The sequence below is a fragment of the Eleutherodactylus coqui genome, chromosome 10 (genome assembly GCF_035609145.1).
Source record: "Eleutherodactylus coqui strain aEleCoq1 chromosome 10, aEleCoq1.hap1, whole genome shotgun sequence".
Classification (NCBI taxonomy): Eukaryota; Metazoa; Chordata; class Amphibia; order Anura; family Eleutherodactylidae; genus Eleutherodactylus; species Eleutherodactylus coqui.
In genome coordinates this window covers 176,507-320,685 of record NC_089846.1, presented here as the reverse complement: position 1 = coordinate 320,685, position 144,179 = coordinate 176,507, and the positions used below count along the sequence as shown (strand labels likewise).

Genomic DNA, 144,179 nt, shown 5'->3' with positions numbered 1-144,179 from the left:
GAGGAGGTCGTCTGTGTGATATATATTGGTATAGGAGGAGGAGGTCGTCTGTGTGATATATATTGGTATAGGAGGAGGAGGTCGTCTGTGTGATATATATTGGTATAGGAGGAGGAGGTCGTCTGTGTAATATATTGGTATAGGAGGAGGAGGTCGTCTGTGTAATATCTAAAGCTGGTGGGAAGCTGTGTGGTAGTTGGAGAAGAGGAGGAGGTTGTCTGTGAGAAGCAGGAGGTCTGTGTAATATATTAGTATTTGAGGAAGGGGTCATCTGTGTAATAGATTAGTGTATGATGAGGAGGAGGTCATCTGTGTAATATATTGGTATAGGAGGAGGAGGTCGTCTGTGTAATATATTGGTATAAGAGGAGGAGGAGGTCATCTGTGTAATATATTGGTATAGGAGGAGGAGGTCGTCTGTGTAATATATTGGTATAGGAGGAGGAGGTCGTCTGTGTAATATATTGGTATAGGAGGAGGAGGTCGTCTGTGTAATATATTGGTATAGTAGGAGGAGGTCGTCTGTGTAATATATTGGTATAGGAGGAGGAGGTCGTCTGTGTAATATATTGGTATAGGAGGAGGAGGTCGTCTGTGTAATATATTGGTATAGGAGGAGGAGGTCGTCTGTGTAATATATTGGTATAGGAGGAGGAGGTCGTCTGTGTAATCTATTGGTATCGGAGGAGGAGGTCGTCTGTGTAATCTATTGGTATCGGAGGAGGAGGTCGTCTGTGTAATATCTAAAGCTGGTGGGAAGCTGTGTGGTAGTTGGAGAAGAGGAGGAGGTTGTCTGTGAGAAGCAGGAGGTCTGTGTAATATATTAGTATTTGAGGAGGGGGTCATCTGTGTAATAGATTAGTGTATAATGAGGAGGAGGTCGTCTGTGTAATATATTGGTATAGGAGGAGGAGGTCGTCTGTGTAATATATTGGTATAGGAGGAGGAGGTCGTCTGTGTAATATATTGGTATAGGAGGAGGAGGTCGTCTGTGTAATATATTGGTATAGGAGGAGGAGGTCGTCTGTGTAATATATTGGTATAGGAGGAGGAGGTCGTCTGTGTAATATATTGGTATAGGAGGAGGAGGTCGTCTGTGTAATCTATTGGTATCGGAGGAGGAGGTCGTCTGTGTAATATATTGCTATAGGAGGAGGAGGTCGTCTGTGTAATATATTGGTATAGGAGGAGGAGGTCGTCTGTGTAATATATTGGTATAGGAGGAGGAGGTCGTCTATGTAATATATTGGTATAGGAGGAGGAGGTCGTCTGTGTAATATATTGGTATAGGAGGAGGAGGTCGTCTGTGTAATATATTGGTATAGGAGGAGGAGGTCGTCTGTGTAATCTATTGGTATCGGAGGAGGAGGTCGTCTATGTAATATATTGGTATAGGAGGAGGAGGTCGTCTGTGTAATATATTGGTATAGGAGGAGGAGGTCGTCTGTGTGATATATATTGGTATAGGAGGAGGAGGTCGTCTGTGTAATATATTAGTATATGAGGAGGAGGTCGTCTGTGTAATATATTGGTATAGGAGGAGGAGGTCGTCTGTGTAATCTATTGGTATCGGAGGAGGAGGTCGTCTGTGTAATATATTGGTATAGGAGGAGGAGGTCGTCTGTGTGATATATATTGGTATAGGAGGAGGAGGTCGTCTGTGTAATATATTGGTATAGGAGGAGGAGGTCGTCTGTGTGATATATATTGGTATAGGAGGAGGAGGTCGTCTGTGTAATATATTGGTATAGGAGGAGGAGGTCGTCTGTGTAATCTATTGGTATAGGAGGAGGAGGTCGTCTGTGTGATATATATTGGTATAGGAGGAGGAGGTCGTCTGTGTAATATATTGGTATAGGAGGAGGAGGTCGTCTGTGTAATATCTAAAGCTGGTGGGAAGCTGTGTGGTAGTTGGAGAAGAGGAGGAGGTTGTCTGTGAGAAGCAGGAGGTCTGTGTAATATATTAGTATTTGAGGAGGGGGTCATCTGTGTAATAGATTAGTGTATGATGAGGAGGAGGTCGTCTGTGTTAGATAATGCTGTGAAATAAAAACCATCTGCTCACGTGCAATTCCGGCATTCCCCCCACTCCCTCCAAGGGTAGTGGAGCTGTCTTATCCTCCCCCCTAAATTTGTCCCCATGGGATGAGTTATATATGTACCAAGTGTGGTTGAAATTGCTGTAGGCGTTCATTAGTTATGGTGGCACATACATCCGAATATTTATCCTCCTTCTAGGGGAGGGATGTTACTGACAAGAAGTGTATATATGTATATATAATATATTTTCTCCTTCTATTGGGGGGTGTGGAGTTACTGACAAGAGTGCGTGTGTATATATATATATATATATATATATATATATATATATATATATATATATACACACACACACACACACACACACACGTACTTATTAGGAAAATATAGTACCAGTATTTCTGGTACTATAGCACAGCTGTGCTACAAGGCACATACACTATGATTCCCACACATTAGACACAGCTCTACTACACCCATCCCGATTCCTACACATTACACACACACAGGTCTACTACACCCATCCCGATTCCTACACATTACACACACACAGGTCTACTACACCCATCCCGATTCCTACACATTACACACACACAGGTCTACTACACCCATCCCGATTCCTACACATTACACACACACAGGTCTACTACACCCATCCCGATTCCTACACATTACACACACACAGGTCTACTACACCCATCCCGATTCCTACACATTACACACACACACAGGTCTACTACACCCATCCCGATTCCTACACATTACACACACACACAGGTCTACTACACCCATCCCGATTCCTACACATGCTGCTTGCTTCTTCATGGTTATTTAATAAAGAAGACTTCAATGAATGCTGCCTGGTTCCTCCTCTCTACATTGCTGATCAACAGTGGACCCAGGGAGTCGGGACCCTAACTGGGCTATTGCATAGTGCCTTGCACCAGCGGTGTGGCTGAACCCTTGGAGTGCTGCTGTGTTTCTTTTTTTCTCCTACACATTACACACACAGGTCTACTACACCTAACCAGATTCCCACACATTACACACAGCTCTACTACACCTAACCAGATTCCCACACATTACACACACAGCTCTACTACACCCATCCTGAATCTCACATATTACACACACACACAGCTCTACTACACCTATCCCGATTCCCACACATTACACACACACAGCTCTACTACACCCATCCTGAATCTCACATATTACACACACACACAGCTCTACTACACCTAACCAGATTCCCACACATTACACACACACACAGCTCTACTACACCTATCCCGATTCCCACACATTACACACACACAGCTCTACTACACCCATCCCGAATCTCACATATTACACACACACACACACACACACACAGCTCTACTACACCTAACCAAATTCCCACACATTACACACAGCTCTACTACACCTAACCAGATTCCCACACATTACACACAGCTCTACTACACCTAACCAGATTCCCACACATTACACACAGCTCTACTACACCTAACCAGATTCCCACACATTACACACACAGCTCTACTACACCTAACCAAATTCCCACACATTACACACAGCTCTACTACACCTAACCAAATTCCCACACATTACACACAGCTCTACTACACCTAACCAGATTCCCACATATTACACACACAGCTCTACTACACCTAACCAGATTCCCACACACAGCTCTACTACACCTATCCCGATTCCCACACATTACACACACAGCTCTACTACACCTATCCCGATTCCCACACATTACACACACAGCTCTACTACACCTAACCAGATTCCCACACATTACACACACAGCTCTACTACACATAACCAGATTCCCACACATTACACACACAGCTCTACTACACCCATCCCGAATCTCACATATTACACACACACACACACACACAGCTCTACTACACCTAACCAAATTCCCACACATTACACACAGCTCTACTACACCTAACCAGATTCCCACACATTACACACAGCTCTACTACACCTAACCAGATTCCCACACATTACACACAGCTCTACTACACCTAACCAGATTCCCACACATTACACACACAGCTCTACTACACCTAACCAAATTCCCACACATTACACACAGCTCTACTACACCTAACCAAATTCCCACACATTACACACAGCTCTACTACACCTAACCAGATTCCCACATATTACACACACAGCTCTACTACACCTAACCAGATTCCCACACACAGCTCTACTACACCTATCCCGATTCCCACACATTACACACACAGCTCTACTACACCTATCCCGATTCCCACACATTACACACACAGCTCTACTACACCTAACCAGATTCCCACACATTACACACACAGCTCTACTACACCTAACCAGATTCCCACACATTACACACACAGCTCTACTACACCTAACCAGATTCCCACACATTACACACAGCTCTACTACACCTAACCAGATTCCCACACATTACACACACAGCTCTACTACACCTAACCAGATTCCCACACATTACACACAGCTCTACTACACCTAACCAGATTCCCACACATTACACACACAGCTCTACTACACCTAACCAAATTCCCACACATTACACACAGCTCTACTACACCTAACCAAATTCCCACACATTACACACAGCTCTACTACACCTAACCAGATTCCCACATATTACACACACAGCTCTACTACACCTAACCAGATTCCCACACACAGCTCTACTACACCTATCCCGATTCCCACACATTACACACACAGCTCTACTACACCTATCCCGATTCCCACACATTACACACACAGCTCTACTACACCTAACCAGATTCCCACACATTACACACACAGCTCTACTACACCTAACCAGATTCCCACACATTACACACAGCTCTACTACACCTAACCAGATTCCCACACATTACACACAGCTCTACTACACCTAACCAGATTCCCACACACAGCTCTACTACACCTATCCCGATTCCCACACATTACACACACAGCTCTACTACACCTATCCCGATTCCCACACATTACACACACAGCTCTACTACACCTAACCAGATTCCCACACATTACACACACAGCTCTACTACACCTAACCAGATTCCCACACATTACACACACACACAGCTCTACTACACCTATCCCGATTCCCACACATTACACACACAGCTCTACTACACCTAACCAGATTCCCACACATTACACACAGCTCTACTACACCTAACCAAATTCCCACACATTACACACAGCTCTACTACACCTAACCAGATTCCCACACATTACACACAGCTCTACTACACCTAACCAGATTCCCACACACAGCTCTACTACACCTATCCCGATTCCCACACATTACACACACAGCTCTACTACACCTAACCAGATTCCCACACATTACACACAGCTCTACTACACCTAACCAGATTCCCACACACAGCTCTACTACACCTATCCCGATTCCCACACATTACACACACAGCTCTACTACACCTAACCAGATTCCCACACATTACACACAGCTCTACTACACCTAACCAGATTCCCACACATTACACACACAGCTCTACTACACCTAACCAGATTCCCACACATTACACACACACACAGCTCTACTACACCTATCCCGATTCCCACACATTACACACACACAGCTCTACTACACCCATCCCGAATCTCACATATTACACACACAGCTCTACTACACCTAACCAAATTCCCACACATTACACACAGCTCTACTACACCCATCCCGATTCCCACACATTACACACACAGCTCTACTACACCTAACCAAATTCCCACACATTACACACAGCTCTACTACACCTAACCAGATTCCCACACATTACACACAGCTCTACTACACCCATCCCGATTCCCACACATTACACACACAGCTCTACTACACCTAACCAGATTCCCACACATTACACACAGCTCTACTACACCTAACCAGATTCCCACACATTACACACACAGCTCTACTACACCTAACCAGATTCCCACACATTACACACAGCTCTACTACACCTAACCAGATTCCCACACATTACACACACAGCTCTACTACACCTAACCAGATTCCCACACATTACACACACACACAGCTCTACTACACCTATCCCGATTCCCACACATTACACACACACAGCTCTACTACACCCACCCCGAATCTCACATATTACACACACACACAGCTCTACTACACCTAACCAAATTCCCACACATTACACACAGCTCTACTACACCCATCCCGATTCCCACACATTACACACACAGCTCTACTACACCTAACCAAATTCCCACACATTACACACAGCTCTACTACACCTAACCAGATTCCCACACATTACACACAGCTCTACTACACCCATCCCGATTCCCACACATTACACACACAGCTCTACTACACCTAACCAGATTCCCACACATTACACACAGCTCTACTACACCTAACCAGATTCCCACACACAGCTCTACTACACCTATCCCGATTCCCACACATTACACACACAGCTCTACTACACCTAACCAGATTCCCACACATTACACACAGCTCTACTACACCTAACCAGATTCCCACACATTACACACACAGCTCTACTACACCTATCCCGATTCCCACACATTACACACACACAGCTCTACTACACCCATCCCGAATCTCACATATTACACACACACACACAGCTCTACTACACCTAACCAAATTCCCACACATTACACACAGCTCTACTACACCTAACCAAATTCCCACACATTACACACAGCTCTACTACACCTAACCAGATTCCCACACATTACACACACACACAGCTCTACTACACCTATCCCGATTCCCACACATTACACACACAGCTCTACTACACCTAACCAAATTCCCACACATTACACACAGCTCTACTACACCTAACCAGATTCCCACACATTACACACACAGCTCTACTACACCTAACCAGATTCCCACACATTACACACAGCTCTACTACACCTAACCAAATTCCCACACATTACACACAGCTCTACTACACCTAACCAAATTCCCACACATTACACACAGCTCTACTACACCTAACCAGATTCCCACACACAGCTCTACTACACCTATCCCGATTCCCACACATTACACACACAGCTCTACTACACCTAACCAGATTCCCACACATTACACACAGCTCTACTACACCTAACCAGATTCCCACACATTACACACACAGCTCTACTACACCTAACCAGATTCCCACACATTACACACACAGCTCTACTACACCTAACCAGATTCCCACACATTACACACAGCTCTACTACACCTAACCAGATTCCCACACACAGCTCTACTACACCTATCCCGATTCCCACACATTACACACACAGCTCTACTACACCTAACCAGATTCCCACACATTACACACAGCTCTACTACACCTAACCAGATTCCCACACATTACACACACAGCTCTACTACACCTAACCAGATTCCCACACATTACACACACAGCTCTACTACACCTAACCAGATTCCCACACATTACACACAGCTCTACTACACCTAACCAGATTCCCACACATTACACACACAGCTCTACTACACCTAACCAGATTCCCACACATTACACACACAGCTCTACTACACCTATCCCGATTCCCACACATTACACACACAGCTCTACTACACCTAACCAGATTCCCACACATTACACACACAGCTCTACTACACCTATCCCGATTCCCACACATTACACACACAGCTCTACTACACCTAACCAGATTCCCACACATTACACACAGCTCTACTACACCTAACCAGATTCCCACACATTACACACAGCTCTACTACACCTAACCAAATTCCCACATTACACACACAGCTCTACTACACCTAACCAGATTCCCACACATTACACACACAGCTCTACTACACCTATCCCGATTCCCACACATTACACACACAGCTCTACTACACCTAACCAGATTCCCACACATTACACACAGCTCTACTACACCTAACCAGATTCCCACATATTACACACACAGCTCTACTACACCTAACCAGATTCCCACACATTACACACACACAGCTCTACTACACCCATCCCGATTCCCACACATTACACACAGCTCTACTACACCTAACCAGATTCCCACACATTACACACACAGCTCTACTACACCTAACCAGATTCCCACACATTACACACAGCTCTACTACACCTAACCAGATTCCCACACACAGCTCTACTACACCTAACCAGATTCCCACACACAGCTCTACTACACCTAACCAGATTCCCACACATTACACACAGCTCTACTACACCTAACCAGATTCCCACACATTACACACACAGCTCTACTACACCTAACCAGATTCCCACACATTACACAAACACACAGCTCTACTACACCTAACCAGATTCCCATACATTACACACACAGCTCTACTACACCTAACCAGATTCCCATACATTACACACACAGCTCTACTACACCCATTCCGAATCTCACATATTACACACACAGCTCTACTACACCTAACCAGATTCCCACACATTACACACAGCTCTACTACACCTAACCAGATTCCCACACACAGCTCTACTACACCTATCCCGATTCCTACACATTACACACACAGCTCTACTACACCTAACCAGATTCCCACACATTACACACAGCTCTACTACACCTAACCAGATTCCCACACATTACACACACAGCTCTACTACACCCATCCCGATTCCTACACATTACACACACAGCTCTACTACACCTAACCAGATTCCCACACATTACGCACACAGCTCTACTACACCTAACCAGATTCCCACACATTACACACACAGCTCTACTACACCTAACCAGATTCCCACACATTACACACACAGCTCTACTACACCTAACCAGATTCCCACACATTACACACACAGCTCTACTACACCTAACCAGATTCCCACACATTACGCACACAGCTCTACTACACCTATCCTGATTCCCACACATTACACACACAGCTCTACTACACCTAACCAGATTCCCACACATTACACACACAGCTCTACTACACATAACCAGATTCCCACACATTACACACACAGCTCTACTACACCTAACCAGATTCCTACACATTACACATACAGCTCTACTACACCCATCCGGATTCCCACACATTACACATACAGCTCTGCGACAGGGTACATCCATTATGATCCCCAAATAAGAAAAACACAGCTTGGCTCCTCCCACAGCAGTGACATCACCGCAGGTCCTTTAGCTCACCGTATCTAGGGTGGTGGTAGGTCGGTGTCCTAGGTCAGGACTGTTGAGTTGTCTGGCTTAGCTGTATTCTCACTTTGTTATTTTTATCCTCCCCTTTTCAAAAGCCCTAACTGTGTTGTTCTTCCGTCGGTCAGGCTCTGTGTTTCATATATGTTGTAGGACCTTCAATGGGGGCGGAGCAATGACATCACCCAGGGTGGAGCATGAAAAGCGCTCACATACTAACTGATATGTGGTCGTTAGTAGTTTGAGATATATATATATTGTCAGCAACATCCCCCCCTGAAAGCAGTAATATTAGATTTATATTATATATACATACTCACTGTCAGTATTATCCCCCCTAGAAGGAGTATACAGCACAGCTGTGCTGTGATCGGTATAATATATAACAACCACTGAGGTAACATGAAAGCTGCGCTGTGATTGGTTGTTACATATTATACTGAGGTAACATGAAAGCTGCGCTGTGATTGGTTGTTATATATTATACTGAGGTAACATGAAAGCTGCGCTGTGATTGGTTGTTATATAATATACTGAGGTAACATGAAAGCTGCACTGTGATTGGTTGTTATATATTATACTGAGGTAACATGAAAGCTGCGCTGTGATTGGTTGTTATATATTATACTGAGGTAACATGAAAGCTGCGCTGTGATTGGTTGTTATATATTATACTGAGGTAACATGAAAGCTGTGCTGTGATTGGTTGTTATATATTATACTGAGGTAACATGAAAGCTGCGCTGTGATTGGTTGTTATATATTATACTGAGGTAACATGAAAGCTGCGCTGTGATTGGTTGTTATATATTATACTGAGGTAACATGAAAGCTGTGCTGTGATTGGTTGTTATATATTATACTGAGGTAACATGAAAGCTGCGCTGTGATTGGTTGTTATATATTATACCGCTGAGGTAACAGGAAAGCTGTGCTGTGATTGGTTGTTATATATTATACTGAGGTAACATGAAAGCTGCACTGTGATTGGTTGTTATATATTATACTGCTGAGGTAACATGAAAGCTGCGCTGTGATTGGTTGTTATATATTATACTGAGGTAACATGAAAGCTGTACTGTGATTGGTTGTTATATAATATACTGCTGTGGTAACATGAAAGCTGCGCTGTGATTGGTTGTTATATATTATACTGAGGTAACATGAAAGCTGTGCTGTGATTGGTTGTTATATATTATACTGAGGTAACATGAAAGCTGCGCTGTGATTGGGTGTTATATATTATACTGAGATAACATGAAAGCTGTGCTGTGATTGGGTGTTATATATTATACTGAGGTAACATGAAAGCTGCGCTGTGATTGGTTGTTATATATTATACTGAGGTAACATGAAAGCTGTGCTGTGATTGGTTGTTATATATTATACTGCTGAGGTAACATGAAAGCTGTGCTGTGATTGGTTGTTATATATTATACTGCTGAGGTAACATGAGAGCTGCACTGTGATTGGTTGTTATATATTATACTGAGGTAACATGAAAGCTGCGCTGTGATTGGTTGTTATATATTATACTGAGGTAACATGAAAGCTGCGCTGTGATTGGTTGTTATATATTATACTGAGGTAACATGAAAGCTGCGCTGTGATTGGTTCTTATATATTATACTGAGGTAACATGAAAGCTGTGCTGTGATTGGTTGTTATATATCAGACTGCTGATATATATATATATAACAATATACAAGAAGTGCATATATATATATCTCCTCCTTCTAGGGGGGGGGGGATGATACTGACAATAAGTATCTCTATATATATATAAAGACGAAAGCCCTCACTGACTGACTCGCCAAAAGTTCTCCAACTTCCCGATGTCGTAGAAACATGAAATTTGGCACAAGCATAGATTATCTCCAAAATAGGAAAAGTAATTGGGTCCCAACTCCATTATTCAATTCTAGTGCAAAAGAATTGGTGTCGAACTTTTACGTACGTAATCTAAATCTCTCACTTCCCAATGTCATAGAAACTTAAAATTTGGAACGGCATTGATTATGTCATAAATGGGAAAAGTTAATGGGTCCCAACTCGATTATTCAATTCTAAGCGCAAAAGAAGTAGCGTCCAAATTTTATGTACGGAATCTAATTCTCTCACTTCCTGATGTCATTTTATATACAGTAAACGTCGCATGGTTACCTCACGTGGTGTTTCCTGGGTAACGCAGAGAACTATGCAAAATGGTGAACATATGTTTTTCCTCAGTATCTCTAAAGTAACCACGACTTCATAAGATTTTCCGTGTGAACACCAGATAAACACCAGTACCAAATTAACTCGGGCGAAGCCGGGTATATCAGCTAGTCTATATATATCCTCCTTCTGGGGGGGATGTTACTGACAATGAGTGCATATATATATATTATATATATATTATAGCGGTGCAGTGCACAGGGGGGCCTGTAGAGGACCAGAGACAGGACTCCTGGTGCGAAGGTTAACCAAGGGGTGGAGCAGGAACCAGATAAAAGCCAGTTCCTGCCAAAGACAAGAGAGAGAGAGACAGCTCAGTGGAGCTGGGAGGGCTGCTAGCCCAGGGTCTGGTGCAGACCAAGGCCAGAGGTTGACGCCCCTAACCTCAACACCTTAGAGAGGGCCAGCGCAGCAGAGGAAGGTGCTGCAGGCTGGTGGCCTGAAAAGGCAAAGAGTCCGACAGGGATGACGCCCCTGGACTCCCACCCAAGTTGGGGTGCTTATGGACATTGTGTGATGGGATGTGCAACAAACGCTGGCAGGAGCCAGACAAAGATATCTGCTATTCCTGAGCCGTATTTACCCGTGTGGTGCACCATTTTTTGGTACGAGACACCAGCGATCCCGAGGCAAGACTACCCCCCTTGCTACTATATATATATATATATATATATACACACACACACATATACACTCCTTCTAGGGAGGGGGGGGATGTTGCTGACAATGAGTGTATATGAATATCCTCCTTCTAGGAGGGGGAATGTTACAGACAATGAGTGTATATATATATCCTCCTTCTAGGGGGGGGTGTTACTGACAATGCGTGAATATATATATCTTCCTTCTAAGGGGGGGTGTTACTGACAATGAGTGTATATATATATCCTTCTGGGGGGGGTGTTACTGACAATGAGTGTATATATATCCTCCTTCTGGGGGAGGGGGGGTTGTTACTGACAATGAGTGTATATATATCCTCCTTCTAGGGGGGGGTTGTTACTGACAATGAGTGTATATATATATATATATATCCTCCTTCTAGGAGGGGGGGGGGGGCGGTTTACTGACAGTGAGTGCATATATATATATATATATATATATATCCTCCTTCTAGGGGGGGGGGGTGTTACTGACAATGTGTATATATATATATCCTCCTTCTAGGGGGGGGTTGTTACTGACAATGAGTGTATATATATATATCCTCCTTCTAGGAGGGGGGGGGGGGTGTTACTGACAGTGAGTGTGTGTGTGTGTGTATATATATATATATATATATATATATATATATATATCTATCCTCCTTCTAGGGGGGGGTTGTTACTGACAATGAGTGTATATATATATATATCCTCCTTCTAGGAGGGGGGGGGTGTTACTGACAGTGAGTGCATATATATATCCTTCTGGGGGGGGGGGTTGTTACTGACAATGAGTGTATATATATATATCCTCCTTCTGGGGGGGGGGGTTACTGACAGTGAGTGCATATATATATCCTCCTTCGGGGGGGGGGGGGGGGTGTTACTGACAGTGAGTGTGTATATATATATCCTCCTTCGGGGGGGGGGGGGGGGGGTGTTACTGACAGTGAGTGTGTATATATATATCCTCCTTCTAGGGGGGGGTTGTTACTGACAATGAGTGTATGTATGTATGTATGTATGTATATATATATATATATATATATATATATATATATAGTCCTTCGGGGGGGGGGTTGTTACTGACAATGAGTGTGTGTGTGTATATATATATATATATATATATATATCCTTCTAGGGGGGGGGGGGTGTTACTGACAATGTGTATATATATATATATATATCCTCCTTCTAGGAGGGGGGGGTTGTTACTGACCATGAGTGCATATATATGGTAGGCGGTCCCGTGGCTCTTATAGAGAGCGCGCCGGGTAATGCCAGCTTTGCCACAGCAGATTGTCCACCTGGCTAATCCCAGGATTAGCGGCTGCATGGATTTTCCGCGGCCGCCCTGCGTGGGTGTAAGGCTGGGTTCTCACACACCAGAATCCAGGAGGAAACCTCGCGGTTTGGCCGCAGCGAAAAAACGCAAGTTTTCCGCCTGGAAAGCGCTGCTTCAAAACGCGCAGGACTCAGCGGTGGGCTGTGAAGGGCGCTGCCATAGAGAGCGCATCCGCAGCGCAATTCAAAAAGAGGACATGCCGCGGCCGGCGGATCCGCAGTCCACATGGCTGGTAGTCCGGGGATTGGCAGCCACAGGGAATTTCCACTGCAAATCCGCCCTTTGAGGGCCTATGGCGGGGTCACAGGGCGGAGTTGCTGCGGTTTTGCTGCGGATTGCCGTTGCATATCTGCACTGCGGCAAAACCGCTGCGTTTGCAGTGCAAATGGGTTTTGCTAAAAAGCTGTTCCCACCGGACGGGTTTATTTTGCTCAGCCGCAGGGCGGAGATGAACTGCGGCGCGGTTTTCAAAGATGCAGCCTGTCCGTTCCGCAGTGTTTTTGGCCGTAGATCTCTATGGGCGCAGCAAAATACGCGGCAAAACAGAAAAAACGCTGCAAATCGGCCCTGTGTGAACCCAGCCTCAGGCCGCGGCGGAGCCGTCACTGCGCCCCCCAGAGACCCCAATACTTACCTCTGGAGTCTGCCATCCCGCATGCGCAATAGAGCGCGAGAGGCGCCGCAGTGTCATGTGACGTGCGGGCCGTATCACATGACACGCCCACAGCATCACATGACACAGCTGGCGGGGAAGCGGTTTCGCTGTGCTACAGCAGAAGATAGCGTGACGGACGGCTTCCATTGACTGCAATGTACGCCCGCAGCAAATAGAGTGCGCCGCCGGTGAGGACGGGAGATTTCGCGGTGCGGAATTCGGCGATGGAGCAGTGCGCCATTGGGTTCAATAGAACCTCATAGCTGCGGGCAACGCGGCGGAAATCCGTCCGTGGGAAGGAGGGTCTTCGGGTCGCTCAGCCTGAGGATCTGGTCGCCCCGGTTGGACTCACCGCTCTCCCCGCCCCACCACACGGTTGTGGTTCTTCCGCCCACGTCACCGCCGCCGGCACCTGCGGGGGACAGACATGGCAGCGGCCGTCCACTAGATGGCGCTCCAGACCCCAGAGTGTGACGGGAGCCGCGGCCTCCGCGCACTGCAGGGAGGGGAACCCGGCGTGTTATTCCGGCTGCCGCTCCCAGATGGCGGGGGGACAGCAGGGGGCGCCAGTGACCGACAACACCGCGGCATCATGAAGCCGCCTTCCCGTTCCCCCCCAATAATCCGGCATACACAGCTCCGCGGCTGTCGGTTACAACTGTCTCTACTTGCTGTCAGTGAATGGAGGTGCGGCGCTCCCGTCACTGACTACGGGAAGCGAGCTAGAAGCGGGTGCACCCACCGTACCGGACATCGGGGCTCAGGGGACAAATGCGCTGCTCGTCGGCTGCAGGACCTGTGGTGACGTCACGCCCACGTGACCCGTCAGCTGAGTGGGTGTGGAGCCACGCTGGTTAACGCCTTGTGCGCCGGGCCGGAGGAGCGTCGGTTAGGATTTGTGGACAGCGGGCAGATGTGTCATGTGACCCGTGCGGAAGCAACAGAGCAGTCATGTGACCCCTGCCGAAGTAACAGATCAGTCATGTGACCCGTGCCGGAGTAACAGATCAGTCATGTGACCCGTGCCGGAGTAACAGAGCAGTCATGTGACCCGTGCCAGAGTAACAGAGCAGTCATGTGACCCCTGCCGGAGTAACAGAGCAGTCATGTGACCCCTGCCGGAGTAACAGAGCAGTCATGTGACCCGTGCCGGAGTAACAGATCAGTCATGTGACCTGTGCCGGAGTAACAGAGCAGTCATGTGACCCCTGCCGGAGTAACAGAGCAGTCATGTGACCCCTGCCGGAGTAACAGAGCAGTCACGTGACCCGTGCCGCAGTAACAGATCAGTCATGTGACCCGTGCCGCAGCAGCAGGGCCAACGGCACAGTTATCTTCTTAGCGCAGTGCAGGGGCCGCACTGCCTGTGTCCCCTGTGAGCCCCTCGCTGTACGCGGTCGCAGTGTATGAGGGTCCCCAAGGGGCCGCACTGCCTGTGTCCCCTGTGAGCCCCTCGCTGTACGCGGTCGCAGTGTATGAGGGTCCCCAGGGGCCCGCACTGCCTGTGTCCCCTGTGAGCCCCTCGCTGTACGCGGTCGCAGTGTATGAGGGTCCCCAGGGGGCCGCACTGCCTGTGTCCCCTGTGAGCCCCTCGCTGTACGCGGCCGCAGTGTATGAGGGTCCCCAGGGGCCGCACTGCCTGTGTCCCCTGTGAGCCCCTCGCTGTACGCGGTCGCAGTGTATGAGGGTCCCCAGGGGCCCGCACTGCCTGTGTCCCCTGTGAGCCCCTCGCTGTACGCGGTCGCAGTGTATGAGGGTCCCCAGGGGCCGCTCTGCCTGTGTCCCCTGTGAGCCCCTCGCTGTACGCGGTCGCAGTGTATGAGGGTCCCCAGGGGGCCGCACTGCCTGTGTCCCCTGTGAGCCCCTCGCTGTACGCGGTCGCAGTGTATGAGGGTCCCCAGGGGCCCGCACTGCCTGTGTCCCCTGTGAGCCCCTCGCTGTACGCGGTCGCAGTGTATGAGGGTCCCCAGGGGGCCGCACTGCCTGTGTCCCCTGTGAGCCCCTCGCTGTACGCGGTCGCAGTGTATGAGGGTCCCCAGGGGGCCGCACTGCCTGTGTGCCCTGTGAGCCCCTCGCTGTACGCGGTCGCAGTGTATGAGGGTCCCCAGGGGCCGCTCTGCCTGTGTCCCCTGTGAGCCCCTCGCTGTACGCGGTCGCAGTGTATGAGGGTCCCCAGGGGGCCGCACTGCCTGTGTGCCCTGTGAGCCCCTCGCTGTACGCGGTCGCAGTGTATGAGGGTCCCCAGGGGGCCGCACTGCCTGTGTCCCCTGTGAGCCTCTCGCTGTACGCGGTCGCAGTGTATGAGGGTCCCCAGGGGGCCGCACTGCCTGTGTCCCCTGTGAGCCCCTCGCTGTACGCGGTCGCAGTGTATGAGGGTCCCCAGGGGCCCGCACTGCCTGTGTCCCCTGTGAGCCCCTCGCTGTACGCGGTCGCAGTGTATGAGGGTCCCCAGGGGCCGCTCTGCCTGTATCCCCTGTGAGCCCCTCGCTGTACGCAGTCGCAGTGTATGAGGGTCCCCAGGGGGCCGCACTGCCTGTGTCCCCTGTGAGCCCCTCGCTGTACGCGGTCGCAGTGTATGAGGGTCCCCAGGGGCCCGCACTGCCTGTGTCCCCTGTGAGCCCCTCGCTGTACGCGGTCGCAGTGTATGAGGGTCCCCAGGGGGCCGCACTGCCTGTGTCCCCTGTGAGCCCCTCGCTGTACGCGGTCGCAGTGTATGAGGGTCCCCAGGGGCCCGCACTGCCTGTGTCCCCTGTGAGCCCCTCGCTGTACGCGGTCGCAGTGTATGAGGGTCCCCAGGGGCCGCACTGCCTGTGTCCCCTGTGAGCCCCTCGCTGTACGCGGTCGCAGTGTATGAGGGTCCCCAGGGGGCCGCACTGCCTGTGTCCCCTGTGAGCCCCTCGCTGTACGCGGCCGCAGTGTATGAGGGTCCCCAGGGGCCCGCACTGCCTGTGTCCCCTGTGAGCCCCTCGCTGTACGTGATGACGCGGTTGCAGTGTATGAGGGTCCCCAGGGGCCCGCTTTGCCTGTGTCCCCTGTGAGCCCCTCGCTGTACGCGGCCGCAGTGTATGAGGGTCCCCAGGGGCCCGCACTGCCTGTGTCCCCTGTGAGCCCCTCGCTGTACGTGATGACGCGGTTGCAGTGTATGAGGGTCCCCAGGGGCCCGCTTTGCCTGTGTCCCCTGTGAGCCCCTCGCTGTACGCGGTCGCAGTGTATGAGGGTCCCCAGGGGCCCGCACTGCCTGTGTCCCCTGTGAGCCCCTCGCTGTACGCGGTCGCAGTGTATGAGGGTCCCCAGGGGCCCGCACTGCCTGTGTCCCCTGTGAGCCCCTCGCTGTACGCGGTCGCAGTGTATGAGGGTCCCCAGGGGCCGCACTGCCTGTGTCCCCTGTGAGCCCCTCGCTGTACGCGGTCGCAGTGTATGAGGGTCCCCAGGGGGCCGCACTGCCTGTGTCCCCTGTGAGCCCCTCGCTGTACGCGGCCGCAGTGTATGAGGGTCCCCAGGGGCCCGCACTGCCTGTGTCCCCTGTGAGCCCCTCGCTGTACGTGATGACGCGGTTGCAGTGTATGAGGGTCCCCAGGGGCCCGCTTTGCCTGTGTCCCCTGTGAGCCCCTCGCTGTACGCGGTCGCAGTGTATGAGGGTCCCCAGGGGCCCGCACTGCCTGTGTCCCCTCGCTGTACGTGATGACGCGGTTGCAGTGTATGAGGGTCCCCCAGGGGCCCGCACTGCCTGTGTCCCCTGTGAGCCCCTCGCTGTACGCGGTCGCAGTGTATGAGGGTCCCCAGGGGCCCGCACTGCCTGTGTCCCCTGTGAGCCCCTCGTTGTACGCGGCCGCAGCTCGTTACGCTTCCTTTGGGTTGTGGATGTTTCTATCGTGTTGCAGTAAAGTTTGCGCTGATTTGTCCGCCATTACCAGAAGCCGCTGCTAACTGACGCTGTCACATACGGGGAGCGGCTGTCAGCGCCTTGTGCTGCAGGGAGGGGGCTGATGCTCGTGGGCACCGCAACCTCTCTGTCTCCTCGGACCCCACAGCTTATGACGCTCGCAGGTTCCCACTAGGAGGCGCTGCTGAGATCTCCTTCCTCGACCCCCCACAGAGAAGCTTTAGGGAGGAGTCTACAGCTTTTCCATTCTGACTAGAATGACGACTGGCGGCGGACGCTTCTGCTCTTTTTCTGTCCGCAGAGTGTGAAGAGCTGTAGATTATATATATATATCTGTAGCGTGGATGAGAAGCGCAGCCCTTACGGGGCGTACATCGCTGCCGAGAGGCCACAAAGCGCCAGACGGACGAGGCCTTCTACAGGAATGCAGATCAGTTGGTGACAAAGAAAGGATTCCATGGAAGGCGGCGTGCGGCTCGTCGCAATATTCTCAGCACCAGTCTTTGTTTATGCTTAGTATTTACATGGACGCTGAGCTGTCCGTAAGGGCTCCATCACTCGGCTCCGTCATGCAGCTCCATCACTCGGCTCCGTCATGCAGCTCCATCACTCGGCTCCGTCACGCAGCTCCATCACTCGGCTCCGTCACGCAGCTCCATCACTCGGCTCCGTCACGCAGCTCCATCACTCGGCTCCGTCACGCAGCTCCATCACTCGGCTCCGTCACGCAGCTCCATCACTCGGCTCCGTCACGCAGCTCCATCACTCGGCTCCGTCACGCGGCTCCATTACTCTGCTCCGTCACGCGGCTCCATTACTCGGCTCCGTCACGCGGCTATGTCACACGGCTCCATCACTCTGCTCCGTCACGCAGCTCCATCACTCGGCTCCATCACGCAGCTCCATTACTCGGCTCCATCACGCAGCTCCATCACTCGGCTCCGTCACGCAGCTCCATCACTCGGCTCCGTCACGCGGCTCCATCACTCGGCTCCGACACGCGGCTCCATCACTCAGCTCCGACACGCGGCTCCATCACTCAGCTCCGACACGCGGCTCCATCACTCAGCTCCGACACGCGACTCCATCACTCAGCTCCGACACGCGACTCCATCACTCAGCTCCGACACGCGACTCCATCATGCGGCTCCGTCACACGGCTCCATCACTCTGCTCCGTCACGCGGCTCCATCACTCGCCTCCATCATGCAGCTCCATTACTCGGCTCCGTCACGCAGCTCCATCACTGGGCTCCGTCACACGGCTCCATGACTCGGCTCCGTCACACGGCTGATGCCAGGTGAAAAGAAGACCCAAACACAGCCCTCCTGCAAGGAGCACGGCAGAACAACAGACCTCCTGCAAGGAGCGCAACAAAGCTACAGCTCTAATGCAAGGAGCACACCACAGGAATGGCCCTCCTGCAACGAACACAGCTACAGCGCTCCTGCAAGAAGCACACTACAGCTGGAGCCCTCCTGCAAGGAGCACACCACAGCTACGGCCCTCCTGCAAGGAGCACACCACAGCTACGGCCCTCCTGCAAGGAGCACACCACAGCTACGGCCCTCCTGCAAGGAGCACACCACAGCTACGGCCCTCCTGCAAGGAGCACGGCAGAACAACAGACCTCCTGCAAGGAGCGCAACAAAGCTACAGCTCTAATGCAAGGAGCACACCACAGGAATGGCCCTCCTGCAACGAACACAGCTACAGCGCTCCTGCAAGAAGCACACTACAGCTGGAGCCCTCCTGCAAGGAGCACACAACAGGTATGGCCCTCCTACAAGGAGCACACCACAGCAACGGCCCTCCTGCAAGGAGCACACCCAGCTGCAGCCCTCCTGCAAGGAGCACAGCAGAGCTACAGCCCTCCTGCCAGGAGCACACTACAGGTATGGCCCTCCTGCAAGGAGCACACCACAGCTACGGCCCTCCTGCAAGGAGCACACCGCAGCTGCAGCCCTCCTGCAAGGAGCACAGCAGAGCTATAGCCGTCCAGCAAAGAGCACAGCAAAGTAACAGCCCTCCTGCAAGTAGCACACTACAGCAACTGCCCTCCTGCAGGGAGCACCCCACAGCTACGGCCCTCCTGCAGGGAGCACCCCACAGCTACGGCCCTCCTGCAGGGAGCACCCCACAGCTACGGCCCTCCTGCAGGGAGCACCCCACAGCTACGGCCCTCCTGCAGGGAGCACCCCACAGCTACGGCCCTCCTGCAGGGAGCACCCCACAGCTACGGCCCTCCTGCAGGGAGCACCCCACAGCTACGGCCCTCCTGCAGGGAGCACCCCACAGCTACGGCCCTCCTGCAGGGAGCACCCCACAGCTACGGCCCTCCTGAAGGGAGCACCCCACAGCTGCGGCCCTCCTGAAGGGAGCACCCCACAGCTGCGGCCCTCCTGAAGGGAGCACCCCACAGCTACGGCCCTCCTGAAGGGAGCACCCCACAGCTGCGGCCCTCCTGCAAGGAGCACCCGACAGCTACAGCCCTCCTGCAAGGAGCACCCGACAGCTACAGCCCTCCTGCAAGGAGCACCCGACAGCTACAGCCCTCCTGCAAGGAGCACCCGACAGCTACAGCCCTCCTGCAAGGAGCACCCGACAGCTACAGCCCTCCTGCAAGGAGCACCCGACAGCTACAGCACTCCTGCAAGGAGCACCCGACAGCTACAGCCCTCCTGCAAGGAGCACCCGACAGCTACAGCCCTCCTGCAAGGAGCACCCGACAGCTACAGCCCTCCTGCAAGGAGCACCCGACAGCTACAGCCCTCCTGCAAGGAGCACCCGACAGCTACAGCACTCCTGCAAGGAGCACCCGACAGCTACAGCACTCCTGCAAGGAGCACCCGACAGCTGGAGCCCTTACCCCTGCTTTCAAAATAATTATTTTAAAGGAGAAATGAGGAGAAAACATGGTGGAAGTAGAAGAGCAGCAGCGCCAACACTGACACCAACACCGACACCAGCGGCAGCACTGAGACCACTAACACTAGGAGTATCAACACCGACACCATCACCGACACCACCACCAGCAACATTACTACCTGCAGCACCAACACCACCACCAGCGGCAACACCACCAACACCACAACAAGCAACACCACCACCGACTCCACCACAGGCAGCAACATCAGCGACCGCTTCTGACACCACTTACACTAGCAGCATCAACACTGGCAGCACTAACATTGTCACCAGCACCGACACCAGCATCAGCACAGAAACCACTAGCACTAGGAGCATCAACACCGACAGCACTACAGGCAGCAACACCACCATCACTGACACCACCAGCTGCAATACTGACACCACTAACACTAGCAGCATCAACACCACCAGCATCAACATCAGTACCTTCAGCACCAAGACCACCACCAGCAGCAACATCACCACAGGCAGCAACACCAACACCACCAGCAGCACTAGCGACAGCACCGACACAACCAGCAGCAACACTGACACCAGCGGCAGCAGCAAAACCACTAATACTAGGAGCATCAACACCGACACCATCAGCGGCAGCAACACTACCATCACCTCTAACTCTAGCAGCATCAACACTGACACAAGCAGCAACAGCACCGACACCAGCAGCAGCCATAACACCACCAGTAGCAACTAGACCATCACCAACACCACAACCAGCACCACCACAGTAGTAACACTACAACCAGCAGCACCATCACAGGCAGCAATACCACCATCACCAACACCACAACCAGCAAACACCACCACAAGTAGCAACACCATAACCAGCAGCACCACCAGCAGCAGCACAACCGACACCACCACAAGTAGCAACACCATGACCAGCAGCACCAACACCACCAGCAGCAGCACCACCACAGTCAGCAACACCACCGACACCATCACTAGCAGCAGCATCAACAGCACCATCAGCAACCACAACACATTCAGCAGCAACAGCACCACCAACAGCAACACTGACACTACTAGCAGCAACACCGGCACCACCACAAGTAGTAACACCAGCAGCACCACCGACACCACCAGCAGCAGCACCACCACAGTCAGCAACACCACTGTCACCGACACCATCACTAGCAGCAGCATCAACAGCACCATCGGCAGCCACAACACAACCAACAGCGACAATACCACCAGCAGCAACACTGACACTACTAGCAGCAACACCAGCACCAACACCACCACAAGTAGTTACACTAGTAGCACCACCTACACCACCAGCAGCATCACCAACACCACCACATGTAGCAACACCACAACCAGCAGCACCACCAACACGACTAGCAGCACTGGCACCACCAGCAGCAACACCACCATCATCGACCCACAGACGCATGCTGGCAAAGGTTAGGGACAGTGCTGCTGCTGGGCTGATATAGGGAAAGTCTTAGAGTAGGATCCTCTCTTCAAGAACCCCAACAGTTCTTCTTAGGGCTACTCCTCATTGTGCGCATTACAGTTGTGGCTGGCTGGGAGCAGTAGTGCACCGTTATTTTTTTTTAAAGCATCTAGGCCTGTGCAGAGCATTACAGCTATAGCATTTCAGTGTGCAGTGCATTAGGCAGAGGTCTCATCGCTAAACACAGTTCTCTAATATTTCCTGAGCCAGTGCAAACCATTTCACTTATACCGTTCTATGTCTGCAGTGCATTAGGCAGAGGTCTCATCGCTAAACAGTACTCTAATATTTCCTAGGACACTGCAAACCATTTCAGCTCTGCCACTGTGCAGAGCATCTCACAATACCCTTTCCATGGGTGCAGTGAAGTAGCCGCAGTTATTAGCACTGTCTACTGGCTGTATAGTTTTCTTCCCCTGTGCAGAGCGTCTTGCAATACCTTTCCTTGGGTGCGGTGAAGTAGCCGCAGTTATTAGCACTGTCCAATGGCCACACTGCAGAGGGTACCCATGTTGCTTGCCTCTCATCTGTTCAGCGTGTATGGGCTGAAGAGGAGGAGGAGGAGGAGCATCCTCCTAGTGAGGACAGCGATGTGTTGTGTACTGGGACCCTCGCACACAGGGCTGACTTCATGTTAGGCTGCCTTTCCCGTGACCCGGGCGTTAGACACATTCTGGCCAACATGGATTACTGGGTGTACACCCTTCTCGACCCATGGTATAAGGAGAACCTTTCCACTCTCATTTCCGAAGAGGAAAGGGGTACGAGAGTGATGCAATACCACAGGGCCCTGGTGGAAAAAGTGATGCTAAAGTTCCCATCTGACAGCGCTAGTGGTAGAAGACGCAGTTTAATGGGCCAACTAGCAGGGGAGATGCGGGGATCAGGCAGCATGTCCAGCGCAGGCAGGGGAACACTCTCCAAGGCCTTTGCCATTTTTTTTTTCCCAGCAAGACTGTGTCACCACTCCCCAGTCAAGACTGAGTCGGAGGGAGCACTGTAAAAACATGGTGAGGGAGTACATAGCTGACCATACCACCATCCTCCGTGATGCCTCTGCTCCATACAACTATTGGGTGTCAAAGCTGGACACGTGGCACAAACTTGCACTGGAGGTGATGGCCTGCCCTGCCGCTAGCATCTTGTCAGAGAGGGGGTTTAGTGCAGCTGGGGGATCATCACAGATAAGGCGTACGCCTGTCAACTGCCAGTGCCGACATGCTTACACTCATACAGATGAACAAAGGCTGGATTTCCCCAGACTTCTCTTCTCCAACGGTGGAAAGCAGCGAATCCTAAAGATTCTTTTCGCTGCACCAGGAGAAAAATCCATTCTCTATCACCCCAAAAAGGGGAGAATTAGCTTCATTTATCCCTCTTGGATATTATTACTTCTCCTCCTCCTAAAGCAGCATGTCATCACGCTGAACTGCCAATTTTTTTGCGGCCCAAAAGGCTCTGTTTAAAAGTTTTACAAGTTTTAAAAGTTTAACCAATTTTCTTTCAGGCTGTGCTACAAATTAAGCAACAACCAGCTGTATCTTTCAAAAGAAATGTTTAGGGGTTTCACCTGCCCTCGGGGTTCAGCAATTTTTCAGGGGTGCACTTGAACTCTTGGTACACTAATTTTTCAGGCCCCGCCTATACTGTTATTAACCTAATTTTTCCGGGCTTCACCTATACTCTTGGTAACCTAATTTTTTCAGGTGTTCGCCTATATTTTTGGTACACCAATGTTTGAGGGGTTCGCCTATACTCTTGGTAAACTAATGTTTCAGGGGTCCGCCTATACTCTTGCTACAGAAATGTTTCTGGGGTTTGCCTATACCAGTGATGGCGAACCTTTTATAGATCAAGTGCCCAAACTGCAACCCAAAACCCACTTATTTATCGCAAAGTGCTAACTTCAGGGGGCGGGGCTTATCACGACGTATGATTTTACCCCCATTGTTCTAAAAAGGACAGGGCTGCTTAAAAATAGACGGGATGCAGATTTTGACTGCTTTTTGGATGCGGAAATACTGCGGAATGTCCTCAGCGGAAATTTTTTGTGGAAAATTCTGCAGCATTTCCACATCCAAAAAGCAGTCTATTTTGAAACAGCCCTGCCCATTTCCGCCACATGTAAACATACCCCAGCGGAAACAGTGACCCCCACCCCAGCGATAATAGTGGCATCCCCCCAGCGTTAATAGTGACCCCCCCCACTAACCCTAGCGTTAATAGTGACCCCCACCCCAGCGATAATAGTGGCATCCCCCCAGCGATAATAGTGACCCCCCCACGATAATAGTGACCCCCGCCCCAGCACTAATAGTGACCCCCCCCCCAGCGATAATAGTGACCCCCCAGCAATAATAGGGACATCCCACAGTGGTCCCCAGTATATTAGTGACCCCCCCCGGTGGCCCCCCAGCAGTAATATTAGTGACACCCTACTAGTGGCCCCTCAGCAGTAATAATAGTGACAGCCCCCAGCAGTAATAATAGTGACAGCCCCCCAGTGGCCACCCAGCAGTAATAATAGTGATACACCCCAGCGGTCCCCCAGCAGTAATAATGCCCCCCCAGTGGTCTCCCAGCAGTAATAATCCCCGCCCCCCCCCAGCGGTCCCCCAGCAGTAATAATGTCCCCCCCAGCGGTCCCCCAGCAGTAATAATGCCCCCAGCAGTCCCTTAGCAGTATCAATGCCCCCCAGCGGTCCCCCAGCAGTCATAATGCCCCCCCCCCCCAGATCCACATACTTACCCCCACTCCTCGTGGAAGTGCCGCTTCTCTTCTGCCTGATCGTTGGCGCACACTGACGTCACAATGTGCTGCCGGATGCCTCCTCCCTCTGCTCTCAAAGAACCAAGTAGGAGACGTCGGGGGATGGGGGAGGAGGATCCCGGCTGCACACTAACGTCACAGTGTGCGCCGGGATCAGCGCAGATAGCAGCGCTGATGAGAGAATGCCTGCAGGGGAGCCGCGGCCCCTGCTGGTATTCACTAGTGGTGAGCGGCCAATGGTGATGCATGCCAGCAGGGAGGGCTCTGCGTGCCGCCTCTGGCACATGTGCCATAGGTTCGCCACCACTGGCCTATACTCTTGCTACAGAAATGTTTCAGGGGTCTGCCTATACCAGTGATGGGCTTATCATGACGTATGATTTTACCCCCATCGTTCTAAAAAGGACAGGGCTGCTTCAAAATAGACCGGGTGCAGATTTTGACTGCTTTTTGGATGCGTAAATACTGCGCAATGTCCTCAGCGGAAATTTTTTATGGAAAATTCTGCAGCATTTCCACATCCAAAAAGCAGTCTATTTTGAAACAGCCCTGCCCATTTCCGCCACATGTAAACATACCCCAGCGGAAATAGTGACCCCCCCCCCATTAACCCTAGCGTTAATAGTGACCCCCACCCCAGCGATAATAGTGACATCCCCCTAGTGATAATAGTGACCCCCACCCCAGTGATAATAGTGACCCCCACCCCAGCACTAATAGTGACCCCCGCCCCCAGCTATAATAGTGACCCACCCAGCAATAATAGTGACATCCCACAGCGGCCCGCAATATAATCGTGACCCCCCCCCCCAGTGGCCCCTCAGCAGTAATAATTGTGACAGCCCCCCAGCGGCCAACCAGCAGTAATAATAGTGATAAACCCCAGCGGCCCCTTAGCAGTAATAATGCCCCCCTCCCACAGCGGTCCCCCAGCAGTAATAATGCCCCCACAGTGGTCTCCCAGCAGTAATAATCCCCCCTCAGCAGTCCCCCAGCAGTAATAATGCCCCCACAGTGTTCCCCCCCAGCAGTAATAATGCATCCCCAGCAGTAATAAAGCCGCCCCCAGCGGTCCCTTAGCAGTAATAATGCACCTCCAGCAGTAATAATGCCCCCGGTACCCCCCCCCCCCCCAGCGGTCCCTCAGCAGTCATAATCCCCCCCTCCTGAGATCCACATACTTACCCCTCCTCCTTGTGGAAGTGCTGCTCCTCCTCTGCCTGATCACTGGTGCACACTGACGTCACAATGTGCTGCCGGATGCCTCCTCCCCCTGCTCTTGTGGAACCAAGTAGGAGACGTCGGGGGATGAGGATCCCGGCTGCACACTGATGTCACAGTGTGCGCCGGGATCAGCGCAGATAGCAGCGCTGATGAGTGAATGCCTTCAGGGGAGCCGCGGCCCCTGCAGGCATTCACTAGTGGTGAGCAGCTGATGGTGACGCGTGCCAGCAGGGTGGGCTCTGCGTGCCGCTCTGGCACATGTGCCATAGGTCCGCCACCACTGGCCTATACTCTTGCTACAGAAATGTTTCAGGGGTCCGCCTATACTCTTGCTACAGAAATGTTTCCGGGGTCCTCTCAAAGACTTCCCATTGCTGTGTTTTACCTATCTGGCACAGGTACACTGACTGACTAGGACAGAAGTGTGGGCCGAGGTCCTGGGCGGGTTGAAACTCTGCCATGTTTGGGCACTCTGATTTCTTCATGTGTAATACTGTCTTTGAGTGTCATGGGCTCGCCCATGCTGTGGGTGCACAAAGACTTCCCATTGCGGTGTTTTAGCTATCTGGCACAAATACACTGAATGACTTGGGTAGGGTGCAGACATGTCTCCCATTGCATTGTTCAGCTATCTGGCACATACACAGAATGAATTGTGTGGGGACATATGGATTTCCCATTGCTATGTAACTCACAGCACTTTGGGTTACACAAGGTGGAGGCTGGGACCGAGCCTGACCCAGGGCCCGCTCACGTGCTTCCCACACAGAGTATTGCCGGTCCTACCTCGGTCATGGTTTCTCAGGCTTATTATGCCACCTCCTCCTCCTGCTTGGGGTCTGAGGATCAGCGTTGGTCGGCATGTATTATCTCTCGTGCTACAATTGACCACAGTTATTCAAGATACTGGATTGGAGCATTCACAGGAAGCGTAACTGATTTCATGAGACTTTCACAGGGTCACTGTATACCTGTGGTTGCTACTTTTGCGACACCTCCTGCTTCAAACCAATCTTGGGTGTTAGTATGCGCTGCTGCATTGTGGAGATGTATAGAAGTGCTGGCATCTGAGTCCCCTTTATGCCCACGTTTGCGGCTCCTGACAATTTTGTGACGGAGGTGGCACGGAATTGGAATTATGATTGTACGTCAATTCATCATCAGTTCTCATCAGCATTGTGGGCTATCACCCACACTTTCAAAGAGGGTCGCTGCCAGGCCCTGCCAACCCTCTGCAGTGTGTGCCTCCGGTTCCTCCTCATCGCAGATGCACTTATAAATAGACATGAGGGTGGTGTGGCTATGAAATGAGTGTGTGGCATGAGGGCAGCTGAACACTGCGCAAGGTAAATTTTGTGGGCGCAGGCTCATGCGGAAGGGTTGGACGGCAATGCCAGGATGTAACCCAGCAGAAGAGGCAGCGGTGTCACCCGCAGGCAGTGATTGGCCTTGGTTGCAGTTATTGTGGTGCTTAGCTAAGATGTGCCAGTGCGTGTGCTAATGATGGTCTGTCCCAAGTAAATTGTTAGGGGGGTGACCGCCAGGCTCTTGCCCACAATTTGGCTTCATAATGCGACCTGGGAGCCTCAGATGCAGCCATGCATGCTGCCCCTGCTGTTCCCTATCCGTTTCTGTGGTGTTTCCATGACTTTCTGAGGTTTTCCGCTGTTTCACAAATCATCGCCTATGTGGAGCATCAGTCAGCTTGAAAAATGCTCGAGTCCCCCTTGACTTCAATGGGGTTCGTTACTTGAAACGAGCTCTCGAGCATTACGAAAAGTTTGACGCGAGTAACGAGCACCCGAGCATTTTGGTGCTCGCTCATCTCTAGTTATAGCCTATCATGTATTCTTATTCGTTTTGGAGGTATATACTTTTCTTGTGATGTCATCTATATATATAAAATTGAATGTATGTCTGTGTGTCTGTCTGTCTGTGTGTCTGTTTGTCCTTTATGCGCTACTATACCATTCATCCGATCGCCATGAAACTTTGGGAAGTTGTTGAGTACACACACCCCTGGGAAGATTATAGGCATAGTACAACTATCCCATGACAAATGGCGCGCGTGCGAGCGTCGACAGTTACGCCCCCCACGTAGATTGTTCGATTTCCATCATTGCCACCAATTCTCTCACTTCCTGATGTCGTAGAAACAAGAAATTTGGCACGAGCATTGATTATGTCATAAATAGGAAAAGCTAATGGGTCCCAACTCGATTATTCAATTCTAAGCGCAAAAAAATTATCGTCCAAATTTTACGTACGGAATCTAATTCCATCACTTCCCAATGTCATAGAAACTTGAAATTTGGCACAAGCATTGATTATGTCAGAAATAGGAAAAGTTAATGGGTCCCAATTCGATTATTCAATTCTAAGCGCCAAAGACTTAGCGTCCAAATTTTACGTACGGAATCTAATTCTCTCACTTCCTGATGTATGCGTGTCTGTCTGTCTGTCTGTGTGTCTGTTTGTCCTTTATGCGCTACTACACCATTCATCCGATCACCATGAAACTTTGGGAAGTTGTTGAGTACACCCCTGGGAAGATTATAGGCATAGTACAACTATCCTATGATAGGTGGCGCGCGTGCGAGCGTCGTCGACAGTTATGCCCCCCCGAAAAAGATCGTTTGATTTCCATCTCAAGCACGAAAGCAAAAGGCATTACGAGCAACAGGAGGCGTGTTCAACTACAAAATGATGCATCCGCCGAACGTATCGCAACACAATTGCTGGATATTGAGAATGCTGAGGTAAAATGAAAGCTGTGCTGTGATTGGTTGTTATATATTATACTGCTGAGGTAACATGAAAGCTGCGCTGTGATTGGTTGCTATATATTATACTGCTGAGGTAACATGAAAGCTGTGCTGTGATTGGTTGTTATATATTATACCGCTGAGGTAACATGAAAGCTGTGCTGTGATTGGTTGTTATATATTATACTGCTGAGGTAACATGAAAGCTGCGCTGTGATTGGTTGTTATATATTATACTGCTGAGGTAACATGAAAGCTGTGCTGTGATTGGTTGTTATATATTATACTGAGGTAACATGAAGGCTGCGCTGTGATTGATTGTTATTTAGATATATAAAAATGAATGTATGTATGTCTGTCTTCGCAGCAACGCGCGGCGGGTAAGCTAGTCTATATATATATATATATATATATATATATATATATATATATATATATATAAATTAAATGTATGTCTGTCCTTTATGCATTACTACACCATTCATCCGATCGCCATGAAACTTTGGGAAGTTGTTGAGTACACTCCTGGGAAGATTACTGGCATAGTACAACTATCCTACGATAAATTGTGCGTGTGCGAGCGTCGTTGACAGTTACCCCCCCCCACGTAGATCGTTCGATTTCCATCATTGCCACTAATTCTCTCACTTCCCGATGTCGTAGAAACATGAAATTTGGCACGAGCATTGATTATGTCATAAATAGGAAAAGCTAATGGGTCCCAACTCGATTATTTAATTCTAAGCGCAGAAGATTTAGCATCCAAATTTTACGTATAGAATCTAATTCTCTCACTTCCCGCTGTCATCTATATATATAAAAATGAATATTATGTCTGTTCTTTATGCATTACTACACCATTCATCCGATCGCCATGAGACTTTGGGAAGTTGTTGAGTACACTCCTGGGAAGATTATAGGCATAGTACATCTATCCTACGATAGGTGGCGCGCGTGCGAGCATCATCGACAGTTATGCCCCCCAGACAAAGATCGTTTGATTTCCATCTCAAGCACGAAAGCAAAAGGCATTACGAGCAACGGGAGGCGTGTTCAACCAGAAAATGCTGCGCTGTGATGTTGCTATTTTTTATATTGCTGAGGCAGAATAAAAGTTGCGCTGTTATTGGTTGTTATTTCTCTTACTGCTGAGGTAACATGAAAGCTGTGCTGTGATTGGTTGTTATATATTATACTGAGGTAACATGAAAGCTGCGCTGTGATTGGTTGTTATATATTATACTGAGGTAACATGAAAGCTGCGCTGTGATTGGTTGTTATATATTATACTGAGGTAACATGAAAGCTGTGCTGTAATTGGTTGTTATATATTATACTGAGGTAACATGAAAGCTGTGCTGTGATTGGTTGTTATATATTATACTGAGGTAACATGAAAGCTGTGCTGTGATTGGTTGTTATATATTATACTGAGGTAACATGAAAGCTGTGCTGTGATTGGTTGCTATATATTATACTGCTGAGGTAACATGAAAGCTGCGCTGTGATTGGTTGTTATATAATACACTGGGGTAACATGAAAGCTGTGCTGTGATTGGTTGCTATATATTATACTGCTGAGGTAACATGAAAGCTGCGCTGTGATTGGTTGTTATATAATACACTGGGGTAACATGAAAGCTGTGCTGTGATTGGTTGCTATATATTATACTGCTGAGGTAACATGAAAGCTGCGCTGTGATTGGTTGTTATATTTTATACTGCTGAGGTAACATGAAAGCTGCGCTGTGATTGGTTGTTATATATTATACTGAGGTAACATGAAAGCTGCGCTGTGATTGGGTGTTATCTAGATATATAAAAACGAATGTATGTATGTATGTCTGTTGTGAGGGATTAGCGTTTAGGATCGGTAGCAACCTGGGCATAAGCAGTCAGAGACAGTGACACTTGCGATAAAGTCTTTAGTCCAGGCTTTGCCTGGGTTTATTTCCAAGCAAACAAAGCAAAATACAGGCCTTAACATCAGGCAAACATAACGTAAATCCTGCTCGTCTGAGCACTTACTATACATGGAGCGTCCCTGTCAACACACTGGTAAACAAATGGCTCCTGCACACAGCCAGCCAGGACTCTCAGATCTGCAGAGGTCTCAGCTCTCCCTCTAGGCCCTGTAGGCCCAGGCTTTATAAGGCCTGGTACCAGCCCCACCTGGTACGTGGGAGTGACCATCCCACCCTTCACTTTGGTCACTCCAGGAAAAGCCGGCCCGGATTATGCGGCTTGGAGCCACCTACTCACTACAATGTGTCAGTAACTTAATGTTACTAACACCATACTGCCGGCTTCCTCCACCGAGCCCAGGCTGCTCGTGGCACGTATCTGCCCAAGCGCTCCCCAAAGTCGCATGGGAGAGCATCCTAGGTGAGATGTAACGGCCCTCCAGCTCTTTGCCGATCACTGTCTCACATACCCTCCCCCTCTGTTCGAGCCTGTGGGGTCGGACACCTTTAGCCGCCATACAATGCGTCCTTGACAAGGCATCGGCATTGTCCTGTAGCTTTCCTGCCCTGTATTTTATGACACCAGTACGCCCTGGTATATCGGAGAACACCTGAATTACATCATATAAATTCCCTAGACTCTTGCTGTTGGGATTTGGACAGGGACCCTGATACACACACCTCTGGGACCGCCCCATGGGGGGTGCTCACTGCAGTCAGGGCTTCTCTGTCCTTCCATGGCTTAATTAGGTTTACATGGTACAATTGTTCTGGTTTCCGCCTACCTGGCTGGTATACCTTATAATTTACCTCTCCGACTTTCTCAATTATTTCATAGGGCCCTTGCCATTTTGCTAGGAATTTACTTTCTAGGGTGGGCACCAACACTAGTACCCGATCCCCAGGGTTGAAGGTTCTCACCTTGGCGGACCGGTTATATACCCGGCTTTGGGCTTCTTGAGCCTGCTGTAAATGTTCTCTAACAATGGGCATGACCGCCGCAATTCGATCTTGCATGAGGGAGATGTGTTCAATAACACTCCTGTAGGGGGTGGACTCGTGTTCCCAGGTCTCCTTAGCTACATCAAGGAGCCCTCGGGGATGTCTACCATAAACTAATTCAAAGGGAGAGAACCCAGTGGAGGATTGTGGGACTTCATGGATTGAGAACATTAAATATGGCAGCAGACAGTCCCAGTCCTTCCCATCCTTATTGACTACCTTTTTTAGCATGCTTTTTAGAGTCTTATTAAATCTCTCAACCAGACCATCCGTCTGTGGGTGGTACACCGACGTCCGTAAGTGCTTAATGTTCAGCAGCTTACACAATTCCTTCATGACCTTTGACATAAAGGGGGTTCCTTGGTCCGTCAGGATCTCTTTTGGTATGCCCGTGCGGGAGAACATGTGAAGTAGTTTCTTTGCAATACCCTTGGATGACGTATTGCGTAGAGGAACGGCTTCGGGGTAACGGGTGGCATAGTCTACAACCACTAATATATGTTGGTGACCCCGGGCAGACTTTACCAAGGGCCCAACTAGGTCCATAGCGACCCGCTCAAACGGCACCTCTATGATGGGCAAGGGCACTAAGGGGCTCCGGTAATGGGGCATAGGAGCTGTTATCTGACACTCCGGGCACGACTCACAGTAACGTTTTACATCACCATGTACCCCCGGCCAGAAAAAACGCTGAAGGATGCGTTCCTTAGTCTTTTCGCTCCCGAGATGACCTCCCAGCACATGCTTGTGCGCCAGGTCTAAGACCATCCTACGATAGGACTGAGGGACCACCAGCTGTTCCATAACCTCCCCACGGACCTTGTCAACCTGATACAACAATTCTTGGTTGACTGCCAGGTGTGGAAACACAGTATCAGCCCCCGGGAATTGAGGCTCCCCATTTATCACTTTAACATTTTCCCTAGCTTTTACTAAGGTGGGGTCTCGGAGCTGCTCAGTTCCGAAATTGGCACGTGAGACCTCTAAGTCAGGCATAGCAACCACTTCGTCCTGTACCTCTGTCTCACCCGCCAATACTGTTAAGGGAAAGTTATCCCCATCCTCTGGGGTCACCCCTACTGCTGGAACCGTACCCTCAGGGTCAAACGGTTCTGGACACACATCATACACATTTGCATTATCATGAACCTTATTTGCAGACGACCCTCGGTGTCGCCACAAGTCCCAAAATAGGGGAAAGTCTCTCCCGAGGATCACGGTGTGCATCAAGGATTTTACGACGCCCACCTCATGGGTGGCAAGTCCACACGGAGTCTCAAGTCGTACAAGGGCAATAGGATACTCCTTGGTGTCCCCATGCACACACACCACTCCCATGCGACGGCCGGTGACGGTTGTGGGATCGACCAAGCTGGAATGCACCAGCGTAACCAAGCTCCCTGAGTCCAGTAGAGCTGTCACCGCAAAGTCATTCACCTTTATGTGACATAATGGTCGATCAGTCTCTGACGCAGTCTCTGCAGAACATACTGGCCGTGCGAACATCGACCTCCGCCGGGCAGAGTCACAGTCCATTGGTTCCATGGTAAGTGGGCAGTTGGCGGCAATATGCCCAGGCTCACGACAGCGCCAACACAGTATGGGGCCCCGGTCCCCTTGGGGTTCTACCTGGGACCGGACTGTCCAGTTGGGACTCCTCTTCTGTCCCAAACGATCCCCTTCTGAGCCGCCTCCCTTTGGGACACTTTTGACACCCCTTGCATACGGAACAGTCTTACCAGGGGCTCCAGCCGACTTGCTGTTCCCGGGGTTGGAACGTCCAGGAGGCACGGCTCGCAGTAAGTCCTCCTTGGCTTTATACCTCTCAACGAGGCTCACGAGTTGAGCATTAGTCTCTGCCTGAGCTCTCATGGCCTCCTCATGGACCTTTTTCTGGGTCGCCATCATTAGCGTCAGCTGTTTCATCAGATCCTCCATCTTGGCAGTATCTGATGGCTGTGCCGTTGCAGCTTTCACCCAGGACATGGGGGTTACAGCACTCTCCAGTCAATCTCTCTTGGGCGGTTGCCCTTAGCAACGGTTCTCCAGCTGCTGCAGCAAAATGTCCATTAATTGGTGTATGTCTCTTTAAGACCGCTGCCCGCATCCAAACACCATATGTGAGGGATTAGCGTTTAGGATCGGTAGCAACCTGGGCATAAGCAGTCAGAGACAGTGACACTTGCGATAAAGTCTTTAGTCCAGGCTTTGCCTGGGTTTATTTCCAAGCAAACAAAACAAAATACAGGCCTTAACATCAGGCAAACATAACGTAAATCCTGCTCGTCTGAGCACTTACTATACATGGAGCGTCCCTGTCTACACACTGGTAACACAAATGGCTCCTGCACACAGCCAGCCAGGACTCTCAGACCTGCAGAGGTCTCAGCTCTCCCTCTAGGCCCTGTAGGCCCAGGCTTTATAAGGCCTGGTACCAGTCCCACCTGGTACGTGGGAGTGACCATCCCACCCTTCACTTTGGTCACTCCAGAAAAAAGCCGGCCCGGATTATGCGGCTTGGAGCCACTGCATTACACTGCAATGTGTCAGTAACTTAATGCTACTAACACCATACTGCCAGCTTCCTCCACCGAGCCCAGGCTGCTCGGTGGCACGTATCTGCCCAAGCGCTCCCCAAAGCCGCATGGGAGAGCATCCTAGGCGAAATGTAACGGCCCTCCAGCACTTTGACGGTCACTGTCTCACACTGTCTTCACAGCAACGCGCAACGGGTAAGCTAGTGATATATAAACCACATGCAACTTTGAATACAGTAAACATCATTTGATATTGCATCATGCTGCTGTGATTTGTATTTCTCCTAAGAGCCCATGCTTTCTACACAAGATCTGAGATTGTCTTCTCCTTGGTAAACAAATAAAATTCTTCTTACACTTAGTAGTGTGTTACAGGTTATATATCTTCACTACAATTCTTGACTTTTAGAAGTTTTGAAGTGGACATCAACTAACAACATGGAAAAGGAGAGGAGCCATATAGTGAGCTGCAGCGTATGCTATATGTTTACAGACCGACCCGAGGAAAAGCCAAACTTCACCGGCCAGAAATGTAAGCTTGTGTCTCTACTGGAGGAAAAGGTGCAGAGTCTTCAGGAGAGAATAGATACATTAAAACTTATAAAGGAAGGTGAGGATTTCCTAGACAGAGTAGAAGAAGGTCTTCAAAATGCTGAACGGAAAGAAATGTTCAGTGTACCTGCAGAAGCCGAGGAATGGAAGCATGTGACCCCAAGAAGCAGGAGGATCAGGAGTCAGCCAGCAACCATACTGCTTGGGAACCAGTACGAGGTTCTCACGCAGGGGGACCTGGTACTGGTTCCTGAGCAGAAGGAGAAAGAGGAGAAAAGTAATGGATCCAACAGATTCTTATCCGCTCTTGCTGACAACTTTATCTTCCAGAAGGCAGAAGAGAAAACAAGGGGATCTGCTATCTTGGCCCTAATTCTTACCAACAGGGAGGGAATGGTTGAGGAAGTAAGGGTGGCTGGGACCTTAGGAGGCAGTGATCATGAGATCCTTGGATGTTGGATAACAAGGGGAGGAAGACCTGAGAAGACTCAGACCTGAAGGGTGGATTTCAGAGGAGCAAATTTCAATGAACTCAGAAAGAGGAAGAATCCAATGGCTGGATGTTTTTAAGGACAGAAATGTCCAAGAAGGTTGGGAAATATTGTGAAATGAGATTCTCAAAGCACAATTGTTAGCAATCCCTAAAAGAAGGAAGAATGGGAAGCATTTAAAGAGATCCGGATGGATGAACACAGAACTTGTAAAAAATGTTAAAGAGGAAGAAAAATATGTTTATCAAATGGAAAGAGGGGGAATATCTAAAGAAGAATATAATGGGGTCTGCAGAAACTGTAGGGCAAGTGTCAGAAAAGCTAAAGCTGATAATGAATTGAAGTCAGAGATGCTATTGGATGCTTACAGGATGAAAATGGTGAATTGGTTAAGAATGATGTTGAGAAGGCCAAACTGTTAAATTCCTATTTTGTATCTGTTTTCTCTCAGAAAGTAGATGGAACATCAACTGATCTTCCCTGTGCTATTGAGGGATACAAGAATGCAGGCTATCTATAAGCAGAGAGATGGTGAGGGAACACTTAGCTAACTTACATGAATCCAAGTCTCTAGGTCCAGATGAATTACATCCTAGGATACTAAAGGAAGCAGCGGAGGTAATTGCTGATAACTTGTCGTAATCTTTGAAAATTTAGGATATAGTATATCTTGACTTTAGTAAAGCTTTTGACAAAGTATCTCATACCAGACTTATTGATGAAATGACCAAATCTGGGATTGACAAGGCAACTGTTAGGGGGATTCACAACTGGCTGAGTGATCGTACTCAAAGAGTGGTCATAAATGGCTGCACATCCAAGTGGAAGAATGTATCAAGTGGGGACCACAAGGCTCTGTCCTGGGCCCAGTGTTGGTCAGCATGGTTATAAATGATCTGGAGGAGGGAATTTTCAGACGACACAAAGCTATCATGTCCTATGATGAACGGGTAAAGGATCTGGGAATGTTTAGCAGAAGAGAAGGCTGAGAGGAGACTTAATAGCTGTCTACAAACATCTGAAGGGCTGTCACAGTGCAGAGGGATCAGCCCTATTCTCATCTGCACAAGGAAAGACTAGAAGCAATCGGATAAAACTGAAAGGGAGGAGACACAGTTTAGATATTAGTGAGAGTGATCAATGAGTGGAACAGGTTGCCACGGGAGGTGGGGAGCTCTCCTTCAATGGAAGTGTTCAAAAAAAGGCTGGACAAATATCTCACTGGGATGATTTAGTGAATCCTGCACTGAGCAGGGGGTTGAACCCAATGACTCCGGAGATTCCTTCCAACTCTACCATTCTACGACTCTATGACCAGCAGCACCACCGACACTTCCAGCAGCACCACCAACACGACAACCAGCAAACACTAGCACCACCACTGACACCAATATAAGTAGCAACATCATGACCAGCAGCACCACCAACACCACCAGCAGGAGCACCACTACAGGCATCAACACCACCATCACCGACACCACAACCAGCAACACAAGCACCACCACCGACATCACTACAAGTAGTAACACTACGACCAGCAGCATCAACAGCATCGGCAGCACCGCCACCACAGGCAGCAACCCCACATCACCGACACCCCAACCAGCACCACCACCGAAAACACCACAAGTAGTAGCACCATGACCAGTAGCACCAGCGACACCACTAACACTAGGAACATCGACACCGACACCAGCAGCAACATCACTACCTGCAGCACCAACACCGCCACAACCAGCACCACGACCAGCAGCATTATTCTGAGTGCCATGTCTGACTTTACAGGTTGCATTTAACACTGCGGCGGTCGGAGTCTTGTAGTCGTTGCTCTCGCTGTGCAGTCTTAGTTTTCTGCAAAAGAATTACCAGATTTAGGAGACAAAGCTACAATAATAGTCGGATATTGTGGGAAGATTTTATGGCGCGATGTCTCTTCGCAGGTTCTCCCCCCGTTATTGGTAAGTTTTATATACCTTCCTATGATTTGCGCAGTTCTTTGTGCATTACTTCTGTGCACCTGTCCATGTATCTGACATCCCTGTATAGACTTCTGTGTGTAGGGGGACACTTGGAGGACAGTCATGGCCAGCCCCCTATATACTGCACCTTGGCCTGACACGTGGAGAGTGTAGTTATGTGTTTCAGCCTCTTCCTGCTTATCGGCCGGAGCTCTCAGCAGGATTTGTGCATTCTCCATCAGGTTATTGGTCCACCAGTATATATTAACCCTTTGTGTAGTGTCATAAACGTTCTCTTTATTTAGGTCCAAACGGTCAGTCTACTTATGATTGCAGTGAACACGGTTGTTCTGCATGACCTGAACGTGCATTCGTGGTTTGTGCGCTTGCTCCAGTCTGTGTGCTGCGGTTTTTTCGAGCACATGACGTGAAGGGCGGAGCACATGCAGAATGCTGCCCAATGCATGGGCCGTGATGAGGAGGGTAGCGTGACGTCCTGCTTGTGGTGCGATGGGATGACGTGTTGGAAGCAGCATGCTTGGTGTGTCAGGTGGCGTGACGTGCATGGATTGGCTGTGTCTTGTGTGGTGGAGTGTAGAGAGCGCCAGTATCGGTGGAGCCGTATCTGTATACCATCTCCAGGAAGTTTCCCAAGTGTCATTTTTCATCCCCTGTTCTTAATATGCGCTTAACTAAACGGATTGAAGTGTAATCTATGAGTCCTGCGCATATCTGACCCCGCGGCCGCCGTCTCCTCGTGGATCTACGGAGTTCTGCCCTTCCTGATTAGTAACTGAAGTTCTGTGACTTCTAGAAGGGAACAACAATGGACCTTTCTTTAGGACTGAAGTCGCTCCTACAAGGTATTTTGCTGCATCGGTTTGTTAGCCTCCATTCCTCCAATGGTACTTGGTAAAACAGAGCAGAAGATGAAAGATCAGTGAGACATTTAGGTGGAGTGGACACAATGTAACGAGATGATCTGGCCATTGTGCCCCTTTAGCCAAATAATGCACTCATTGCATTTTAGGTCCTGCAAGAACACCAATGCTGATGGCTAAATGCTGCCCCCATGATTTTCGGGGGGCATTCTTGTCCCCCTGCAGTTATAGTGCAGCACTCCAGTGAGAACTTGGGCAAAACATGGTCATTGATTCCAAAATTTAGAAGAGAAACCAGGCTGGGCTCTTGGGCGTGCCGCACATACTACCCTGCTCCTCCTGCTCGCTGACTGTCTCCCTCTGATTACAGTGCAGTTGTAGGTGCTCCTCCGGTTGTGCTGGACTGACAGGTAGGAGTGGCCGCCTGTGTTCTCAGGACACTTCCTCATTCTGCTCTTCCCTCTGCAGGTCGTCTGTGTTCAGTGGTCGGGGGACATCATGAATCAGACGGCAGAAAACCTGCGGGGCTTCTTGGCAAGAGTGCAGTCCTCAAGACTCAAAGCGGGCGAGGATCTCCTGGGGAAGGAGTTTCAGGTGAGTTGGAGTTTACCTGATTTCATACTCTGCTCATCGTGAAGCAACAGACCTGCAAGGTTATCACAGCGCTGCTATTCCAGCTGTCATGGAGAATGCTACAACTGATTGGATATTGACACTCTGCTACTCCAGGTCATATATAGCGATACACCGGACAGTGATACTCCAGGTCCAATATAACACTACACCGGACTGGATAGTAATACTTCAGGTCATATATAACGCTACACCGGACTGGACAGTAATACTCTAGGTCATATATAACACTACACCGGACAGTAATACTCCAGGTCATATATAACCCTACACCATACTGGACAGTAATACTCCAGGTCCAATATAACACTACACCGGACTGGACAGTAATATTCCAGGTCATATATAACGCTACACCGGACAGTGATACTCCAAGTCATATATAACCCTACACAAGCCGGTAATACTTCAGGTCATATATAACGATACACCAGACAGTGATACTCCAGGTCCAATATAACACTACACCGGACTGGATAGTAATACTTCAGGTCATATATAACGCTACACCGGACTGGACAGTAATACTCTAGGTCATATATAACACTACACCGGACAGTAATACTCCAGGTCATATATAACCCTACACCATACTGGACAGTAATACTCCAGGTCCAATATAACACTACACCGGACTGGACAGTAATATTCCAGGTCATATATAACGCTACACCGGACAGTGATACTCCAAGTCATATATAACCCTACACAAGCCGGTAATACTTCAGGTCGTATATAACGCTACACCATACTGGACAGTAATACTCTAGGTCATATATAACACTACACCGGACAGTAATACTCCAGGTCATATATAACCCTACACCAGACGGTAATACTCCAGGTTATATATAACTCTACACCAGACAGTAATACTCCAGGTCCAATATAACACTACAATGGACTGGACAGTAATACTCCAGGTCATATATAACACTACACCGGACAGTAATACTCCAGGTCCAATATAACGCTACACCATACTGAACAGCAATACTCCAGGTCATATTTAACGCTACACCGGACTGGACAGTAATACTCTAGGTCATATATAGCACTATACCGGACAGTAATACTCCAGGTTTAATATATCACTACACCATACTGGACAGTGATACTCAAGGTCCAATATAATGCTACATCAGACAGTAATACTCCAGGTCATATATAGCACCACACTGGACAGTGATACTCCAGGTTTGATATAACGCTACACCGGACTGGACAGTAATACTCCAGGTCATATACAGTATAACGCTACACCAGACAGTAATACTCCAGATAATATATAGCACTACACCGGACAATAACACTCCAGGTCCAATATAACGCTACACATGACAGTAATACTCCAGGTCCAATATAACGCTACACCAGACTGGACAGTAATACTCCAGGTCATATATAACGCTACACCAGACAGTAATACTCCAGGTCCAATATAACGCTACACTGGACTGGACAGTAATACTCCAGGTCATATATAGCACTACACCGGACAATAACACTCCAGGTCCAATATAACACTACACCGGACAATAACACTCCAGGTCATATATAACACTACACCGGACAGAATACTCCAGATAATATATAGCACTACACCGGACAATAACACTCCAGGTCCAATATAACGCTACACATGACAGTAATACTCCAGGTCATATATAACGCTACACCGGACGGTAATACTCCAGATAATATATAGCACTACACCGGACAATAACACTCCAGGTTCAATATAACGCTACACATGACAGTAATACTCCAGGTCCAATATAACGCTACACCAGACTGGACAGTAATACTCCAGGTCATATATAACGCTACACCAGACAGTAATACTCCAGGTCCAATATAACGCTACACTGGACAGAATACTCCAGGTCCAATATAATGCTACACCAGACAGTAATACTCCAGGTCCAATATAACGCTACACCGGACAGTAATACTCCAGGTCCAATATAACGCTACACCGGACAGTAATACTCCAGGTCATATATAACGCTACACCGGACAGAATACTCCAGGTCAAATATAACACTACAGCGGTCAGAATACTCCAGGTCATATGTAACACTACACCGGACAGAATACTCCAGGTCATATATAACGCTACACCGGACAGAATACTCCAGGTCATATATAACACTACACCGGACAGTAATACTCCAGGTCATATATAACACTACACCGGACAGAATACTCCAGGTCATATATAACGCTACACCGGACAGAATACTCCAGGTCATATATAACACTACAGCGGTCAGAATACTCCAGGTCATATATAACACTACACCGGACAGAATACTCCAGGTCCAATATAACGCTACACCGGACAGAATACTCCAGGTCATATATAACGCTACACCGGACAGAATACTCCAGGTCATATATAACACTACAGCGGTCAGAATACTCCAGGTCATATATAACACTACACCGGACAGAATACTCCAGGTCATATATAACACTACACCGGACAGAATACTCCAGGTCATATATAACACTACACCGGACAGAATACTCCAGGTCATATATAACACTACAGCGGTCAGAATACTCCAGGTCATATATAACGCTACACCGGACAGAATACTCCAGGTCATATATAACGCTACACCGGACAGAATACTCCAGGTCATATATAACACTACACCGGACAGAATACTCCAGGTCATATATAACACTACAGCGGTCAGAATACTCCAGGTCATATATAACGCTACACCGGACAGAATACTCCAGGTCATATATAACGCTACACCGGACAGAATACTCCAGGTCATATATAACGCTACACCGGACAGAATACTCCAGGTCATATATAACGCTACACCGGACAGAATACTCCAGGTCATATATAACACTACACCGGACAGAATACTCCAGGTCCAATATAACGCTACACCGGACAGAATACTCCAGGTCATATATAACACTACACCGGACAGAATACTCCAGGTCCAATATAACGCTACACCAGACAGAATACTCCAGGTCATATATAACACTACACCGGACAGAATACTCCATGTCCAATATAACGCTACACCGGACAGAATACTCCAGGTCATATATAACACTACACCGGACAGAATACTCCAGTTCATATATAACGCTGCACCGTACAGAATACTCCAGGTCCAATATAACGCTACACCAGACAGAATACTCCAGGTCATATATAACACTACACCGGACAGAATACTCCAGTTCATATATAACGCTGCACCGGACAGAATACTCCAGGTCATATATAACGCTACACCGGACAGTGATACTCCAGGTCATATATAACGCTACACCGGACAGAATACTCTAGGTCATATATAACGCTACACCGGACAGAATACTCCAGGTCATATATAACGCTACACCGGACAGAATACTCCAGGTCATATATAACGCTACACCGGACAAAATACTCTAGGTCTAATATAACGCTACACCGGACAGAATACTCCAGGTCATATATAACGCTACACCGGACAGAATACTCCAGGTCCAATATAACGCTACACCGGACAGAATACTCCAGGTCATATATAACGCTACACCGGACAGAATACTCCAGGTCATATATAACGCTACACCGGACAGAATACTCCAGGTCATATATAGCACTACACCGGACAGAATACTCCAGGTCATATATAACGCTACACCGGACAGAATACTCCAGGTCATATATAACGCTACACCGGACAGAATACTCCAGGTCATATATAACGCTACACCGGACAGAATACTCCAGGTCATATATAACGCTACACCGGACAGAATACTCCAGGTCATATATAACGCTACACCGGACAGTAATACTCCAGGTCATATATAACACTACACCGGACAGAATACTCCAGGTCATATATAACACTACACCGGACAGAATACTCCAGGTCATATATAACGCTACACCGGACAGAATACTCCAGGTCATATATAACACTACACCGGACAGTAATACTCCAGGTCATATATAACACTACACCGGACAGAATACTCCAGGTCATATATAACACTACACCGGACAGAATACTCCAGGTCATATATAACGCTACACCGGACAGAATACTCCAGGTCATATATAACACTACACCGGACAGTAATACTCCAGGTCATATATAACACTACACCGGACAGAATACTCCAGGTCATATATAACGCTACACCGGACAGAATACTCCAGGTCATATATAACACTACAGCGGACAGAATACTCCAGGTCCAATATAATGCTACACCGGACAGAATACTCCAGGTCATATATAACGCTACACCGGACAGAATACTCCAGGTCATATATAACGCTACACCGGACAGTAATACTCCAGGTCCAATATAACGCTACACCGGACAGAATACTCCAGGTCATATATAACGCTACACCGGACAGAATACTCCAGGTCATATATAACGCTACACCGGACAGTAATACTCCAGGTCCAATATAACGCTACACCGGACAGAATACTCCAGGTCCAATATAACGCTACACCGGACAGAATACTCCAGGTCATATATAACGCTACACCGGACAGAATACTCCAGGTCCAATATAACGCTACACCGGACAGAATACTCCAGGTCATATATAACGCTACACCGGACAGAATACTCCAGGTCATATATAACGCTACACCGGACAGAATACTCCAGGTCATATATAACGCTACACCGGACAGAATACTCCAGGTCATATATAACGCTACACCGGACAGAATACTCCAGGTCATATATAACGCTACACCGGACAGAATACTCCAGGTCCAATATAACACTACACCGGACAGAATACTCCAGGTCATATATAACACTACACCGGACAGAATACTCCAGGTCATATATAACGCTACACCGGACAGAATACTCCAGGTCATATATAACGCTACACCGGACAGAATACTCCAGGTCCAATATAACGCTACACCGGACAGAATACTCCAGGTCATATATAACGCTACACCGGACAGAATACTCCAGGTCATATATAACGCTACACCGGACAGAATACTCCAGGTCATATATAACGCTACACCGGACAGAATACTCCAGGTCATATATAACGCTACACCGGACAGAATACTCCAGGTCATATATAACGCTACACCGGACAGAATACTCCAGGTCATATATAACACTACACCGGACAGAATACTCCAGCTCTCGATCTGCTACTAAACTGTGTTTAGCGTGTTGCCTTTTAAGTATCTCCAGTCCTCCGATCTGTAATCTGAGGGTCTGTCTGGGGGTCTGTCTGAGGGTCTGTCTGGGGGTCTGTCTGAGGGTCTGTGTGGGGGTCTGTCTGGGGGTCTGTGTGGGGGTCTTCATGCTGGGGTTTTGCTTTCACATTTGAGTTACTGCGACCGTTGTGGTTGGAAATAGGCCAGAAACCTATTCCGTATGGAGCCCCTAAACCTCAGCTACCTGGTACAGGTTTTTCGTACACATTTTATCGGCCTTCATAGCTGGTTCTTGTGGGTAGTGGAGTGCATCCTGGCCAGAAGGCGCCAGCAGATATTCCCCATATTGCACAGGCGGAGCTTTATAGCGCTGGACATGCAGTAGTGGTTATGGCGCATTGAGCGCGCTTCTGCCGGACATGAGCACTGGCAATTTAAATGGGCACAATGGTGGAATAGTGTGTGCAGCGGTGCCGAACCTGAAGGGATGCCGACTGCAGGAAGTCTATGGGCCTCTATTTAATGCTACAAACTAAAGAGAACGTGCCACCTCACCAGCCTCAGACTACGTTATGGGGGAGTTAGGGGAGCCGAGGGGGATTTATATCCACCAGTCCCTACTCTTTCACCCGCTGAACGTCGCACACCACACAGAAATCTGACTCTTTTCGGACTGCTCTCCATAGACTTCTATAAGGACACATGGGTAGCTCCGCTGACAGCGCCATGACTGTCGGTGACAGCCCTCTCACTTTCGTCTGGGTCTGCAGAATTACACGTCTGGCACGAGTTCTCTCTGACAACCTGTCTCCATACAATGCGCCTCTCCGGTCTGAGGGACAGAATATTCAGCGCCCAAATCCTTACTGCATATTTAGATGCAGAATTGAAAATAGCAGAATCCTGTCGGCAATCCGGCATCAGTTGGTGATGAATAAGGAGGAGGCCGGGCGTCTCCGGGCGGCCGCCGCAGTGCAGGACCGCCGAGTGACATCACCGCCGCAGTGCAGGACCGCCGAGTGACATCACCGGCTGCAGTGCAGAACCGCCGAGTGACATCACCGCCGCAGTGCAGGACCGCCGAGTGACATCACCGCCGCAGTGCAGGACCGCCGAGTGACATCACCGCCGCAGTGCAGGACCGCCGAGTGACATCACCGCCGCAGTGCAGGACCGCCGAGTGACATCACCGCCGCAGTGCAGAACCGCCGAGTGACATCACCGCCGCAGTGCAGGACCGCCGAGTGACATCACCGGCTGCAGTGCAGAACCGCCGAGTGACATCACCGCCGCAGTGCAGGACCGCCGAGTGACATCACCGGCTGCAGCCACGCATCATTCACACTGTGCCGACACTTCTCCTCCGATCACCAAAGGCAAGTGATAGCCTAAAAATCATGGCAACGTTTGCCATCATGATCATACTAGAGGCTAAAAGAAAGGACATCATGATGGCTGCAGCTAAACATGGCTGCCCCACCGACAGGCCTTCAGACGGGATCTGGCATAAATGTTAGTGTCAGCTGAATGCCGATAATTAGTTCACATATGGCTCATCGTTCGGATGACGACGCTCGGCCCGTGTGAGCAGGCAGGATCATCTATGACCCTGCTTACAGTGAATGGGGGCGGGAACGATCCCGCTAGCTCCGCCTCCTTCCGCTGAGCGATTGTCGATCCTGTGTAAAAGCATCGGAATAATCATGGCTGGGGCCACGCATCTCACGTCTGGCAGGTCGTTGCGTATAAAGGGGCCCGAACATTAGCGCCATAGACCATGAAGGACATATGAGCTATCCTAAAGGGAAGTGACTCCGAAATGTGCTGCTGTCCCTGTTCTGTAGGCGCGTGGCCGCCTCGTGATAACCCAAATGTAAGCCACGGGGCGAAACAAGCGCTTGGCCACTGGGAAGATTCATTCATGTCCATCTTACATAGAAGTTACAGATAGCAGAGCTGGCTCCGTGAGTCGCACCGCGGTGTCGCGTCCTCGCGCTGTCTCCGCATATACACGCTTTGATGTCTTTGATATATGGGGCACAGTTAGGATTAGGGGGTACACAAACCTATTCTTATATGTCCGTACTTTGTATATTAGCCTGGGACGTGGCTCTGACTGGCACATTAACCCTTCATGTCTCCTATAAACATGAGGGATCCTGCATGCTGATGGTTTCCAGTCAGCACCAAGATTGCTTTTTATCTACACTGTAGATACCTGAAAAGTAAGTAAAAAAGGCCCCAACTGGCCTGCTGTGTGCTACGATCCAGGATATGAAGGCAGAGCGTTACCCTCTCGGTTCACACGTCTCTCGCCACCACAACACTTTTTGTACCTTTTTTCTTAACTAAAATTAAACTTGTATTTTGAGCTTTCTTTAAGGAAGTCTTAATGTGAGAACTAAAGCAGAACTGGGTCCTTCCTGACACCGAGATGGTCAGTCACCTGTCATTACTAGTCCGCGGGGGCCGCTGCACCGTTTCCCACGGCCCCCCCCACCAGTATAAAGGGGCGTGAAGCTTCCGGCTCTGTGCAATCCGCGCAGACAATGGCCGAGCGGCTAATAGAGCACCGGATGACGCAGCCTCACGCCCAGCTCCCACAGCACTGCAGCCTTCTGGGGGCGAATGGTCAGGCGTCTCTGTATCCTCCTCGGGATGAAGCGCCTTTACACAGGACGACCGCTGGGCGCATCCGACATCCGTCCGCAGACTGCCGCCCGACTATCGCTGGAGATCGTTACGCCCCCCGCCTCCATTGACATTGTGTGTCTCCCGTTTATACGGACTGATAGTTGCTTAATTCTTAGTTCTGCGACTCCAACCTGTGCGCAATTTCTTGCTGTAGTTCTACGCAGATTTATTGGTGATTTTCTCTACATGTCCTCCATATTAGATTTTGGGAGCCGTTGTAGCATTTATGCTAATTTCACCCTCAACACCTTCCAACACTTCAGGGAAATAGCGAACCTTCGCCGTGCTTTTAGCCGCGGTGGAGGATCGTGGCGTGCTTCCCATTGTTTTCAATGGTTAAACCTTGCATGTCGGCCGATGCCTCATTAAAAACAATGGCGGTGCGGTGCGTTCCTAGGGAACACCATGCGTATGACCCCATCCTCGTTCTCACAAACGTCATTTTAACGCAGAGTAGGTGTGTCAGAAAATTGCATGTAAAAGAACCTATGATTTCCTATGGGTTCTTACAGACGAACCATTTTTTCACGCCAAGATTTCTCTCCATCCAAAGGTAAGACTCGGGGCTCCACCCACTCGTATTTTTTTAATGAGATTGTCAATGGAACTTTCTAATCTTAAAAAACGCATCGCACAAAAATCGCAGAGCACAAAAATCACAGAGCACAAACTTGTGATGCGTTTTTAACATTAGAAAGTCCCTCTGACAATCGCGTTAAAAGTACGCAGCGATGTCAGTGTTAAAGAACCGCAAGTGGGTGGGAGCCCTTGTTCTATCTTGTGACAGCACAGCACTGGCGGCTCCATAGAATCCCATGGGGGACTATGTGAGCCGGCCGGCAAAGGGAGAACACTGCAGGGATGAAGAGAGTCCCCCATCCCCGCGGCGGCGGATTCCCTTCATTGTTCTGGTGGACGAGGGATTTCGGGGCTGTGGCGTCTTGCAGTCCACTGACACCACAGCCACATCTTGGACACGGTTTACCTCGTTCATACGATTTGAAGCTCCCATAGCCACAATGTTTAGTGCAGCAATCAGAGCGCTAAAATGATGATTGTGTGAAAAGCCTTAACGTGACCCTTCAGCTTGTTGACAATGTCTAGAACATTGTGCTTATTTACAGGTCCGTAATCCAGATTGTCGCTCATATATGTGCGTCCCGGCTGACCGACGATGGAGGTTCATTCTCATTGGTCGTCCAGTTTCTGTCTAATTGGTGTTACTAAGTCAATATTGACTATTCGACTCCTCATTGTATAATTAGGCCTGTGAACCGGCTTTTCTGTTGGTACCCTGACTTGGTAATACACCGCCTCTGCGTGCGGTCGGGGGCCGCAGCTACACAAGATTATTACCCCCTGAATTACTTGTTTCCAGCAAGAATTCAGGCGATGATTGGCCCGTGTAAAGTACCGTTGAGTAGGCATGCTGCCAGCTTGGCATTCTTGGATGGGGCGCAGCGTGCAGGCGTCTCAGTGTCCCCCTCTTCTTCCTAGATGGTGGCAGGCTTTCCGGGGTGTCCTCCACTGCCGTCCCTGCGTGGCAGGATGCACAGATGGGGGATCCGAGACACAACATCATTCAAAAATCACCCAAAATGTAAATTCACTTCAGTAAAATTGTTAAAAATAGCCTTTTTGTTGGCGTCTTCAGGAAGGCCGTCATCCACGAGAGTCCTGAACAGTCCTTAATTTCAGACCGCAATGGTCCGTGTCAGGCCTCTTTTACACAGGCTACACAATCTTGCTACAAATCGCTTGTATGTGAAGCTGATGGTTTCCAACGGGTTCCTTGAGGGATGATTGTAGCCTGAAACAACCCGTTGGACACCACGAGATTCACATACATGTGGTTTGTAGGGATGATTTTGTAGCCCGTGTGAGAGAGCCCTTAGCATGCAGTGTCCCTTAGCATGCAGTGTCCCTTAGCGTGCAGTGTCCCTTAGCATGCAGTGTCCCTTAGCGTGCAGTGTCCCTTAGCATGCAGTGTCCCTTAGCATGCAGTGTCCCTTAGCGTGCAGTGTCCCTTAGCGTGCAGTGTCCCTTAGCATGCAGTGTCCCTTAGCATGCAGTGTCCCTTAGCATGCAGTGTCCCTTAGCATGCCGTGTCCCTTAGCATGCAGTGTCCCTTAGCATGCAGTGTCCCTTAGCATGCCGTGTCCCGCGGCTCGGGGACTTTTACCGTACAGTTGAGTTCTGGCCCAGCAGCGGGAAGTTGCAAAACTGTGCTACCGGGCTGGAGATCGGCTGGTCCTCACCTTTACAGCACCCCGAAACCCACAAATCCATCACGTCTGGCATAATTAGCCCTCGCTGTGTGCAGATGGGATAACCTCACAGTCCGCCTGGAAAACAGAAGGTCAGGATTTATTCACCTAAATGACCTGGTTTTGGTGTTTGTGCAGGAAATCAAGAGTCGTGCTGCAGCCTTCCGCCAGGATGGCAACTATTCCACGGATGTAGGAGGAAGCCAGGAAAACCTGAAGAAGAACCGCTACAAGGACATCCTCCCATGTGAGTACAGGAAGAAGTGCCTAATAGTCACCAGACCTGATTATTATGCAAAATGATTAGTTCCGATAGAATAGTTACATAGTTCGTTAGGCTGAATGAAGACAATGTCCATCTAGTCCAGCCTGTTTATCCTCCTGTGTTGTTGATCCAGAGGAAGGCATAAAACCCCAAGAGGCAGAAGCCAATTAGCCCTTTGGGGGAAAATTCCTTCCCGACTCCCTAATGGCAATCAGATTAATCCCTGGATCAACCCCTAATATTTCCTACCTGGGTGTATATCCGGATTAACACATAACCTAAGATTTATATCCTGTAATATCCTTCCTCTCCAGAAAGACATCAAGTCCCCTTTTAACCTCCTCTATGGATCCTGCCATCACCACGTCCTCAGGCAGAGAGTTCCACAGTCTAACTGCTCTTACAGTAAAGAACCCCCTTCTGTGTTGCTGATGAAACCTGCTTTCCTCTAGACGTAGCGGATGCCCTCTTGTTCCCGTCGCAGTCCTGGGTGTAAACAGATCCTGGCAGAGATCCTTGTATTGTCCCCTCATGGATTTATACAGTTATTTGGTCGCCCCTTAGTTGTCTTTTTTCCGGGGTGAATAATCCCAGTTTTGGTGCCTCTCTGGGTATTCCAATCCCTTCATTCCATGTATTAGTTTAGTTGCCCTTCTTTGAACCCCCTCCAGCACTGTAACATCTTTCCTAAGCACCGGTGACCAGAACTGTACGCAGTATTCCATGTGAGGCCTGACAAGTGCCTTATATAGTGGGAGGATAATGTTCTCATCCTTCGCCCCTATACCTCTTTTAATGCACCCCAAGACTTTATTTGCCTTTGCAGCAGCTGACTGGCATTGGTTACTCCAGTTTAGTCTACTATCCACTAGTACCCCCAGGTATGTTCCCTAGCTGTACCCCATTTAGTGTATATTGGTGACATCCGTTTCTCCTGCCCATGTGCAGAACCTTACATTTATCCACATTGACCCTCATCCCCCCCCCCCCAATCCCCCGGCTTATCTCCGTCCGTTTGTAGCCGCACATTGTCCTCCGTTGTATTGATTATATTGTATAATTTTGTGTCATCTGTAAATACTGATATATTACTGTGCAGCCCCTCTATCAGGTCGCTGGTAAATATATTGAACAGAATGGGACCTAGTACTGAGCCTTGTGGCCCCGGAAACGGGGGCCCAGTCAGTATGAGCTGTTTATTACCCCCCTCTGCTCTCTATCTCTGAGCCAGTTCCTTACCCACTTACACACGTTTTCACCCAATCCGAGCTTCTCATTTTATATATCAGCCTATTATGCGGCACGGTGTCTGTCACGTAGCAGGGCGGGGGCGAGGAAGGAAAGGCTCTTAGGTTGTGGAGTGACTGGTACCCAACTTTCCAGACTCCTGAAAAGCGACCATGAGCCACAGCCACAACTCTACAGCAATCCGCTGGCCCTGCACTTATTAACAATTTGTCCCTCACTGGACAAGAGGAGAGAGGGGAAGGGACGATACCTATTGATCCCGCCTCTGGTCCTCAAACACTCTGCAGTATTGTAAGCTGGCCGTCGTTAGAATACAGGCTGATTTGTATCCAGCTTTCCCAGACTTCTGCACGCATGCGAAGCGGAAACTCAAATCACCCACCTGATCCGTTCTAACGCACTCCAGAGCTCTACAATATGCATACAGCGGCCACCACCAATTTGGTTACAGTAAATTGGAACCCGATTTATGACGTGTGAATACAATCTTCGGAGAATCCAGTATCGTGTTACACGGACGAGGATCACTAATTAATTTATCGTTTAATTCTCAAAGAAAAGAGCAGTGCTTATTTACAGAAAAATACAAAATGATGTTACCAGATAAATGGCAGGAGACGTACATGTGATATCACAGACAGTAAGATAACAGGGATTAAAGGAAGAGTTACCATTCTGTGGCGTGGAGTCGCGCCAGAACTGCGGACCAGACCTCACGTATAGTGACCTCCAAGGGGCTGACCCCAATCACACGTCCGTGTGCGATTTTTAAACTCTCATGGTGGTAACTCCCCTTTAGTTCCTCCCAGCCCCCGTGGGGGATGGCTTATCTTGGGACACATAATTCCCTGAAATACATATTTCCTTCAGAACTCCGTGGGGGTGTGACCCACCATGAAAATATGACAACGATGTCTCTTGTTGTGATTTCACGTGTGTTTTGAGCCCACGCATGAGTAGTTTTGGACTCATCTGGTCCGAGATACGCAATTCTTGGTTCCTGAGTTTCGTGCAAATGTGGGAGTGCCTGCATCTTATTTGTGGGGATGTCACATTCCACAAAATATCCCGTCAGCGGGCTGCAACATACGGGTCTTTCATAATTCCTAAATTACATTTTCCTTTGTCTTAAGGGCGCCTTCTTTTGTTAACTTTGCCTCCAGACGTTATCAGGTCAGTTACGAGCATTTGGACCAGTAAGGGAGGGAAAGAGGTGCTGGGGGCTGAAGCCTGTTTCCTGTCCTTATCTCCTAATATAAATATTTGCTGGCTCTGACTTCAGAGGGGCTATAGGACATCAGAGACCCCCTGGGGGATGTGACAGGCTCTTTGAAGCCTGCTGCTTAAAGGTTCCTACAGCACTCAGCTTTCCTATACACGGAAAGGCATCTAACCCTTCTTTCTACAAACTATACAAAATGACTGACAGACTACAAGCTCCACATCACAATACATATCTATTAATCTCATATCTTTATCTATCACTCTGGTATCTATCTGCCCTTCTAATATTTATCTAGTAAGGGGAAAGGATGTCAGCTCAGCTTTTCTAGTGTCCTGAATGTCAGCTGATTGATACTGGACAGTTGGGGGGGACACTTTATTCATCTCTTTTTACTACAGTGTCAAATGCTTTAGAGAAGTCCAGATATACGAGATCAATAGACTCTCCCAGGTCCAGCCTAGAGCTTACTTCATGGTAGAAGCTGATCAGATTGGTCTGACATGATCGCCCCCTCATGAATCCATGCTGGTGAGGAGTTATTCCCTTGTTCTCCTTGAGGTATTCTAGGATGGCGTCTCTCAGAAACCCTTGAATATTTTTCCAGTTACTGAAGTGAGACTTACCGGCCTGTAGTTACCAGGCTCTCTTTTGGACCCCTTTTTGTAAATTGGAACCACATTGGCAATGCGCCAATCCAATGGTACAACCCTGATCTTGATAGTATCCATAAATATAAGATATAACTTCCTCCTGCGTTAGGTATGACATATTTTGTGAGGGGTTCATTTTGGTCCCCTGCATCTCATGTGACATTTCCTTTTCGTTCGTGAATACGCTTGAAAAGAAACTATAATAGATTTGCTTTCCCTTCATCTTCAATGATTTCCCCTGCATTATTTGTTAAAGGGCCAGCGCTCTTGGTGCAAATCCTTTTGCTGTTAATTTAGTTAAAAAATAGTTTTGGATTGTTTTTGCCCTCTTTGGTGATCCGTCTTTCTGCTTCCTCCTTGGCAGTTTTGATCCTATCTTTGCATATTTTGTTTTTTTCCCTGTACGATTTTAGCGCTTCTTCGCTGCCTTCTTGCTTTAGTAGTTTGAACGCTTTCTTCTTTTCGTTTATTGCCCCTCTTACCGTCTTGTCGAGCCACATTGGTTTCCTTTTAGTTGAGTTTCTTTTATTTTTAAAGGGAATGAACTGCTCACATGAGGTGATTAGGATCCTTTTAAACTCCTCCCATTTGTCCTCTGTACCGTCATTATTGAGGGTGTTGTCCCAATTAATGTTACCGATAGTAGTTCTCAGCTGATCAAATGTTGCTTTACTAAAGTTTAGTTTGTTTGTCGCTCCCTGATAAGGCTTCTTATTGATTGACAGCTGGAAGTTGATTATATTGTGGTCACTGTTCCCCAAGTGCCCCTCAACCTGTACCCCCTTGATTCGGTCCGGTTTGTTAGTTAGTACTATAGTAATAGATACTATTACTTAGTGATAGTATCTAGATTCTGATAAAAAGTAATTTGTATAAAATACCCCCACACTCCGGAGCCCAGAAAAATCAATGGTATGTTCAAAATTCCATATATTTATTGAATGTGTTTCGGCAGCAAACATTCGCCTTTTTCAAGCAATCATTAAAATTCAGTGAAATACAGCTATAAATAGATAAAATTAAAAAGTTAACTCACATAACCTGCTCTCAGAGGACGCTGGTGTTGGCGCCATCTTGGTGTCACGAGGTCGGGCAGGTCGATCCACGTGACCCACGATGTCACACTGGTCACGTGGCTTACCACGTCATTCGGCATATTCATTCATAAAAAACGGGTCAGTGATACACTTGTCCTATTACTGGTGGCCTTCTGTTACTGGTGGCCTTCTGTTACTGGTGGCCTTCTGTTACTGGCGGTCTTCAGTTACTGGCGGCCTTCTGTTACTGGCGGTCTTCAGTTACTGGTGGCCTTCTGCTACTTGTGGCCTTCGGGAACTGGTGGCCTTCTGTTACTGGTGGCCTTCTATTACTGACGGCCTTCTGTTACTTGTGGCCTTCTGTTACTGGTGGCCTTCTATTACTGGTGGTCTTCTGTTACTGGTGGTCTTCTGTTACTTGTGGTCTTCTGTTACTTGTGGCCTTCTGTCACTGGTGGCCTTCTTTTACTGGCGGCCTTCTGTTACTGGTGGCCTTCTGTTACTGGTGGCCTTCTGTTACTTGTGGCCTTCTGTTACTGGTGGCCTTCTGTTACTGGTGGTCTTCTGTTACTGGTGGTCTTCTGTTACTTGTGGCCTTCTGTTACTTGTGGCCTTCTGTTACTGGTGGCCTTCTGTTACTGGTGGCCTTCTGTTACTTGTGGCCTTCTGTTACTGGTGGTCTTCTGTTACTGGTGGTCTTCTGCTACTGGTGGCCTTCTGCTACTGGTGGCCTTCTGTTACTTGTGGCCTTCTGTTACTGGTGGTCTTCTGTTACTGGTGGTCTTCTGCTACTGGTGGCCTTCTGCTACTGGTGGCCTTCTGCTACTTGTGGCCTTCTGTTACTTGTGGCCTTCTGTTACTGGTGGTCTTCTGTTACTGGTGGCCTTCTGTTACTTGTGGCCTTCTGCTACTTGTGGCCTTCTGTTACTTGTGGCCTTCTGTTACTTGTGGCCTTCTGTTACTGGTGGCCTTCTGTTACTGGTGGCCTTCTGTTACTTGTGGCCTACTGTTACTGGTGGCCTTCTGTTACTGGCGGTCTTCTGTTACTGGCGGTCTTCTGTTACTGGCGGTCTTCTGTTACTGGCGGTCTTCTGTTACTGGCGGCCTTCTGTTACTGGTGGTCTTCTGTTACTGGTGGTCTTCTGTTACTGGTGGTCTTCTGTTACTGGTGGCCTTCTGTTACTGGCGGTCTTCTGTTACTGGTGGTCTTCTGTTACTGGTGGTCTTCTGTTACTGACCGCCTTTTACTCACTATCTCAAGGGGAATTGTCTTCATGAGACACACATTCCAGAACACAGTATAAGGCTGCAGCATCCAGAGGGTTAACTAAAGACAAAGGAGTCATTCAGTGCCAATGAGACAATTGACCATTTGCCTACTGACATCAATAGGCCTTATTGATATACAGGGCAGATAGTGGCTTCGAATTCAAGTAGTTTAACCCCTTAGTGACTGAGCCTGTTCGCGCTTTAATGACTAACTTCTTTTTCTTTTTTTTTCATCTTTGCATTCAAGGCACCATAACTTCTTCATTTCTCTATTGCAGCGGTAAGCGGGTTGTTTGATGCGGGACAAGTTGTCAATAGAGGCCTTCCGACCCGCAGCCCATTCGTAATTAACATCGCGCCATCGCCTAGCGACAACTCAGTTAATGCAATTATTGTTTTTTTTAAATGTGTACTGTGCATGACCAATGGCGAGCCTCGGCAATCATTCACATTCCGGGACCACGCATGCTTAATCCGGCTCGTTCGTGAGCAGCTGGCCTTAGGCCACCTTCACGCATGGCAAAAGTACTGTGGAATTTCTGCTTCTGGAGTCCCATTGGGAATTCACAGCAATTACAAGCGAATCGCAGGAGATTTCAGAAATCTCATTCACAAAAACACTGCAGATTCTAAATCCAGTGCATGCCTGTTTATTCTGCGGATTATCAGCTGCAGAATGCTGTGAAGGCGGCCTTACAGTTTAAGGTAAGGTAATCAGATTTTCCCAGGTACAAAAGGATATGGTCAGGGGGCGGGGCTTATCACGGCGTATGATTTTTACCTCCGTTGTTAAAAAAAAGGACAAGGAGAAAATTCCGCAGCATTTCTGCATCCAGAAAACTGTTAAAATTTGCATAATTGGTATCCGCAGCTGATGTCATACCATGTGGCACTTCACTCACCTCCTCCAAATACTTCCCGATGTCAGCACTTTCCAGCTTCCGGTTCCCAGCAGCTTTGTCAGGTGTGGCGCCACTGGCCCCAGTAGTAATATAGACCCCCACAGTGGCCTCAGTAGTAATATTAACCTTGCATCAGTAGTAATAGTAAACTTCACATTGGTCTCCCCTATATTGGCCCCAGTAGTAATAGTGACCTCAACAGTGGCCTCAGTAGTAATAGTGACCCCCACAGTGGCCTCAGTAGTAATAGAGACCCCCACAGTGGTCTCAGTAGTAATAGTGTCCCCCACAGTGGTCTCAGTAGTAATAGAGACCCCCACAGTGGCCTCAGTAGTAATAGTGTCCCCCACAGTGGCCTCAGTAGTAATAGAGACCCCCACAGTGGCCTCAGTAGTAATAGAGACCCCAACAGTGGTCTCAGTAGTAATAGTGACCCCCACAGTGGTCTCAGTAGTAATAGAGACCCCCACAGTGGCCTCAGTAGTAATAGAGACCCCCACAGTGGCCTCAGTAGTAATAGTGACCCCAACAGTGGACTCGGCAGTAAGTGTCCCCTTATATCCTTCTTTCTATATCCTTGTTTAGTTACTGTTATCTAAACTGAATTCTTCCTTTTTCTTGTCTAGCTTTGTTTTAATTACTTTCTTGGGTACCATTCTGTTACATGTAGTAGTCACTCATATCTGAGTACATGTACATTCTGTTACATGTAGTAGTAGTAGTCACTCATATCTGAGTACATGTACATTCTGTTACATGTAGTAGTCACTCATATCTGAGTACATGTACATTCTGTTACATGTAGTAGTAGTAGTCACTCATATCTGAGTACATGTACATTCTGTTACATGTAGTAGTCACTCATATCTGAGTACATGTACATTCTGTTACATGTAGTAGTAGTAGTCACTCATATCTGAGTACATGTACATTCTGTTACATGTAGTAGTCACTCATATCTGAGTACATGTACATTCTGTTACATGTAGTAGTAGTAGTCACTCATATCTGAGTACATGTACATTCTGTTACATGTAGTAGTAGTAGTCACTCATATCTGAGTACATGTACATTCTGTTACATGTAGTAGTAGTCACTCATATCTGAGTACATGTACATTCTGTTACATGTAGTAGTAGTAGTCACTCATATCTGAGTACATGTACATTCTGTTACGTCTTTCACATCCATGAACTGGTGAAACTCTGACGGAACTCGGAAACAGTGGACATAACTAATAAAACAGACATAAATCATGATTAACAACCCTGGACAAGACTGTTCACACCACGTGTCCGGTACCCTGCACAGACACACATGAACAGGACACACCGAACAAACAGAGGAAAGCCCAGCAGCCTCTTGCAGAGGAGCCGGTATATATGAGCAGCAGACCTGGGGGGTTGGCTGGCTGGGAAAATCCAAGCCCAGGCAGCTCAATCAACCCCCACCTGTGGGGCCATGTTGCTGGAAACCCATGTAGAACAACAGATCCCAGCAGCAAAACCTAACACAAAAAGTGCTCCCCCAAATAAATAGTAAAAACATAAAAAAATATAAATAATATAATGCAGCCTATTCGTATAGAGCCACAAAAAAAGAAAACCTGATTATTTAGATTTCATCAGGTCCGGGTTTCCATAAGGATAATGTCACTACAGACCAAAAGGATGTATCTGGTGTGGCTCTGAAAAATAGAAAAATGACAGATAATGCCAGAAACCAATACGTATTTACCTCTTAACATTCAGTTAGAAACAATTAAAACAAAAAAAAACCTTTATGTGGGTTCAGAACACAGAGGGGCACCTAAGAAAGCTCTTTAACCCTTTCCAATCCACTGTCTGACGTCTGAAGACATTATGATTTAAGGCTGTACAGCTCCGATGTTAGAAGACATCCGCCGGGGTCCTCTTACTGTACATTGCCAGCATCTCTGCTGTTGGAGCCTATCCATTGTGTCACCTCATGCACTACTGGTTTTGGCCAGCAGATAGCGCCGTTGTATAACGGCATAAAAAGAGTAAGCCCTCTAGGAAAACCAGGATACAAAGTGGATTGGAAAGGGTTAAAGAAACGGAGCAAAGCTCAATGATTCATTTAGCCCCTTAGGAGTGATTGTATTAAGGGTAAGAATCCATTTGCACTCCTGTAGTGTCCCAGAGTTAGACACTATATAAGTAATATGGTTACTTTCAAAATGTGTGTGTATGACTTTAAAATGTTAATATTTTGCTTGTTTTGGCTTATGTTTCAATGATAATTCACTCTGTACTTTATTGGTTATTCAGATAGCAAAGAGATAGATGTCCTGTGATTGGAGGATGAGCCCTCCGCACTGGTTAGTTTTGAGAGATCAGGTAAAAGAGAAAGGAGGTGGCAGTAGTCTGTGAACTGAGAGTTGGAGTTGAGCCTTTGATGAGAGAGAAAAGCCAGTGCAGTGAGAAGGAAGAAGTGTGAGTAAAAGAAAAAGTCAGTTATATCAGAGATAGACAAAGAAAAGGGAAAGAAGAATTGGTTTTATGTAATGATAGTAAGAAGAAAGAAAACAGTGTGAGTAACCGTAACAGAAGAAGGAAGGAGATTTACATTTAAAGTAAAAGGGGAAGAGAGAAGCAGAAGGGCAAATAATACTGTACAGAATGTGTGTCTACCTCAAGCCCTAAAGTAATGTATATTTTGTAAAGATTATTTACTGAAGATTCTTCTCTACGAAATAAATTGTCCCATTATTTTAACGTTTCATCGTGACTCCTGGAGTCCCTCCTCATCAACATCACCATCTGCACTGAGGTACCGCACCACCCTCCAGGGGAAAGGACTATAACCCTCATTTTATTTTAATTTATCCATTGTTATCATTATTTTGTCTGGAACGAGTTTCAACCCGTATACAGACTGACATCACAAACTTGACAACATCAATACCACCATACCCTAAACACCACAATACCCACACTCAAAATGTCATATTTAGACCTTATTCTTGCATTGCCGGTAGCTGCTGTTTGCAATGGAGCCACTGCCGCCAATACCGCACCACCAAACCCCCATTCGCATTTGTGTCTATCACACTCCTTTTGTGCCAATGTCTTTTTCCATTCTCCTCCTCTGTTTCCCACATAAATTCGATCAATGCCCTTCATCCTAAAAAGTTTGCTATTAGATTCGTGAACTTCCTTAAAGTGTTTTGGTATGGTCTTACTTCATCCCTTGCTGCCTCAATGATGAGAAAATGTCGATTGATAGAGGAGTTTAAGAGGGACTACATGCTTTTCTAGAGCGCTATGATATTGCAGGATATAGACATTAGGTGACCAGCAGGGTTGGTGATCTGGTCTTGGAGTCAGGTAGGACTTTCACACATTGATCCAGGGGTTATTCTGACTGCCATTATGGAGTCGAGAAGGATTTTTTTCACCCACATGGGCTAAATTGGTTTCTGCCTCATTTTTTTTTTGTTTCCTCTGGATCAACAAGGGGGGTGGGGGTGTGTGGAAACAGGCTGAACTAGATGGACGTTGTCCCCCTTCAGCCTAACATACTATGTTACTATGTTTCCTTATTCTTTTCTTAGACTCTCTTGTCGTCATACCTATAACAGAACCAAGGAGGAGAGGTCAGGGGAGGATGATCCCGGGTGCACACACCGCTGTCAGTGTTTGCCTCCCACAGCAGGTCCATTGAGTGATTACCAGGTGTGGAGCCACGGCACTCCGGCTGGTAATCACCTTCACAGTGACACCATGTCCCGAAAGCAGGACAAAAGGCTGTGCTGTTTAGGGAACCTGAGGAAAGCGTGACACTGAGTCCCAAAGAGGGACTTTCCCGCCTAAATCGGAACATCTGTTCACCTTATCTAAGGGCTCGTACCCACGGATGCATGCATAAAATGCTGCGAGTCTCCCTGCGGCATTTTACCCATTTTGCAACCATCTGCTCTACCGGCCGTATGGCACTGCGCATGCCTGTGTATCACACTTACACGGTAATGCACAGTAAGACTTTTTCTTTTTAATTCCCCACTATGTTTCAGAGCGGGGATGAGTATCAAAACACTGCCTATACACAATGTATTGGATAAGGACCGCGTTTCATACGCAGCCCATACAAGTGTATAGGGCTCACGCTGCGTGTGTACACAGAGAAATAGAGCATGCTGCATTTTATTTTTGTTGTGTATGGATACGCAGTGTCTACATGCAGGTATAGACTTTCATTGACTCCATTCACCATGTATCACGCGTGCAGTGAAATGTGTTTGTCCTCAGTAAGAGTAACCAAGTAGTCCTGCAGATATGATACATGATGTTATAGCAGCTTTCGGACTTCACAGGATCCTTCCTCAGGCAGAATTGAACAAATCTGGATGGGACATATATACCGTATATACCGGCGTATAAGACGACTTTTGAACCCCGAAAAATCTGCTCTGAAGTCGGGGGTCGTCTTATGCGCCGGTAATACAAAAAAAAAAAGTGTAAAAAAAAAAATCATTACTCACCCCCCCCCCCCCGGCGTTCTGTCGCGCTCCGGCAGGATGTCGCTCGCTCCTCGTCCCCGGCGCAGCAGTGCTTTCTGAATGCGGGGCTTGAAATCCCAGCTTCCAGAAAGCTAATACACACGCCGGCAGCCATGACAGCATTGAATGGCTGTGATTGGCTGAAGGCGCACGTGTGTTAGCAATCACACCCATTCAATGATGTCATTGAATAGTGTGATTGGCTGAAGCCACGTGTGTTTTAGCCAATCACAGCCATTCAATGATGTCATGGCTGCCGGCGTGTGTATTAGCTTTCTGGAAGCGGGGATTTCAAGCCCCGCATTCAGAAAGCAATGCTGTGCCGGGGACGAGGAGCGAGCGACATCCTGCCGGAGCGCGACAGAACACCGGGGGAGGTGAGTAATGATTTTTTTTTTTCTCCACTGTATACCGGCGTATAAGGTGAAAGTTTGGGGGTCGTCTTATACACCCCGTCGCCTTATACGCCGGTATATACGGTATACGCACAAATGTTCACACGTGAAAAGGCACAGAAATCAGAGACTAATTTGCATTTCAAACCATACCAGAAAAGATAAGCAGAGAAGTAAATACTTAATCCGTCCACTGGTAAGGAATGTGACAGTTTTATGACCCCATATTGGTGTTAGGGGGTTGCAGGCCTGTGTGTTATCTCTCCTTCAGACCTGCAAATAAGGAAGATGAAACAATACCTCTGCAGCGCCACCTATTGGATGTCAGCATTCCTTCAAATCAATGTATGACTTTTTACCAAGTCTGTAAAACTATGATTGTTAATAGCACCCATTCTGGGAGCTCTCCTTGGGGAGAGACGATGCCATCCCCCAACCCACTCACCCGCTGGGTGTCTCCACACACCCCCTGGTTGCTCTCTTTAAGGATATCCCTCTTGACCTCCTTCTGACCTTTCATATTCTCCACTGATGCAAGAACTGATAATGATGGATATGGAGTCCTTTTATTCTGACACACAGACCTACTAAACAAACTATCAACCATATGCCCCCTTCCCGATCGCACCATCCTGGCCACTATGGATGTGGAATCCTTGTATTCCAGCATGCCCCATGAAGATGGACGGACCACCTGCCAGGAACACCTTGAGGACAATGGGGTTGCCTCTGAATCCGTGTTACAACTCACAAGATTCATCCTCACACACAATTATTTCTCCTTCGACAATGAGATATTCCTGCAACTCACTGGAACTGCTAGGCAGTAGGATGGCACCGCAATATGCCAACCTTTTCATGGCAAAACTTGAGAATGACTTTCTGGCCTCCAACAAACCATTGGCCTACTTCCACTACATTGATGACATCATGATCATCTGGACCAACACCGAACAAGAATTAATAAAATTCCATGAGAGATTCAATGCATTCCACCCCACCATAAACCTGACATTAAGCTACTCGTATACCGAAATCAACTTTTCGGACACTACCATAAAGATTTCAAACAACTCAATACAGACATTCATATACCGAAAACCGATTGATCGGCCCACATACCTCAGATGGGACAGTTCCCATCCTAAACACATCAACGAGTCCATCATCTACAGCCAGGCCATCAGATACAACCGGATCTGCTCCAACCCAACAGAGAGGAACATTTATACAATCTCAAAAAGATATTTATAAATCAGGGCTACCATCCCACCTCAATTGATGACCAAATCACCAGAGCCACCAGGATACCCAGAAATCACCAGAGCCACCAGGATACTCAGAAATCAACTACTCCAATACACTGCTCATATAGAATCAAAGGGTTTGAAAGTAATCCATAAACATCTGTAGGAATAGTTTGCATCCACTTTCAAACCATAATTTGCTTTCTGTGCTGCAGAGCGGTCATCCTTGATGTGTTGGTCAAAATCATAAATTGAAACAATTGTTGTGTTTCAAGTTCAAATTTTATATTTGTATGTTTTTAACCATTTCAAATTATTTGCTGGACTTGAGCTGTGTTAATATCAAAAATAATTGGAAACATTGAGACCATAGATTACAGTTAATAATAATAGACAGCTAGACTGACGCTGTAGTACTGTGGTCTACAACCTGTGGCTCTCCAGCTGTTGCAAGACTACAACTCCCAGCACACCCTGTTTTTGAAAGCAAAAGACTTAAACCACTGGCTGAATACTTTCTAATTTTATGCTGTTTCAGATGATCAGACACGTGTTCCAGTTACGTTGCTTGCAGAAGAAGCTGGATATGATTACATTAATGCGAGCTTCATACAGGTAAACAGCTGAGTAAATGATGATATGACAAATGTTGACCTCTAACAGGTTTTTCCTTAGTCCTAACAACAGTGCGACCATAGGGGTTAATTCTACCCCTGTGTACAGGATAGATGAAGTCATAGAATCATAGAATGGTAGAGTTGAAAGGGACCTCCAGGGTCATCGGGTCCAACCCCCTGCTCAGTGCAGGATCACTAAATCATCCCAGACAGATGTCTGTCCAGCCTTTGTTTGAACACTTCCATTGAAGGAGAACTCACCACCTCCCGTGGCAACCTGTTCCACTCATTGATCCCCCTCACTGTCTAATCTCTAATCTGTGTCTCCTCCCTTTCAGTTTCCTCCCATTGCTTCTAGTCTTTCCTTATGCAGATGAGAATAGGGCTGATCCCTCTGCACTGTGACAGCCCCTCAGATATTTGTAGACCGCTATTAAGTCTCCTCTCAGCCTTCTCTTCTGCTAAACATTCCCAGACCCTTTACCCGTTCCTCATAGGACATGATTTGCAGACCGCTCACCATCTTGGTAACTCTTCTCTGAACTTGCTCCAGTTTGTCTATGCCTTTTATAAAGTGGGGTGCCAAGAACTGGACCCAGTATTCCAGATGAGGTCTGACTAAGGAAGAGTAGAGGGGATAATGACCTCACGTGGTCTAGACTCTATGCTTCTCTTAATACATCCCAGAATTGTGTTTGCCTTTTTGGTTGCTGCATCACATTGTTGACTCATGTTCAGTCTATGATCTATTAGTATAGCCAAGTCTTTTTCACATGTGCTGCTGCTTAGCCCAATTCCTCCCATTCTGTATGTGCTTACTTCATTTTCCTTGCCCAGATGTAGGACTTTGCCTTTCTCCTTGTTAAATACCATTCTGTTAGTCGCCGACCACTGTACAAGCTTGTCTAGATCTTTTTGAATCCTCTCTCTCTTCCGTAGTGTTAGCTATCCCTCCTAGCTTTGTATCATCAGCAAATTTGATCAGTTTCCCATCAATTCCCTCCTGCAGATGAAATTTTTAATGAAAATTAACTAGAACCCTACGAAGGCTATCTAGCTCCTCCCACTCTGTGTTTATTATAAAGTAATAGTATATAATGTGCTGCTGTTAGTGTAGTAGGGTAAGGCTGGGTTCACACAGGGTGGATTTGCCGCTGATTTTCCCTGCGGAGTTTCGCTGTGGCAAATCTGCCTGCAGCAGCTAATCTGGGAATGAGTCAGCCATGTGGACGAGATTTGTCAAAAATCTGATCCACACGGGGTGGTCAATCCGTCGCTGCAAAGCCGGCATTAGCGCCACTGCAGCACGGATTCCCGGGATTCGCTGCGGAAAAGACGTGAGATTTCCACTAGTAAAACGTCCCGTGAAAACCCAGCCTAACTCTGGACGTGGGGCATATGCGGAGGCGCTGGGAGGGTAAAGCTGTCCCTTGTCACGGTGGCACTCACCAGACTCCTCCCCAGAGGGACACACACCGCCTCAGCCAGAGCATCGCTGGGCCTCTTCCAGACGCCCCTAGGAGAGGGATGGCCAATAAACATATTACAGGAATACAGGGTGTCACGTGATGCCACTGTTCCTTTACTCACTGGAATGACCCTCGGCAACAATAACGAGAATTCACACACGTCTTTGTGCTTAAGTGCCTCAGTCCCTGGGAATGGTCAGGGCCTTGCAAAACTTTACTGGAAAACTTTAACACTTTACAATTCAAGAACACACCGCTGCAGGTAAGACAGAAGAAGGAGGTCAGGGAGGAACTCAGGATGATACCAGCCCTACAGTCCTCCTTATCTGTACGGTGCCGCTCCTGGAAGGGGAAGGGGCAAACTCTCCACAGACACTCTATTAACACAGTACCTCTGCATGGTGGTCTTGGCCTTCCTTACTCCTCACACTCTCTCTCCCACTCTCTCTCTTTCTCCTTACTCTCTATTGGCTTCCGGCCATTGGGGTACTCAGGAAACCTTTCTTCCTCTTCCATCCTCTTCACCACATAAGGGTTGAACTTCGAAGGTGCCCCCATGTGGCTAGCACTCTCACTCAGGAATCCAAAAGATGATGAACTGAAGACCTTTTCCCACTCTCAGACACTTATACTTATAGTCTCAAGTATACCACATGACAGGACATGAATTGATACATTTCCAGACATATCCCAGCCACATGCAGACATTAACTTCTCACGTGCTGCAGCTGTGCAATACACATAACAGACTAGACATTTAGCACAGTGCATCTACACCAAAGACATCCCATGTATGACATTTATGAAGGGACCAGGAATAGACGTTCTGGGCCACTACATCAGGACTAAGGGAAAACAGATTAATGTTAGAAATCAGTGCTACCCTTACGCAGCACAACCACGGGGATTTAGCAATGAGTCACTTTATAGGAAGGGCCCTCAGAATTTACTTAGCTCAAGAGGTGGACACTGTTCTAGTAGTGCGATGTCTAACAAATTAGGGGAATCAAAGTTCTGGAACCTGTAAACCAGATGAAATGTCTCTTCATCTATTCAGGTTAGTTAAGGCGTTTAAGCCTTATTTTTCCCAAATAAAAGAAGTAATAAATTCTGAGCCATTTAATTCAACAGGAGTTACATTGCAATACCAACCCGGGCTGCTGCGCTATGGTAGGCGCTTCTTGCTTTCCCCACTGACCATAGCAACAACAGCAACAGGAATCAGCTGATCAGCAGGCAGGTATTATTGTACTTTGACACCACCAGAAGCTAGGGGTTTGACAGCAGGAACGCCCCTCTCACACTCCTAGCTCCCGATTGGGTGAAGGCAGAAAGGTCGTAGCAGCACAATGTGCATAAATGCTGCCATGTTACGGCTGTAACATGGCAGCATTAAAATGTAATAATGTAAGCCTAACAAGTTATCTTACCCTCACCCCAAAGTCCCCCATTGACAGCTGGCATCCTCACTGCTTCTGTTCCGCCGCTGGAACAGTCTGCTCCCTGTTGCCCGCTACCCCGCTCACAGCTGCTGCTCCCATCACTTCTGCTCTTCTGGCGCGGCTCTCTGCTCTGTGGACGCCGCTCCCCTGCTGACAGCTGGGACGCTGAGTGCTTGTGCTCTGCTGGTGGCACAGTCAGATTCCTGCCGCCCAGTCCTCCGCTGAGAGCTTGCGGCATCAGCGCTAGTGCTCGGCCGCCGGGAAAGCCGCCTGAGGTGTGGGGGGAAGGCCGCTGGAGTGTGATCCTGCATAGCTCTGTCTGTTCCCACTGAGCCTGCAGCGCCCATCGTCCGCTGGGAAAGCCACCTGAGGTATGGGGGGGGGGGGGAAGAGGGGGAGGCCCCCCGACCATGCAGCGGGCGGTCTGTGAAACTGAAATTGGGTGGGGTTTCCTATTGTGGTGCGCCGGCGCTGGAAAAACCGGTTCACCACACTTTCGCCTGATTGCTACAACAGTGAGCAATGTTCCAGCAAGTGTCCTTCCAGGACCTATTTGCAGGGCTTCTGTGCTAATCAGCATCAGGGTGCATCACCCCCTGCCAATCTTGGCTTCCCCAGGAATTCCTGGTGGCATCAAGATACAATAATACCCAGCAGGGATCCTATCTGCTTATTTTTGTAACAGATGAAGAGCTATGTGTGATTGGCTGAGCGCTCAGCCAATAGATAAGCAGTAGCTGCTATTGGCTAAGCCCTCAGCCAATCTGCACAGCCCTTTTAGGAGGCGGGGATTTTTAAATCCCTGACTGCTGAAAGAGCTTCATAGCAGTGCCTGGGAGCCAGCAGGAGGACGCGGCTGAGTGCAGGAGAGTAATAAATTTAAAAACTTTTTTACACACTTATTGATGATTACCGGGGAAGGGCTTATATTTCAAGCCCTTCCCCGATAATCATTCTGCGGGGCTTGGCAGAAAGCATTGATTTCAATGGGATCGGCAGCAGTGCCGATCCCATTGAAAGCAGTAGAATAGAATGCCGCAGACTTCTGCCACAGCTGTGACAGCTGTGGCAGAGGATTCCTTCATGCCCGCAGTCCCCGGAAGGAAGTTCCTGCCACAGCTGTCACAGCTGTGGCAGAAGTCCACGGCATTCTCCCTATGGTTTCAATGGGGCTAGCGCTGCTGTCGCTGGCCCCATTGAAACCACTTGCGATATGCTGGTTCTATACCGGCCTCTTTCTTGCGCTGCGAGGCGAGAGTTTTCTCGTGCTCTTGCAGCGCAAGAGAGAAAATATCACCAGTGGGTGGGAGCCCTTAGGGTAGGTTTATGTAACATATAGGGTATGTCTCCACGTGGCGGAAACACTGCGGATCATCCGCCAGTAAGTTGTAATTAATGAACTGTTTTTTTGTAGGTCATTGGTTAGACTAAAGAAAAGAGTCACCAGAAACGCACTTTTTTGGTCATTCTGTCTCCAATAAAAAGTAATCAAAACATTCTATGTATTCCAAAATGGCACTAACTCAAACTAAAGGACGTCCCGCAAGAAATGAGCCCTGGCACAACTATGTGGACGGAAAAATAAAAAAAAGTTATTGTGCGCAGAAGATGGCGGCAGAAAACAATGTAAAAAGAAATTAAAATGTCTTGGAAAAAAATAAAAAGACTACCTAAGTTTGGTATCGCAATAATCGGACTGAGCCGTAGAATAAAGGTATCAGGTCATTTTTGGTGCAGTTTGTGGATACTGGAAACAAGATGCACCGAAAGATGACGGACTGTTCAGTTTTTTTTCATTTTGCTCCATTTTTTAAAGTTTTTCAGTGCATTATACGGTACATTAAATAGTACCATTGAAAAATGCAACTTGGCCCTCAAAAAAAGTCCTCATACGGCGACGGCGATGGAGAAATAACGGAGTTACGATTGGTCACTAAGGGGTTAAATAACTTGAAAATAAGACATGCTGCAATGATTCCGTTTTACCAGTGTAATCTGCAGGTTTTCATTTTACAGAAACTCATCAATTACTTTGTGTTACAATTTTTTTACATTTGTAGCAGTGTTATCAATTGTCTCTATATCCATGGGCCCTAAAAGAGCAAATCTGGGGCTGATTTCATACGAGAACCCCTTTTTTGGGATCAATCCGAAAACACATTGTAGATCTATTACGCTCCACACAACAGTTTTGTGGCAAATAAAAGTCGCAATTTTGGTGCATATATACATTTTGGGAATTTACCCAGGTCTCCGATACTTTAAAAAAAAATGGACGGGGCTAGCTTTGAGGCGTAATGGCACGCAGCCTGTCACATTCAGTATAATGTAAACCAGACACTCCGGTACGTTGTACTAGAAACCCATTGCAGTAGGATTCAGCAGCGTCCCGTAGGGTGACCCCTGACACATGGCATACGTTGAGGCGTTGGGAGGGTAAGGTGGACGCTTGTCATGGTGGCACTTACCATGCTCCCTCGCAGAGGGACACACGTAGCCCCAGCCAGAGCAGCGCTGGGCCTCTTTCTGACACCCCTAGGAGAGGGACGCCCAATAAACACACGAACAGGTGTTGAAGTTGTCACGGGTGATGCTACCATTCCGTTACCCAATGGAATGACCCTCGGCGGTAAATAAAGGAATTGCAGACTGTGTAATGTACCTCAGGTCCCTGGGAACAGTCAGGGCCTGTCAAAACTTTACTTGACATGAACTCAGTACAAGGCACAATTATGCAAGACGGCCGTGCAGGCAAAACGGTAGACTTAAGATCTGGGAGGAAACACAAAATGACATCGGTCCTGCAGGCCAAGTTATCTGACTGCTCCTGGATGAGGAAAACCTCCAGAGGAGGATAAGGGTAGGGACACTCCACAGCCACTCTTGATTATAGTACCTCTGCGCGGGGATATCGACCGGTCTCTCCGCTCTCGCTCTATCTCTCTCCTCTGGCTCTCACTCCTCCGTGGTTACTGGCATATAGATCCTCAGAAACCGCTCCCCCTCTTCCATTCTTCACCACATGAGGGTTGAAGGTACCCCTACGTGGCTGGCACTCTTCAGGAACCTAGAAGAATATACTGACTACCACAGCCAAAACACTCATATTTATAATCTCTAAACATTGATACATTGCAGGCATCTCATGTCTAAGATCTCATGCAGACATTAACCTCTCACTTGCTGCAGCTGTGCAATGCACATAACAAAATGACTGGACAACTCTGCACAGCGCATCTACAAAAGACCTGACATGTATGACATTTATGGAGGGGGCCATGATTATACATTCTGGGCCACTACAATTCCATCTGCTGCACAGAGCAGCCGCCGGATGAGGCACATGCAGACGCTCGTGCCCCCTAATACATTTACAGTTCACTTAGACTGCTAGATAGAAAATACATTGCTACTGCGGCATCACGTCAGTGGAGGATCAGCCCATCCAGCCTCGGTGGGGACCATAATGCTTCCCTGGACCGCGGCCCGGCAGCTCTGACATTTAATCAATGTTTTATTCTACTTACAGAGCTTCTGAATAACAAGCAATTTGTGTGCAAAAATATCTGCGATCTAGAAAACTGCTGTCAGTCATTTCTTTCATTTTTCATGAGACTTTAAAATACAAAATGCAGAAGTGGCTGCAGGATGCAGATCCTCCTGGCGGGGGCGCGGTTCCTTCTCGTGTTGCCGCACAGTTTTTATAGGAGTTTTGGGTTTTTTTTCGTTTTCATTGTTGGCTTGCATCAGTTCTACTGTTTGCGTCTCTTTCTTTATGTTCAGCGGATCTGCATCAAATCCACAGCAAATTCATGTCCTGAAAGCAGCTTTATTGGAAATCTGCGCCATTTTTGGTGCCTGGATTTGAAATCTACATGTGAATAGAAGTGATGTCATTTCTTGATGTGGAATCTGCGATGCATTTTCTGAGTGCGACTAATCTGCTGATCCAGGAAAGATTTCGGTGAAACCTGCTTGACCATTGTATATTTCGCGAGGCGAAACGGATACTTATCAGAAGCTTTGTTCTCCATTTCTGAGGTGTCAGACCTGATAAAAATCTGCATAATACGATAAATCGCTTCATGAGAAGATTATTTAGTTAGTAGAAAAAGTAAGTGAACCCTTTGGAGTTTCTGCATTGGTTACTAATAAAATGCCTTCTGGTTTCTCCCTGCACTGTATGTTACTCAATGCGCTCTCTGAGGCTTCCTTCACACAAGCGTCATTTAGATGCAGAGTAGGTGCATCAAAAAAATTACATCTAAAAGATCCTATGGTTTCCTATGGATTCTTTCAGAGTGCACAATGGGCGAATTTGTATTTATTTTTTTACACATGAATTTCTACCTTGTTCTACCTTTTGACGGCACAACGCCAGTGGCTCCATAGACTTCTATGGGAGGGAGTTTAACATCCCTGCAGGAATAAAGGGACTTTCCGTGGGGATTGATTGGAATCCCCCGCCGTGAGAATTCCCTTGATCCCCATGACAGAGGATTCTCTTCAGTGAGGTATTTAAAGTTTCAAAGATAGTTTAGCGGAGGGAGGGATTTCAGGGCCCTCATCTCCGGAGGTTGTCTTCAGTAAGGGATTTCAGCGCCGTCCGTTCAGTACTTCAGTGCCGGCAGCCGTGACCTTCGTTCATCCAATTTAACACACAGACCGCCGCGATGTTTTACCATTAAACTGACGCCCATGTGAGCGAGGCCTTTATCCTCAGCTGGGAATCCCACACCCAAACCTGCAAAGTCTTATTGCGGAATTTGATGTGGAATTGCCAGTAGAAATAAAACATTTTCATGCCTCGGGTATAATGGAGTGATCCCTGCTGTAACCACCCTTCTTAACCCCCATTCCTCCTGAAATAACCACAAGCACCTTCTTTTTGGCTGCAGTAGCCATTTTATTATAAAACATAACATAATATACAACATTCCTCCCGCCACACACCAACTGACTCGAGAGACCCAAACAACTCGTCAACTAGCCTTTAGTCGCCTACCTCATGGGTGCCATGGGTGAGTGGGGGGTTGCAGCGGGGAGTGGGGGGGAGAGGGAGAGAGCGCCCCCCGAATCTTTTCACCCGAGTACGGAAGTACTCGAAAATCGCGGTGCTCAATCGAGTAATTACTCGAAATGAGTATATTCGCTCATCTCTAATAACAACCTGTCAAACCTGTCCCCACAAAATGAGTCCAAAGCTATCCCCAATTTTTCCAGAAGACTGAATGACACCGGTCTCCGCTCATCCATTCTCGCCTTCCCCCTCCTAAAACCATTCAGCGCTTGTCTCACCAAAAAATGCTTAGTAACATCTCCCATTCCCCTTAACTTACACCTAAATGCTATTCCTGCCATAAAGCGGTTAACCCGTCCCTCTGACAATTTCCCCCCGAAACTATCTCCAAGCCAACTTAACAATCTTCCTCTGAACATATCTCCCCACACTGCAATAACCAGCCCTCCCATTCACTGCACACCGTAGCGTATGCCTCACTCGTACCCCGAGCCAGTGACCCCTCAATTAGGTGCCCCACTGCTCGCTTACCACGTTCCAAAGGTGAGACTGGCAAGTCCTCCCTTCCTGCTCCTGGGGCCAGCCTCTGAGATCGCTACCACTGCAATCGAGACCGAGCATCAGTGATTGAGTTCCTTACTCCACCACCCACATGTTCAACGACAATGCTTCCAAAATCAAATGACTCAAGAGATTACCCACTGGCGGAGAGGAAGCAGTCAATGAATTGATTACTTGCACTACCCCCATGTTATCACAGTGGAATCGAATCTTTTTGTTTTTAAAACAACCTTCCCACACCGCAATAGCCACAACTATCGGAAACAACTCCAATAGCACTAAGTTACTGACTAAACCTGCCTCTTTCCATTCCGCCAGCCAATCTCGCACATACCACTGCCCCTGAAAACCTGTACTCCCCGACGCGTCTGTAAAAAACTCCCAATCCACAACCTCACTAACCTCCTCGATCATGAGTGAACTGCCATTGTACCCCTCCAAAAAAGCCACCAGCACTGCCAAGTCGCCTTTTGTGGCCTTTTCCTAACCGAATAAAATGATGGTGAGAATGCACCCCCGCCATAGCTGCTGCCAACCTTCTACAAAAAATAGGCCCCCTAATAATGACTGCAGATCTGTCAGCGTAATCTTAGCAACCCTGCGGGCCCTAGCCACCTCATTCTTCAAATCTCAATTTTTGTTCCGGCAAACAACAGTCCATTGCTTCCGTGTCAATGGTAATGCCCAAGAAACTCAAGCACGTTGTCCACCCGTCTTATCCAGGGCCAAAGGTACCTGAAATAGGCGGGCAACCCATTGAAGAAACCCCAATAACATTGCGCACATTGGTAACTCACCACGCCGTACGCATAAAAATCATCAAGGTAGTCAATAACCGACTGTATGCCGGCGGTATACTTCACTACCCATTCCAAAAAAGAACTGAAGGCCTCAAAATATGCACATGAGATGGAACATCCCATAGGCAAGCATCTGTCCATGAAAAAATGTCCATCTCAATAGCACCCCAGTAACCAGATACTCTCCTGCGCCACTGGTAATAAGCGAAAGACCGATTCAATATAGGACTTCGCCAATAAAGCTCCTTTTCCATACCTCCTTACCCACCTAACTGCAGCATCAAATGAGGTATACATGACCGACAAAGCTCAGCATCTATCCCATAATTCACTGATGGCCCTTTAGGGTAGGATAAGTGATGAATTAACTAAAATTCGTTTAGTTCCTTCTTCGGCTCGATCCCCAGTGGCGACACTATGAAATCCCGCAAAGAGGGTTCCTTAAAAGGACCCGCCATACATCCCAACCGAACCTCCTTAGCGAGTTTTTCAGTCACTACCGCCGGACACTTTAAGGCCGACTGCAAATTCTTTTTTGAAAAGGGCCCTGTGCTCCGGGGATGGAATCTTAAAACCGTCCCTAAAACCCTCTAACAGCAGCTCAGCCTTTTTCCTATCATGGTATCTATTTGGATAGGGCACCATCTCTGCCAGTCTCACTGGTGCGTCATCCCTTTTTCCAGCAACTCCTGAACCCTTACCTTTTTCTGCTCCATGCGACGCTGCGTTACAGTGTGTCAGCAGACGTGCTTATAACGACCTCCCCCCCCTCCAAAATTGTATTGGCCTTCATTGAATCACCAACATAAACCCAACCTCTGTCCTGCTCCCTGTCCGAGCTGTCACCCAACCTGTGACCTGCTAGCCAAGCCCGATGACCTGGCTCCTCCGAGAAAGGGCTGCCCAAAGCGTACCGGGGCCATCACCCTCAGCCAAAGCCCAATATCCTTCTGCTCCCATCTTATTGATGGACAAACCACTTTTCTTTGCCTAAACTGCTCATCATAGTGCAGCCGGGTCTGCCCTCCATAAACTCTATAAGCTATGCCTATGGAATCTAAGTAGCAAAAAAGGCCAAAACTATTTTTCAACGCTTTTTCATCAAAAGTGATAGCCAAAATGTCAAACGCTTGCAACCAATTTGTGAACGTCTGCGGGATAAGACTCCACCTCCTTTCCATTTCCTTCTTTCTTATATTCGGTCCTCTTTCCTTTATCCAAATTACATTTTTCTAAAGGAAGAATACGCCCCCAATGGCCCCTCAAAGCAAACATAAACCTCCTGGCCAACATCTGCTCCATCTTCCCCTACCTTGCCTAATGGTCCAGACGTACCCCATCAACGTGCTTCTCCGCCTGAACCGCCACTGACACCCCCCGCCGCCTGTTCTACCCCAGTCCCCACAGCCGAGCTTCCAGCTGGTACGCTATATCTGCTGTATGACACTCTTGATGGCAAATTCCATGCCAAAAGAGGCAACGGACCCATTTCCTGCCTCTGCAAAAATTCCCACATACAACCCACTAATGCCCTAAACTCATTACCCACACCGTGCGCGCCCTCGATCACACCTTCTCCCTTCACATCTCCCCCTATACTAACCCCCGCCAGCGCTATGCTACTATCTAAATTACACAAACAATCTCATCTGGCTGCATAGGGGCTGTGGACCCACCAGCCACCGATCTATCTTCAGGTTGATCCCTATCCACATCTTCAATGCTCCTCCCCTGCGCCATCAGCTCCCCGCCAGTCTGCCACCACTCAGCCATGTGCCCAGTCACCTCCAATCTCCCTGAAGCCGAGCTCCCGCCATCATCCTCTGGGCCGCCCACCTGCCGCCCTCCCGGGACTTCCCTCTGTCCTCCAGTTCTCCCAGCTGCTTGTCCTCTCCCTCTTTCTCTTTCTTTTGGGCTGTGACTGCAGCAGGGCTGCTCTCTGACTGATGCATCACCCAGTGGGCAGCGCCTCACACCCTCTCCACTTCGTGGCCTCAGCCCAGTACTAGGCCCCTCACAGGGCCTAGTCTTAGATACCGCGCCACCAAATGGAGTTCCTCCTGAGCCTGCTCTTACACCTGGCTGGAGTGGCCTGTGGGAGCCTGCCCTGAGGGACCTGCAATGGGCTCCCTATGCAGCGACGGCACTCTAGGGCATGCGCCCGATGCCAGAGATGCTGGGCTAGACTCCTCCACTCCCAGGGCCTCACCCAACAGCTGTTCTAGCCATGCTAGTCCGCGTTCCTCTGGCACAACCCGGATCCTGGCCAACATCTGCTCCATCCTCCACTGGGTAAGTCGCTCCTCTTCAGGCACTTCAGGCTTTTCAGGCTCCTTTCTCTTCCTCTGTCTTCCTCTGACTTTTCTTCTCTTTTGCTGACTCTTCTTCCGCTCTTGCAGCACGACCTTCTTCTTTCTTCCTCTTCCTCGCTCTGCACTGGTCCTATTAATTTCCAGCTTCTTGCTCCTACCTCCTCTTTTCATTAACCCTTTCCCTCCCTGTTAACCCTGTCATGCCTGCCTACGCTGCAGGCTACAGCTCTGGCATTTCTTTCCACATTAAAATATGGATGGAACCATTTGGAATTAACTGCTTGCGGAGCAGAATGTGGAAGAATTCTGAATGCGAACTGCACAGCTGTCTGTGTTATCAGTCTCATTAATCCCCAAACAATGACATCTGCCCAAAAGGACACATAAGAAAGGCCCAAAAATCCATCAGTAATATTACAAATACTCTTTAGTGAAAGTGAAATGAGAAGACCTCGCGCTCAGTGATAGCGGCTTATAGAAACGCCGTCGCCGCCCCTCGTCTCAGGCGCACCTTCCATGGTGGACTGCTGAGGAGTCTGGTATGGCCCGGGATTTCATCATATACAATATAATATTGGGGCTGTGATTTATTACATGTCCCGTGTTGATGCCGCTCTACACCCTAGTAGGATGCTTTGGATTGTGAGCTACATTAACTATGCACATATCTATTTACTTTTGTTCACCAGTTTTCTGACTACAAAGGTTGCAATTTTGGCTCATGCACCAAAATTGTGACTTTTCAGACATCTAAGGCAGGTCTAGGACTTTTTCACATAGTTTTAGGGAGTATGGCGGTGTGCGGCCTGTCACATTTACTGTAAAGTATACCATTATAGCAGGAAGCTACATTGGCTTGCTTCCAGGAGCGCCGCCGTTTACGCCGATGCTTTAACTATGTCCCAGAATGATTGGACGCAGTCAATGCAGAAATCCAGAAAATTCCAAAGGGTTCACTTATTTTATAGAAATCAATGATTTCGATGGCGCTGTTCTATGAATGTGAGAACTCTGAAAAGGGATGTCACCAATTAAGAACCGGACTGTTTGTGCATCTTCAGTAGAGTCATTTACTTCTCCGCTCCATGTAATATTGTTTAGCATGCGTTATATGATGGCGCCCGTACAAATCCCCCTCCGCAGATACTGGCGACACTCATGTCTGCAATGAAGCCATGTAGTAAAGGAAACCCTTTCTTCCCACAGGGTGTAGACAAGCAGCCCCGGTACATCGCTACCCAGGGGCCCCTGAGCCACACCGTGGTGGACTTCTGGAGGATGATATGGCAGTACAACGTGAAGGTAAGTGCGCTCACCCCAATACTTACGGAATGAGTTGTCTGACATACGGCTGTTGGTTGGACATTCTGGTGTCGCTCGGGTGAGCTGGAGTAAAGAATGTAGCGGAAATCCGTAACGTGATGCTGGTATAAAACGTGAATGGAGATGATATAACGTCGTGCTTGTCGGGCCTCGTGGGTTCGGCTTCACCGCCCGTCCTACAGTCCCACTTGTCATTGACGCTCTGGGTACAGTTGTCCCGTTGTGATGGAGGATGATGCCACATTTACCGCAGATCTCCGTATTCGCCATATGAGCCAGTTTGGGGGCAGCTGCTTATCTCTCTGCTCACACCTTTGGGTGGTACTTACCTGTCACGTCCTCCATTGCTGGCTGCATTACAGATTTACTCCATTAGCTATTAGGTGACTGCAGCCTCGGGGACGGAGTAGGACGCACCGCAGCGGCAGTAAATTCGGCGCAGTCTGCAGGCTGACCGCCCATTTAGATGCAGAATTGAACACGGCTTAAAACCTGCCGGAAATTCGGCATCCAAATCGGCAGAATAACCTGCTCCACTAAAACGGAGAGCCGCACTTACAATCTCGTCACTTTCCAAGCAGCATTGAGGGTGAGTTACAATATCCCAGCTATTCTATTCCGTAGGGCGGGTCTCCTCACGTATTACATGGTGACTGGAGGCGGTGAAGTCATTGATTGTCAGTGATCCATTTATACTAATATAATACATTCGAACAAAAGAGCGCAGCAGGTTGTGTTTCAGCACATATTACATGCGATAGAGCCCCGCTGTTCCCTTTGGGTGTGTAATAAACGCTGTACATACGTAATTACATTATGTATGTGCGGCGTTTATACGCAACGTGCGCGAGATACGCTGTCATGCATAGTACAACATCCATACCATACATGGTCCGGCAGTAAAACACTGCGCTATACAAGGAGCGCTCTTCGGATACGCTCTTCGGATACGCTCTTCGGATACGCTCTTCGGATACGCTCTTCTGAGCCGGCCCTTAAATGTAGTTAGTTCTGGACATTCTTGGAGAGGACGGTAAACAGAAGACAAGTGGGAGGGGCCAACAAGCCGATTATTGGTTGGGATTCCTTATCTGACAGTCTGCTGGAGTTACTAATTCATCATCTAGATACAGTCCGCTGGAGTTCCGCCGTCCGTCCCGCATGTTGTGACACTTCCTGTTTTACAGCCAAGGATCGTATGAAGCCTGTTATGGCGCTGCGCTGCAGTCGGGGGGGCCGCCCATCCATTTCATCCAAAAACGTGTTTCGTAGGATTCATATAAGATGTTCAGCATCCAAAAGACTTGAAAGCCGAACTTGAAGTTTCCAACTAATTGGTTACATAAGAGCTCGTTCACACAAGGGGCCTAACTGTGCAAAGAAATGTGTGAATTAGGGATGAGCGAGCAGGCTCGTTTAAGGCTGATGCTTGAGTGAGCATCGGGCTTTTCAAGTAACTGATTAACGGAGGAAGCGTGCCAGGCGCACACACTGCCATCAGAGCAGAAGGAGAGTGGCACTGACTACAGGTAGCAGGTAAGTATAAGGGTTGGGGGAGGGTTAATATTACTGCTCTGAGGGGGGGGGGTTAATATTGGTGCTGCTGGGGGGAGGTTAATTAATATTACTGCTGCTGGGGGGGGGGGGTTAATTAACATTACTGCTGCTGGGGGGGGGGGGTTAATATTACTGCTGCTGGGGGGGGGTTAATATTACTGCTGCGGGGGGGGGGGGGGTGTTAATTAACATTACTGCTGCTGGGGGGGCGGTTAATTAACATTACTGCTGCTGGGGGGGGGGTTAATATTACTGCTGCTGGGGGGGGGGTTAACATTGCTGCTGGAGGGGGGGTTATATTACTGCTGCTGGGGGGGTTATATTACTGCTGCTGGGGGGGGGGTTAATATTGCTGCTGGGGGGGGTTATATTACTGCTGCTGGGGGGGGGGGGTTAACAATACTGCTGCTGGGGGGGGGTTAACAATACTGCTGCTGGGGGGGGGGGTTGGTTCATATTACTGCTGCTGGGGGGGGGGTTAATATTACTGCTGCTGGGGGGGCTGGGGGGGTTGGTTAATATTACTGCTGCTGGGGGGGGGGTTATATTACTGCTGCTGGGGAGGGGGTTAATATTACTGCTGCTGGGGGGGGGGGGTTAACAATACTGCTGCTGGGGGGGGGGTTGGTTCATATTACTGCTGCTGGGGGGGTTGGTTAATATTACTGCTGCTGGGGGGTAATATTACTGCTGCTGCAGGGGGGGTTAATATTACTGCTGCTGGGGGAAGGTTATGCTGCTGGGGGGGTTAATATTACTGCTGCTGGGGGGGGGGGTTAATGTTACTGCTGGGGATGATGTTGCTGAGGGGTTATTACTAGTGAGGGGGTATATATTACTGTGGGGGTTACTATTACTACTGGGGCCACTGTGGGGGTCGCTTTTACTACTGGAGCCACTGTGGGATACCCTGTTACTACTGGGGCCACTGTGGGGCTTGCTATTACTAATGGGGCCGCTGTGGGGGTCAATATTTTTACTGGGGCCACTATGAGAGTCACTATGACTACTGTGATCACTATAGTCACTATTAGGGCTCGTTCACACGGGTGTAATCGTATTTCGGTCGCACAGATACGCTGCGTATTTGCGCAATTGAAAATCGCTTATGCCTGCATATTTGGGAACGCAAAAAAGAACGCAGATGGGCCCCTGAGATTGTGCGCAGATATGCAGTGAGTACATCGGTTTCCTGCGCAGTCACCAGGTATTTGCGCGGCCCATTCCCTTCAGTGGCCTATTGGGGTGCGTAGTATGTAACAATATAGGTCATGCGGTGTGACAATATACATCATGTGAATGAAATCATTGACATCAATGGCTTCTATTCACTGCATATTATGTACGCAGATACGCTTGTGTGAACGAGTCCTAACTGTACTGTCTTCCAATCGGCCCTTCGAAGGTCACCATAAGCCTGGTGTGGCCCTCGGTGACAATGAGTTTGACACTCCTGATCTAAACGTTTCCATAGGAGCCATTGGTTCTAGTAGCTGCGTTTTTTTTATAAATTAGCTGCACAAATTCATAGACGCGTCGACTGGTAGAGTTGGAAGAGTCCTCCGGGTCATCAGGTCCTCTGGGGGTCATCAGGTCCTCTGGGGGTCATCAGGACCTCCAGGGTTATCAGGTCCTCTGGGGGTCCTCCTGAATGAGCCCTAAATCTGTTACTTCACACCCTGAATCAGCATCCAGTGTAAAACATCATCTACTAGGGAACCTGCGTGTTTGGATGCGCCCCGCCGTCTAATTCTGTCCCATGTGAAAGGACCCTTGGGATCTTTTTAGGGCTCAAGATTAAGGCTGTAGCAAAGGAGACAGGGGACCCCTTTAAGTGGGAGCCTGACATGACACGAGGGGGAGGATAACCGGGGGGTTAATTAGGAAAGGGTTAAAAGTTAGGGTGGTGTAGGATTTTTCTAGAATAGGGGAGCGGTAGTGCAGGGATTGGTGGGGAAAATTAGAGGCGGGGGGTTATTTAAGGAAGGGGGTGGGGTCAGTGCCTTCTTGATTTTAGGGAGTTAGAGAGTCAGCACGTACCTTTTATATGGCTGACGAGGAACAGATCCTCCAGGAGCTCCGGGCGGCAGCGAGTGTCCATGGACAGGACTAGCTGCAGGCCCAGGTGTCCGGGATGTTAGGTAGGGGAGATGGAGATTTGGCGGCTCCTGAGGTGCAGGAGAGGAGGTTGCGGCCGGCCAGGCCTCCGACGCGGCTGCAGGACGATGACGTCACCCCACGGGCTCGCTGGCGGCTCAGGAGTCCCTCTGGGGACCCTCTGGGCAGTGGTTCTCTCCCTAAGCCTCAGGGCAGGGGGCAGCGGCTTAGGAGGAATCAGAATAGGCTGCCGGCGGGTACGGTGAGTGAGGGCCCCAGCTCCAGTCAGGGGGCGGGGCCTGCAGCAGCGGGCGGCATGCAGCAGTCTCTGTTGTAAGACGTCTCCCATGGTGATGTACTGGCTGAGGGAGCGTCTGGGAAGCGGGCAGCAAGCAGGAAAATGGCTGTGAGAGCTGGGAACAGCGGAGAGAGCAGTGGGAGGAGGAGTTTCCCTACGGTGGCCCCTCTAGGTGATGTGCCGGCCAGGGGGTGGTCAAGACTAGTGAGAGGAAGAGATGGTGTGGCAGGGCAGAATCCGGACATTGCTGGACGGCGACAGTATCTGGAAGGCCCAGTCGGGAGCGGCACGGCCAGGATTCGGTTGGCAGTTGTTCCGTGGCAAGAACAAGGAGCGAGTTCCAGTCGGACTGTGGCGGTTGAGCTTGATGGACGGCGGCTGGAAGACGGAGAAGTGGAGGAGTCCGGGATTGACGCTGAATTGATGACGTCCGGAGGCCCGGCTGGTGGTGACACAACTTCCATGCAGCCTGGTGAGCATTGCTCATGTTTGGTTTGTCTACTGATGTGTATGCAAGGCAGGTAGTGAGAGAAAGGTCTGATGTAGATGATAGGTTAAGCGGTGAATTTGGGGTGAATTGCGGGAGTTGTTGGAGAATGTCAGGGAACTGTTGCAGCGTTGTGACAGGGACAGGGTGATGGGGTTACCACTCTCGTCTCCAACGGCATCGTGGGTTCCGCAAGGGGTAGGCGTGAAGCGGGGGTCAGTGTCGGCCTGGATAATTTCGTGATGCCGGACGCGCAATGTGTTGATGGTGTGACAGTGGCGGTTCAAACTGAGAAGGATGGGGAGGCAGTTTGGTTGGATGACAGGGCTAAAGGAGAGGTTTATGTCTGCTTTGAGGGCCCCTTGGGGGCCTATTTGAAGAAGGAGGTGCGAGAAAAGATCTGGAAGGACGAGTTCGTCGAGATCTTTTCATTGTTACCTTTAGAAAAATTTAACTTGGAGAAAGGAAAAAGGAGTCCGAAAAAGAGAAGGAGGAGAGAAAACGGTGGAGGCTTATTCCGCAGATGTTTGCTAATTGGTTGCAGGCGTTTGCTATTCTGGCTCGAGTTATTGGGGAAAAGGTGCCGGAAAATTGTTCGCCACTTTTCTGCTATTTGGATTCGATTGGGAAAGCCTATGGGACGTACGGTAGTCAGGCGTGGTCGCGGTATGATGACCAATTTCGTCAACGCAAAGCAGTGCGTCCCAATATCCGGTGGGATCACAAGGCTATGGCTCTAACACGGTATGGGCAGTCCTTTTCTGGGAGTGCCGGGTCGTCCAGTAGAGGAAGCTCTGTCACGAATGGCGGGGCCTCAGGGTTACGGAAGGCAGGATTTTGCTGGCAGTTCAATGAAAGCCAGTGTAAATTCGGAGCAAGTTGTCGGTTCAAACACAATTGCTCCGTTTGTAGCCGGTCCTCCCATGGGGCGTCCAAATGTTTTAAACGAGGAAAGGGAAAAACCGCGGGTGCTAATGAAAAGAGGGAGGACGCCGGTGAAGGTTCGAGAAATGGCCCCCTTTCTAAGTAGGTATCCAGATGTGGAGAAAGGGCGGTTGTTGTTGTTGTGGTTTTCAGAGGGTTTTAGGATTCCGGCGCCGATGCATCAGGTCCCATTTTCGCTGAAGAATTTGCGTTCAGCGTTACAATTCCCAGCGGTGGTAAAGGAGAAGTTAGAGAAGGAAGTTTGGTTGGGATGGATAGCAGGGCGGTTGGCAGCCCCCCCCCCCCCCCCCTGGTTCCCAATCTAGTAATTTCCCCATTGGGGGTGGTTCCGAAGAAGGAACCAGGAAAGTTTTGGTTGATCCACCACTTGTCTTTTCCAAAGGGGGATAGGCGCATGACGGGATAGCTCCTGAACTCTGTTCGGTAGTTTACTCGTCGTTTGATGCAGCAGTAAAATGGGTGCAGCGTTGTAGAAAAAGGGCGTTGCTGGCTAAGACTGATGTTGAATCGGCATTTCGTTTGTTGCCAGTTCACCCTGATAGCGTTCATTTGCTGGGGTGTGTTTGGGAGGGGCAGTTTTTTGTTGACCAATGCTTGCCGATGGGGTGCTCAATTTCCTGCGCCTATTTTGAGGCATTTAGTTCGTTTTTAGAGTGGGTTGTTAGGGATGTGTTCGGTTTGCAATCTATTTTGCCTTACTTGGACGATTTTTTGTGTGTTGGTTTGGCAGGTTCCAGCGTGTGCAGTGCCCTTTTGTCTACGGTGCAGTGGGTTGCTAATAAATTTGTCATCCCATTGGCGCCTGAAAAGACAGAGGGTCCAGTTACTTGTCTGAGTTTTCTTGGTATTATGATTGATACTGAGAAGATGGAATGCCGTCTGCCGGAGGATAAGTTGGTTTCACTGCGTTTGGGGAGGGTGGCTCAGTCAAAAAAGGTTACCCTGTACGACTTGCAGTCGTTGTTCGGTAAACTGAATTTCCCTTGTCGGATCATGCCGATGGGGAGAGTATTTTGTAGGAAAATGGCGGGGGCAACGGCCGGGGTGAAAGCAGGTCATCACTTCGTGCGGATCTCTACAGAGATTCGGGTGGATTTGGCGGTCTGGTCCTCTTTTTTAGACAAGTACAATGGGAGGTTTGTTTATTGACCAGGCTGTAGACAATTTTGACTGCGAATTCTTTACTGTTGCCGCTGGGGCTTTTGGTTTTGGGGCATTTTTTCGGGGACAGTGGTGTGCAGGTCAATGGCCGGAAGGATGGCGGTGATTTGGGGCAGTGAAGAATTTAGTGTTATTGGAACTTTTTCCAATTGTGGTGGCAGTTTCTGTTTGGGAGGAGTGGTTCCGGAATAAGAAGGTGCACTTCCATTGTGACGATATGGGAGTAGTACAGGGGATTAATGGTGTGACTGCCCGTTCGCTGCTGGTAGTTGATTTGTTGCAGCAATTAGTTTTTGCATGCTTGTCCTTGAATGCATGGGTGGTTGCGGTCCATGTTCCTGGGGTGGACAACAATATAGCAGATGCTCTTTCTCGTTTCCAGTGGGATCGTTTTTGGAAGTTGGTGCCGGATGCAGAACGAGAGGGCCTGCTTTGTCCACCGGAGCTATGGAGCGTGGTAGACGTGCGGCGGAACAGTTGATTGTCGGTTTGCTGGCACAGGCCACGTGGTCGGCCTATGGAGCGGCCTGGGATCATTGGCAGCGGTGGGTGAGCAAATTGGGGGAAGAGGTGTCTGAGGATGACCAGGTGATGGTGTTACTTGCCTGATTGGGGAATGTAGCCCTGGTAAAGTGGTCAGTGGCAAAGGTTAACCATTTCATGGCAGGGTTGGCGTTTGGTTTTAGGTCTTGAGGGCGACAGGATTTCACCAAAGCCTTCTTGGTGTGGCAGGCGTTGAGGGGTTTCCGGAAGGATCGGATGGTCAAAGACAGGAGACGTCTGATTACTTTTGATTTGTTGGAAAGGATGGGGGCTATGTTGGGAAGTGTTTGCACGGACAGTTATGAGGAGCGACTATTCCGTTGCGCATTTGCATTTGCATTTTTCCGGGGCTTTTAGGCTGAGTGAGCTTGTGTCCCCCAGCAAGGGTGTTAAGGGTAGTTTAGCTATGGCTGATGTGGTTTTGTTGGGGGGGGGGGGGGGGGGTGTTGGAAATTTGGTTGCGACGGTCAAAAACGGACCAGTTGGGTAAGGGGCGGAAGGTTTGTTTGGCACAGGTGCCGGGGGCATTGACGTGTCCAGTACGATGCTTTGTGGATTATAGGGAGTTGCGACATATGGAGGTGGCACCGCTGTTTTGTCATGAGGATGGGTCCTTTTTGTCACAATATCAGTTTAATGGTGTTTTGCGGAACGTTGTGTCAGAATTCAGGCTAGCAGGAGCAGGGTATTCGTCTCATTCCTTCATGATTGGGGCTGCGACAGAGGCGGCACATTGGGGTTTATCAGCAGAGGTGCTGAAGAGGATAGGGAGATGGAAGTCGAGACGGTACCAATTGTATGTTCGTTCTGAATTGGCGGATTTTTGAGGGGGGGGGGTGCTATCTATATATTAGTGATCATATATATATAGATGTGTATTTTATATATTATATATATATAAAAATTATTGAGGATAGGGGTAGATCATGGAATGATTCGTAATTTTCTATTCCATTACAGGTTTCAGGTATCCAGTTTTGCTGTGGCTGATGGGACATTGCTATGTGCACTGGGCCGCGGAGAGGGCCAAGGTCCGGCCTACGGGGAGACAGCTGGGTTTTGCGAGGGATTTGGTGGTTGTTAATGGTTGGGAGTGAGGGGCATGAAATGGAGCCAGGTGTTGCGGCAGGTAGAGACCTATGCTAGGTTGGACAGGAGTCCGGACATACTTGTTTTGCATGTTGGAGGCAACTACTTAGGGAGTCGTCCGGCGCCTGAGCTTCGCCGTGACATTCAGTATGATCTTTTACCATGCATGGTCATTGTTTGGTTTGAAATCATTCCAAGGAAGAGTTGGAGGGCTGTCCGTTCCATGGAAGGAATGAATCGGGCAAGGATAAAGCTTAATCGACATGTGTCATCTTTCGTGGCTAGGAACGGAGGAGTCAGTGTACGGCACATAGATTTGGAAAAAGGTGTGGGCAATTATTGGGCTGCTGATGGTGTCCACCTTAATGATATTGGGACCGATATGTGGGCGGTTGGGATTCAAGAAGGCATAGAGAGGGCATTGGGCTTGTTGGGGGCGGTGCAGGCTGAGGTGTAAGCCGTGCTGGCTTTGGCGGGTGGGAGGGTCCTTGGAGTCGTTGGAAAATTGTGTGTGGTGGGCATGGGTCTCACCTGCTTAGACTCCCTCCTTAATGTATTGGTAGATTATCTGGTGCGGTTACTTGGCTGGTGAAGGAGGCAGTAGACTCCCTTTGGCTTAAGTGACGGTAGTCATAGCCACCCAATGGGCGGCTTGTGTTGCCCTTGAGCCTGTCGGTCCGTCTGGGGCAAGGTCTTTCATGTTTATAGTTGCACCAGATTTTGTGGCTCCAAGGACTCCCCCTCGTGCGTTGAATATTTTACTTGTATGTTATTTACTGCTTGTTAATAAACTGGCTGCTGTGGCCATTTTAGCCAAAGAAGAAGGTTTGTCATTTTTGGGGGTGGCTGCAGCGGAGGTTATTCTGGCCTCCCTGGGTCATGTCCACGACCGTGATTTCACTGCTCATCATGTTTGCCTTGCAGGGATGCATGATACGTGGTGAACGGAGTCAATGAAAGTCAATGGTCACTGCATGTAGCTGCACACGAGAAGTACATCGCAGCATGAGCCCTACATGCTTCTACGGGCTGCGGATGAAAGCTGTCCACATGCAATACGTGGCACACAGGCAGCATTCCCTTACGCATTTAAAAAAAAAATCCTACTGCAATGTTCGTGGCCATGTAATTGGTAGGCATGGGCAGAGCTATACGCAGTCACTGCCGGCAGGGGTGTAATGTGTAAGACGTCGCGGGCGTGAGCTCGTACACGGAGCGGGTAATCCTTGGAATGAGCCATGTCTTTTGCTTTCTAACAACGTCCATTTCCACGTGCAGATAATAGTTTACATTTTTTCGTTATAGCTCTTTCAGTCGATTGGCGGTCTGTCAGCGGAGTCTGCGAATGATAATGACTGCCTTGTACACGGAACAACCGGCAAACCAGTGATTTTTATGCCTGCGTAAAATGAACCAAAAGCGAATGAATTATTGCTTGGTCGTTGGCCGTGTTTGCACTAAAAAATTATCGTTCACACAAATCATTCCATGTAAAAGGGCCCTTAGATAGCCTGGGATCTAGTTCCTGCCAGAGTCTCCAAACGCTTCTTTGTTCTTCACCATACTTTACACTGCACTCTACTCTCTCCCATTGGCTGCTGTATAAACACCAACACCAGCTTCTGCCCCCCTCCGTCAATTTGCACGGACAGCGGTTGCACTTCTGGGGGCTCATGTACTAGTTGTACATACAGATGTCTTCTTGTTAGTGATCTATGCTGAAGCTCACGTCCGCCATGTCATTGTCACGTTATGTGGATGATGTCCTTGGAGAGCTGCGATCCTGAGGTCTTCCTCTTCAGCTCTGCATTACGTGCCTACGGCATCGCACTCGCTACAATGAGGCAACCAGCTGCTGTGGTAAATGATGGCAGGTCAGGGAGCTCTGATTAGTCATCCGTATCTTCCTCATTATGGTCACATGTCTTACAGGTCCTCGTAATGGCGTGCCGAGAGGTGGAACAAGGAAAGGTGAGTCTGATATTTGAACATAATCCTACAGAAATTCAAGGTTATATTAACAATGGGAACATCTATATATATATATATATATATATATATATATATATATATATATAAAGGTGAAAGCACTCACTCACTCACTCACTCACTCACTAACTCCCTGACTGACACGGACTGACTGACACGGACTGACTGACACGGACGACTGACACAGACGACTGACACAGACGACTGACACGGACTGACTGACACGGACTGACTGACACGGACTGACTGACACGGACTGACTGACACGGACGACTGACTGACTGACACGGACAACTGACGGACTGACACGGACGATTGACTGACTGACTGACTCCCTGACTGACTCCCTGACTGACTGACTGACTCCCTGACTGACTGACTGACTCCCTGACTGACTGATTGACTCCCTGACTGACTGACTCCCTGACTGACTGACTCTCTGACTGACTCACTCCCTGACTGACTCACTCCCTGACTGACTCACTGACTGACTGACTGACTCACTGACTGACTCACTGACTGACTCCCTGACTGACTCCCTGACTGACTGACTCCCTGACTGACTGACTTACTGACTCACTGACTGACTGACCGACTCACTGACCGACCTCCTGACTGACTGACTTACTGACTCACTGACCGACTCACTGACTGACTCCCTGACCGACTCACTGACTCACTCACTCACTCACTAACTTCCTGACTGACACTGACTGACTGACACTGACTGACTTACAGACTGACTTACAGACTGACTCATGGACTAACTTACAGACTGAGTCCCTGACTGACTGACTCGCCATCAATTCTCTATCTTCCCGGTGTCGTACCAACACAAAATTTCGCACGAGCATTCTTTAGGTTCTAAACAGGAAAAGTAAGTTGTTCCCAACTTGAGTATTCAATGCTAAGTGCAAAAGTAAGTGCACCCCTATGTAATGTAGCTTCCAGTTGTCATACAAGCGTGAAATTTGGCATGAGCATTTTTTATGTCGGAAATAGGAAAAGTAAAGGGGTCACAACTAGATTTTTCATATTGAGGCAAAGGAATCAAGACAATGATGACATTAGTATATGGTTATGCAACAAGCAGGATTATGAACCCAAAATAACAATATCAGAATATAACAGCTGAACAACCGTTGTGAGCATTCCAGAATGACTCCTCTATTAGATATTTTCTGAAAATTAAATAATTAAACAGGGTTACATCTAATCCTATAAAAGAAACTCTAAAACTTGGGATAAGGGAAGAAGGTGGGAGAGTGAGACAAAAGGAAGAGATGAGTCACGAGGATAAATATAGTGAAAGCCGCCCCTCATAGGGACGAGGTTAGAAGAAATGGGAAAAGTCAGGAAAGAGGCCAGAGAGACACGTGGTCACCAGACCCCTAAAGTGAGAAGGAGGAGGTGTGGATCCTAAGATGTGGCCGATTCCGAAGACACCCACTCTCCAAGTTTAGGGGATGACCTGAAGCCTAACTAAGGTTGCCATAAAGCGTAGAATCCCGCAATAGTCATCTCCTCATCCACTCTCATCTCATCGTAATGCACAAGGGTATTGATTGCTTCTACCCAATGGATTCTAGTACAATCTGGAAATGACATGCCTGACAGCCTGGACAAAAAACCTTAACAGTCCCTTCTTTACAGTGAAAATGAGCCCCGGGTACATGAATAACAGAGCCACCTCAGATAGGCCACATATGTCATTGTAAAGACCCTCAAGGTCCAAACAAAGGGTGGCTACGCAAGGGCATTCCCACCAAATATGAAACATATTGCCCAAGCCCCTAGAACATCTCCAGCACAAAGGAGCGGACTGAGCAAACATCCTGTGTAAGTGTTCTGGGGTTCTGTACAATCGTGACAGAATTTTGTAATTGAGTTACTGGGGTCTGGAGAAGGAAGTCCCCTTATGTATTAGTGTAAAGGCTTTCTGCCAGTAATGAGGTGATCAAGGCTCAGACCGAGCTGAAACACATCCTCCATGTTAATGATCGTATAGAGCACACTTTCTAATAAAGAGGAGTTTTTTATTCACTGAAAGTCCGAGTTCCCGTCTCTTTGGATGCAATTTCATAACATAGACCACCTGATCGAGTGGCTTTTTCGGACGTGAGTATACTTCTTCCTCCATCTGAAGATTATATGCAGTGAACACATATGGATAAAACGAGGTGAGACTTTCTGTTTTGTACTTTCTGCCAGTAACCCCTGGGAAGCTGCCTTCCAACCTCCCTCTCCCAGGCCTCCACGAACGCCGGAGGACTTTCTCCCATCTCTCTATGCAGCATCCCATAGGGTGACTCCAGAAACAGGGCATACGTTGAGGAGCTGTGAGAGTAGAGTATGTCAAAAGAAAAGTCAAAGATGCCATTGGATGCTTACAAGATAAAAATGGTGAATTGGTTAAATTCTTATTTTGTATCTGTCATCTTCTCTCAAAGCAAATGGAACATCAACTAATCTTCTCTGTGCTATTGGGGGAATAAAAGAATGCAGACTATCTATAAACAGAGAGATGGTGAGGGAACGCTTAGCTAACTTACATGAATTTAAGTCCCAATGTCCAGATGAATTACATCCTAGGATACTAAAGGAAGCAGCGGAGGTAATTTCTGAACCCCTCGCCATAATCTGTGACAATTCCTGGAGAACAGGAGAAGTCCCAGAAGATTGGAAAAGGGCAAATGTTGTCCCTATCTTCAAAAAAGGGAAGAAAGTGGATCCAGGAAACTACAGGCCTGTGAGCCTGACTTCTATACCGGGAAAGATCTTTGGACAAATTATTAAACAGCATGTATACAAGTACTTGGGTGAGAATGGAGTAATAGACAAGAGCCAGCATGGGTTTGTAACAAACAAGTCATGCCAGAAGAATCTAATTTCCTTCTATGACAGAATCACCGACTGGGTTGATCAGGGAAATGCGGTGGATATAGTATATCTTGGCTTTAGTAAAGCATTTGACAAAGTATCTCATAGCAGACTTATTGATGAAATGACCAAATCTGGGATTGACAAGGCAACTGTTAGGTGGATTCACAACTGGCTGAGTGATCGTACTCAAAGAGTGGTCATAAATGGCTGCACATCCAAGTGGAAGAATGTATCAAGTGGGGACCACAAGGCTCTGTCCTAGGCCCAGTGTTGGCCAACATTGTTATAAATGATCTGGAGGAGGGAATTGTGGGAAACTGATCAAATGTGACGACACAAAGCTAGGAGGGAGAGCCAACACTGGGGAAGAGAGAGAGGATTCAAAAAGATCTAGAAAAGCTTGTACAGTGGTCGGCGACTAACAGAATGGTATTTAACAAGGAGAAATGCAAAGTCCTACATCTGGGCAAGAGAAATGAAAAAAGCACATACAGAATGGGAGGAACTGGGCTAAGCAGCAGCACATGTGATAAAGACTTGGGTATACTAATAGATCATAGACTGAACATGAGTCAACAATGTGATGCAGCAGCCAAAAAGCCAAACACAATTCTGGGATGTATTAAGAGAAGCATAGAGTCTAGATCACATGAGATAATTATTGGATATGAGCGAGTACCAAAATGCTCGGGTGCTCGTTATTCGAGTCGAGCATTTCGTAATATTCGAGAGCTCGAGCATTTTTGTATTGGACCCGCTGGGTGCCGAGCTTTTTTTTTTCTTCTCTCTCTCTCTCTCTCTCTCTCTCTCTCTGTCTCTCTCTCTCCCCCCCAGCCAGCCACATACTGCTGTGGACGTGCGCACACTGGCACGTCACAGCAGGAAGTGGTAATGCGGGGAGGGGTCGAACACCGCGTGGTACTTGCTCGGGTAACGATCACCATCAAATATGCTAATACTCGAACGAGCATCAAGCTCGGATGAGCATGTTCGCTCAACTCTAGTAATTATCCCCCTTTACTCTATCTTAGGCAGACTTCATCTGGAATACTGTGTCCAGTTCTGGGTACCCCGAAATAAAGGCTGGATAAATATCTATCTGGGATGATTTAGTGAATGCTGCACTGAGCAGGGGGTTGGCCCCTATGACCCTGGAGGTCCCTTCCCACTCTACTATTCTATGATTCTACTAACATAGGGGAAAATATTACTACTGGGGTCACTGCTGGGGAAACTATTACTATTGATGCCACTGTGGGGGGACACTATTACCACTAACGCCAGTGTGGGGGTCACTATTACTACCAGGGTTGATATGGGGGAAACTATTACTACTAAGACTACTGTGGGGGACACTGTTACTACTGAGGCCACTGTGGGGGACACTATTACTACTGATGTAGGGGACACTATTACTACTGAGGCCACTGTGGGGGACAGTATTACTGCTGAGGCCACTGTGGGGTACACTATTACGACTGGCACTACTGTGGGGGTCTCTATTAATACTGGGGCTGATATAGGGAGACTATTACTACTTGGACTAATATAAGGGACACTATTACTACTGGGGTCACTGTGGGGGTCACTATTAGTACTAAGGCTAATATAAGGGTCATTATTACTACTGGGGTCACTATTACTACTGACACTAATATAAGTGTCACTGTTACTATGTGGGCAAATATAAGGATCACTATTACTATTGAAGCCACTATGGGGGTTACTATTACTACTGGGGGTGATATAGGAGACACTTATGCTACTGAGGCCACTATGGGGGAGACTATTACTACTGAGGCCAGTTGGGTTTTATTACTACTGGGGCCACTGTGGGGGACTCTATTACTACTGGGGCCGCTATGGGGGCTACTATTACTACTGACATAGGGGCACTATTACTACTGATGTCACTGTGGGGGGACACTATTACTACTGAGGCCACTGTAGGGTCATTATTAATACAGGGGCTGATATATAGGGGACACTATTACTACTGAAGCCACTGTGGGGGGACACCTTTAATACTGAGGCCAATGTGGGGTCACTATTACTCCTGGGGCTGATATAGGGGACACTATTTAGACTGGGGCCACCTTGGGGTACACTCTTACTACTGTTGTAAATAACACTATAACTACTGAGGCCACTGTGGGGAACACTATTACTGCTGATGTAGGGGACACTAATATTACTGGGGCTGATATAGGGCACATTATTACTACTAATACCACAGTGGGGGACACTTTTACTACTGAGGCCACTGTGGGGGACTCTATTACTACTGGGGCTGCTATGGGGGCTACTATTACTACTGACATAGGGGCACTATTACTACTGATGCCACTGTGGGTGGACACTATTACTACTGAGGCCACTGTAGGGTCATTATTAATACAGGGGCCGATATATAGGGGACACTATTACTCCTGGAGCCACTGTGGGGGACACCTTTAATACTGAGGCCAATGTGGGGTCACTATTACTACTGACATAGGCAGAGCAAAGGTGTGATGGCCTGGACAGCGCCTCTGTGTATTGTAGCCAAATGGACCTGTAGTGCTTTGCAGTATGTGGAGCAGTCAGAGTGGTACAGATAGAGGAGACCCTGTGTCGTAGCAGGGACATCAGATGAGAGCATGCATGGAGAAAGGACTGGGAAGCCAAATTGGCCCCCATAGAAAGGGAAGTAAAAGAAAGAAAAAACATCCTGCGCTCAGGGTAACCTGCAAAACCACCTATCATAAGCCTTGGTTAACGAGACCACAAAGAGAGAGGTCTAATTGAGATCAATGTCTCCTTAAATAAGGTGGAAGACACCTCAGTGATGACGTGAATAGTATTCTATTAGACGGACCCAAGGTAGTGCAACGCGTTTCAGAACTCTTGAGGCTCCTTTCTCAAACACAAAACAGCTGGATGTGAACGAACGAGAGGAAAAGGGTAAAATATAATAAAAGTGGTTGCAGAACAACAGAAATGTAGATACATAACAGCAATAAACATCATCAGTATTCCAGCAAACAGAAAGACTAACGAATATATCATTGATACATGCTTAATAACCTCATTGATCAGACGAATATCATCAGCTGATCTAAACCACAGATTTGTGTCCAGCACTTCATGTGGTGAATAGAGGAGGGCGTAACCAATAAGGCGATAATTACATGATATGTATTTACAGAATGTTATAAGATCTGAAAAGGAGCAATGATACATTAAGGTGATGGTTGGAGAAGCAATAGGCCTCCTGCACACCGGCGGAAAGTCCTGTGCAGACGGCTGCGATCTGAACGCGTGAAAACGTGCGCGGTAAACAAATGGCGGCACGTCCTATTTCTGTGTGAGCCTTGCAGAGGCCCGCCCAGAAACGTCACGCTGACGCGCCAGCTCTGCATGGCGCATGTGCAGAGAGAGAAGACGCCGGACGGCTGAGTATAAGCTCAGTACCGGGACCGTGTGCAGGCGGCCATAAGCAGAGGTATTTTCAGGGTTTGTGGCTCGGGACAAAAGGTCTTATACCAGCCTGAGGTAATTGATAAGAAAAATGCAAATATATGATAATTTAATGTAGAATACAGATTTTTATATCCAACACTTCATATGGTAAATGTAGAGGAAAGGCATAATCCATAAAACACTAAATACATGACATGGCTACATACTTTTGCTGAATCTTTTCAAAATGTTTTAAGTTCCGAAAAAAAGGGAAACCATGCATTAAGCGAAGGGTTCGTGGAGAGATAAGCATATCAGCCTGGGGTAAGATAGTCCGCTTTGGGGGACACTGTTATTACTAAGACCACTGTGGGGACACTATTACTACTAAGGCCACTGTGGGGACACTATTACTACTAAGGCCCATGTGGGGGACACTATTACTACTAAGACCACTGTGGGGACACTATTACTACTGAGGCCCATGTGGGGGACACTATTACTACTAAGGCCACTGTGGGGACACTATTACTACTAAGACCACTGTGGGGACACTATTACTACTAAGACCACTGTGGGGACACTATTACTACTAAGGCCACTGTGGGGACACTATTACTACTGAGGCCCATGTGGGGGACACTATTACTACTAAGGCCACTATGGGGGACACTATCACTACTGAGGCCCATGTGGGGGACACTATTACTACTAAGACCACTGTGGGGACACTATTACTACTAAGACCACTGTGGGGACACTATTACTACTGAGGCCCATGTGGGGACACTATTACTACTAAGACCACTGTGGGGACACTATTACTACTAAGGCCACTGTGGGGACACTATTACTACTGGGGCGCATGTGGGGGACACTATTACTACTAAGACCACTGTGGGGACACTATTACTACTGAGGCCCATGTGGGGGACACTATTACTACTAAGGCCACTGTTAGGGACACTATTACTACTAAGACCACTGTGGGGACACTATTACTACTAAGGCCACTGTGGGGTCACTATTACTACTGAGGCCCATGTGGGGACACTATTACTACTAAGGCCACTGTGGGGTCACTATTACTACTAAGGCCACTGTGGGGACACTATTACTACTAAGGCCACTGTGGGGTCACTATTAATACACACATAGAGGGCACTATTACAACTGATGCCACTCTGGGGTCACTATTACTACTGGGGCTAATATAAGGGGCACTATTACTACTGAGGCCACTGTGGGGACACTATTACTACTGAGGCCCATGTGGGGGACACTATTACTACTCCCTTCCATGAAGAAACATCTGAACAGGACTGCTAGAGCAGGGAGCCCTTTTAGGCATTGGGCCTCTAGGCGATTGCCCAGTTTGCCCTGCCCAGAGTTTGCATCAAGTACAGCAGTGGTGTACAACTGCTTTTGGGATCACTGAAGGGAGGGCGGCCACCTAAGAACAGAAACTAAGTCAAAAAGTACTGAAAACTATCACCTTGAAAAAGGCTAATGCAGAGCGACACGTTGCAGTTGTGGATTTCATCGATGTGGATTTAAATGGTATTTTGATCTTTTTCCACTGCTTGAAGCTGCTGTGTGCAAACCCAACCCATCACCTGTCCTTCATAGCACTGATCTCATCTTATGTTGCCATAGGACCCTTTGGGTTCCCTCAGGATCCAGGATCAGGACCTCCTAGAGTTATGCCCCTGCATGCACATTAAAGTATAGTAGTGGGGAAAAAAGTGGTGGGGGCAATATGGAGATATGAACTTGGACACTATGTTCTCTTCTTAAGGGGTAGTAATTTAGAGATCGGTTACAGAGACCCAGCGAAGGCATCTCTAACTGTAGAAGGTAACCCCTCTCCAAATAATGTGACACCCCACTGGGTGAACATTTTTACCATACAGACAATTACAAAAAAAGTTTTTTGGGTGTGTGGTGCGACCTCCAGACGAAATAGAATTAGCTGAGCCTGTATATGACGCAGCATCTATTCAGTGACTACACCCAGCATGTACGCACGTTCCGAGGTTGGGGAAGCTCCTCCTCACTACTTGCTGGAGATTCTCGTCTGCTTGCTGATCATGTATCTCTCAGAGAAGATTCAGCATCCAGGTAAGTATCTCCAGCAAGCACTTAGGAAGAGCTTCACCAACCTCGGAATGTGTCTACATAAATGGTCTGTATGGTCACCACATTGACCCACATCAGGCTCAGGAGTCCGGGTACAAAAGTCCATCTGTGCCCGTACCCATACAGAGGTCCCCAATACGATTAGTCACTTGTTTCTACGCCCTAACAGGCAGGTTCTGGTGCCTCACTGCCCAAGAGGTGTTATTACTGTACATAGATGGGCTGGTCAGGACATGGCTACTTACCTCAAGGTATATGAGTACTTACATTCTTGGCTTTAAACGTATATTCTCACACTAGAACAGGAATTTGGCGGAAACAACTAACATCTGCAAATCCCTTGCGTAAAGGATAACCCTCCTGCAGCTCACATTCCCAGAGCAGCCGAGATCATTTCTGAAATCACTTTGGAGCGCCGGTCTGTCTACACAATAACCAGGATTGGAATGGACTCGAGGCTCATGGAGATGCTCACAATAACCATCAGTTTGCTTAAAGGCAATGGTTTACCCAGAGGCCATCTGAGCCAAGCTACAGAACTACAAACTCCATTCCCGTAACACGATGTGGACCCTAAAATTAGCCTAAAGCCGGCTGCACAAGTCCGGATATGCATTGCGGAATCCAGAGCAGGCATCCGCCTCTGGACTCCACAGCGAGTACCACCCATGGCGTGCTATCGGAAACTGCTTTTTCCTGTAAACGAGTAGAAATGAATTGCGTTTTTCTGCTCGCAGAGGAGAAATCGCAGCATGCTCTATTCTAGTGCAGATTCCGCACGGATGGCCTCCATTAAAGTCAATGTAAGTTGTCTGAACGGTGGCCCATCTGCAATGACATTACGAAAAGGTCGCAGGCACTGGCGTCACCACCCACCAACGGCACGGGAAAAGCATGGATTAAAAAAAAAACTGTGCTGGGATTCCGCTGCAGAATGTGTGCAGCCGGCCAATAGACTCATGTCCATGGGTGGGTTTGAATTCCGGGATCTGCGTGGGGAACTCGTGTGGATGATCTGGAGTTCAAGCCGCCCCATTGAAAATCATTGGTATCCGCAGCTTAATTAAAGCATGTGGATTTGTTTTGGGACCTTCTGGTTAGGAAAACAAATCGCAGCATGCGCCATTTTACCGCAGATCCCGCAGGGACAGCTCCCATTAAAGTCAATGGAAGCCGTTCACCCAGAACTGTCACTGTGGGTGTTCAGTGGATCCCACGGAAAAGCAGGAGATTTAAAAAACAAATCTCCGCTGCGCAATGTGCGGGGAACTACCGTCCAGCGGGCACACCCACATGCTGGCGCGCCCTTCCATATGCACAGAGGAGTAGACAGACGACCCGCACGCATCCGTACTGGTAAGTAATGTCCTTATGCTGTGGGCACGGTGGGATCCCACGGCAGGGCTTCCGCTCACGGAGCCCGACCCGCCCGTGGACATGAGGCCTTGCTGTGTTCATGTTTTTTGTTGTATTTTTGAACCACAATTAAAATCACATCAAATACTTCATCCGCTCTGAAAGACCACGTGTGGATTCAAACAATGCATTGGTTTTATTTAAATTGCATGACAGACTTTTTCTTCCGTCTAAAGGCCGGGCAGCTGGGCGGAAAGTGGGCGGACCCCATTATAGTCAGTGGAGCCCATCCAGTGCTGTTCGGTTCCATTCAGAGACAGATACGTTCAGCCATGGGATTCCCCTTACCTGCTCCCTGAACAAAGCAGGAAAGCAGAATCCCCCGGGGCAGATGTGAGACCATCTAAGGGGACCCACCCCCTACAGATCTTTTTCACTGCGAAATTCCCAGCGTTTTTTTCTCCAGATGTCTATGGGACTTGTCAATGTTAAAATCCCATCGCGCAAAATTGCGATTTTGCTGCGATGCGTTTTTAACATTAGAAAGCCCCATAGACATCTGGAAAGAAATGCAGCAAATTCACAAACGCTAATGGGCAGTCACCCTAAAACTGGGTATTTTTTATATAAAATGATATATGTACAGCTGCTGTAAGTTATACATCCTGTTATCAACCTGCTGATATAAACAAGGCCAGCGTATACCAGCATGCTCCATATCACTATATACAGGATGTATTACCTATACCAGCTGTACATATATAATTATATACAGGAGATACCCAGGTTATACCAGCATGCTCCATATCACTATATACAGGATGTATTACCTATACCAGCTGTACATATATAATTATATACAGGAGATACCCAGGTTATATCAGCATGCTCCATAACACTATATACAGGATGTATAACATATACCAGCTGTACATATATAATTATATACAGGAGATACCCAGGTTATAGCAGCATGCTCCATATCACTATATACAGGATATATTACTTATACCAGCTGTACATATATAATTATATACATGAGATCCCCAGGTTATACCAGCATGCTCCATATCACTATATACAGGAGATGTATAACTTATACCAGCTGTACATATATAATTATATACAGGAGATACCCAGGTTATACCAGCATGCTCCATATCACTATATACAGGAGATGTATAACTAATACCAGCTGTACATATATAATTATATACAGGAGATACCCAGGTTATATCAGCATGCTCCATAACACTATATACAGGATGTATAACATATACCAGCTGTACATATATAATTATATACAGGAGATACCCAGGTTATACCAGCATGCTCCATATCACTATATACAGGAGATGTATAACTTATACCAGCTGTACATATATAATTATATACAGGAGATCCCCAGGTTATACCAGCATGCTCCATATCACTATATACAGGAGATGTATAACTAATACCAGCTGTACATATATAATTATATACAGGAGATACCCAGGTTATACCAGCATGCTCCATATCACTATATACAGGGGATGCATAACTTATACCAGCTGTACATATATAATTATATACAGGAGATGCCCAGGTTATACCAGCATGCTCCATATCACTATATACAGGAGATGTATAACTTATACCAGCTGTACATATATAATTATATACAGGAGATCCCCAGGTCATACCAGCATGCTCCATATCACTATATACAGGAGATGTATAACTTATACCAGCTGTACATATATAATTATATACAGGAGATACCCAGGTTATACCAGCATGCTCCATATCACTATATACAGGAGATATTACTTATAGCAGCTGTACATATATAATTATATAAGGTGATCCCCAGGTTATACCAGCATGCTCCATATCACTATATACAGGATATATAACTTATACCAGCTGTACATATATAATTATATACAGGAGATCCCCAGCTTATACCAGCATGCTCCATATCACTATATACAGGATGTATAACTTATACCAGCTGTATGTATATAATTATATACAGGAGATCCCCAGGTTATACCAGCATGCTCCATATCACTATATACAGGATGTATAACTTATACCAGCTGTATGTATATAATTATATACAGGAGATCCCCAGGTTATACCAGCATGCTCCATATCACTATATACAGGATGTATAACTTATACCAGCTGTATGTATATAATTATATACAGGAGATCCCCAGGTTATACCAGCATGCTCCATATCACTATATACAGGATGTATAACTTATACCAGCTGTATGTATATAATTATATACAGGAGATACCCAGGTTATACCAGCATGCTCCATATTACTATATACAGGAGATGTATAACTAATACCAGCTGGTCATATATAATTATATACAGGACATACCCAGGTTATACCAGCTGTACATATATAATTATATACAGGAGATACCCAGGTTATAGCAGCATGCTCCATATCACTATATACAGGAGATGTGTAACTTATACCAGCTGTACATATATAATTATATACAGGAGATACCCAGGTTATAGCAGCATGCTCCATATCACTATATACAGGATGTATAACTTATACCAGCTGTACATATATAATTATATACAGGAGATACCCATGTTATACCAGCATGCTCCATATCACTATATACAGGATGTATAACTTATACCAGCTGTACATATATAATTATATACAGGAGATGCCCAGGTTATACCAGCATGTTTCATATCATTATATGCAGGAGATACCCAGGTTATACGAGCTGTACATATATAATTATATACAGGACATACCCAGGTTATACCAGCATGCTCCATATCACTATATACAGGATGTATAACTAATACCAGCTGGTCATATATAATTATATACAGGACATACCCAGGTTATACCAGCATGCTTCATATCACTATATACAGGATGTATAACCTATACCAGCTGTACATGTATATTTATATACAGGGGATACCCAGGTTATACCAGCATGCTCCATATCACTATATACAGGAGATGTATATTCCCCTGTATCCCTGTAAATAGGGCTATGGAGCATGCTGGTAAAACCTGGGTATCTCCTGTGTGGTGCCCTGCAGCAACCAAGCCACGAGGCACAACACTGAGGAGATGGCGGGAGTAGAAATGGCACTTGTCACGGTGGCTCTACCAAACTCCTCTGCAAAGGAAGCGCATAACCTCAGCCAAGACACCGCTAGGCCTCTTCCAGACAACGCTGGGACAGCGGTTAGCTGCATATTAGTGTAGTGGACCACACAGAGTTATATTTGAATACCTCAATCACTGGGAATGGGCAGTGGCTGGAACTTTACTTTTCCAATGCAAACTTTACACACCAGTGCACTAAGAACAGTTCAGAACAAGGTCAGGGAGGAGGACACAGGATGACACCGGGCCAACAGTCCTGGTTATCTGTATGACTCCGCTCCTGGATACACACACTCCAGGACACAGGATGACACCGGGCCAACAGTCCTGGTTATCTGTATGACTCCGCTCCTGGATACACACACTCCAGGACACAGGATGACACCGGGCCAACAGTCCTGGTTATCTGTATGACTCCGCTCCTGGATACACACACTCCAGGACACAGGATGACACCGGGCCTACAGTCCTGGTTATCTGTATGACTCCACTCCTGGATACACACACTCCGGGACACAGGATGACACTGAGCCTACAGTCCTAGTTATCTGTATGCCTCCGCTCCTGGACACACACACTTCGGGACACAGGATGACACTGGGCCTACAATCCTAGTTATCTGTATGCCTCCGCTCCTGGATACACACACTCCAGGACACAGGATGACACCGGGCCTACAGTCCTGGTTATCTGTATGACTCCGCTCCTGAACACACACACTCTGGGACACAGGATGACACTGGGCCTACAGTCCTGGTTATCTGTATGACTCCGCTCCTGGACACACACACTCCAGGACACAGGATGACGCTGGTCCTACAGTCCTGGTTATCTGTATGACTCCGCTCCTGGACACACACACTACAGGACACAGGATGACGCTGGGCCTACAGTCCTGGTTATCTGTATGACTCCGCTCCTGGATACACACACTTCGAGACACAGGATGACACTGGGCCTACAATCCTAGTTATCTTTATGCCTCCACTCCTGGATACACACACTCCAGGACACAGGATGACACTGGGCCTACAGTCCTGGTTATCTGTATGCCTCCGTTCCTGGACACACACAGTTCGGGACACAGGATGACACTGGGCCTACAATCCTAGTTATCTGTATGACTCCGCTCCTGGATACATACACTGCAGGTGGACAAAACACTCCACTGACACTCATTTGCGGTTAGTAGCTTGAACACTGCACGGCAGGCTCCTTCTTTCACTTGCTCTCAAGGTAGGGGTGGGATGGGAACATCGGGGTACCTCTCCTCAGCTTCCATTCTTTACCACATGAGGGTTGAAGGTACTCCCATGCAGCCGGCACTCTCCCTCCATACTCTACCATTGAAGCAATGGAACCCCGAACAACTCCCTTCTCTATATCATACAACATCACGTGACAAGACAGTTTGATACAATTTCCAAACATATTCCAGACATTCACAGACATTAACCTCTTATATGCTGCAGCTCTACAATACACATAACTAGAGACAAGACAATTTGCACAGTGCATCCACACTGAAGACATGACATGTATGACTATTATGGAGGGACCACATATGTATCAATTTGACCAGATCCGGCTCATGTGATTTGCGTTGCTATGCCGACCAAAAGTCCTCTGCACTTCCATTTACAGCCTGTCCAGGCACCGCTCCAGAGGTGAGTAAAGAGACACTAGACACTCCTCAGTAGTGCACTGATAGAATGACCACTCATAACTGCAGTCTCTCAGTGCGAGGAGCACGCCGTGGGAGTCTGCAGCCTGTAATTGGCTGCTGGCTCCCCCTGTAACAGCCCTCCCCTCTCCAAGTGCCAACCTGCGGGTGCTGCCTCCCCTCGTGACCGACAGTGCGATCGGCCGGTAATGCACGCAATGTGCATTTTGTATATGGCGGGGCCTCTAGGCCCCCTCACTGCAGAGGCCTGGTCGCAATTGCGACCCCATGCGATACGCCAGTGGCCCACATAACAAACTGTACACAGAGCCATACTAGAGCGGTGACGGTTGCTAGCTGACTGGGATTTCTTTTGCAGAAAAAATGTGAGCGATATTGGCCGTTGGAGCGAGAGAGCGTCCAGTATGGCGCGTTCACTGTCAGTACGGTCAGTATTATCACGCACGCATCCTTAGTCCACAAACATGCAGTGTTGGCTTCTTGTGCTCATAGTTTGTTCTTTCGCCTTATTTTCAGGTGTCAAAAAACATTGTAAATCCGGAGGTCGTGTTTCGCAATCTGACAGTGATGTTTCAGGAGGTGAGTTCATGTAGGAAATATCCACTGCAAACAAAGCAGGCAAATCTTGGCCAAGTCTAGGAGCAAAAATTTTTAGGCGAGTTTATTGTAGGCGCACCTATGGCTGCTGTGGGCCCTCTCTGTCCAGTGATCACCACCTTGTGGGGGTGCATGAAAACCACAGCCCGTTACCATAAAACACGGAGACTGTAATGTGAGCTATTCATGAACACAACCAAACCAGGGTAAACTCAAAGCTTTGTCACATCTGTTGTTGAAGTCCCAACCTTGATTCAATGTCTCTCTAACCATGCCCAGATGCCAACACTATCTTAAGTCAGCGGGCGTGTAGACCAGCTTATCCAAGGCATTGAATACCGCTAAACTGCGACGTCTGTAAGGAACATACCAGCTCAATCATCTCCGCTCAGGTCTACCATGGTGTGACCATAATAAATCCTTCTAATATAGATCGCTGCTTCCCAAACCAGGAGGGACCTGATCATTTTTGGAAGTTATCGACTGTGAAGTGAAAATTTACTTCAGAAATCACTTGCAACAGGAACTCCCAGAATTGATTCGCAAGATCAAGTTGGCTTTACAAGAGGAAGGGAAGCGAGGGATGATACTGTTAGAACCTCGACCAAAGCTATCAAACACCCTTTGTGTTTACTGTCAATCGAAGCTGAAAAAGCATTTGTTAGGGTGCTCTGGGGATTCTTGGAGGCCAGATTAGGGTGAGTGTTGACCTGCAGCCAAAGATTTTATTACTGTATGGTCATCCGTCGGCTAGAATAAGGGTGAATGGGGTATTATTTGATCATTCCCGATCAGCAATGAGACCCACCAAGTGCCTCCCCTTCCTCATCTATCATATATGCTCATTATGGAGCATCTAGCAATTGCGGAACAATCCAGATATACAAGAACTAGAGGTCAAAGGCCATCACTACAAAGCTGCCTCGTTGGCAGATGACCTCCACTCTGTGTGTCCAACCCTTGCTGTTATGGCTGGTAGGGGACAGATGACCAGAGGGGGGGTCACTACAATCAGCCCACTCCCGTATCCCTACCTACTTGCCCTCCTGGGCTAAGCCCCAGGGCGACAACTGGGTGGCGGTCCCTGCTCTGACCTAGTGACAGGGACCCCAAGGGAGAGGGACAGGAGACGGATGGTCAAACAAGCCGAGTCAAAACCTTCCGAGAGCAAAACAACAGAGGGTAACACAGAGAGTAGTCAGGGAAAACCGAGTCAAACCGGGGAGGCACGTGCGCAGTACAAAAGGAGCAAGACAGGAGCGGAGTCAAAGGCATAAATGGGTCAAAGAACAGAACAGATGAGAACAGTATATGCGGGTGCTAGCAGAGCAAAGTCTGACCAAACACTGGCAACCTCTGCTAGCACTCAGCAGCCTGATATGTGAAAGTCCCCGCCTAGACAGGGCGGGGAAAGGTGACACGCCGATAGGGAAGATGATAAGACCATCTCTTCCCGGGGCGCGTCCCCGAGCACGGCAGGAGCGGGCAACCACCAACACGGGGGTACCTCGACCGGAGCCGCCCGCACTGACACCCGCGGCGCCAGGAGGAGCAGAGCGTGACCACCAGCCGCCATCGCCCACAGCAGTTACCCTATACCTAACACTTGCATTTCGTTCCCCGTCATCATCAAGGAATATGAACGCTTCGGCCATCTTAGTAAATTTAAGGTTAATTATTCTAACACAGGGGCTCTTCATGTTTTTATTCCTCCTCATTCTGTCCAGATAAGGGATTCTAGTTTTCCCTTTGAGTGGTGTTTCTCCAATCTTCTAATTTAGTTGTACAGATCCGGACAGATTTAGGGTCCATCTACGGCTTTGACTTATCCCCCATATTGCGTGCGACTGGAGGGGTATCAGAAGAAGTCCGTGTTCTGGTTCTGAAGCCGTTACTCAGACGCCTCTGCATTATGCCAGTCGCTGCATTGGCTGCCCATCCACTGCAGAACTAAATGTAAACTCCTCTACCTCACTCACAAAGCTCTGCATGGCGCTGCGCCACCATACATCGCCTCCCTACTGTCAGTACACCACCATACATCGCCTCCCTACTGTCAGTACACCACCATACATCGCCTCCCTACTGTCAGTACACCACCCAGCCCGCTCACTCCGATCGGCTAACACCCTCAGACTAAACACCCCTGTAATACGAACCTCTCATGCTCGCCTACAGGACTTCACCAGAGCAGCACCCATCCTCTGGAATGCTCTACCCCAAGGCATCCGGACAATTCCCGATGCACGAAATTTCAGACGTGCCTTAAAAACGCACCTCTTCAGGGAAGCATACCAAATCCCCTGACCTAGTCCCTACCCCTCCCTATGGCTCCTCACACCTTCCACCCTGCCTATCACATACGACCTGTACCCCTGCACCTCCTTACCGCCCCACCCCATTTGCTTTCTAATAACTGATTTCCACATGTAATCCCCTACTGCCTGTGTTCCCCATGCCTCGCTCCCCCTCTTGTATCTCCTGTACCCCCCCACCCCAATTGTTTCAGACTGATTGTATCTCACGTTGTCATTGTTGTATTGTTTGCATTTATCCGTGCCTGTAAGCGCTGCGGAATAAGTTGGCGCCATACAAATAAAGACTATTATTATTAGAAATGCACTAAAGATGGATGTTTGGCCGAGATTTCTCTATTTCCTGACCGGATAAAGATAGACCTTACATACAGCGACGCTTCCACTGCGAGTTCTGGAATGGGAATCGGCTTCTTATGCTCAGCGCAGGACTTGCAGGCGCTTTCTTTTCCTATGTTCCTATTTCCGTGTGTTCGTATAGTTGGTCCTTGTTAATCTCATCCAGCGTCTCACTTTTTACCCTCCCACAGGGACCTTTCACACCTGCAGAGTATTTCGTCAAGATGCACCAAAATCTCTATACATTGCAGGTTATGGATCCAAAGGCTGCGCCCCTAGGGGCGTCACGTGGATATCTGCTGCCCATGTGAATGGCCCCCTTTAAACTAAGGAGTCTTTATATATTGGGGAGTTTCTCTCTGGCCTTTTTGCTTCGCCATAACTCATATGGTTTTCTATTTTGCTATCCGGCGCCATTTCTGATTATTTTATGCGATTTGGGATATTCCATCATACCCGAAATGTCTGGTTTCTCGAATTGTGCATTTTGCTGGGATTTGCCTTTTCCAGTTTGCATACTTTCTTTTTTGAAACCTTTAATAAAAAACAATTATAAATCGAGATGTTTCGACCGGCTGTAGGAGGTGCGAGAGGTGGGACACTTCCAGTACATCGCATGGCCTGACCGCGGGATACCTGACTCTTACGCCTGCTTCCTTGAGATGATCCAACTGGTACGTCATCATCAAGGAGAACACAAGGCTCCGATGTGCGTCCACTGCAGGTAAGTGTAATGTTAAAGGGATGTGTAGTATTAGGGCCCATTCACACCAGCGGAACATGTCCAATTTTGGTCTGTATTGCAGACCGCAATGGGCCATTAAAGTCAATTAGCCCCGTAAATATACAGTGAATACGAATGATATAGCGTATAAACTGTGCACTTATGCTGGAAATCAGTGGGGCCTATTGCAACTTTTATTGCGTGCATGAAGAACGCAATATGTGCAGAAACCCCCCCAGCATGCACAGAATGTATAATGCTTTGGTCCCTGAATACTCTGCATAGGCTGTGTGAATGAGCCCTGCTACGCACTATGGGAGTTGTAGCGGTGGGCACAATAGTTTATTACAAGCCGTGTTGTTTCCTTCGTGCAGCGCAGGTTGTGGCCGGACTGGCGTTATCTGCACCGTGGAATACATCCAGTGCCTTCTACACAAGCAGGTGCAGTATAGAAGTAGTACACTGCAGTACCTGACAGTTCTGTATAATCAGGACTGTCCTCTCCAGCCGCAGCTATGAAATCCGATGCGCTGAGAAGTCACCTTGTTGCTGGATGCAGCCGTCAGTCCGTCCTCTTCAGGATACTAAGTGCTTATTCATCAGATGCCACAACGTCCTGTCTCGAAGCCCTGGCATCATAGCACCTAGGGTGTTGTCGCTGATGCCAAGAGAACGGGAGGTGACGTTGTGGCCTCTGATTGGCTGCAGCAATCATCTGGCTTTCGGCGTTTCACCAGAGCCGATCCGCTGCTTCCCAGGGAGAAGAGAGGTAAGTATCAATTCTTCTGTTATGCCAGCCATTTTTAATGCTCGGACAACCCCTCGAAGTGTACAGCGCTCTAGCACTAGTTTGCTAAAGCCCTTCAGAGACCCCATGAAACAAAAACATTGCTTCATCTCTATCTCAAGGGGGCATCAAATCTGAAACCATAGAAATGGCTGACAACAGGGAACAACAGCTCATAAAGAGATATCCATCTGACTTGCTGATTTCCAAGTAACTTGGTAACCACGAGAGCCGTGCATCCATAGAAGGAAGGGGCACTGCAGCAGGGTTGCTAGTTTGCAAGGCGCCGACAGAATCCTTTTCACGTCTGAGTGTCACCTTTGCTACATTCTTCTTCTATTCTAGAGGGTTCCGAGTGATTTCAGTATCTATGAAGTGGTCATGGAAATGAGACGCCAGAGACCATCCGCTGTGCAGACCAGGGTATGTGACTGAAGGGTGTAGACAGGGGGCGTCCTTATTTATCAGCCACCACCACTACTTCCTATGTGTTCTCTACTAGTGCTGTCAGTCTTTGTAGCAGCATTGGTAGCCTAGAACGCTGCTGCAAGGCTGGACCAACGTACAGAAGACGTGATATGCACCCGCCATGACAGGATGTCACCATATACAATAGATTTTAAAAGTTTACACACCCCTGTTAAAATTCCAGGTTTTTGTCATGTTAAAACATCTGACAAAGATCATAAAATCCTAGAATGGTAGAGTTGGAAGGGACCCTCAGGGTCATCGGGACCTGCGGGGTCATCGGGTCCTCCGGGGTCACCGGGTCCAACACCCTGCTCAGTGCAGGATTCACTAAATCATCCCAGACAGATGTCTGTCCGGCCTCTAAAGACTTCCATTGAAGGAGAACTCCCCACCTCCCGTGGTAACCTGTTCCACTCATTGATCCCCTCACTGTCTAATATCTAATCTGTGTCTCCTCCCTTTCAGTTTCATCCCATTGCTTCTAGTCTTTCCTTGTACAGATGAGAATAGGGCTGATCCCTCTGTACTGTGACAGCCCTTCAGATATTTGTAGACAGCTATTAAGTCTCCTCTCAGCCTTCTCTGCAAGCTAAACATTCCCAGATCCTTTACCCGTTCCTCATAGGACATGATTTGCAGACCGCTCACCATCTTGGTAACTCTTCTCTGAACTTGCTCCAGTTTGTCTATGTCTTCTATAAAGTGGGGTGCCCAGAACTGGACCCAGTATTCCAGATGAGGTCTGACTAAGGGAGAGTAGAGGGGGATAATGACCTCACGTGATCTAGACTCTATGCTTCTAATACATCCCAGAACTGGACCCAGTATTCCAGATGAGGTCTGACTAAGGAAGAGTAGAGGGGGATAATGACCTCACGTGATCTAGACTCTATGCTTCTCTTAATACATCCCAGAATTGTGTTTGCCTTTTTGGCTGCTGCATCACATTGTTGACTCATGTTCAGTCTATGATCTATTAGTATACCCAAGTCTTTTTCACATGTGCTGCTGCTTAGCCCAATTCCTCCCATTCTGTATGTGTTTTTTTCATTTCTCTTGCCCAGATGTAGGACTTTGCATTTCTCCTTGTTAAATACCATTCTGTTAGTCGCCGACCACTGTGCAAGCTTGTCTAGATCTTTTTGAATCCTCTCCCTCTCTTCCCTAGTGTTAGTTATCCCTCCTAGCTTTGTGTCGTCGGCTCACAGGCCTGTAGTTTCTTGGATCCACCTTCTTCCCTTTTTTGAAGATAGAGACAACCTTTGCCCTTCTCCAACCTTCTAGGACTTCTCCTGTTCTCCTTGAATTTTCAAAGCTTCCTTTAGTATCCTAGGATGTAATTCATCTGGTTGTGGTGTATCTTGTCTTCACCACAACTGTGAGTGGGGACCTACTGATGGGCTGTTACGCCCATAAGCTGCTGATTGGCTGCTGCAGCAAGGTCCCAGCAGTGTGCGGACTGAGCTTTGGCTTGAAAGATGGATTAGGGTTAGTTTCAGTGTTAGGCTTACATAGTTAGTTGTAAATGCTTTCATGTTAGAGCGGGGCGGCCTTCACATGGAAGCATTTACAGCTAATAAGTAAGCCTAACACTGAAACTAACTCTAACCCGCCATCCAAGGCAAACCTCAGTCCCCACGCTACTAGGATCTTGCCACTGTTGTCCCTGCTGCTCCCCTAACACCAATCCCCCAGACTCATAGGGGTGTCTGCCAGAGAGGGCTCGCCGCTACGCTCACACATGTCCCTGCCAGCAAAGTGCCATGTGTGCTCCTGTCGGGCTGATCACGCGATGCCGCTGTCTGTGCCTCCTCCCATGCCACTCTACTTCTTACACACAACTCCCTGCCACCGGTCACTGTCCTATGGAGCAAGGTGCTACCAGCGTGCGGACTGAGCTTTGCCTTGGGTGGAGGGTTAGGGTTAGTTTCGGTCCATTTCAGTGTTAGTAAGGCTTATATTATTTTCATGGAAGCATGAATAATGTAGGCCTTAATAACACTGAAGAAAAACCATAACCCTCCATCCAAGCCAAAGCTCACTCACCACGCTGCTTGGACCTAGCACCAGCAGCTAATCAGCAGCTTGTGGGCGTGACAGCCCATCAGTAGATCTCCACCCACACTTGTGGTGGAGACAAGATACACCAATACCAATTCATCTGGACCTTGAATTTATTTAAGTTAGCTAAGTGTTCCCTCACCATCTCTTTGCCTATAGATAGCCTGCATTCTTTTATCCCCCCAATGGCACAGAGAAGATCAGCTGATGCTACATCTACTTTCTGAGAGAAAACAGATACAAAATAAGAATTTAAATGTTTGGCCTTCTTGGACATTTCTGCCCTTAAGAACATCCAGCCATTGGATTCTTCCTCTCTTTCTGAGTTCATTGAAATCTGCCTTTCTGAAATCCAACCTTGAGGTCTGAGTTTTCTCAGGTCTTCCTCCCCTTGTTATCCAACCTCCAAGGATATCATGATCACAGCCTCCTAAGGTCCCAGCCACCCTTACTTCCTCAACCATTCCCTCCCTGTTGGTAAGAATTAGGTCCAAGATAGCAGATCCCCTTATTTTCTCTTCTACCTTCTGGAAGATAAAGTTGTCAGAGCGGATATGAATCTGTTGGATCCATTACTTTTACCTGAGAGATCCCCAACAAATGTCTGGATGGGTAAAATCTCCCATGATCACTATGTTGGGCTTCTCTGAGAGCTTGGCCATCTGATGTAGACAGAGTTCCTCCATATCTTCTGCTTGTCCAGGTAGCCTATAGTAAATGCCTACAATGGTGTCCTTTCTGTTGTTCTCTCCTTGTATTCTTATCCAAACAGTTTCTACAGAACTCCCAGCTCTGAAGCTTGAATCTCAGTGGAGATGAATGTTTTCTTAACATACAACACAACTCCTCCTCATTTCAGATTCCTTTCCACCTTCCATTTGACGCGTTATCTGTACAATTCCAGTAGAAGCAAATCGAAGTAATTTAGGGTGAAAAATGTAAAAAGAAAACTAAAATAATGTGGTTGCATAAACTTGCACACCCTAAATTTGTTAATGCATCCTCTGACTTAACGGCGGTATTCAGTCTTTTTGGATAGGTGTCTATCAGCAGGGCACATCTTGACTTGGCAATCAGCCCACTCTTCTTTGCAGAAGCTCTGAATCTGTCAGCTTGTGTGTAGCGCCCTCTTTAGGTCACACACAGATCTACAATGGAGTTCAGGTCAGGGCTCTGGTGAAGCCATTCCTCTGTTGACTTGATGGTCTGCTTTGGGTTGTCGTCGGGCCGAAAGGTGAGATTCCTTCTTTATCTTCATCTTTTTAGCTGAGGCCTGAAGGTTTTGGACCAACATGGACTGATATTTGGGACTGTCCATAATCCCCTCCCCCTTGACTAAAGCCCCAGTTCCATTAGCAGAACAGCCCTCCATATAATGCTGCCCTCACCATCCTCACTGCGGTCTGGGGGTCTTCTGGTGACGGCAGTGTTGACTTTACACCAAACATCCCTTCTGGGATTCTGGCCAAGTCCCCCCTCTGTCCCATCAGAAATAACATGTTCTCCACAGACTTCTGGCAGAGGGGATGGAGGTTCTCGTAAAACATGACCGGGCTTGGATGTTGTTGTTAGAGAAGACTTCCCTCTTCCCCCTCCCCCACAGCCTGGACATATGAAGAACACGGGAAATGGATGTCACATGACTCCACAACCAGGATTTGTAAGAAACTCCTGCAGCTCCTTTAATGTTGTCGGCCTCTTGGCCTCCAGGAACAATGTTTTTCTGGTCTTTTCAGCACTTTCTGAGGGCCATCTAGTTCTTGGGTGATGTCACTGTTGGGCCATTAATCCCCTTCTTGTTGACGGTCTCCCCTGTGCTCCATGGTACATGTAATTTCTTGGAGATATTTTGGCCCCCTTCTCCTGACTGACACCTTCCAACAATCAGACCCCTTTGATGTGCTGTAAGATCTTTACAGACCAAGTAAGAAAGTGTTCTGAAAATCCTCCCAGAAGAGACAAACTTTATATGGAGGAACCCAGAATCCCTGTAAATGACGGCAGCGGAGTGCTGACTACTATCTATCAAGAGGTTAAATGTGATTGGCTAATACTGAATACAACCACTCCCCCAACTATAAGAGGGTGTGAACACTTATCCAGACACATTGTTTCCAACCTAAAAAGATTTCAGTTTGTCTCCCAATGGAATTGTCCAGATCACGGGTCTCATGGAAGGTGGGAAGAGATCTGAAACGATTCAACATGACAAACGCCTGGGATTTAACGGGGTTTTCTATCCCTTGTAGCATCCAAAAGTAACCACATATATAATATCTCGGTACGCCCACACTGCATATAGTAGGCACATAGATTTTACTCTCTCTAGGGAGGGTGCTGCAGAAACCCCCTTCTTCTCTCCCCGCAGGAACAATACGACTTCCTCTATCACGCCATCACTGAAATGTTTGAGAAGCAGCTGAAAGAAAATCACAGATATGAAAATCCGAATGAGGTGAGAAGGGAGACTGAACGCTCGTCGGTGGAACGGGGCACAATACTGGGCCGAGTACTGGGAGCCATAGAGAGGGGCAAGAGCAGAAGGACAGGGACACAGAGATGGCCAAGATAGCGTAAGAGACAAGCTCAGGGGTCTGCTTATATGACCCTTTGTTTGGGAGCAGGGGGCAGCTAGGAGGCAAAAAAAGAAAGGTAGAAGGTGTGAAAGGGGGCAAAGACCTCCAGAGGCAGATAAAAGTACAGGCACAGGTGCGGGGAGCCAAAAACCCACTCTCCCTCCTCTCCTGAGGGTCTAGGGCCATTTCCAGAGAAGGTCATCTTTCTGGCAAGTGTCAGTTATAATGCATTGCATATTGTGAGGTGGGATCGAAGCACTGTTCCATGGTTGAGGCATCTGAAAGGTCCCAGAAGGGCAGGAGCGTTGTTGGCAGCAGAGCCTGGTGCTTGTGAGGGAGGCTATGCATGAGTTCAGATGGGCTTCGAGGAGCTGATGCTAAGCCAGTCTCTGTCTGGTGATGCGGCTATGGAGGGTTGTGGCAAAGGCCGACAGGAAGCAGGCTAGGTAGCCAACAGTAGTGACAATTTGCCATGAACCAGGCCAGGATGCAAGCAGGTCACAGCAACCTGGAGATAAGCCAGTCAGCAACTGGTGAGGGCAGTGCACAATGAGTCGGGCGGTAAGCCGGGCCTGGCCGTCTATGGGATTTGCAGTGCCGCGATTGGTGTCAGGCTCCCCGATTGTAACTAGTAAATAAGTACACTGTGGCATCGGCGTGGTTCTTGCTTTTCCAAGTATGCAGCGTTGTGCATTTCTCATGGAAGCAGGTTGGTCCTCGCCGGACACATTAGGCTGGATGAGCGTAGTCTTACTCTGTATCTGCTCCAGGTTTTGCAGACCAAAATACTGAACTAATGTCAATCTTTGCATCTATTTACATGGCTGTTTTCATGTTATTTTTGTCTGTTTTTCATGTGCATTTTCAGTCATTGGTCTTATATGGATCCGTATGATGAAATACTGATGGTATATGGTGGCAATGTCATCTGTAACATGTCCGTATTATTGATCAATAGTACAATATACTCGTCTCAGACCGGCCTTAGAGAATCAAAATGCATGTCCTCTGTTGCAGCAATCACTGAATTGTACCTTGCCCGTGGCGGCGGCACACATGCTTGTTGGGGGCAATAGCTTGCGTTTTCTACAGCTCAGCAGGGTCCAGTGGTGACATAATCCCTAGGCCCTATCTGTGACAAGTCCAGTCCAACAAGCACAATAAGCGGATGTAGAGGTTGGTCATGCACACAGCACTAGTAATGGTTCTGACTCTGGTGGTGAGCGGCGTCCAGTCCTGGCGAGGCATACAGCGCCTCCCAGTTGGACAACCTCTCCAAAAAGAAAACTGGAGAACCTGCAGGTGAATTCCACAGGAATCATTCATATAACTGGGTATAATACACCGTGGAGCTGCCCCATTCCAGGGTCTTTCACCAATAATGGCGCTTCATACTGGGGTGTGACGCTAGTGCAATGATTGTGAAATGTGAGGGAGAAATTCTGTGGAAACCAATAACAATGCAGTAGAACATCTGTGAACGCCTCGAAACCCCCAGATAGAGCAAAACAGTCAATGCGACCTCTGCATGAAAACAGGAAGGAGGACTTCCTGATTTGAGAGCTCTCACGTATCATCTGCTGCTTGTTGTGTCACATTCTGCAGTCCGCACAGATCCAAGTGCCGTTCTACGACGATGTGGCAGCCCTGAGATTGGCCGGCCGGACCCAGACCTACAGTAGGCACAAGGACTTCGGCTTATGGTAAGTGACCAGAGCGGCTGAAAGCAGTCCCGGCCAAGTACAGATATATGTGCCATAAAGCAGTGGTAATAGGGGCAGCCACTTAGTACAGCCAGCCTCGTACCCGCCTGAGATGGCTGATAACAGGGAACAATATATTGCTTTAGTATCCCTTTCCAGGGTACAAGGTGGTAACTAAAAGCTGGTGATGTGCGCACCTCGCTGGGAAGTTAGAAATAATGATCTAGAAGTTCTATACATCCGGACTGGTGGAGTTCTGGAAAAGTGGCATTGACTACAGAGCCACGAGGAGCTGGGACTATAATATACTGGGTGGGATATCTAACAGTCCGGGTAATAAAGGGAACTGTTCTCCCTGACGGTACGTAGGGTCAGACTTATCTCTGGCTGTAAGTTCTTAACAAGTACTCTGCATTTCGCTATGAGTCCAGTTTATTCCCGCGGTCCCAGTTGTCCCACCGATCCTCAGTGATTGGCCGGTCTCTGAGTATGCTGGGAAATGGTTAGGACGGCTTACCGCATGTTGGGTATAGCGCTGTATTGTGCAGTGTTATACCCCTGTGAGCCGGCATATGGCCACGTAGGGCTTTGGTTTTGCACGCTCTCATGCGCAGTCTACCTGGTTTAATATTTTTTTTATTTCCCGCTCTGTAGTTTAGCAATGTGTATAAACGCCGCACATACGCCATGCAATGTACAGCGCATATTACATGCTCATAGAGAATAAAGGGCTCTGCGTTCTTTCTTACACATGTATTGCACACAATGTATATACCCAAGTGTGACTGGATCAATGACAATCAATGTACATTCACTGCATTCATCGCACCCGTAATACTCGATGAAATCCCGCCCGTGTGAGCCCGCCCCTAATCAGGGCAGGTGGGTGGAGCTATCAGCATCTCATGTAAAAACTGGACTCATCTCCTGCTGTAAGTTCTCAGCAAGCACTCTGCATTACGCCGTAAGTGACGCCGCTGAAATCAGCATGTCTGACACTCCGGCTGCCGTCAGTGAGAACATGACAGGTTACATAAAGTTACAAGAAAGAATGCTGATACTTTGTAATTAATGCTGCTGGAGGCATCACTTCTCATTACATATGCACATAAAACAAGCCCCGCTCCCATAATGCCTGATGATTAGTGGATCTGTTGTATTTACGGCTTCTTCTCTCCTTCTGTATAGTGCGCCCCCCGCAGTCATGAACAACACCTACGCCGTTGTGAATAAAAAAGCCAGCGCTCAGGGGCCTCCTGGAAGTAAGACACTGGATACCCGGGGCCCAACGTCCTCTCATGCCCAGTATGACAATGTCAGACCCCGCTCGTCACCAGCTGCGCCCATGGACCAGCTGTACAGCGCTGTGCTTCCTAAATCCAACAGAATGGCCACCTTGCCTTCCAACATGGATCCTATTTCTTCTTCCTATTCTTTGGCTGGAAACCCAAGTCCTTCCGAAGTCGCCTCTGTTGAATACAGTCAGGTCAACAATGTACCAAGTGCAGGTAAACTTACAGGCAGGGGCAGCTTTCCAACATTATGGCCCATACCAGGTATCGGCTCCTGGTGCTGCTTTCTTCCTGGGGAATTAGAGTAAGACCTCTGGGCACTGACTGGAGGGGTAGGCAGCAGAGGCAGCTGTAATGGTCATGTCCCGTATCGAGTTATCCTCCATGTCCCATTATATCAGTCATTTGCTGTAGTATACTGATTATTGATAGCAGGTCTATTACCTCTTCAGATTTTGGATGTGCAGCAATAGAGTTGGGCCCTTGACTAATCTGTTATGATGCACAATGAACATAACTGCAGAGATGGGAAGAGCCGACTCTATCAGTCCCATCAGTCAGACAGCAGGACTATATGGAGTTGTCCCATCAGCCACCCGTGAAGCATTTGCGACTCTGAATGTGGGTATCTGGAGGCTTTTTGTGGCCCATGTGTTTCAGACTGGATTCCTGAAGATCATTTACCAAGTGCGGTTATGTGGCCCCCTCAGGGTGATAGCTGGACCACACTCATACTTTTGATAACCACTAATGTCCCACCTTATCTTGGCCACCTATTACCAGGCTTGTTTGCTATGAACTGTGGGCTTTCTGCTAGATGCTCTTCAGTAGCATAAGAAGTGGGGTACTAAGAGAGCCCACCAAGATGGCATCGTGAATTGAGGATTGGATGGGAAGGGGTATGATATCTCCTTAAGGAGGGCATCTTGAAGGTGAGTGAGGAGACTTAAAAAGGCTATGCATGCTCTTCTGGGAAATATATGCAAATAAAGCAGATGGAACAATACCCTAGCAGCGCCACCTATTGGATAGCAAAATTTCTGCAAGTCAATGTCCAACCTTTACAGAGGTCTTTAGAACAATGATTGAGCCCCGAAACAGCTGTTTGTGTGCAGATTTTGGCTTGATTTTTAATTTCCAGTCATTGTTCTAAAGACCTGCCTAAAGGGTTGGACATTGATTTGCAGGAATGCTGCCATCCAATAGGTGGCGCTGCACAGGTATTGTTCCATTATCCTTATTTGAGAATTGGAGGTTTGCACTTGCTTATCTATCTTTGAGCCAAAGAGACCTCACACTCCGCTAGCCAAGGAGCTAATGATAGAGAGGAAGTGCGCCAATGCTGCTGAGATACTATTGGGACATCTTCTTCCCTTTTTGGTGCTGCTGCAGACAATGTATCACTCACTAGCTACATGAACCAGTTATAACATAGTGGCCAAACGGTCCTTTCACTGCTACATGGGCACGGTGCAGGATGCAGGTGTGCGGGCCGCTGATCAACACTACTTTGCACGCTGCTGAAATGTTTTGGGTTGGCTTGGCTGGGAGTGGATCTGTTGTCCTCGCTGTCCTACTATGTATCTGTTCAGTATACAGGAACTGTGGGAAGTCATGGCTGACCAACACCCGGTCATGTGAGCTGCCCGCCAGCACCGTGTTCTGCCTCGTTTGACACGGACCTCAGACCGATTCCGATTCCTGGCTACATAGAAATCCAATGTACAGTGAATGTGTTGGGCGCCCGCGGCGCCGCTGTCATGTCTGTTCTGTATTCTTGTATTTGTGAATAAAGCCATGTCTCCTCAGCGTGTGTCTGTGTCTCAGGTTAGATTTACAGTCCGGTCGCTGGGTGTGGGGGGCAGTATAGTAGCTACAATGTAAACCAAGGTAGTGCAATGCGCTAGATCTCGTTTTGTGTCTGTATACCTATGTATGATGCTTATATATACAGATTGCTACATCTCAGCCCTCGGTCTGCTGCAGATCTTTAGCGCCCCACATGGTCTTGGCATGGTCTTGCAGTTCGACAGAAGTTGGAGAGTTTAATATTATCTTGAGCGTGAGAGACAGGCGCCATATGAGGCTGCGGACCGAATATAGCATGGAATGTTATTGTATGAAGCGCAGCAGACATCACAATACTCCATGGCATTATAGAGCAGACCTCTTTTAGGGTTAGAGACTACTTTCAACTGGAGTCCCTGATGGACGCCCAAAGGGTCCCATTGTTAATTTGACTGGTGGAGGTTTCCATGATGTGTGAAAGGCACAGTCCACTGCGCTATTCTAGACGGGGTCTTTTTGTGGTCTTTAGGTCACCCTACGGAGACGTATGTATGTCAGGAGCCTTCCCGTGTACAGACGTGATATGAACATAGTCTAACCTCCACAGAGAATCTGCGGGGATCTCACAGAAGGGCTTGGCCACACATGATGCCTTCCCATGGGAGGTGTCAGTAGCTATCCTGCCCAAACTACCTGGGGACAAGGTGTAAGCCACGTGGGTCCCTCTCATAGACTAGTGTGAGTGTTGATGTGACGTACACTGCATCTAGCTGAAGGGGGTGATGTGAGACCCTAACTCTGGCTTTCTTCCTGCTGCAGTCTCACCCTTTGGCCATCAGCAGGGAGACAACAAGTGGGGTCCACCGGCATCCAATGTGAGTATTCTCAGCACTGTTCACAAGCACACGACTGAGCAGCCACAATGTGACTATATCCCTGTTTCATTTCAGGCTTATGCAGTGTCATCAGACAGTGGAGGTAAGTACCTACCCACCGCACAGTCACACACATTGGGATCCCCATTTGCACCCTTCTCTTATTGCACATGGGGCATCCACTCCCATGCCAAGCCCTAAGATGGTATATGACGAGTGGTGGTATAATGGTCCATCTCCAGCACATAACTGTTATATGTCGCCTGTATTGTTCTGCATGTAATAAGCAGATCTCCCTCTTGCAGCTAAATCTCTTGACTATGAAATTGTGACTGATGCTTCCAAGGGATGTTCGCCAGCAAGCGCATCAGGGATGGGTAAGTTCTGGGCACAGAAGTGATTGGGTCAGCAAGTGGGTTTTAGAAGGCAGTTCTGTCCGGCAGCCCCATTCCCAGTGATTAGTGCGGTGCTTGTAGGACCGGCCGCCTCATGGCAGCACTTTTTAGATGAGACATGCAGTAATAACCCCAGATGAAGGGTACATGTTTTGTGACATGGAAGCCCATGGCTCTGCAGTGGCATCTACCTGAGGTATACGTCCTGCTGCAGATCCTCCCAATGTAAACCTGCAATGGATCCTGCAGAGCGTAGTGCCAGAGCACCCGAATCCTGCGAAGCGCCCACCTGATGCCAGCGTTCTGATCGTTAGACTCTGCCAACGAGCTACAAATGTGATTGTGCCTAAAACTCTGCCCAATTGATTTAAAAACCATGATGGTGGCCAAAGTGAAGGCTGGATAGTGCCGAGCCTTGTGGCTGCGGTTTGTACTCACGCTGGGGTAGACTACAACAGGCGAGCGTGCCGGCACCGAGCTACACTTTGGGACCTGCGGTGACATTCGGTGTAAATGAAGCATTTTCCTACTAAAAACAATTTCTTTAATTGCAGGATTTAACTGTCGCATTGCCAAGCCCAAAGGACCTCGGGACCCACCTGCTGAATGGAGCCGATAAGAGGGCTGATAGCGCACTAACACTAGATATCGGACTGGTGGCTTGCAGAAGGACTCCGTGTGACTATATTGAAGGTGTCCCTGAACTGACGGATGTGTCGGTACTATTACATGTAAGAGGATGGAACGTACATCACCAGTGCCGTGTAGACTGTCAGACGGACATTATGGAGTGATCCTGCACAATCAGATGGCTGGGAGAGCGGTGATCTACAGGCCACGTATGTGGCGTCCTGCGTGGCTTCACGGCTCCGCTGGCAGTTTCCTAACAATAGCAGCAAAGAAGACGTTTGCTTATATTAAGGGTTGTCGTCCGCGTTAGAGCCGAATGCAGTAAAACAATAGAACGGTGCCCAGCCGCCCTCTGCCACGGCGCTCCAGGCTCTGTCGATAGCAGAAGGCGGGTGACCAATGCCTGCCAATCAGAGGCCACAGCATCACCTCCTGTTTTCTGGGCATCAGCACTCACATTCTGGGCGCAAGGAGTTCCGATCCGGGATGCTGCAGCGCTGGACCGCCGGGGCGGAGGACGGCTGAGTATCATTTATTTCATTGTTTTAATGCATTCATCTCTAATTTTAAGGCATCGTGTCATCAGAAAACGACCTTGGGTATAAATCACGTTTATTTGTCAAACATTGTTTTTACAAATTTTTGCTGATTTGTTTTACATGTCACAATCCAGTTACACAAATCCTGCAGTTCTCCCACTGACCACTAGTCCTAATAATAGTCTGACACTTCCTATTCTGTCGAGGAAACTTCTCAGCTGTCATCTCATTATCATCACAGGCAGGATTACACTGAGAGGTGACACCTGTATATAGATAACACAGGAGCCACCAGTCACAATAGTCACAGCTCACCTCCTCCCCTCCCTGTACAGACAGGATTACACTGAGAGGAGCCACCTATATATAGATAACACAGGACCACCATTCACAATAGTCACAGCTCACCTCCTCCCCTCCCTGTACAGACAGGATTACACTGAGAGGAGACACCTGTATATAGATAACACAGGAGCCACCAGTCACAATAGTCACAGCTCACCTCCTCCCCTCCCTGTACAGACAGCATTACACTGAGAGGAGCCACCTATATATAGATAACGCAGGACCACCATTCACAATAGTCACAGCTCACCTCCTCCCCTCCCTGTACAGACAGGATTACACTGAGAGGAGACACCTATATATAGATAACACAGGGCCACCATTTACAATAGTCACAGCTCACCTCCTCCCCTCCCTGTACAGGCAGGATTACACTGAGAGGTGACACCTATACATAGATAACACAGGACCCACCAGTCACAATAGTCACAGCTCACCTCCTCCCCTCCCTGTACAGACAGCATTACACTGAGAGGAGCCACCTATATATAGATAACACAGGGCCACCATTCACAATAGTCACAGCTCACCTCCTCCCCTCCCTGTACAGACAGGATTACACTGAGAGGTGACACCTATATATAATTAACACAGGGTCCACCATTCACAATAGTCACAGCTCCTCTCCTCCCCTCCCTGCACGGGTCACACCGCATGCTCACAATTCTCTCAGATAGAAGTCTATAGGTGAGGGTCATAGCTTACCTCCTTCCCTCACTGCACAATACACAGCATGTCCACCATACTCTTCCACAGAAGTCAATGAGCCAGCTCCTGTCCATTGTGTCTATGGCCTATAGGGTCTGCTGTAAAGTGCGTCCCTGAATGCAGTTAAATGAAGCTCAGGCACGATGGCCGCCCCTACAGTCATATACAGACAATAGAATGAAAAGCTCTACAATCATAAAAAAGATAAACAAATGAAAAGTGTTTACTTATAAAAATATAGGCAGCACATTCCATTTTAAAGCAGAAGTGTAGAGTTGGTCTAAGGGCGCCTACCCACTTGTGTTGCCGATTTTCGCGCGTGAAAAACGTGGTGTTTTTGCGCGTTTTCCGCACCATTTTCGCGGCGTTTTTCGCGGCGTTTTTTGCAGCCCTCCATTGACAATCATGGGTGCATTAAGAGAAAAATAAGGAGACATATGCAACTGACAGCTCCTATGTGAAAAAACCCACGAAACGGAAAAAAGCCCAGATGGACAAGAACACATTCTATACTAATGGCTCTTGAGAAAAAACGCAAAACATCACAGAAAAAAAATCGCAAGTGGGTCGGCGCCCGAAAGCAGAGGTTCCCAAACTGTTTTGCTCTGTAGACCACTTGCCGATTTTTATTGCTTTCCATAGACCCCCTGCCTGCCTAATATTGAATTTTCCTTAACTTATTAACCCCTTAACGCTGCAGCACTTACAGTAATGTCCTGCAGCAGTGGGGCATGTATGAAGGGACATTGTGGGGCATACTGCAAAAATGATCAAGGCATTGCAACTTGTTGTCCCCTCTGGGGACTAAAAAAAAGGAAAAATACCTTTAAAAATGTTTAACTAATTATTAAAAAATAAATAAATAAAAGTTGCCATTTTTATAATAAAATAATCTAAATAATAAAACACAATCCATATTTGGTATCGCTGTGTGCGATATATCAAAGTAATGCATTATTTACCCTGCACGATGAATGTCAGGGAAAAAAAAGAACGGCAGAATTGCGCTTTTTTTGATCACCCCGTCTCCAAGAAAAAATGTCATGAAAAAGCGATTAAAAGGTTGTATGTATTCAAAAATACCAATGGAAACTACTGGAGGTCCCGCAAAAAAACCCTCGCATAACTATGTCAACGAAAAAATAAAAAAGTTATTGCGGTCAGAAGATGGCGGCAGAAAATAATTTAAAAAAAATTAAATATCTTTTATTTTTTTTCAAAGTAATACAGCAAAAAAAAAAACGATATAAGGGCTTATTTAGACATCCATATACCGGCCAGGTTTTCACGTCCATCCGATAGGCAGTGTCCCTTTCTGCAGGGGGAGGGGGCAGGCCGGGAGCGGTGCACTGAGCTCCCGCCCTCTCTCCGCCCCACCCCACTGTTTGCAATAGGACGGGGAGGGTAACTTAGCCCTGCCCCCACCCTCCTATGGCAAACAGTGACGAGGGTGGAGAGGGGGCGGGACCTCAGTGCACTGCTCCCAGCCTGCCCCCTCCCCCTGCAGAAAGGGACACTGTATATTCACTGGGCATGAAAACCCGGCCGTCATATGGACGTCTGAATAAGTTTGGTGTCGCAGTAATCGTACTGACGCATAGAATAAAGTTATCAGGTCGTTTTTGTTGCAGTTTGTGCGCCGTAGAAACAAGACGAACCGAAAGAACTTAGTTTTTTTATCCATTTCACTCCACTTAGAATATTTTAAACGTTTTTCAGTCCATAATATGGTACACTAAATACACATCGCCCTCAGACGATGGATAAAGAAAAGTTAGGATTTTTTAAAAAGGGGAAGGGAAAACCGAAAATGGCGGCATGCACACAGGCCGTGGCGTCTGTGCGTACCTGCTTTCTTTTTCTACTTTCTGTACTGCGGATTGTCCGCCATCTTGTCATCAGACATGCACAGTGCAGGTTTCTTTTTTAAACTTCTGCTTTTCCTGTGGAATCCGCGGCCCATCTGCAATGTGAATTGTGGACAGGCCATGAGCTCCAATGGAAGCTGTCTGTGCGGAATCTGCAGAAAAATGGAGCATGCTGCGATTTTTTTCATCTGCGAGCAGAAACCGCAATTAGTTTCTGCGTGTGTGCATCAAGAATCACTTTTGCATTGAATGCTATGGACATTTAAAATGTGCCTCTGTATTTAGCAGCGCAGCAGCTGGGAATTTCAATTGTGCATGTCCTATCTTTGTTCTGAACGTTTCCATAGGAAACCATTGCGGCTAACTTCAGCATGCGTTGTGCGCTCGTGTGAACCCTAATGAACCCGGCATGCGTTGTGCACTCGTGTGAACCCTTATGAATCTTGCATGCGTTGTGCACTCGTGTGAACCCTTATGAATCTTGCATGCGTTGTGCACTCGTGTGAACCCTTATGAATCTTGCATGCGTTGTGCACTCGTGTGAACCCTTATGAATCTTGCATGCGTTGTGCACTCGTGTGAACCCTTATGAATCTTGCATGCGTTGTGCACTCGTGTGAACCCTTATGAATCTTGCATGCGTTGTGCACTCGTGTGAACCCTTATGAACCTGGCATGCCTTGTGCGCTCATGTCAACCCTTATGAACCTGGCATGCCTTGTGCGCTCATGTCAACCCTTATGAACCAGGCATGCGTTGTGCGCTCGTGTGAACCCTTATGAACCTGGCATGCCTTGTGCGCTCATGTCAACCCTTATGAACCAGGCATGCGTTGTGCACTCGTGTGAACTCTTATAAACCCGGCATGCGTTGTGCACTCGTGTGAACCCTTATGAACCCGGCATGCGTTGTGCACTCGTGTGAACCCTTATGAATCTTGCATGCGTTGTGCACTCGTGTGAACCCTTATGAACTTGGCATGCGTTGTGCACTCGTGTGAACCCATATGAATACGGCATGCATTGTGTGCTCGTGTGAACCCTTATGAATCTGGCATGCGTTGTGCACACGTGTGAACCCTTATGAACCTGGCATGCCTTGTGCACTCGTGTGAACCCATATGAATACGGCATACATTGTGTGCTCATGTGTGCCCTTATGAACCCGGCATGCGTTGTGCGCTCGTGTGAACCCTTATGAATCTGGCATGCGTTGTGCGCTCGTGTCAACCCTTATCAACTCGGCATGCCTTGTGCACTCGTGTGAACCCTTATGAACCCGGCATGCATCGTGCGCTTGTGTGAACCCTTATTTATCGGGCTTGCGTCGTGCGCGAACCTGTGAACCCTTATGAACACGGCATGCGTCGTGTACTCGTGTGAAACCTTATGAACCCAGCATGCGTTGTGCGCTCGTGTGAACCCTTATGAACTCGGCATGCCTCGTGCGCTCGTGTGAATCCTTATGGACTCGGCATGCGTTGTCCGCTCGTGTGAACCCTTGTGAACACCAACCTCTCCTCGCCAGCTGCCCCAACCTCACCCCGCCTGTTCCCCGACCTATCCTCACGTGCTGCCCCCGACCTCTCCTCACCTGCTGCCCCGGCCTCTCCTCGCCGGATGCCCCAACCTCACCCCACCTGCTCCTTGACCTCTCCTTGCATGCTGACCCAAACTCTCCTCGCCTGCTGCCCTGACCTCACTCTGCCTGCTCCCCAACCTCTCAGAGCCTGCTGCCCCAACCTCACCTCACCTACTCCCTGACCTCTCCGCATCTCCTCCCCAACCTCACCCCGCCTGCTCCATGACCTCTGAGCGCCAGCTCCCCCGACCTCTCCTTGCCTGCTCCCCGACCTCTCAGTGCCTGCTGCCCTGACCTCACCCCGCTTGCTCCCCAACCTCTCCATGCCTGCTCCCTGACCTCTCAGTGCCTGCTGCCCCTACCTCTCCTCGCCTGCTGCCCCAACCTCACCCTGCCTGCTCCCCAACCTCTCAGCGCTTACTGCCCCATGACCTCCCCGACCTCTCAGTGCCTGCTGCCCTGACCTCACCCCGCTTGCTCCCCAACCTCTCCATGCCTGCTCCCTGACCTCTCAGTGCCTGCTGCCCCTACCTCTCCTCGCCTGCTGCCCCAACCTCACCCTGCCTGCTCCCCAACCTCTCAGCGCTTACTGCCCCATGACCTCTGAGCGCCAGCTCCCCCGACCTCTCCTTGCCTGCTTCCCGACCTCTCCTTGCCTGCTGCCCCGACCTCACCCCGCTTGCTCCCCAACCTCTCCATGCCTGCTCCCTGACCTCTCAGTGCCTGCTGCCCCTACCTCTCCTCGCCTGCTGCCCCAACCTCACCCTGCCTGCTCCCCAACCTCTCAGCGCTTACTGCCCCGACCTCTCCTCGCCTGCTCCCCGACCTCTCCTTGCCTGCTGCCCCGACCTCACCCCACCTGCTCCCCGACCTCTCCTTGCCTACTCCCTGACCTCTCCTTGCCTGCTGCCCCAACCTCTCCTCGCCTACTACCCCGACCTCACCCTGCCTGCTCTCCCAACCTCACCCTGCCTGCTTCCCGACCTCTCAGCGCCTGCTCTCCCGACCTCGACCTGCCTGCTCTCCCGACCTCGACCTGCCTGCTCTCCCAACCTCACCCTGCCTGCTCCCCGAGCTCTCAGCCGCTGCTGCCCCGACCTCACCCCACTCACTGCCCGACCTCTCTGCGCCTGCTGCCCTGACCTTTCTGCATCTGCTCCCCGACCTTACCCCGCCTGCTCCCTGACCTCTCAGCACCTGCTGCCCCGACCTCTCCTTGCCTGCTCCCCCACCTCACTCCGCCATCTCCTGGCCTGCTGCCCCGCCCTCTCCGCGCCTGCTCCCTGACCTCCCCTTGCCTGCCGTAGGCACAGGGCTATCACGCTCTATATATAATGATCTATGTATGATAGCGCTCTCACGTTACTCGGGGCTTTTACTCACTAGTGTTTTTTTTAATGCTGCGATATCACTGCTTTTTTTTTAATGGAAATTTCTAATGTTATAATCGCATCGCATAAAAATCGCCAGTTTGTGCTTTTACAATTTTTGTGCGATGCGATTTTAACATTAGAAAGTCCCATTGAAAAAAACCGCAGCGTTAAAAAAAAACCCCTAGTGGGTAAAAACCCCGAGTATTGTAGCTTCCTGCTGCAATACTAACTATACTGGACTTATGTAAAGCAGATGTACCCGGGACTGGAGGGCAGATACTTGGCAATGTCGGACAGATATGGCACCTCCGGGGCTCCTAGCAGCTCAGCTGAATTGCTTGAGTCTCATTCAGGTGTTCTGCCATGGAGCGGCGTCACGCTCGCATCCCTTTCTGTGGGAGTGACTAACAGCGCCACACAACCTTACTGAAGAACACTGCAGCGCAAATGGTTTCCGTAGCTTTAATGGAGCGTCAGGTTTACTGGTTGGGTCAACAGGTGGACAAGCTGCGACCCGCCGGACCCCTCTCTGTGGTTGAAGAATCTTGGTCACGGGACGGTGGATTTGTGAGAAATAACCTCCCACCGAGCTGCTGCTGACAGGGAACATAAGAAAGATGGTTCATTCCTCAAACGTCCTTTCTATGTAACGTAAGAACCGAGCGGAAGTTTCAGAGACAGTAATGCATGAGGAGCGCGTTACCAGCGGTACTGAAGGGCAAACTCAGAGGCCGGCCTCGTCACCCATCCTACATGTTACATTCCCAGGAAAGGTAAAGGTGAGAGGGTCAGACAGAGCCACACACAGTCACAAGCCGTCATACGGAGTCACATAGAGCCATACGGAGCCATACAGAGTCACATAGAGCCACACACAGTCACAAGCCGTCATACGGAGTCACATAGAGCCACACGCAGTCACATAGAGCCACACACAGTCACATAGAGCCACACACAGTCACATAGAGCCACATACAGTCACATAGAGCCACATGCAGTCACATAGAGCCACACACAGTCACAAGCCGTCATACGGAGTCACATAGAGCCATACGGAGCCATACAGAGTCACATAGAGCCACACACAGTCACAAGCCGTCATACGGAGTCACATAGAGCCACACACAGTCACATAGAGCCACACACAGTCACATAGAGCCACATGCAGTCACATAGAGCCACACACAGTCACATAGAGCCACATGCAGTCACATAGAGCCACATGCAGTCACATAGAGCCACACACAGTCACATAGAGCCACACACAGTCACAAGCCGTCATACGGAGTCACATAGAGCCACACACAGTCACATAGAGCCACACACAGTCACATAGAGCCACATACAGTCACATAGAGCCACATGCAGTCACATAGAGCCACACACAGTCACAAGCCGTCATACGGAGTCACATAGAGCCATACGGAGCCATACAGAGTCACATAGAGCCACACACAGTCACAAGCCGTCATACGGAGTCACATAGAGCCACATGCAGTCACATAGAGCCATATGCAGTCACATAGAGCCACACACAGTCACATAGAGCCACACACAGTCACATAGAGCCACATGCAGTCACATAGAGCCACACACAGTCACATAGAGCCACATGCAGTCACATAGAGCCACATGCAGTCACATAGAGCCACACACAGTCACATAGAGCCACACACAGTCACAAGCCGTCATACGGAGTCACATAGAGCCACACACAGTCACATAGAGCCACATGCAGTCACATAGAGCCACATGCAGTCACATAGAGCCACACACAGTCACATAGAGCCACATGCAGTCACATAGAGCCACACACAGTCACATAGAGCCACACACAGTCACAAGCCGTCATACGGAGTCACATAGAGTCACACACAGTCACAAGCCGTCATACAGAGTCACATAGAGCCATACGGAGTCACATAGAGCCATACGGAGTCACATAGAGTCACACACAGTCACAAGCCGTCATACAGAGTCACATGCACTCACATAGAGTCACACACACTTATACGGAATCACATAGAGCCACACACAGTCACATAGAGCCATACGGAGTCACATAGAGCCACACACAGTCACAAGCCGTCATACGGAGTCACATAGAGTCACACACAGTCACAAGCCGTCATACAGAGTCACATAGAGCCATACGGAGTCACATAGAGCCATACAGAGTCACATAGAGTCACACACAGTCACAAGCCGTCATACAGAGTCACATGCACTCACATAGAGTCACACACACTTATACGGAATCACATAGAGCCACACACAGTCACATAGAGTCACAAGCCGTCATACGGAGTCACACGCAGTCATACGGAATCACATAGAGCCACACACAATCACATGGAGTCACAAGCCGTTATACGGAGTCACATAGAGCCATATGGAGTCACATGGAGTCACAAAGTGCTATGTGGAGTCATACGGAGTCACATAGACCCACACGCAGCCATACTGAATCACATAGAGCAACACCCAGTCACAGAGAGTCACACGCAGTCATACGGAGTCACATAGAGCCATACGGAGTCACATGAAGTCACATAGAGACATATGGAGTTATACAGAGCCACATGCACTCACATAGAGTCACACAGTCATATGGAGTCACATGGATCCACACATAGTCAGACAGCGTCACATAAAGCCACACACAGTCACATAGAGCCATATGGAGTCACATAAAGCCACACACAGTCACATAGAGCCATATGGAGTCACATAGAGCCACACACAGTCACATGGAGCCATATGGAGTCACACACAGTCATACGGAGTCACATAGAGCCATATGGAGTCACATAGAGCCACACACAGTCACATGGAGCCATATGGAGTCACACACAGTCATACGGAGTCACATAGAGCCATATGGAGTCACATAGAGCCACACACAGTCACATGGAGCCATATGGAGTCACACACAGTCATACGGAGTCACATAGAGCCACACACAGTCACATGGAGCCACACACAGTGACATGCACTCATATGGAGTCACATTGAGCCACACGGAGTCACGCGCAGTCATACGGAGTCACATAGAGCCATACGCAGTAACATAGAGCCACATGGAGTCACATAGAGCCATACGCAGTAACATAGAGCCACATGGAGTCACATAGAGCCATACGCAGTAACATAGAGCCATATGGAGTCACATACAGTCACACGCACTTATATGGAGTCAAATAGAGCCATACGGAGTCACTTGGAGTCACGTAGAGCCATATAGAGCCACACACAGTGATACGGAATATATAATACATAAAATTCAACATGTGTGGCATATTGCTAACACAAAATTGAGGAATAAAGACATGGACATACATGACAGTCCGCCTAACCACGTCATCTTCCATCGAGTATACAGTATATAATCCATAGAGGAATCATCCTCATCACATATAGGGGTATCAAAGATGTATCCAATCTTATAGACCCCGATATGCAGATTCAATATAATAAACACCGAATATATACCACAGGCAATATGTCCTTTATTCACCTAAATTAATCGCACAGATTGTAAACAGATATATTTTAATTAAGAGTTAAATAGTTGGATAATCTTCTGGAGCCGCGGTCATTCTTTCAAACATCAGCCAGAGTGCAGGTGGACAACGGAACTGCCAGACCCCTGTATACAGAAGAGGAACTATACGAAAAGGTCTGCAGATACATAGAACACACAGACTACAGAATAAAACACACCTAACTCCCACAATGACAATACACAATCTCAAATATGTGGCTGGTAAGCATACTCCAAATTTAACCCCTTGGGCACCATTGTATCCAGCTCGTATATCCACTTCAATTCGTATTTCTTTATCCGGAGACAGCGATCGCAACCTCTGGGTAATATAGGGACATGGTCTATTACTCTGTATCTGCATGGGCTGATCGTATGCCCACGTTACACGAAATGCCGTGAGACCGGTAACTCCATATTCAATATTATGATGTCAAAGGCGAATTTATTCCTTCAAATTTGGAACAAAACGCTTTGTTGTCCGCCATCTATTATGTCTCGGATGTTTATTCCTGGAGCGTCCTCTACTCCATCTAACTTCAGCGTCTAATCGCCCGATTAGACGCGCTTGCGCAGAAGGGTCTTCTGCCTTCGGCTCGGTCTGGCACGAGCAGCATTCTGGCTCTGCCCCCTTCTACGCGTCATCGTGTAGCTCCGCCCCATCACGTGTGCCGATTCCAGCCTCCTGATTGGGAGACAACCCCCTTAAGGTTAGCTGTCTTTGGATCCTAACATTGGTGAGATGTGAGTGAACCACTCTATCCCAAATGATGGATCCCCTCTTATAGGCCATCAATGGAGTATGGATAAATTCTTGGACCTTCAATAAGGACCAATGCTTCCTAATGATACCGGACACTGCACGACTAGCCGCATTATGAGTGGACACAAAAGGCAATCTGGCCAAATTATCTTTTTTAGCTTTAGGATTAAAAAGCTCCCTCTGTGGCAGTACTCGAGTCCCATCATAGGCTTTTGGATATCCTCTGTGAAGAAATGTATCACACATATCCCTGAGCCTGCGGTCTACAGTATCGTCATGTGCTATACATCTTACCCGCAATAGCTGGCTCCAAGGTAGAGATCTTTTCATTGCCAAGGGATGATCACTATTGTATAGTAATAGGCTATTGCGGTCCATATCCTTGATATATAGGTCTGTTTGCAGTGCCATGCTTTTCTTCTTCACTCGCACATCGAGGGACTGCATCTCAGAGGCGCAGTATGGATAGATGTAGGATGTCACATCCTCGGCAAACACCCGCAGGAGTCTGTCCAGGAATTGGGCTATATTAGAGAAAAGAGATCCACACCCGGACAAAATAGGTCTTCCGGGAGGGCGTTGTAGATCCTTATGGATCTTAGGGGGAATGTACAGTGTAAGAACCACTGGATGTTCTAGGTCAAAAAATGTCAATAGACTGGAATCAATGATTCCCTGAATTAAGGCCTCGTTAATCGTAATCCGTAGCTGAGTCTGAAGTTTAAAGGTCGGATCAGAACATAGCCTGTCATATACATCCACTTCAACTGACTCCATATCTCTTGGACATACATACTTGTGTCCATAACCAGTATATATCCGCCGGCTTGATTATGATGCTATCGTCCGAGGACAATGTATTCAGAGCATCGTTCTCACCCTACTCAGAGTGTGTTTGGTCTTACATTTTCTACTCAATGTTCTTGTTCTTAATTTTTTCGATATCCCTGCTTACCTCCTTCACAAAGACCTCAACATAATGATTGGTAGCAGGAGGCTGGAAATAGCTTCTGTTGCGCAGACCAACACCCACCAAGGAAAAACACTCACGGGGATTGATCTGCGCAACAGTGGGTGGAGCCTGTGTGGCAAAAAAACGTTTGAGTCTGATGGTCCTAAACAACTGATGTAGGTCTAAACTGAGGTTAAACCAATTGATCCTTGAATCGGGGCAAAAGGAAAGGCCCCCAGATAAGACAGAAATTTCCATACATGTTAATGTCCTAGAGGAGATATTTACCACTATATCCTTATGTGATGTCTCCGTTGGTCTATCGGTGGTAGCCTCTTCGTTGATCGTGTCGAGATCACGTCTCCTTCTTCTACGGGACCAATGGTGTTTTCGTACTCCTCGGCATTTTCGGCGGATGGGCCATCCTTCCTTTTCACCCCTGTGATACGTATGGGACACGATTGATTGAATGGTTGTGTCAAAGGCATAGGGAAATTAAGGTAATCAATAACTAATTGTCGTATGGGTTTACCATAAGCTCAATGAACTAGTTCAATGAACTAGTTCAGTGAACTAATGATGACCTTGTCTGACTGTTCTCCTAACATTTGCTAAAAAGTGGAATATTTTGGACATATATGGTATGGTGAAAAACAGCAAGAATGACTCATAGTCATCAGATATTGTAAGTAATAGAATGCAGATGTCGATAACTTCATGGAGAAAATATTTAGTATATTTATATTGCCAAGAATCTCTGGAGCATGCGTAGAACCTGATTAGTCATATAAGAATGACGTATATACTCATAACTGCGCAGAAACAGATATGCCACGAAATGTAAAAGTAGTATAAAAGAACACAATCCTTAGCAGAGCTTTGGGACTCGCTGTGTGGCTGACAGACGTGTCGGCATTCTCCCGGATTCCTCCTACCAATCGTACCTGGAGATCCCCCGATTGCGGAGTGATGCTACAATATCCGGTGACGTATTGATGCTTATCTTTGTTACCCATGTGATCTCAATGCCTATATGTTAATTATTTCACTTACATATACTAAAGAGTAAATAAACGCATGTTTTATATTTGTCTTGCCTCAAAACTGTCTCAGACAGTATGCTTAGCTTGTATGTTAATGAGGTCGAAAAACTGCTAAAAATCTTGAGCAGGTAAGACACCCCCATAGAGGCAGTTCGTCCTAAAAAAGACAAAGCTGATGCAATAGTGCCGCTCAGTTATACTGGACTCATCCGCTGAGATTGATCCTCTTGATGAGAATCCAAAGCATGCCCTATTCCCAGGAACACACCGTCTCTGCCGTCGTTGACCTCCCAATAATCCAAAGGGTTTGGTGGTTTTATTTTCGGAAAACTGCCAGGTGAAGACTCGACCCTGGCTCTAGTCGTCAATGTCACAAAACCATTTAGTTTTCTTAATGTTTTCCAACTCCTCTTGATGTCGTTATGGAACAGCAGATTTCCTTTCTCTATATTGCAATTATCCTGGGTCATGACTCCCAATATTTCCTTCTCTAGAGAGGTTACTCGCTCCTTACTGGCCTGGATTTCCATTTGAAGAAATTCCACATTCAATATTATGATGTCAAAGGCGAATTTATTCACAATTCCTTCAAATTTGGAACAAAACGCTTTGTTGTCCGCCATCCTCTTTTGCCATCTATTATGTCTTTGTTGTCCGCCATCCTCTTTTGCCATCTATTATGTCTTTGTTGTCCGCCATCCTCTTTTGCCATCTATTATGTCTTTGTTGTCCACCATCCTCTTTTGCCATCTATTATGTCTTTGTTGTCCGCCATCCTCTTTTGCCATCTATTATGTCTTTGTTGTCCGCCATCCTCTTTTGCCATCTATTATGTCTTTGTTGTCCACCATCCTCTTTTGCCATCTATTATGTCTTTGTTGCCCGCCATCCTCTTTTGCCATCTATTATGTCTTTGTTGTCCGCCATCCTCTTTTGCCATCTATTATGTCTTTGTTGTCCACCATCCTCTTTTGCCATCTATTATGTCTTTGTTGTCCGCCATCCTCTTTTGCCATCTATTATGTCTTTGTTGTCCGCCATCCTCTTTTGCCATCTATTATGTCTTTGTTGTCCGCCATCCTCTTTTGCCATCTATTATGTCTTTGTTGTCTGCCATCCTCTTTTGCCATCTATTATGTCTTTGTTGTCTGCCATCCTCTTTTGCCATCTATTATGTCTTTGTTGTCCACCATCCTCTTTTGCCATCTATTATGTCTTTGTTGTCCGCCATCCTCTTTTGCCATCTATTATGTCTTTGTTGTCCGCCATCCTCTTTTGCCATCTATTATGTCTTTGTTGTCCGCCATCCTCTTTTGCCATCTATTATGTCTTTGTTGTCCGCCATCCTCTTTTGCCATCTATTATGTCTTTGTTGTCTACCATCCTCTTTTGCCATCTATTATGTCTTTGTTGTCCGCCATCCTCTTTTGCATCTATTATGTCTTTGTTGCCCGCCATCCTCTTTTGCCATCTATTATGTCTTTGTTGTCCGCCATCCTCTTTTGCCATCTATTATGTCTTTGTTGTCCACCATCCTCTTTTGCCATCTATTATGTCTTTGTTGTCCGCCATCCTCTTTTGCCATCTATTATGTCTTTGTTGTCCGCCATCCTCTTTTGCCATCTATTATGTCTTTGTTGTCCGCCATCCTCTTTTGCCATCTATTATGTCTTTGTTGTCTGCCATCCTCTTTTGCCATCTATTATGTCTTTGTTGTCTGCCATCCTCTTTTGCCATCTATTATGTCTTTGTTGTCCACCATCCTCTTTTGCCATCTATTATGTCTTTGTTGTCCGCCATCCTCTTTTGCCATCTATTATGTCTTTGTTGTCCGCCATCCTCTTTTGCCATCTATTATGTCTTTGTTGTCCGCCATCCTCTTTTGCATCTATTATGTCTTTGTTGTCCGCCATCCTCTTTTGCCATCTATTATGTCTTTGTTGTCCGCCATCCTCTTTTGCCATCTATTATGTCTTTGTTGTCCACCATCCTCTTTTGCCATCTATTATGTCTTTGTTGTCCGCCATCCTCTTTTGCCATCTATTATGTCTTTGTTGTCCGCCATCCTCTTTTGCCATCTATTATGTCTTTGTTGTCCGCCATCCTCTTTTGCCATCTATTATGTCTTTGTTGTCCGCCATCCTCTTTTGCCATCTATTATGTCTTTGTTGTCCGCCATCCTCTTTTGCCATCTATTATGTCTTTGTTGTCCGCCATCCTCTTTTGCCATCTATTATGTCTTTGTTGTCCGCCATCCTCTTTTGCCATCTATTATGTCTTTGTTGTCCGCCATCCTCTTTTGCCATCTATTATGTCTTTGTTGTCCGCCATCCTCTTTTGCATCTATTATGTCTTTGTTGTCCGCCATCCTCTTTTGCCATCTATTATGTCTTTGTTGTCCGCCATCCTCTTTTGCCATCTATTATGTCTTTGTTGTCCGCCATCCTCTTTTGCATCTATTATGTCTTTGTTGTCCGCCATCCTCTTTTGCATCTATTATGTCTTTGTTGTCCGCCATCCTCTTTTGCCATCTATTATGTCTTTGTTGTCCACCATCCTCTTTTGCCATCTATTATGTCTTTGTTGTCCGCCATCCTCTTTTGCCATCTATTATGTCTTTGTTGTCCACCATCCTCTTTTGCCATCTATTATGTCTTTGTTGTCCGCCATCCTCTTTTGCCATCTATTATGTCTTTGTTGTCCGCCATCCTCTTTTGCCATCTATTATGTCTTTGTTGTCCGCCATCCTCTTTTGCCATCTATTATGTCTTTGTTGTCCGCCATCCTCTTTTGCCATCTATTATGTCTTTGTTGTCCGCCATCCTCTTTTGCCATCTATTATGTCTTTGTTGTCCGCCATCCTCTTTTGCCATCTATTATGTCTTTGTTGTCCGCCATCCTCTTTTGCCATCTATTATGTCTTTGTTGTCCGCCATCCTCTTTTGCCATCTATTATGTCTTTGTTGTCCACCATCCTCTTTTGCCATCTATTATGTCTTTGTTGTCCGCCATCCTCTTTTGCCATCTATTATGTCTTTGTTGTCCGCCATCCTCTTTTGCCATCTATTATGTCTTTGTTGTCCACCATCCTCTTTTGCCATCTATTATGTCTTTGTTGTCCACCATCCTCTTTTGCCATCTATTATGTCTTTGTTGTCCGCCATCCTCTTTTGCCATCTATTATGTCTTTGTTGTCCGCCATCCTCTTTTGCCATCTATTATGTCTTTGTTGTCCGCCATCCTCTTTTGCCATCTATTATGTCTTTGTTGTCCGCCATCCTCTTTTGCCATCTATTATGTCTTTGTTGTCTACCATCCTCTTTTGCCATCTATTATGTCTTTGTTGTCCGCTATCCTCTTTTGCCATCTATTATGTCTTTGTTGTCCACCATCCTCTTTTGCCATCTATTATGTCTCGGATGTTTATTCCTGGAGCTTCCTCTACTCCTAGTATTACCATCAGCCTGCCCAAGGTTGTTTCTGGAGAATTGCCAGTTATATATACGACCTGCGCTGTAATCGTTTAGATCACAGCGCCATTTATTTCTGTTAGTGAACTCCAACTCTTCACGGTATCTGATCAATGTACGTTAGGTCCCCCATCCATCCTGTGGTATTTCCTGCAACATTTCCTTCTCAAGTTCCTTCATCTCTTCAGTTTTGGTCTGAATCTCAGACTGCAAAAACTCAACATTCAGAAGGATGATGTCACAGCAGAATTTATTAGTTATATTTTCAAACTTTTTGTAAAAAAAAAGCAAATTGTTGGCAATTACAGTGAGCCTAATATGGGGTCTCAGACCCCTCGCTACACGTTTCATCCTGTAGTATTCTTTAACCCCTTATGGCCTATTTTGGCGTTATCTTTGGTGTTTTTTCATCTCCATTTTTCAACAGCCATACCTTTTTTATTTTTCCGTCGTTGCGGCCGTATGAGGGCTTGTTTTTTGCGTGGCGAACTGTAGTTTTATTGGTACATAGGCTATTTTGTAAAACTTTTATTATTTTTTATATGACCGCAGGGAGAGAAAACGCATCAATTCTGCTATAGATTTTTAGTTTTTTTAAAGTGTTAATTATGCAGCATAAATGACACCCTCCATTTTTTTCTGCGGGTCGGTACGGTTACAACGAGACCAAAATTCCTATTTTAAAAAAAATGTTTTTCCACTTTTCCACAATAAAAGCCCTTTTTAAAAAAATTTTTTTTTCTAAGTCGCTGCATTCAAAGTCCTGTAACTTTTTTATTTTCCCATGGGCGGAGCTCTGTGAGGGCTTATTCTTTGCGAGACGAGCTGTAGTTTTTATCGGTACCATTTTGGGGTGCATACGTTTTTTTTATCACTTTTGCCTCAGTTTTTTAGCGTTTTTTTAAAACGCTTTTTGCCGTGGAGGATAAAAAGCGTGTTCCATTTATTGTACGCGTCGTTACCCAATATGTGGAAGTTTAAAAAAATGTTTTATGCTAATATAAGAAAAAGCATAAAAAAAGGGTTTTATAACATTTTTATTTTTTGTACTTTATTTTGCTCTTATTTTTACACAATCTGTGTCCCTCTGAGCGACTTACACAGCAGGACTGCAGATCGCTATGATAAAGCATGGCAGGACTTCTCTCCTGCCATGCCTTATCGCTTACTATAGCGATCTTAGGCAATGGCAATACTGTAACCCTTTCCCTGCCGCGGTCTACTTAGATCGCAGCAGGGAAGGGGTTAACGGCACGTGGGTGCATCTCCGATGCCCCCCGCTGTCGCAGCGGGAGGCCGGCTACTAGTGACAGCCGGCTCCCGCTGTGGGATACCCTTACGCCATGGGGAGGGAAGGGGTTAAGGGTTGCTTCATGTAACTTATGTCTATTTGCCATTTCCCACTTTTTTAGGAGTAACCCCACAGGTGGAGAATTCCAAAAAGTACCTTCATTCTGAATTCTGCCCATGATCCTCCTCACATCCTCTTCAGTATATGAGAATAATATGAAGTGTTCCGATGCTTCCTCATCTGGAGAGAAGTGCATTTTGTGTGGCCTCCGTAAATGCACGCTGTCCGAAAGTCCAAAATAGAATAATGGTCAGCAGCAAAAAGCAGTGGAGAAAAAGACCTGCATATATGGGTGGAAACGTTGCTGCTGTTTGGGACTTGTTATGGAGGAATAAAGCCTTTTTGCCTTTTTTACCCTTTGTATCTTCCATTGCTGCAATAACCTTGCTATTTAGTTTACTTGTGGGTTATAGTCCAAACCCTTTCTGGGGCGTGCATTGGATATCTTCATTTAATTACTGAGGGGTGTAGTTTCTCCACAGCTTTTAGCTGCTGACCATTATTCTATTTTGGACGCAGTCACAGTCAGCCACACGGAGTCACATAGAGCCACACAGAGTCACATAGATTCACACTCAATCACACGGCTGTACTGGGCAATGAAGGGCAACTTACGCACAATGTGGAGAAAATGCCATAAGACAAGTGGGCAGCGGTAAAATACCACAAGGAAAGGCTAGAAGCAATGGGATGAAACTGAAAGGGAGGACAATGTGATTGTTCCCAGCAAGAGAAACCACGTAATCTTGTAGATATGAGACCTTTTAACCCCTTCAGTGGCACGCCTGGAAATTTTCCGGGACGAGCTCCACTGCCCATAGTGACATAGCCTGGAAGATTTGCGGGCTGTTTCACTATGGGACCTGCAGAGCACACTGCCATAAGCTGTGATATTGTGCTCTGCCTGCACAAACCCACACAGAGCAGTGCAGGGCTTTAAAAAAAGCAGGAAGATATTACCGATCTGCCGGCAACTTCCCGCTTCTTTTTTTGAACTGCTGCACTACTTTGTTTACAGGTTGCCATGGAGACTATCAGCTTGTCAGAAGTCAGCAATGGTCTCTGTGGCAGAGAGAGCTGGTGACCGGCTGTCAGAGGATAGCCAGGCACCAGCTCTTACACAGCAGAGAATGGAGAAACCCTCTGTGCTCTGCTGTTTAACCCTTTACATGCCGCGGTCTATGCGATCACAGCATGTAAAGGGCTGACACTATTGGACCCCTGCAATGTGATGAGGGGGTCCTGATGGATGTCTGTAGAAGTCCCCTAAAAGTAAAAAAAAAGTAAAAAAATAAAAAAACACTTGTCTCCCTTTACTTTGTAAAAAATTAAAAATTATAAACCAAATTACACATGTGGTACCCCTGCGTTCGTAATGACCCACAGAAGAAAGTTAGTACATTATTTAACCCCTTAATGACGCAGTCCTCTTTTTTCCCTTTCCGTTTTTCCCTCACCCCTTTTAAAAAATCATAACTCGTTTATTTATCCATCGCCGTCGCTGTATGAGGGTTGTTGTTGTTTTTTGCGGAACGAGTTGTATTTTTCAATGGTGCTATTTAAAGTACCATATAATGTGCATAGTGTATATAGTGGAGTAAAATGGAAAAAAAAATGACATTCCGCCATCTTTCGGTGCGTTTTGTTTCTACGGCGCACAAACTGCAACAAAAACGACCTGATAACTTTATTCTATGGGTCAGAATGATTACTACGATACCGAACTTGTATAGTTTTTTTTGCTGTATTTTTCTTTTCTGATTTAGATTTTTTTATTATAGATATCACAAAAGGAGGGTGATTTTAACTTTTATTCCTTTTTTTTTTTTTTTTTTTTACAATAAATAAAACTTTATTGATCTTATTTTTTAAGCCCTCCTGGGGGACCGCACCTAGCGATGCTTCGATCGCTCCTGCAGTATGACATAATGCTATATGATTACAGTTATTGCCCGTGGGTGTCAGCTGTAGTAAACAGCTGACGCCCGCGCAGTATGAAGAGAGGTTGCACCGCGATCAGCTGCAGGATGTGACTGTATGTCCTGGAGCGGGAAGAGGTTAATCTGCAGGGTGCACAGCATGGAAAAAAAATTTGAAAACGTGGCAAAAATAGCTAATTCTCACCATACAAAGAAACAGAATAGAAAATGATCAAAATTCTGCACAGATCAATAACTGGTATGAATAAAAAGTACAACTCATCCTGCAAAATAAAATCCCTGACAGCTCCGCTGATTAAAACATTTGAATGCAGCGATAAAAAAAATCATTTTTTTTAAACTGTGAAAAAGTAGCGAAAAAAAAACAAAACAACTATTACAATTAGGTCTTGGCGTAATCGTACCGACCTGCAGAATGACTTTATTATATTATTTATACTGCTCAGAGAATGCAGGGAAAAATAAAAATAAAAAACAGCCAGAATTACAGATTTTGTTAATCTTCCCCCTAGAAAAAATTGAATAAAAAGCGATCAAAATTTTACATGTTTCCAAAAATTAGAAAAATGAAGACTAGAGTTCATTCCGCAAAAAACAAGTCCTTCTAGGGCGCTGGCAGTGGGTATCGCCGGAATCGTGTGACTCAGAGAATAATGTTATCACATTATTTATTCTGCACGCTGAACGCCGTAAAAATGAAATCCAAAAAACAAATGGAAGAATTTCTTTATTTTCCCCAATCTTTCTACAAATTTTTTTACAAAAGTTATGCAATACATTATATATACCCGAAAATGATGCCATCAAAATATACAACTTGTCCCGCAAAAAACAAGCCCTCATACGGCCGCGTCAATGGGAAAATGACAAAGTTATGGCTCTGGGAACGCGTCTGGAAAATTAGTTGAAATTAAATGATTGGCCCATTTAAAAAACCTGCCCTGGGGGGTCTGACAGGGGATGGGGGGGGAGGGGGTCAGAAACCCACCACTGAAGGGGTTAATGGCTAACAAAAATACAGGATGTTACAGCAAGCTTGTGAACCTCTCTGGATCTATTCCATTCCAGCCAAGAGCCATGCATATTTACACACATGCTTACGGCACAGACAGTAACAACAGTATACTTTGTGATCGCATCTCTGGAGTCTTGGGATTAAATCAGAATATACATTACCAAAATACAGGATGGCCTTCACATATCTGCCATCCAATAGTCATAGAAGTTCGGTCTCCAGATACGATCTGCTCATTTTTCTTATTAACAAACAACATAGAAAAAATAAAAACAAACCCAGACCTGTCATTACTGCCAGTTTATAGATGATCTCTTTTTCTTGTAGCCTTAGGCCCCTCTGTTCATAGCCTTGCTATGGAAAGCGCTGGCACTTGTCCACGAGCGGAAAATCATTGCGATTCTCTGCTCGCGGCGGGCAATTCGCAGCATGGTGCGCATTGCCCCGATTCTCCGCATTCAACCTATCTATTAGCGCTGACTGGCGGAGATTCGGCGGCGGCTCCTGCGGCGGAATACCGCATCGCCCGTGGACAGCCGGCCTTAAATTAAAGGGGTTGTCTCGCGAAATCAAGTGGGGTTATACACTTCTGTATGGCCATATTAATGCACTTTGTAATATACATCGTGCATTAATTATGAGCCATACAGAAGTTATTCACTTACCTGCTCCGTTGCTAGCGTCCCCGTCTCCATGGATCCGTCTAAATTCGCTGGCAGCTTGCTTTTTTAGACGCGCTTGCGCAGTCCGTTCTTCTCCTTTCAGCACGAGCCGCTTCAGTGTGCTCCCCGCTACAGCTCTTCTGCGCATGCGCAGACGAGCTGTCACTGCTCGGGAGCGCGCTGGAGCGGCCATTCTGTACCATCCTCTGTTAGAGGAAGGTGCAGAGCCGCTCAGCTGTCCCGAGAAGCCGCCCAGGTGTCCCTCCGTCCTGCCGTCCCACCGTCCTGCCGCCCAGGTAAGTGATGGGCCGGAGGGGCTGCCGCTGTTCCGGGGGGGGGGGGGGGCTGCCGCTGTGTCGGGGGGGGGGGGGCTGTCGCTGGGCCGGGGGGGGCTTCGTCTGTTGTCAGGGGTCTAGCGCTGATTACCTGCTGCCTGGCGGTGGGTGACTGTGTGCCGTGGTCGGCCGCGTTCAATCCAGGGGTCCGGTCAGCGGCTGCGGGGCGGCTGGTTGTCAGGGAGACACAGCTGGTAGCGTCTCGGGAGCGCGCACATCGGGCTGCAGCAAACGATGGGAAAAGAGCCGGCGGCCATCTTGGGAAAATTTTTATAAGTTGCTGAAACGCTGGAACTGTAAGTAGAAACCAGCTAGAAAAGTCATTTACAGGGGGGCTTAGTAATGTATGCTTAATTAGGGGGACTGGGCAAAAAAAAAAAAAATCACTGCTTCCTCGAGACAACCCCTTTAAATAACTTGTGTCCGCTTTCTAAGTACTAGACTTCTACCTATTTTATAGAGATTTTTGGGAAAAGGTACTGGGTTCCCCACAACCTCGGCACCGTAAACAGGGGAATCTCCCAGTGCTATTTGTTTCTAGAACCAACATGTATCATAAAAGCAGTTCCTAAATGTGTTCCTTACCCTCTGCAGCATCTGAACAAAGCGCCCCAAGCTGCAAAACATGACTGTACCATTCTCTCTTTGACAAGTGACGTTTTGGCCCAGTACATCTGGAACAGAAAAGCCAATTTGTCCAAAAATAGCTCAAAAGGGGGAATTATTGGTTGTATCCACATTTGTAGAATGGCTTTCAACCCAGCTGACGCCACAAAGTGCAAACGTTTACGAGCGCCTCCCGAACATTGACACTTGTCAGGATCCATGTGCCCAAACGTTGCCCACAGAGGGTCTTGCAGACAGGAATTAGTTAAATGTGTTTTAGTGTATTCTGGACCAAAAGACCTGGATCCTGGGACAAGCCCACAGATTAGGATATAGATTAGCGTTTGGGGCTCCACACTTAAAACAATTTGGGGTAGAATACATTTCCATAAGATGCCCTCTTCCTGGTATGATCTGTGAGCGGCCTGTGATCTCATCTCCAGGGATCTGGCAGAGGGTAGATAGTTGGAGGCCGAGGACATGGATTTCACAATCATTTCAGGCGTAAGACTGGGGTTGTCCTCCGAGCACTTCCCCAGCCCCCGATCTACATGGCCCTGTTCTGGCATATCCCTTATTGCTCAGTGTCATCTATCACTCCCCTCGCTCCCACAGATCTAGATATCCATGTTCTACTTGTTTGCACCCAGTCAAGTTCCTGAAACTGCAGTAAGGATTTCTGAGTGTAATGTCTGGCCGGTACATATTGTTGTTTCACTTCCTCCAGCGACAGGATGTCTTTCTTTCCTGTGTAATAGTTTATCTATCGAGTCAATTCCTTGCGCCCACCAGGTGATATATGTGGGGAGGCATGGCTGTCCCTACGTAATCTGCCCCAGGCCTTCCTATCAGGGGGTTACCTTTGACGGTTTGTGGCAGTTCCGTGTATGGAAGATGAAGGATATTTTGCAATTGTATTTGGCCATATTTTGTTCTAATGGGTTATTGGTGAAGCTCGATTGAGAATATATCCAATCATGGTTAACGGGGGGGGGGGGGGGGGGGGCTGTACTGCTAGATTATAGTCCAGTATATGTACAAACTTTATTCCCCCATTGACTGTTTTTGGAGCGGTTTAAGGATGATCTGTGGTCTCTTTCCGTCTCAGATAGAATTTCTGTAGAGATAATTGATGTTTTTATGTCTTAGTTGTAGAAGTATCGGTAAGGAATGTAGGATATACAGAAGGCGAGGAAATTCTGTTATTGTTAAAGGATTTGCGCTTCCCATGAAAGACCGTGTGAAACTTTTCCATAAATTTAAGGTGATTTCCAGTTTTTTTTGTGTAGGGCTCAATGTTTGTTTTATATAATTTGGAAGGGCATCTTGTGATCTGTACTCCCAAACACTGTATGGGACGCGTTTCCCATCTAAAAGGGTATGTTGTTGTCCATAATGGCTTAGCCGGTCCCTTAAGCAGCAGGACCTTAGTTTTATCTAAAGTCAAGGTATAACCCGAGAGCATTCCCACTTTTTCAATCTCTTGTAGCAAGGGCATTAATGTTTCTTTGGGGTTGTTGACTACTAGGAGTATGTCGTCTGCAAATGCCTCCACCATAATTTCTACATCAGCATATCGGATTCCTATAAATGATGTGGTTTTTGCCTTTTTTGTCAACCAATGCAGATATATAGCAATGACCGGGTGAGGTCGAGCTTTGTTGTTATGTCCATCTCTAGGCAGTCCGATGCGGTGGTCTCTTTCTATTATCATCGGGTCTGCAGGTAGATTTAATTGGAGAGCCTGGGAGAGGTCGGTAGTCAAATATGTTATTAGTTGACTGTTAGTTAAAGACTCCGGTATCCCGATAAAGCGTAAATTATTGCGGCGGTGTCTGTTCTCTAAATCATCAATTGGTGCACGTCAAATCCCCTGACCCAGTCCCTCGCCCCTCCCTATGGTGCCCCACCCTGTTTGCCTTCTGATAAATGATCTGTACATAATATTTCCTATTGCCTGTGTTCCCCAACCCCTGCACCTCCTGTACCACCCTCAACCCATTTGTGTCTAACCCAATGTACCTCACATTGTAATTGTTGTATTGTTTGCATTTATCCATGCCTGAAAGCGCTGCGGAATAAGTTGGCGCCATACAAATAAAGATTATTATAAATCCACAGTTACATTAATTGAAAACATGGGATGACCGCAGATTATGGTGCAACTTCATGCATCCGTAAATTTGCCTCTTTATTCCTCCATTATCACAAAACAGATTGCGACGTTTCGACCCGTCACATGGGTCGTTGTCCAGCTTCCATATTATCAGGCTGTTGGTAATGTGTCCTGCGTGGAAGGGTCGCCCAACTCTCCAACAAGTTGATCACAGGTGGCTGTGGCACGAGGAGAGACCGGCTTAAGTGGAGACATAGATTGCCGAGACCCTCTGTGTTCTTTATTCTTGACGGTCTTGGATGCCTTGCTCTGTTGTTTTCCAGTTGTTTTTTCTGAGCCTAGCTGTCTCGTTATTCATGCAGGGGTACCTGTATTGCCTTCATTTAAGTATCTGTCCATATTTGGACCTTCACAGATCCAAAGATTTCACGGGCAATCCGCACAGGAATCAGAGACTTCACTCAATTTCCAAGCTAGATTAGAGTTTTATAGCAGATCAATGGTATGGATGTGGCTGTTTACCTAATTATTGCATATTCGTCATCTGGGTATATGGCTCCCCAAGGGACTGGATCATAGGCCGTATTTTATTTTTTGTGGCCTGGTCCCCTTTATGAGTCAGGGAGAACAAGCCACCCCTTATCCTGCCTGCAGCCTTGATTTCACTCTTGTCCCTCACCGAGTCTCAGAACTGCAATGTGTCTCCAGGCCCAATCTATACAGTTCGGAAGATGTAATAGCCGACCTCCTGCAGTGTCCACAGCAAGGCAAGATTTCCCACTAGGGCTATATCTGAGAGGGAACGCAAGCTGAATGTCTGTCGGTACTGGTGGAGAAGATCCTCTTATCTTTGCGGGAGCACCTTCCTCCTTCATTGTCCTCCCGCCTGCTCAAGATGTTTCCCCACCACCGGAGTCTTCTGAGCTGTGAGTCCATTTGCCGGCTGCAGGATCTGCCAGGTCTCGTAGGTAAGCCTGCTACACTTCAGCCGGAGCCTTCCAGGGAGGAGAGCAGGACCTTCTTCCCAGCACATAGGAGACACAACGATCTCCCACAGCTGCTACAAGGCACCAAAGGGGTCCCGATGTTGCTGGGACCGCAGCTCTGCACTGCACGTCCTGCTCCTTCAGTGGCCAGGGGAGGAGTCAGACAAACATTTTTAACTAGGCACTGATAAAGGAGTGAAAGTTTATGCTCCCTGAATTACTGTTGGTGGGGGTTTTCACCAGGCCAGCAGTTTTATCTGTGATATAGATGTCTCAGGTATTATTGTACCTTGACGCCACTGGAAGCTAGGGGTTTGACAGCAGGAACGCCCCTCTCACACCTCTAGCTCCCGCTAGGGTCAATAGCTGAAGCTCCTTGAAGGTCCTAGCAGAAAGTGTCTGCAGTGAAGCTTGGGTGCCCTGGAGGGTGACTGTGACTTTTCCAGTGAGTCTTACATTATGATCTATAAATGCTACCATGCTATAGGTGTAACATGGAAGCATTAAAAGGTAATAATGTAAGGCTAACTGGAAAAGTCACCCATTACAGACGCTGCTGATATCAGTGTCCCCAGAGCAGGGCGGCCAGCTGTCCAGAGAGCAGCGGCACCTGTCACGGAGCACAGGACGAGCAGGCAGCTCCCCCCAGCCCCATACTCCGACCTCCCGGTTGCCATAAAATTGTGTTCGCTGTCAGGGCAAAGTTCGCTACGGTGGGGGTCGATGGCCGGAGACAAAGATTATAGCCTAGTGCTCTCTAGGGAGCACGTGGCGGACGGGGAAAGGTCACGGGATCCTGGAGGTGGGGAGTTTTCCTTCAATGAAAGTCTTCAGAGGCCGGACAGACATCTGTCTGGGATGATTTAGTGATCCTGCACTGAGAAGGGTTGGACCTGATGACCCTGGAAGGACCTGATGACCCTTGGGGACCAGATGACCCGGGGGTCCCTTCCAACTGCCCCATTCCACAATTAATGACATTTATAAAACACAATGGGGATAACTGTGATGGCGGGGCATTCGACCCCCTGGAACCCCACCAGTACTGCCATCTACACGCCAGGAAATTGTTCATGTGTTTTGCCAACTGGAAAACCAAAAGTTCGAAGACTGCTTTAAAGAAGGACAAGTGGGTTGATATCACAAAATGTATTACTACAAACGAATAAAAGATAAAAATAAAACAAATTTACATAAAAGTAGGTGATATTGCATAAACGTTTTGTAAATGATTCTTAATCAACGGTTACATGAATACTTCCATCACCAAGAGCCTTAAGTATACTTATCTGCTTTGTGCATCAGCCGGAGAAGCAACGGCGAAGTCGGAGAACAGGGGGCCTGTTGGGAACCACACTGTGAGGGCACTCCCCATCACAGGCCCAACATGCTTCGGACTCCCCAAACCCTCGCCTGTCCTTTATACTTTTTATGATTTATTGCTTGAATAGTTGCCTTGCAAATATCAATGCGTTGAGTTGTGTGTTGGAAAAAGGCCACAATCGAATCGCCCATTAACCAGAGCAGACAAACAACAATGATTCTTAAAACAATGGCAGCACTAAGCTTTAAGTATACTTAAGGGTCTTGTTTAGTCTTAAGACAATCATGATAGATGTGCATGATTAGACAATAGATCACAAGACTCTGTAGACAATGGTGACACTATGTGCAGATCTTATCATGGTCTCCGGCAGGTCTATAATCTCAGTTATACAATCCTGATCATTTATACAGTGACCAATCACGGCTGTCTGAACACAAGATGGAGGGCTACAAAGTAACCCAGACCATTTCAGTAGCGGAAATATACTGTGTTCTGTTTGTACAGAACACAAGCCCATTGATTGGCTGCACAATCCCCAGGTTTCCTTACTCATTACTGTAATGGCCTCTTGCGATGCATAATACCC

General features: G+C 47.7%; 2 protein-coding genes across 5 annotated transcripts in view; one reads left to right on the top strand and one right to left on the bottom strand.

Moving 5' to 3' along the window:
* LOC136579862 (vacuolar fusion protein MON1 homolog B-like) overlaps positions 1-15,081 on the bottom strand; it is a 26,653-nt gene extending 11,572 nt beyond the window's left edge. For 2 of the 3 annotated variants that reach the window (XM_066579924.1, XM_066579926.1), the window contains exon 1: positions 14,936-15,081. In XM_066579924.1, coding sequence (XP_066436021.1) covers positions 14,936-14,942 — 7 coding nt within the window. In that variant the 5' untranslated portion in view covers positions 14,943-15,081. The remainder of the gene's footprint in view (positions 1-14,935) is intronic. The other variant, XM_066579925.1, reaches the window with a different exon arrangement.
* Positions 15,082-38,999: 23,918 nt separating this feature from the next.
* PTPN18 (protein tyrosine phosphatase non-receptor type 18) lies at positions 39,000-119,530 on the top strand. 2 transcript variants are annotated; one of them, XM_066579921.1, is made up of 17 exons: positions 39,001-39,199; positions 49,530-49,638; positions 62,690-62,766; positions 75,579-75,674; positions 85,805-85,843; positions 100,875-100,943; positions 101,033-101,095; positions 104,349-104,491; positions 104,866-104,932; positions 105,624-105,701; positions 110,179-110,265; positions 111,992-112,089; positions 113,278-113,597; positions 115,989-116,044; positions 116,120-116,147; positions 116,350-116,421; positions 116,994-119,530. In XM_066579921.1, the coding sequence occupies exons 1-17, from the start codon at positions 39,104-39,106 to the stop codon at positions 117,056-117,058; spliced, it is 1,563 nt and encodes a 520-aa protein (XP_066436018.1). In that variant the 5' UTR covers positions 39,001-39,103; the 3' UTR covers positions 117,059-119,530. The 2 variants fall into 2 exon arrangements, with proteins under 2 accessions (XP_066436020.1, XP_066436018.1); XM_066579923.1 differs by lacking the exons at positions 100,875-100,943; positions 101,033-101,095 and having other exon boundaries at positions 39,000-39,199.
* The last annotated feature ends 24,649 nt before the right edge of the window (positions 119,531-144,179 follow it).

What these genes read in the sequence shown, in the direction of transcription:
- PTPN18 (XM_066579921.1), top strand. Translation starts at nt 39,104, where the DNA reads ATGAATCAGACGGCAGAAAACCTGCGGGGCTTCTTGGCAAGAGTGCAG. An exon ending in AGTGCCTTCTACACAAGCAG is followed by an intron (nt 104,933 to 105,623) that starts GTGCAGTATAGA and finishes CTTCTATTCTAG; the next exon opens with AGGGTTCCGAGTGATTTCAG. An exon ending in CACAAGGACTTCGGCTTATG is followed by an intron (nt 112,090 to 113,277) that starts GTAAGTGACCAG and finishes CCTTCTGTATAG; the next exon opens with TGCGCCCCCCGCAGTCATGA.